Below are 127,764 nucleotides of genomic sequence, written 5' to 3' on the forward strand. Positions count from 1 at the left end.
TATGATGCTCCCACTTTTCTTCCTTTGTAGTGTTTATCACTTTTTGTTTAACCGTTTGAGTACGGAGCCATTTTTTTGAGCATGCAGATGAGCTTGGTTATATTTATATGAATTGAAGGATTGGTGCAGAAAAATTCTTAAATCCACCGAAAAATGTATGAGTAATAAGCGATAGAATCAAGATTTGTTCAATTTGTACACCCAATGCATCCGTTCCGCCGTAAACACGTTGAGCCCAGCGTCGGGACTGACAGTTAAAAAAAAGAAAAAATAAGAAAATAAAAATACATCTGGTTTGTTTTCGGATGTTTTACAAAATGTGACTACTTTCTAGTCGAATCCCTGACAAATTTCTATTATACAATAAGTATCTTTGGGGACGGCGCCAGTGGTTGTGTGGTTAGCGTAACAGCCTCACAATCCGATCGGCCCGGGTTCAATCCCAGCTGGCGTCGTTGGGATTTTCTGAGGCGAAAAATCTCTGGTTACGTCTTCCTTCGGAGGGGAAGTAAAAGAAGTTGGCCCGGCTCATGAGTTGTTGAGTCTGATAGGTAGGAACAGGTGGAGTCGCCTCCCTGATGTCGGTGATTGGCACTGAAGTGGCGGAAATAGGCCGACGAAAAATAAGCGAAGATAAAAAAAAAAAAAAAAAAAAAAAAGTATCTTTGGGAGCTGGGACCGACACTGATATTGTGAAAATGCTCTTGATACAGGCTGAATGGAATGCTCAGCAAGAACAATTCGGGGCTCAACGTGTTAAAAAGTGCCAAGTCTAAAATGTTAACATAAAATGAGTGGAGCGCTATCGTGGTCCACGTCCCAAAACGCTACATGGTTGGCCCCTCTTTCTTTAACATTCCTATAGGAATTTCGCCGTCTCAACGTAGTGTTACTTGCGTCATTTTTTATCAATACTTGAAATTTCTATGCCAAATAACACGCCTTGAAAGCATTCTGAGTGGTAAGCTCTAGAATACGCATGACCACAGTGCAAATCGAACGAAATTTCTTTGACGAAAAATTTCTCCCACCAGAACGGGAATTCAGCCCGAACCCCCGGCTTGTTAGGTGTGACGCTAACCACTCGACCACGGGTTGGTTCCTCTGAGTATTGAATTTTTCTTTTAGTTGCCATTTTTATCAAATTCCACTAAACGCATAGCCCAAACACGTGTCCAACGTTGAATTTTAATATAGAAGAATAAGAAAGTAACACAAGCAATGTAATCTGCTGACAGAGCACAAGTAAACTTGCTTTCCGCGATAAGAGAAAAATGCTTCCGTTCAATTATCTATCCGTGCACCACACATCATGCTTTCATGCACCACAGCTCACCCGATGCCCGCTAAAAGAGCACATGCGACTACATTCTGTTTACAGCTGAGAGTGGATGACAACTTAAATGCATTTTTATTCAGATGTTTTGCTATTTGCATACATATTTTACAGTTCAAGTGACACAGTCTGGGCTTTACATCTTTGGTTCAGCTTTTGGATTTAAAATCATACTGTTGAGCAAAAGTTCCTTATTTTTAATTTGACAGTTGTTCACCATTTTAATGGTATTGTTTGAAATTAAATTTGAAAGAGACTACTTATAAACTACTAACTAACTAACTAATAACCAACTAACTAATCTACTATATACAAATTTTTTATCATGAGAGTGGATGACGTCCACTAGAAGGTATTACACGAAGAGAAGAGAGAATGAGCATTGAATGTTCCCCCTCCACGTTTAGCATTCAAGCTTCGAATGTTGATGGTTCACCGACGTTGGTGGTAGTGAATCAAGGCAGTTCGCCCGGCATCACAGTGTTGGATGGTTCAAAGAGAGTATTGTTCATGAATGAATAAACTAATGAATGGCATTGGTTCATATTCAGTTCATTCAATATCCAAGCACTGCACGACAGCGCAAAATGTACCCGGCGCAGAACTCAGATACTAAACATTTCTTCTCACTTGTGTGATGCGCGTCTCATTCTATACATATACACATCAAATTCTAGCGCTCGCTTTGTCTTCGTTCGTTCTAAGCAAAGCATAAAAACAACAGCGCGCCCCCATTTGAACCGTATGCGCTTGTGCGAGGAAAAATATCTCAACAGAGAGAGCAATCCAGTTTCAAGCGCGAGTTAACGATTGAACCCTAGACACAACCAGCCCATCGTCAGCATAATCGCGTATCGCATGAGAAGCGATATGAGCCGCCGCAGATAAACAAACATCATTTCTGCTGAGTGGACAACCACCGCGGGACTGTCATCAGTTAGTTTACATATATCCTGGAGAGATGAAACTTCATCACCGACAAGTGCAGTCGAACTTTTATTTTTAAAAAGAAAACCCTAGAAAATATTTAACTGGCGCCCGAATAGGGACCTCGCCAGTGTGGGAAGAGTATAAAGTTTTGTGTTGTGAATTCGTAAAAAAGTGAAGAAATCAAATTCAACAATTAGGTTCAACGAGCCTTCATCACAAAACCGAAGCGGAACCAGGACACCGAGTTTGTTAAACTCAATCGCTATTAGGACCCCGAGTAGCAGCCCATCAAGGACGGCAAAAGGATTTACCCCGACATAGCTGCCTGGTTTTCCCCCCACCAAGCGAGGTTAGCGAGGAATCAACACAAAAAGTCCAACTCTTGTTTCGACATGTTGGCATTTATGTAAGTCGTTTTTATTTTTATTTTTATTGTTAACAGTGAATAAATAACCGTGAAAATAACCGAATAAAAAGAACTAATATAGTGTTTTTAAATTTATTTTGTAAATGATTCAGTGAAAGATTTGATTGTTTTTAAAGTGTTTAAAGTGTATTTTATTTTTCCTCAATTTAAATTTAGTGAATGATTTGATAATTTTAAAGTGTTTGAATTGTGATCAAGAAATAATTTCGAAGATAATTTCTTCATAATTTCCTCAAATTAAATTTCATAAATAATCTTACACAATTTATTCAAAAAAGCCTCGAGTTGGTATTTATTTTAGAAATATCATGGCTCTCAACTAAAATCCGCAGCCAATGACGGCAGAAGATTTTGTAGGGATTGGGAAAATCCCAGATTTTGTGCGAGACGTAAAACAGTTTAGCGGAAAACCGACTGAATTAGTGGACTGGATAGCTGACGTAGACTCGATATTCCGGACATATCGTGAAAAACATGCGACAGCCGACCAAATTAATATACTTGAAAGAGTTATACGTCGAAAAATCTGTGGAGAAGCAGCGGATATTTTAAATTCAAACAACATTACTAGCAATTGGGAGCTAATTAAAAACACACTTGTTCTCTACTATAGAGACAAGCGCGACGTCAAAACTTTAGACTTTGAGCTAACAACAATTAAAAAGTTAGCGACTGAAAGTATCAGTACATATTACAGCAGGGTCAACGAAATTTTATCACACGTAATTGCCCAAACACACACAGATGATAAATTGAAAATTAATGCAGCTGTACACATCAGCTATTTTCGCGAAAAAGCTCTTGATGCCTTTATCAGAGGACTCGAAAAACCTTTGAACATACTTTTGAAGAGTACTAATCCTGGATCTCTAGGTCAGGCCTACCAATTTTGCATGGACTACTATAATATGGATCTTCGAAGTGCCCCGTATAGGAATGAGTTTGGTAATCAGCTAATACCCAAACCCAAAGAACCACCAAAAATGATTCCTAGAATGCAAAATCCTAATTTCCGCCCAGTTCCACCTCCGCTTCCGCCAAGATTCCAAAATACATTCCCATTCAGACCAAATCCATTCAATCCGAATATATCACGACCAAACAATTTTAGACCATTTAATTCACCGCAGAGAACATTTCTTCCACCGGAACCGATGGATGTCGACCCGAGTTTGCGAACACGAAATGTGAACTATGGTAATCGACCACCAATCAACATAAAACGCCCACACCCTCCTTCCCAACAACATCCGAATATAAAACGGCAAGCATATCCACTTGAGAATACATATCAATCCTATGAAGAAGACTATGACTATTACAATCACTACGACTTTGAATCTCAACCTAACTTTGATACTGACTATGACCCTTACTACAATTACGAAACACAACCAGAAACAGAAAATCAAGATAGACCTGACACTAACGACCGACCAAACGACGGAAACAGTCCACCACAAAATAATGAAACCATTGCATCTTCCAATTTTTTAGAATGGACCCCCGAGTGGTAAGTATACCGTACATAATGCTCAAAACCTCCATTGGAAATTTTCCCTTTTTAGTTGACACAGGCGCTAATATTATTATTATTAGTCCGAAACTGGCTTATAGTTTTAAACACTCGAAACCATATCATTTAAAAGCAGAAAATATCTCTAGTGCGAATGGTAGCTTCAACGCTTCTTCAGCAATAGACATTAATTTCTTTTCACCGAAAATTGATTACACCGCACAGTTTATATTGCACAAATTTCATAACTTTTTCGAAGGGATCATCGGAACCAACATATTAAATGCACTAGGTGCAATTGTTGATTTAAGGAACAAAAACTTGACACTACAATTAGACGAACAGAAACTGGCTATACCCCTTCAGTCCTACATTCCTCAACGTACAGCTTCGAACAGCTTAACTGTGACGACACCTGACACCACTAACAATGACCTAATCGAATCAGAATGCTCCGATCATGAAATTGAAAGCAAAAACGTTTCAGATCCATCTTTATTTAGAACAAATCACCTTTCAGACGATCAAAACAAAAAATTATTGAATATACTTCAAAACCACGACTCAGCTTTTCATAAGCCTGATGCTAAGTTAACATGTAGCACAGTTGTAGAGTGTAGTATCCATACCACTGATGATATTCCAGTTCATCAGAAGGTGTATCCTTACCCTGCAGCTTATGTTGACGAAGTGAACAAACAAATTAACAAACTTTTGAATGATGGAATTATACGACCCTCTCGGTCAGCCTGGACGTCACCTGTTTGGATTGTCCCGAAAAAAACAGATGCGTCAGGAGAAAAAAAAATTCCGCATGGTCATTGATTATCGGAAAATCAATGAAAAAACTATTTCAGACCGATATCCTATGCCGGAAATTAACTATGTATTGGATCAATTGAAAGGTCAAAAATTTTTCACCACTCTTGATTTGGCATCTGGTTTCCATCAGATTAGAATGAAGGAAACTGAAATTGAGAAAACAGCGTTTTCTATTAAAAATGGCAAATATGAATTTACAAGAATGCCATTTGGTTTGAAAAACGCTCCGGCAATTTTTCAACGAGCTATCGATGATGTGCTCCGTCAATATATTGGAAAAATTTGCTACGTTTACATAGATGATGTAATCGTATTTGGCAAAACATTTGAAGAAGCTTTAGAAAATCTGGAGACCATAATCAAGGCATTGAACGATGCGAATCTCAAGATTCAGTTAGACAAATCTGAATTTTTGCATCATGAAATTGAATTTTTAGGATACGTGATCGAATCTGAAGGAATAAAACCGAATCCACAAAAAATTGTAGCAATTAAGAAATATCCACCTCCAAAAACAATAAAAGAATTGAGATCTTCCCTCGGAATGATGAGTTATTATAGAAGATTCGTGAAAGATTTCGCGAAAATTGCTAAACCCCTCACGAACCTTCTTAGGGGGGAGAAGAACATAAGTTCATCTAAGAAAATTAACCTCAACGAAACCGAAATAAATTGCTTTGAAAAAATGAAATCGTTACTATCGTCAACAGACGTGTTAGCATATCCAGATCACACAAAACCCTACATACTGACAACGGACGCTTCAGATTTCGCGATTGGTGCTGTGCTATCGCAAGGTGAAATAGGAAAGGACAGACCAATTCATTTTGCATCACGGTCATTAACAAGAGCAGAAGAAAAGCATTCTGTGCCCGAGAAAGAAATGTTGGCAATATATTGGGCTCTAAAAACGTTTCGAAACTATCTATATGGATCCAAATTCAAAATATTTACAGACCACCAACCACTCACATTTGCCTTATCGCCAAAAAATACAAACGCTAAACTCAAAAATATGAAAGCCTACCTCGAAGAACACGACTACGAAATTATCTATAAAACAGGAAAATCAAATGTTGTTGCTGATGCCCTTAGTCGCATCGCATGTTCGATGACAGCAACCCAACATTCAGCCAATGACAGCGATGACATGTTCATTATATCCACAGAAGCACCTTTAAATGCATTCAGGCATCAGATAATAATAAAAAAGGGACCTGACAAAGTAGAGACTACCAACCCTTTTCCTAATTATATTAGAATCACTATATATTTGAATGATATTAACAAAAATTCTATTTTTCAGATACTGAGAGAACATGTAGATGCATCTAAGCTAAACGGATTATTAACTACAGAAAGTATCATGGGTAAAATTCAAGAAGTGTATAAAAAACATTTCGCTAGACAAAACATGTTAAAAATCCGTTTCACTCAGAAAATGCTCATCGACATACCAGAGGAACACGATCAATGGGAAATCATCAAAAAAGAGCACTATAGGGCACATCGTGGCTTAGAGGAAAACAAAGCCCAAATCCTTAGGAAATTTTATTTCCCACAGCTGAATAGCAAACTTCGTGAGTTCACGAAAAACTGCCAACTGTGTCACGAAAACAAGTATGATAGAAATCCTATTCACTATCCTCTCCAAAAAACACCCATTCCTAACGCACCATTTCAAATTGTCCACATTGACATCATGTTTCTAGAGAAATTAATATTTCTTACATACGTTGATAAATTTTCTAAATTTGCTCAAGTCCGTTTAGTACAATCAAGAGCAGCTATAGATCTTGTACCTGCTATAAAAGAAGTTTTAACTAAATACAAACTACCGGAGATTGTCGTGATGGATAACGAGAAATCCTTCACTACAGGTGACCTGGTAAATTTCTTCAACGAAAATAAAATTACTCCTTATATAGTAGCTACAGGTCGAAGCGAGATGAATGGAGTGGTTGAAAGATTTCACTCCACCTTACAGGAAATTTTTCGGATTACTAAAGCTGAAAATCCAAATAAGAAACCAGAAACACTTGTTGAGATGTCAGTAATAAAATACAACTTCACTGTTCATTCCTGCACAAAATATACTCCTTATGAAGTAATTATCCCAAGTTCCCAAAGTTCAAATATTATTGAAGCAGTTCATAAAAAGCTACAGAAAAAACAAGACCAGTACTCAAAACACTACAATAAAAAACTGACTCTACGGACTATAGACCCAAATAAAGAAGCTTTTGAAAAGACACGACGACGAGTAAAAGCTGTACCCCGCTACAAAAAAATTAAAATCAAAAATGTCCATAATAGTACAATAACTACTTCAGATAACAGACGTGTGCATAAAAATGACTTAAAGATTCGACACAATTAATTTCTTTACAGACTGTTACTGACGCAAATCTCTGGACCTGTCATGCCACAAACGATTTCGGTACATAAGGCAGACAACCTACCTCTTTTCATATACGACAAAGGATACGGCCGAATACAAATCAACTATCATTACTACATCCATCATTTTAAATTAGAGCCGTTCAAAGTTCACGTAAAAGATCTAAAGTCGAAATTCAATGAAATAGAAGCAAAACAGTTCACTAATCTTATACTAGATAAATTCAATGAGTTAGATACAAACATAAAAAATCTTTTGCCAATAAAGAGAAGAAAACGATGGAATCAATTAGGAACAGCATGGAAATACCTAGCAGGAAGCCCCGATGCTAACGATCTCAAGATTATCAATAGTTCTATCAACGGCCTTATCAACGGCCTTATCAACAATAACAATGAGCAGGTTAGAATCAACAGAGAAATTTCACTACAAATGAAAGAAGCCGTGTTTAAAACAAAAGAATCTATTCAACTGCTTAATCTTGAGTCATCTGAATTGTATTCTGTAAACATACTCTTGAACTTAAAATTCCTGAATGACAAATTAAATCAAATTATACAAACAATAACGCTAGCAAAAGTAGGGATGCTTAATGAACAAGTACTAAGCCAGAATGAAATAGAGTTAATTATTGAAGATCTAAGTAAAGAAAATGTAACTGTTTGGAACACCGCTGAAGCATTAACTTATGTCACTACATCTATTGTAATCAACGAACATGAAATAGCACTTTTACTCAAACTACCAAAGCTAGACCCGAGAATCTTCAGAAAAATCTTCATTCTACCAACATGGTTCAATCGTCAACAAATCCACATCTCCAACCATAGTTATCTTAATCATGAAGACCAGTACTATATTGTGAGCAGCCTGCAGCCAAGAATTTTCGATGCCAAAGACATTACACCTGACTCAACAGTATGCGTACCATACCTGCTTAACGGGAAACCAGCAAAATGCGATTATCTAGCCAACCCAGCGGAAGAAATCATTTCAATTGACAGCCAACATCTCATCACGAATGTGTTAGACAATTTCACCCTGCACACCAACTGTGGCTTATCCGAGAAGAACCTGTCGGGTACTTACCTGATTTCATTCAACAACTGTGAGGTAACAGTTAACAACCAAACGTTTTCAAACTATAACCGGAACATAACTGGAGAACCTATTCATTTGCCGATGTATGGCATACCTATAGAAAAACAACGTATTGTTGTTAATCTGAGCTTGCATCATTTGCATAATCTGCACCTAGAGACAAGAAAAGAGATGGAAGAAATCCGTTTAAACGCCACTAGTATACAATGGCCACATTGGACAATTTTTGGAGGACTATCATTTACTCCCATTGTCATAAGCATTATTTTCTTTTTGTTCATTTCCCGCCATAGAAGATCAGAAGTCAAAATCCAGATGAATCACCAAAAGCAGGCCCCAGATGAAGCAAAGAGATTCCAAATATTACCATTAAGTGAAATTCTTCGTATGGAACCTCACACTTAAAGGGGGAGAAGTTAACGATTGAACCCTAGACACAACCAGCCCATCGTCAGCATAATCGCGTATCGCATGAGAAGCGATATGAGCCGCCGCAGATAAACAAACATCATTTCTGCTGAGTGGACAACCACCGCGGGACTGTCATCAGTTAGTTTACATATAGCCTGGAGAGATGAAATAAAATAGTCTTAACTTCATCACCGACAAGTGCAGTCGAACTTTTATTTTTGAAAAGAAAACCCTAGAAAATATTTAACTCGCGCAGTATAGAACTACGTTGCAAATTTCAGCGTAAAACTCAGCTCAAGGTGAAGGTGGAAGTTAGCCATAAATGGCTGCCACAATGGCGCTCATTTCTTTCATCTTCCTCCCTCACACCTCGCCCGAAAATCAATAATTTTGCGAAACAGTGTGAAGAAAATGATCGTTTTCGCACACTTCCCATCAAGTAATATCAACCAAACTCTAATCGATTACTCACAAGATATTAAATTTGCATCTGCTTTCGCACCGTATAGTGAAGAACGTCGGAAAACTCGAGCAAGTGCTCTGAAAGTTAAATTTTCGTTTTTCAATCTTCTGCAATGGTTTTGTTTGTATTGGTGGAAGCATCGTTATTTTTTCGACACTGATGCCAAACAACATCATCGCAACAGCTATAAAAACCACTCAATAAAATGTTATTCCGGAGTCATAGCGTCCCATGTCATGAAAATCAATAGAATAAAATTGTGTTGATATCAATACAATTATTATTTTTACGTTTAATGGGTCTATAATGTAAGTTTTAGCAACTTTAACATTGGGTAAGAAAATTGTATTGTAGAGCTCGGAACACTGCCACGGCTGCCTATGCTTTCAAAAACAGTAAAGGGAAAAGTATTAAATTCAATCTAAATGCCTCGGCCAACGAAGAGAAGAGTTAAGGCTTTCCAACGTGAATATGTGAAAACAATACGATCAACGAAGGAAAATATTAAGGAATTATCAACATCGAGTTACTATGCGGAAGAACTTGTTAATACCAAAAGTGCCCCAATTCGCATGTGTTATAAATTTGCTCATGTTACGCTCGCGTATAATCAGAATCATATGCAAATGCACCTTCTATATATATTTATATTTGCAATTGTTCATCGAAACATATCGTTCATACATTTTACTTTAGTATTGAATTGTTATTTGTTTTTTTTTTCAAATGTATTCAAAGACTCGTGTCAATGAAGCGCCACACAGTCTGATAAGTGAATTGATCTATTTACGTGTGCTTTGCTCTTCTCTCACAAACACTATTACCCCATTTTTACACGAGGGTTTACCTATACTACTACAATGGCTAACTTCCACCTTCACCTTAACAATGGCTTAACAGCGCTGACAACCAAACATTCCATATGTGTTTCGGAGCGTGCTCATTCGCCACAGCGCATGTGTGCACAAAGAGTGGGAGCTCAACTGGGTACAAAAATCTTGTTGCGCATCAGCACCGAGTTGCATTCTGAAGACTGCTCTACAATTCATTTTCGAAGAAATTGCTCTTCTCGGTCTTAATCAAATAAATCACGTAAAAACAGTCAAAATACATATATACAACTTTTATTCACAAATATGATTGAAGACTTCTGTGTGTATGAATTCATGACTCCGCTCTGGAAAAACGAGACTTTCCACACAGCAATAGAATACTCAATTTTTACGCAAAACAGCAATTGCTGCCGACTGTAAATAGGTAGAAGTGCTAAAATACAATAAGATTAATTTTGAAGCAATTAAATGTATTTTACGTACAATAGATTGGGAACATATGCTTGGTAATGAAGAAAATATCAATCAATCTGTACAAAATTTTCACGGATTTCTGAACAACATACTATCAGAGTTCGTCCCGAAGAAAAGAAGACGTAGAACTCGCGAAGACAAATATCCTCAATGGTTCAATCCACAAATAAAGAATTAAAAAAAACAAAAACTCAAAGTACACAAAAAGTATACACTGTCAAAAGCGAATTTTTATTTAGTTTATTTATTTAGTTACCACATTATTTGTCAAAAACTGAATTCGGCCATAAATATCCCATATGAAGAATACAATCGGAAGGTTAAATCTGAAGTCAAATCCTGTCCGAAGAACTATTTCAATTACGTGAAGTCTAAATTTAAGAGCAATAATATTCCATCGCGTATGCATCTGGACGAGAATGTGGGTAATACCCCGAAAGAAATATGTAATCTTTTTGGCATTTTTTTTTCAGGAAGTCTATCCCACATTCTCCGAGAGAAACCGTCACCGAAAGTACTTTTCATTTCTACCGGAGTTTTCCAACGATATATCTGTGAACAATATCGCACATCAGGAAATATATAAAACACTAATAAGTAATTTCCTATTTAATATGTCTTTAAAAACTGGAATATTCCCAGACAAATGGAAACAATGTTTCTTAGTGCTTGTTTTCAAATCAGGCTCAAAGTCAGACATCCGTAATTACCGTGGCATTGCTATTATCTCTTGCATTCCTAAATTATTTGAATCAATTATCAAAGCAAAAATCATTCAATAAGTAAAAAGTCGAATTACATGAAGACAACACGGTTTTTTCGAACTTTTTACTAAATGCAATGGACAATGGCAAACACATAGAAGCCCTCTACACGGACTTTAGTAAAGCATTTCGAATCGACATTCCATTATTAATCTTCAAACTGGTAAAAATAGGAATAGCACACAATCTATTAAAATGTCTTAACTCATATTCAATAGAACGCAAACAAATAGTTCGTTTCCAGAACAACTATTCAAACCCCCTTAAAGTCACTTCGGAAGTGCCGCAAGGATCCCATCTTGGCCCTCTTCTGTTCATTTTGTACATTAAAGACATTTCCTTTATTCTTATGCGTACAAATGTACTCATATATGCTGACGACATGAAGCTTTTTGCGGATATTGGAAATGACAGCGAATTTGAAGCATTCCAGAATGATATAAATGTATTCTACACGTGGTGTAACACGCTGACACACATGAAGCATAAATTTCTGCATAACTCAAGAACTAATCAAGCAAATGGAGCCAAACTTGGCATGTGAAGGTTTTAGGGGGCACGAAACGTTTATATGGTAAATAGACACTCCTACCCCATCTCTAAGGGGTGCTGCCATACAAAAAAGCATAAATTTGCATTACTCAAGAATCAATCAAAAAAACGGAACCAAATTTGGCATGTGGAGGTTTTAGGGTGCAAGAAACGTTTCTGTGATGAATCGAGACTCCTCCCCCTCTCTAAATGGGGCTGGCATACAAATGAAATACAAATTTCTGCATAACCCGAGAACTAATGAAGCAACTGAAACCAAATTTAACAATGAATGTTTATATGGTAGTTTATATGGTAGTTTGACACTCCCCCCGCCCCCTCTAAAGGGAAGGCGGCTGCCATACAAATGACACACAAACTTCTGCATAATTCGAGATCTAATCAAACAAATGGAGCCAATTTTGGGACGTGAGGGTTTTTGGGTACGAGTTTCTATGGTGGTATAACATCCCTCCCTCCTCTGGAATGGAGAGGGGTCCCATGAAAATATTATACTTATTTCAACCAAACATATTCCAACCAAATATGACAATTGAAAATTTTCGGAAAACTCTGAAGGAAATTTGGAAAGTTCAATTCCTATGAAAATAATCTGATATTATAATGACGAGTTTTGGTAGAAGTATTAAAATTTTATGGTGAAAGGTAATTTCGAAGGGTCAAATAGAATATCAATAAATGAACAGTTCTTCGATTGGACCCATGAACTTGAATGAAAACGTGAATGTTTGAAGGTATTGAATAAATTTTCGGGCGGGACGAAGTATTTCGGGTCAGCTAGTAAAAATATAATAATCGATGTTCTACTCAGGTCTGGTTTAATCAGGTTTAATTACTACAGATACTACATTTACATTTGCAAGTCATTCGAATGTTTGATGATGCTTATACAAAGTCACTATGTTTAGTCAAATCTTTTGGTCTCAAAATAGTGTTCATCGTATCGTTGCTGAGCCGATTTCAAAGCTTATTTTCGTTCTGATTTTTTTTTTATCCCATTTATTTATTTAAGGCTCATTAGCATTTTAGCTGTAACAGAGCCGAATTTTAATCGTGTACATGTCACATGGTTATCATATCTATAATTAGCACATTACACAGTTGCCATTCGCCAGTATTCCTTCTATACCATTACATATGGTACATTCACACAGTAGCCATTTAGGCGTAAGGGTATTCTTTCTGTTCTTCCATTATCCAGTTGGACCACCGGACAGCGGAGACAGTTGTTTGATCATTGTTGAGTTATTTATAGAACAGTAGCCCGATGTGTCTGGCAGAGCAGAGCAGTTGTATGGATGAATCGATCTTATTTCGACCGTGGATCGATCTCCATCGCTGATGATTGTTGCGTGGACGTAGCTATTCTGTAACAACACAAAGATGGTCAATGAGGGCCCTGAGTTTTGAACTCACGATCGATCGCTTACTAAGCGAACGCGCAACCAATGTGGCTACGGAGACCCCCTTCGTTCTGATTACATTCAGGAGAGAAAAAAAGCCGAGGTGTGAGGCATATAAAAACGATACAAACAAGGCATCGATGCGCCGAAAATGCGAGCGTTAATTCTTTTTAGACATCCAATTTTTGTCCACCAATCCTGCACATGCTCGTTTTCTGAAACTGTGTTCTCCTTATGGAGTAATTTCACCTTTAGGGTGCGGAATTTATTCTCCAGATATTGTATACTCTCATCGTAGAACCCTGAAAACGAATGTCGTCCAAATGAAAGAGATCAATTATTGCATTATAAACCCTTTTTTATCAGCAGCACCAAACGATACTGCGGCGTAAAAGTTGTCATGTACCTTCGTTCCGTTTTTTGTTTTAAAGAGGCTTTAAACTTTCCAGTTCATCTACCTCTAACCTATGCATCATAATGTAAAAAATTAGTTTCGAGGGAAGCGTGTTTGAAGTTTGGTAACAAGGCTGCACTAGATTATATACTGCATCACTAAAATGCCTATAACGCGGTACAGAATGTAAGTTCTGAAAATTCCTTTCTAGGATATTTTCTTGAATGTCTGAACTTAAGAAATACGATGAAGAAAAATGTCGTTTTTTTCAAACTTTTAGACTCGAATTAAAGGGGTATTCGCGTGTTGTGCTGATGTTCTACAAGTTTACATGGCAAAATTATAACGCACAATTCTATACCTCATCAAAATAATTTGCTCCACCAATTCAGAGTTTCTTCAATTGTTCATGTAAAATTATAAAGTGAGTTAGATTCACTATTGGAGTTTGAAGGATTGATAGCGTTAAGATTAATGTTCCTCTTGATAGCTCACTACCAGGATAACAACCTAAAACTCACAATTAGAACGACTATGTTTTATTTCCTTCCACACTTATTTAGTTTGTCTCCAAAATCTTGTTGACAAGAAGGTTTCGCCTCAAACAATTTTTTGTAGCGTTTTTAACCGGACCATAACTGAATTGTGCAGTGAAGATTTTGAAGAATATCAAACCAATCAAATCAAAAAGAAAAAGTTCACGCTTCCTTTACTGTCGATTACTGTTATTTTGGGTGGAAATATTAACAACAAAAATATCCTACTTCTGAATTCATGCTAAGTAACAGAAATTTCAATAATGAGAAAACGAACCGCAGTCCACCGACTCCAATTTAGCGCAACAAAACAAGTATGCTAAGTCAGCTTGGGTCTTCTTGCCGTTAGCGCGCCAATCGTGTCTTTCGCACACCGGGGCTGTTGCGCGACATTGGCTGCTACGATCGCGCCGTCACATAGTTGATCGGAGTATACAGCAATATAAAACCGCGATGCGACAACCGCCCCTAACTCACTTCTCGTTCATCCGTCGGTAGAGCCGAGTGCAGCTCAGGATTTATTCGGACAAATAACAATAAAACTGCAGTGCGTTGCATCTTTTCCAACTCATCTACTGATCCAGAGGAACCTGTTCCCTATCACACGGATGTTTTGCTAACCCCTCCCAGTGAAGCAAGTGTACAGTGATTCTGAACGGGATCCATTTTTTTCCCGATTGTGTATCCTTTTGTCCAGAGCTAAGAATTGATATTCTTTCAAAGTCGGTAAGAGACGGTAACACGCATACACTCGGGATTAGAAAACGTGCCAAATTTCAAAGTGCTAAGCGATTCAGGATCTTTGAAGCTTGCGGGAAGAATAAAACTTAATTTAGGGGTTGCAGCAGTGCATTGTTAGTGCGACGAACTCGCGCCGTTGTAAGTGTTGATACAACGGAAGCTGTGCGATTTCCGGAAAGTGAAGAACTTTTTTTTCTCCAAAACTCGGCATATTTTCGGTGAGAACGAGAAGTGCTAGAAAGTGTCACAAAGTGTTGAAGCAAACTTCCTGCGGCCAGTGATTGTCAATCCTTCAGTGTTGAGAGCCTGGAGGTATCAGTTGTCCGAGCAGTCGAAGATCCACCCTTACTAAGGTGAGTTCGATGAGTGCATTGTGAAGAAAATAATTATGTTTTTGGATTTTTGGGTTTGGCATAAATTATTTAGCTGACAGTTTTTTTTTTATTTCTCTATTGGATTACGTGATTACGTGAGTGTGCTTGTGGGAATATTTGTGCAGGATTTCGTAACAACAGGGCGTTCGGTTTGATTTTATATCCATGCATGCTTGTTTTTGTCTTTTTGGATAACGTGGAACGCCTTCCAATCCGTGCGCCAGTTTTGCTATGGGTTATGACAATTGGAATGACCACCACGCTCTAAGCTGTCGCACGGATTCCAGGACAAAGAAGACAAATCAAAACAGCATTTGAGAGATACTTTTCGAAGGCCGCGTGCAGATCGAGCTGTGCGCAAACACGCTTCTAGATATTTTTGATAGATATTTTTGTGTGAATACATTTTAAGAGACCTTCGATTTTATAACCCTCCATTGCGTAATGAGATATGTGCAAAATCATTTTCTATTGACAAATCTTTAAGTTTGTGATCAATAATTCGTTCAATTTTATCGGTATGAACAACATTATCTCTATAACTTCCTGAGGCAACTAGAACAGAGTTCTCGAATAAGTCTCGAAACTAGTTAGTGATTTCACAACGGATATTCCACTGGTATTCAAATTACTTAAACTTGTTAGTACAGGTTTGCTCGTTCATAGATGAAATACATATTCTCCTCTTACTTTCTAATCGAAAACTGTTTTTCATCAAGTTACTTATTGAGTATGTTCGGAGGACTTTTTCTACGCGGGGGATAAGTACCTGGTAATAAAAAAAACCGCGCAGATACATGTCAAATCAGTCGGCCGCTGACCCGACCCTCTTTGATTTTATTGAAACCTGGTAAGTATGATGGAAACTACCCAAAATCACAATTCATTATCATATGACCACTTTAAATTAAGACTGACTTTTTGAAAGGACCAAAGTCAAAATCATTTGATCTTTCTTTCTAAAAATCGTAACTCAAAATCCAGATGTCCAATTCAAATATGATGTTTGAAAAAGTTGTTGTGAAATTAATGGACTATTTAGGAAAAGTAACATTTTGAATGCACTGTTCAAAATCTTATTCAAAAATTTAATTTTATATCAAAAACTTTTATATCTCAAAACACTCCTTCGATTTTTTTTGTATATTCTTATTGAAAAACCCAATTTGATAAAATTGGCATACAGTGGTGCCGTGTCGCACTCCTCAAAATGGAGATATAATTTTTTGAAAATAAATGAAATTTCAATACTTTGTGAAATCGTAACCATTAAAAAAGTAACATAAAAATTTAATCAACATGGGATCCAACATGAAAAACTGTATATAACGTTTTATTCTAGGAACATACGTTCTCGAGATCGTAATTATCGGACGGCTCCCGTAGCTTATCATGCAAATCCAGGTCGATAAAATAAAATCATCTGTTTGACTCTGATCATCGGATTGATGGATGTTGTTATAAATTTTTGCATATGTCGGGTGCTTGTCACATAGCCCTCGTATTTGGAATTGACTGCTATCGAATGTATAGTCAATTACATAAAAACTATCTTCAGTACACATTTCACCAGAGAAAATGAATATCATGTGTCAATGGAAGTATCTATTGTTATTAGTGAATTTCATACAGATACCTACTTTTCAGTAGAAATAGTGGATGCCATGTTCCAAATTGTGGAAGACTCATATGTGGCTATAAATAACTTCCTGCATCAAAATCAGTTTTCTAAACTAGTTATTTCACAATATAAATTTGAAGTTTTGGAAATTTTCATCCCAATTTTTCAATCTTTCTGTATTATCAATTTTAGGCCCAATTTGGATTATCTTCATTAACTTTCACACCAATTATCTGTTCGATTTTTTTTGAAAACTACCATTTCACTTTCTTGCATTGTGTGTAACCAAACAGCCATTTATGCCAAACCGATATAGTAGTTCTCAGATTTTCGTGAAAAGTGGTAGTTTTGTTCCTTATCCCAAAATACGAAACCCGTATTTTTCCATTTTTTTTCATTAGGATGCCCATTGCCATTTTAGGGTGGTCTGAAAAATCAACTTTTTCACCTTTTATCCGCAAATACCTTTTTTCAAAAATTCATAACATTTGAATTATTGAATCGGTTCAAATAATCGACATATCAAATTAAAGTCAATGAGGTGGTCTTTTTGATAAAATATTATACTTAAGAAAAACAAATTTTGTGATTATTGATTGTATTTGTTCTTTTTTTATAGATTACATGGTTCAAGAAAGAGGGCGCTATGACGAAGTTCATGCAAACTCGTCTTTGAAGTTGGCAGGACAATCTTAGGTAGCAGTGAAACGTTGTGGGTGTAATCACATGGGTCTTTTGAGCAACTTTTCATGCTTGAAATATTAAAATAAAAAATAGACTACTTTTTGGAATGGGTCAACCATTTTTTATTGAGATTATACAAAAAATATAACTTAAAAAGTGTAACACCTACAAAATTATAGTTTGACCAGAATTTCATATATTTTTTTTGAGAATTTAAAAAATACGTTTTTGAGAAAAATGAATTTATTTTTTTTAAATAATTTTTGTTTCGGCGAAATTTAAAAAAAACTTTGTTTTTTTACGAAAATCTGAATCATTTCCTATATTTTATCCTTTGACCAGAATTTTGTAGGTATCATAGTTTTTGTGTTATATTTTTCTGTAAAAAATCAAGGAATTTTGTTTGGACCTTCCCAAAAAGTAGTTTTTTTTTTTCAATATTTCAAGTATGCAAAGTTGGTTAAATGACCCATGTCTTTCATTGCACTCACTACGTTTCACTTCACAGACGAGTTGACATGAAATGCATCTATATCTTTTTATATTTTTTCTACCGCGCCTCGATTGAACCTTCCGGAAATACGTTTCTTGGAATCGAAAACGATGAGGATTTTGATCATTTTCTGTTCCTTCGCGATCCTTCGTATCCGTCAGAACCACGTTGTAATTTTTGTGCAGAATTAATTCTCTGCTTTCATCGCGATGCAATTCAGGAAATTTTGCATAGGATTTATAGAGAAAGATTTTATAAACAAACTGCTGTCAAAGATTTCAGAACTGACCACTGGGAGCGTTATACTGGACAAAGAAGCATACCGAATCTGAATGGGAAGAGTTTTACTATTAGAGTCGTCTAAATACAAATACAAAAATAGAAATAAAGACTTGCCAGTTTTGTATACATGTCCCACACTATCATTCCATATTTCATTGCACGTTTTCAAACGAATGCATGCGAAGCAAAAACTATCCAAAGGTCTATAGAATTGATTAATGATTTGATGAAAATGAAGGTACTCAATGTGTTTTACCTTGTCTTAAAAAGGGAGATTGAACAGACACACATTTTGATTTTGAGAACAATTCTTCTTATACACTGCGTTTCACAACTATAGAACCACTCATTTTTTCTGAGTTTCTAGAGATATGTAAGAAGTCGGCTGAATGGAAGTATATAGTATAGGATGTGTAGGTGCACTCGTGACCGAGTGGTTAGCGTCTCACATTATCATGCCGGGTGTTCGGGTTTGATTCCCGTTCTGGCCGGGGGATTTTTCGTCAAAGCAATTTCCTCCGACTTGCACTGTGGTCACGCGTATTCTAGAGCTTGTCACCTTGGAGTCCGAGCATGTATAATATGAAGAATGTAAATAATGAATTGTGCTCATTCAAAAAGGCTCCCAGTTCGCTGACGATGTACCTGGTTTTAGCCGAACTGATGTTACTGGAGAATGTGTGGATGATAGTTCGATGAAGCTGACGTAACTATCTGTCATTGAACAACGTAAATATATATTTGTTCTGTTTGGAAAACTACGGATCAATTATTTGGACATAGTTTATACCAAAATACTAAAGTCGCTATTAAAAACAGGTTGTAGCAGTGAAAATTGAAGGTTACATGCATTTTTATAACAAATTCAGGAAGAAAAAAAATACAAAAAAATATTCAGAAAAATTATTTTTTTCTGCATAGGGCCACCCTATTCGATATTAAACATACGGTAATCGGTATCCTGGCGATATCATATATAGTTTACGACCTATTCTCATCCCTACCATGTTTTCTGAGCATAGAGTTCGACCACGAACATCGTGACACGAGATTTTTATATATATACATAAAAATCTCGTGTCACGATGTTCGTGGTCGAATAATAATTTTTTTTGTGTTATGAAAAGCGCGTTCTAATTACAGGTTGGAGTCGATTATATACAGACACGATTATATATAATTCGAATATATACAATTTTGACTCGAATGTATACAGTCCGAAATAAAAAATTTTTTTTAGCTCAACCCTTCAACGTTAAGGTGAAATTTGAGTAGCTGTTATATATATATGTTACAGTGAGGTAAAAATCGCGATTTTTGGAGATTTTGCTTGCATTTTCGTCAGGAATTGTAATTGCAGTGAAATTAAGAAAGAAAGAATAATCAAAATGTGTTTTCGGAATACGAGGCAAAACGTATGATTTAGGATGCTCATGGAAATTTGAATGCATTCTAAGTGGCAAGCTCTAGAATACGAGTGAGCACAGTGCAAGTCGGAGGAAATTTCTTTGACGAAAACTTCCCCCGACCAGAACGGGCATCGAACCCGAACCTCCAGCATGTTAGGTGTGACGCTAACCACTCGGCCACGGGAGCACGTGACTCGTGTCGCAGACGTTGAAGTTTGAGTTTTTGATAACCGAAAAATCAACCAAGGGGGAGTACAGGAAATCGTGTCTTGAAATAGCAAATTGAAACATCAAGATTTACAGTTATGTACCTCAAAAAATTATTTTTCGTAGTTATTCTTTAACCACACAAATTCAATTGAGAGCCCTGAGTTTCGAACTCACGGTCGATCGCTTAATGAGCGACCGCGCAACCATCGTGGCTACGAAGGCCCCCAAGTGATCGGTTGAAGATTGTAGAAACGGGGAAGGTGAGGGAAGCTGAACAATTTTTAATAAAGAGAGGAGGCAGTCTGTCCGGTCCAGCGCCTTTTGAAGTATCGATCGATAGAAATTTTCCGATGACCTCTCGCGTACTGAAGAATATTTGTGGTATATTGAGGTTGGCAATTTATTCAGGTACGATTCTGTCAAGAATGATGAGTTATTACTTAGCACGTTGATCCGTAGTTTTCCAAACAGAACAAATATATATTTACGTTGTGCAATGCCAGATAGCTACGTCAGCTTCATCGAACTATCATCCACATATTCTCCAGTAACATCAGTTCGGCTAAAACCAGGTGCATCGTCAGCGAAAGAACAACGAGAACAAGTTTGTCAAATCCAACACAGTTTCAGCCGCCACCCGTTGAAGCGGATGTTGATGGGTGTTTCTATTGTGTTTTTGCGCTGGGAGATGTAGTTCCAGAAGGTTCTCGGATCAAGTTTGATGCTGTTCTCATGTTGCAGTCCGGCATTTCACCATGGCTGTTCGAATTTGTCATGACGAGAGTTTCTTTTAATCGGTATATTGTTCCGAATTATTTCATACAGTTTTGCATAGAAAGAGGAAACAGCATCATCAATCATATCGCCACGAACGATTTCGGTCCATTCAACCTCGGAAATGATTTCATTCAAGCACGAAAAGTAAGCTCGATTGAAATCGAATCTCTCGTCGTTGACACTCGCATCAGCCACGCAAGCTGCAGTGGCTTGGAAATGACGCAGGAGTGGATTATGATGACGGTTAATTTTCATTAGAAGCATTGGCGGTTCAAGCAAGTTAAGAATCTCTTTTACTGCTTTGAGTTTAGTGCATTCAGTTGTGGATAACACAGTGAGAATAACGAAAGCCAACACAATTTGTTACAATGTTCGAAACTGCGAATGGTGTTTATGGTCCCGATACCAATATATGCTAATCATTTAATTTTGCTCTCACCTCTGGTCATGTATTTTTCGTCTACCCAATATATCATTGATACAGTAATGCAAACCGGCAAAACAGTGCAATCCATCACACATCTATGAGGATGATGGTTCCGACAAACCCATGAATCAATATTGGCACACTTCACACGCACTCGTGCCTCTGAAACCCCTTCTAACAATATCGCCAAATTAACCCCTCTTTTACACTCAAATATCCGAAGACACACTCCATGTCACAACATTGTGTGACACAGTTCGCAAATATCTTTGTACTTATCTCTCGCGCACGCCGCATAAATCATACGCTCTATAACCCCACGTAAATACAAGCCTATGAGCAAATCCCTTTTTTCCCACCAGCCGCCACCAGCATTAGATAATCGACGATTAACGAAAATATGTCTGAAAACATTCCGCCGGGTGGTGGCAACAGCAGGTCTTCCTCTCTCTTCTAATGCGATATCGAGGTCAAAATTTATGTAAACAAGCCGAGAAAAGGTGAACAACGGTCGCATCTGATCAGACACCAATTTTAAGTATTCCATTCGGTGGAGATGGTTGCCAGTTTGAGTGTTTTTTTTTTTTAATCCGGAGACTTGGCTAATGTTGTTCTGAAAATAAAGATGAAAACGGTGACACTTGCGATTCTATTGCAATTGGGTATCCATAATTTTCAGTTAATTTGGCACACTCGTATGCGACCGGTCAAAGTCTCGGAAATTTACCTGAAGGCAATAACCGCTGGTAGGTACACTAGTGGGACGGACAGGTTTCGGGCCGTGTTTAATTTTAATACCGTAAAGTTGCACATCGACATCGGCGATCCGTTGCTGATGCGGCTTAAATGGTGCGTTGTGTCACCGTTTATTTCAACCCAATCGAGTGATTTTTCTTTGCTAGCTAAGTAACCTTTTTTGCTCTTCCTCTGCTTCCAATGCGACGATTTTTCGGGTTTCATCATCGAAAGCACACCACCTCCTGCCGCAGGTGTTACTAACCCGTGATTGAGGCTACTATTCTATGCCGGTGTTTCGCGCGCGTTCCCATTTGTGTTAGTGTTTTTATACTAAACTAGTTTTTGAGAATACTAATCCGATCGCATCTGGCGTGCAAGGCGTCTGCGCTGAATTTTGAAAACTCTTCCATTGGCTTAATTGTGAGTGGTGGAAGATTGCAAATTAATAATGCATTAATTTATCGATCGGATGATTGCTAAGAATTTCAATTTCATTTCGTATACACGTGCGCGACCTTTCGGCAAGGATGGTCTGGCGAGCTTTTATCTTACTTGTGGAAGAATACTAGCAAATACTCTCAATATCATATTCTATAGGATGATAGCTTCCACTTCAAGCACTAATGGGTGCGATCGCGGAAAACGCGTTCCCACTCGGTGCAGTTTCAATATTTGTACACGTAATTTTGAGTCACCCAGATTACGGTAAACAAACGTGTCGCGTGAATGTCGTTTGAGGATTGTAATAGCCCGGAAGCCCATTCAGCTTTGGCGTCATCATTTCGCTGACGGCTGCGCGCCCTCCCAATGCTAATGTTTACACATTTTACACGCAGCTTATTGGTCCCGAAAAGCAAGCATCTTTTTATTGTTTCATACACCTAACAGTCAACAAAACTGCTGATTGTTGGCTAACATCTTCATCGGATTCCGGATTTGTGTGTCGTTCCGTTGAAGCCGGCTCTTCGGTCATCACACTTTGGCGCCAATGAATTTATGGATAATTATAAACGGATAAACTCCAATGAAAATTTGTGAAACTATGACTCAGCACCCAGAGTTCCGGCGAAAAATTAATGCATCAGTGTGTAACGCCCTGACCTTACTACTCTATCTATCGCTAGCGCAATTTCACACAATGCTTTCGTTCCACTTATGCATGCATTTTTCCAACGTCACCGGATTTCTGCTGACTTGAGCAGATGCTAGTTGACGCGATCGATGATGCAGCTCGAGCATCGAGCCCTGAAGGACAGTACCAGACCGCTCATTCAATTGTCTTGAGAAAACGGTGGCCGTGGAGTTGTGCCCTTTCACGAGTCACACTGTGGACGGAAGGTGGCTTGCCGGTTGCTGGGGCGATAATTACTTTCGATTTTCACGGCTACGGATGACACAAAAGTGGACAGACCTTGGAACGAAAGTACACTTGACAAACAGAAATTTGGACGCTGTCACTGGAAAATAAGGTTCTTATCTAAACCAGGCCTTTTTGAGAAAATTCTCCCCAAACCACAAATATTCCATCTCCAAATCTACGAGTCCAAAAACTAATGTGGAAGCTAATCCCATAGTTTCACTTTTTCAGGGGAACTTTTCTGATAAAAGAAATTCATCTTGAATAGAATTTCTTCATACTGGAAGGACTTACGGAACGCGTCATATAATATTTCAACTCGGCGGTAGGTTGATGGTTTGAGGAAAATATTTTCAAAAAAGCCTGGTCCAGGTAACTTTTATCAACACGTATGTATAGTCAGAAGTGCAGTGAAGTTTTTTAGAATAATTTACTTCTGTTTTGCATCAAAAATTGAGTTTGAGTGATTGGCATCAATTCATAGCATCCGGAAAGTCAAGGCATGGTTTATTGAATAGGGGCTTCAGATTCTGGATTGGTCAGCTTGTTTACCAGATCAAAACCTTATCAAACACTTATGAGGAGTGATAGTACGGATAGTAGAGGCAGTTTACAAGCAGTATGAGTGATTTGAAGAGCTTGAAGGAACAGTTTCCTCTGCGTAGAACGAGATACATACTACAATATGGCGCAGCTTGGTCAAAACTACCCCGAATTGGTTATTTGAACTGATTGAGAACTAATGATGACCTATGAATTAGAAACATATTGTAATTCATGTGAAATCGTCGTTAATTTTGTAAAGGAGTGAGAGTTTCCCCATCTGCTTCTATAGTTATGAATCACTAGGATTTTTGTTTTTTGAATGTTTCGCGCCTGAACACAACAATAAAGTTCAAATTGCCAGCCTTTTAAATAAAGATAGTTGTTATATCCTACACTTCAATTCAACCGACTTCTTTCATATCTCTGGAAACTCAGAAGAAATTAGTGGTCCTATAGTTGTGAAACGCATTGTACTATTATAAGTAGATAAACAGATTTATTCTTGTGTTATGAAAAGCGCGTTCTAATTACAAGTTGGACTCGATTATATATAATTCGAATATATACAATTTTGGACTCGATTATATACAGTACGAAAAAAAAATTTTGTTTTGTAGCTCAAATATGACTTTTTTCAAGAAAAAATGTTACCCTTCAACGTTAAGGTGAAATTTGAGTAGCTGTTAAATGTACGGTGAGGTACAAAACGTCATTTTTGCTTGCATTTTCGTCAGGAATTGTAATTGCAGTGAAATTAAAAAAGATAGAAAAATCAAAATGTGTTTTCGGAATACGAGGCAAAACGTATAGTTTAGGGTGCTAATGGAAATTTGAATGCATTCTGAGTGGCAAGCTCTAGAATACGAGTGAGCACAGTGCAAGTCGGAGGAAATTTCTTTGACGAAAAATCCCCCCGACCAGAACAGGCATCGAACCCGAAACTCCGGCATGTTAGGTGTGACGCTAACCACTCGGCCACGGGAGCACGTGACTCGTGTCGCAGACGTTGAAATTTGAGTTTTTTGATACCCGAAAAATCAATCAAGGTACTCCCCAGGAAATCGTGGTTTTCAAAAAATAATTTTTGATACCAAATGTCTTAAAATAGCAAATTGAAACATCGAGATTTACAGTTATATACCTCAAAAAATTATTTTGTTACCAAAAATCGACTTTTCAGACGGAAAACGACAGAGTGCCAAAAAGTCAATTTTTGACAAAAAAAATATAAGACATTCGGCATAAAAAAATTATTCTTGGAAATTAAAGTCTGCAACACTAGAAATCCTCATTGAACCCTTAAACCATACGTTTTGCTTAGTATTCCGGAAGAAAACCCACAGTCCTACAGTGTCGATTTTTGACAAAAACAAATTTCGAGTTTATGGTTTGTTGTAAATTACAAAGTAGTAGCCATTGAGGCGTAATAGTATTATTTCTGTTCTTTCATTGTTCAGCAGACCGGACAGCGGAGACGGTTGGTATATTCTTATTCTTAACAAGTAATTGTTTGAGTATTTTTCATTACGTGAGTTTTACCTCTACTTTAACGAATCAGCGGTAAGCTTTCTCATTTTCACTCCAAAAATATTGCTGTTAAAAAATACTAATCAAGTCGGGTAAGACGGACACCGAAGGGGAAGAGGAACATGTTGTTTTAAAAACAATTTTTCTATTCCTCTTTTTTAAACAGATGCAAACGTAGCGCTAAGACAACCGAAAGTCATGAACGTACCAGCGGATGGAAGAAGCTGTTAAGGGACGAACACAGCTGCGTTGAATTCCAACATTCCAAGAACACTCATAAGGTACCTTAAAAATCCCACTGTGTAACACCGCTAGGACCACTTCCGCCAGCCTCGACCTAAAGTAGAGGTTATATGGGAAGTCCATGACGGAAGTCGAAAATTGGCTTTAGAACTGGCGGAAAATACGGATTGAAACTTTCGTGCAATAAACCAAATCAGATGGCTAGAAAATCCTGGCTCAGTGGTTTTAAAACTTAATCTGAATCTGTCATTCCGGATGCCGGAAGCTATTTCAGACATGACAAATGAGAAAACTTATAAGGTCCTTCTAGGTGATTTTAGTCAATTATTTTTTGTTCAATAATTTTAAGGCCTATTTGTAGACCTCCAAAACTTATTGAGTACATCAACTTGAATTCAAAAATATAACGTTTTAGTTGGTGATTATCTTTCCCACCCCAGTTGCCCATATTTCCCTTCAAGGGTCGGTCTTTCCTAACACATTTTTTTCAAGGATGCCGGACACATTCATTTTGCAAAAGGTGTGCCCAAAAAACAAATCTTCTTTTATATGTCACGGTGTTTGTGGTCGAACTCCTCCGAAACGGCTCGACCGATTTGGATGAATTTATGCACACAAGCTTGGTAAGCATGAGATAGGTTGTAAACTATACCGTTAGGATACCGATTACTAAATATTTAATACCGATTAGAGTGGCCCTATACAGAAAAAAGTATGATTTTTTTTTCTAAAATTTTGCTTCGAACAATATATATAACATAAAATTCAAAACCCCTGTTGGTGATCGTTCGTTAGAATTTAAGAAAAAATTGAGAATCCTATTTTGGATTATATAAAAATTAGAATCCCGCTACGATCACTAAAATTATAATGACCCAAAACGTTTATAGCTAGCTTGAAATTTAAGAACGATTGCTTATCAGTCGCTATTTCCGTTTTCTATCTTTCCCCCACCCGATCGTTGCGAAGGAAACGGCGACGATCGAGATCGATGATACGATAGGATAGTCCTAGATAGAATCGTTCAGTTACGATCGAACGTGATAGAATAAGTTTGCACATTTTCGAAAAGTGAGGTTTTATAATTCATCTTTTGAGCTTGACATTTTAACGCTTAGTAAGAGTTCCCGAAAAGGACTTTATCCATCATCGCAACGGATTCCATCACAGGTTCGCCGTAACAACCACATACTCTATTTTTAATCGCGATTTCAGTATTTTTGTATATACAATATTCAAATAATATAACCTTCATTCGTTTTTCAAACAGAATGAATTCTTGTAGTTAGTTAAATGATAAATGGCGCTATGCACGTTACACGGAACTTTCATCCAAGTAATCCCACTTCCTATAAAGCAGAGATCGAAATTCTCGCTCAGCTGCGAGATAAGTATTCAGTCAATCAATCTAGTTTTTGATGAGTTGTGCAATGTTGATGCCACAGGTACTTCATTCATTATGAACATCGTCATTCATTTTGGAATAATATTTATGAATAGCTAAATCAGACGAATAAAACAAAGGAGTGCGCTCGATGAATTTTATGTGTATCGTTTGATGTCATTCTTTGATGTCGTGAGCTGTGCCAACAAATCATGGTCAATATGTACGCGAAGATAGAGAGCGAACGACTGCGATTCCTTCGACATAAGTGATGTTAGGAAGAATACATTCAGTTGGGAAAAGCTATCATGAGCAACGCCGACACAGCGTCAGAGTCAAAATTATCCGAACGGATTGCATTTTTTTTATTTTGTAAGCCGTTCGACTCAAGTCCAATCGAGTTGTGCAAATGTGGCAACCTTGCGACGCAATTCGACATGAACAACATTGAGCAAAAATGTAAAATGGATATTCGTGAGGAATACACACGCTTTGAAAACCCATTTTTTGAATGAAATTTAATTCTACGTATCAAATATGTGTGAAAAAGCAACACATTTTCTGCAATTGGGGAAAACAACTTGAACGGAAATAGTGTCTGACGATGATTTTATGTTATGGATTTTGTGGAAATGCAAGGAAATTTATAGACAGAAAAGTTAATACAATCAGTTTTCATTAAAATTTCAACAATTCAAAATTGCTTTCGGGTCTGCCAATCTTCTTCTTCTTCTTGAATGGCGTTAACGTTCCCTTGTGGAACTTTTGCCGTCTCAACGTATGCATTAACTAGCGTCATTTATTAATACTTGGTCGAGATTTCTTAAGCCAAATAACACGCCTTGAATGTATTCCGAGGGGCAAGCTCTTGAATACGCATGACCACAGTGCAAGTCGAAGGAAATTTCTTTGACGAAAAATCCCCCGGCCAGAACGGGAATCGAACCCGAACACCCGGCATGATAATGTGAGACGCTAACCACTCGGCCACGGGTGCACTGCAAATCTGCCAATCTGATAGAAAGTAAATTGCTCCAAGAATGCGGATGAATTATTTTGACGTTCATTTCACGACAAGGCAAGGTTGCCACATTTACATAGAACGATTGAATTTGAGTCGAACGGATTCAGGAATGCAAAGAAATTCACGAAAAACATCAACTTTCACTTAAGGTGTCCCGACTTTACCACCATTCCCTTACGTAATCTTGACACGTTGAGCCCCGCGTCGGCCGACATAGAGCTTTTTGGCAGGAAAACGCTGACTGACTGGGACTTGCAGTTACAAATTAAGAAAATAAAAATATTTATGGTTTGTTTTTTTATGTTTTACATAGTGTGACTACTTTCTAGTCGAATCTCCGATTATTTTCTATGTATACAATAAGTATCTTTGGGAGCTGGGACCGACACTGGTGTTGTGCAAACGCTCGTGATGTGCGCTGAATGGAAAGCGCAGCAAGAAAAGTTCGAGGCTCAACGTGTTAAAGCTTCATGTTTCTAGTTCTCTCTAGTAGTCAACCGATCCTTTCACTGACAAGGAGCTACGAAGAGCTTCTCAAGCCCAGGTCCAGGGAGAAAAAAACTCCAACAAACACCCTCAGCAACGTTCGGAGTCTTTTTGCATAGCCTACGTATGATGAGAGCTGTGTTGAGTTATTCTATAAAGATGTGTTATAAATTTCAGAATGGTTAATGAAATCGATTTTGAGCTGTCCATCGCACTGGTTTCAAACTCAAATTCAGAGAAAACCACAGGTTGTTTGTATCTTCTCAACTTATCAGATATTTCTATATAACATTTGGTTTTCAAAATCTCTGCCTCTGTCATCCGCTGTTCGAGGATGTTTATTCATTGATCTGTGGCAATTCGAGCGGTGTATCGTCCGCTACAACAATATCATTTTAGAGAAAAAATTGCAACCTTCTTAGACGTAGTTTTAGTTAGTCATAGTAACTGAAGGTTGACCCTGTAGTTTCGGAGATCGAATAGACCGATTGAATTCAGTCCATATTCGAGGTTTTCAGTTGTCAAGCGCCAGACTGTTGCGTTAAAGCTTTCATTAGCATTTTATGTGTAGCACCTGAACATATGAGAAAAATCATAAATTTGCAATAAATGTTTTTGTTCAGATGAATGCTGAATGATTCATATTGGATCCTGATGCTTTGGCTGTTGCCACTTCCGCCAGCTCTGTTCGTCTGGCGGGCAGTAATCGCGTTGGGGCCTTTGTTTTTTTTAGCATGGGTGCATTCACCTTCGCCATCGGATTTGCGTTTCGAGGCCGAGTGTCCATTCTATTGTTAACGTCTCCAATGTCATATAGATTTATAGTTATGATTTATACACCATAGGTGGGGTAAAAAAACAAACTTTTATTTACCGAACTTTGGATTATAAAGTCAACTTAGATACTAACTCTAGTTCCCTGTCGCTGAGCCTTTTATAACTATAAATTTCTAAGTCAGCATAATTCAATCTTGGTTGGTTCCCGTTCATGATGTGTCGTGTTGCATCTGGTTCTCCGGATTCTGCTGACGATGTCTTCTATGGCGATAGCGCTGGAATTTGTTTTGGCATCGTACGGTTCGTTGGAAATGTTTACATGATGACTGCGCGGCTCGATGATTCTCTGACCTTGATGTGTAGTGTGGATTGTTGTGCTGCTGGGCTGGTTTCCGTACATAACTTTATATCTACAAATGTTGCACCTATCTTAGGCCAGATGATTCAAAATCACACCAAATAACAAATCGTATCCGCCACCGTTGTTCAGTTATATCCTTCTCGCGGAGTTGATTATGAAATTAGGAAAATCGAAAAAAAAATGCCGAAATCGACCATGTTCATTTTGTTAATAGGTCCAAATCAAAACTTTGAGCGTTTTGAGGCACCCCTAAATCATGTTCGATTGAGCTGAAATTCTGCACATTTTGCAATAAAGAAAATGTACATGGTCAGTTCTCTAAATTCGATGATATTTTTTTTCCATACATTCATTGCCACTCAGGCCAAATCCCAGAATTTTTGGCCAAAAATTTTTTTTCGAGATAACGCCAGATCTCGACGTTTTATGCATTTTTAAGTCATTTGACATAGACAATTATTTTCCGGTTTTCCTAATTTGTAATTTCTTTATCTTCTGTCGCAATTTAATTCTAAATATACCTAATATACGTTAAATGTCTGCGTGGATAAAGAAGCACAAGGTAGTTAACATAAAATTGTAGCGGAAATAATATTTTTTCCCTATATTATAGTGACTTTCAACACTGGTTTGGCTGGTTCGTCACTTTAAATTCCATTTTTTTGAAGAATGTCGGGAGTGGGATTAAACTCGTGATCTTGAGCGTGAGAGGTACGGATGTTACCACTACGTCAGATCGCCTCCTCAGTGGAAATAGGAGATATAACAGTGCGGTGCCAGAGAACGAATTGTTAAGCGGTTAGAGAGCTTCAATTTGCATTTTTGCGAGAAAATTCATAAAAATTCCTAAAAAACACTAACTTTAAGTTCACTTCTCAAATGTTGCTTGGTTTCAAAATTTGCCGTTATCAGCTGATTTGGAGTGGAATTGCTGCATATGCTCAGAAGTATTTTTTCGCATTAAATATATGATCCTCAATCTTGTCCTCAAAGATTTACTTGAACTTCTACTTAATGTACTTAGTGAACGTCACAAATAAAAATCCACTTCAGTTATCTAAATTTTAATAAAACTTGAGTTTTAATGGCGTAGAAAAAATTTCCAAAGCTCATTTTACCATAGAAACGTTTATTTCTTTTTCAAAAACACATATAATAAATTTTGTCCTTAAATCGTTGTTTACATGCATTTCATGCCAACTCGCCTTAGGGGTTGGCAGCACCATCTCAGATAACAGTGAAACGTTGTGGGTGTAAAGACATGGTTCATTTAAGCAACTGTGCATACTTGAAATACCTATGATACCTACAAAATTCTGGTCAAAGGATGAAATGTAGAAAATTTTAATATTGATAAAAAAATACAAAAAGAATTGTAAAACAATCGCTAAATAAAATTATTTAAAAAAATGATTTTTTTTTCTCAAAACCGTATTTTTTTATTATTAAAAAAAGTGTATGGCCCTTACAATTTCCAACAAGTCGTCCATACATCGGAAAATGGGCACTTTAACAGGGAGAAAGGTTTTCTAACAAGAACTTTTTCATGTTTTCTTTGGAAAAATTACAACAAATCCTAATTTTGTTTAAAGTAATGATAGCGATATAGTGTATTCGACAAAGTCTTAGATCTGATTGAAATATGAACTTTTGTCGAGGGCGTCAACTTTTTATCTTTTATAGTTTCTGGAATATAAGGTATTTTGTATGCAGACTCCTGAAAAACAATGTTTTTCTCGTAACATTTTTGTATATAAATTCTGGCGTTTGACATGTTTCTAAATAGAAACATTTTTTCGGAACATGTAAATCGCGATAATTTATACATAAACATGTTACGAGTTAAACATTAATAGTGATTTTTCAAATAAAACGTGAAACAGTTGTTGTCAGAAAATCTTTTTCTCTTTAGAGGTACCCATCTTCCGATTTATGAGTGACTTGTTGGAAAATGTAATTGCTATCTATATTTATTTTTCCAGAATTTTAATAATGCATGTTTTCGAGAGAAATAAATTTCAATTTTTAAAATATGTTTTTTAATGATTTTTTTTCAAAAAAAAAATTTCATATTCTTTAAAGAACCTTAAAGAACCTTAATAATTTCCGACATTTCATTCTTTATCCTACATTTTGTAGATCATATAGTCTTATAGATCTAATAGATTTATATTAGATCTTATATCACACAAAATCTATCTACAAAATTTTAGTCAAAAAATTATTCCCGGGCGGATGCCATCCACAATCATGATAACTATATTACATTTTTCGAAAAAAAAAACTCCGAGATTTTGAGTGAATGTGATAATATTTAGAGATAAATTTCAAATGTAGTCACTTTTAAATTTCCAAGCATTTTTGATAACAGTACACCAGAAGCACGACAATTTCCTGCACTTTCATCTCGCTTGTTACATACTAACATAAAAATCGTGCTGTCTCGCTAAATTAACATTGAGGTTCAATCAATCTTTCTCTACCTCGCACACTATGTTCGCAACCTGCAGAGAGAAAGTATTTCTCATCTCACTCGACTCCAAATTTTCCTTTCCTGTAGAAAGGTTCTAATCCAATACAAATTCCCATGCAATCATTTCTTCTCTATCGATTTTTCAATGCGTTCCTATCTGGAGCATGTTCTTAAGACGCGTCCACATTACGCCGAGCGGCCTTGGCCGCCCGGAAAGACGACTAATGTGGGCGTACCGCCCGGGCTTGCCGACGTGCCGAAAACCAACTCGAAACAAACCGAACCCAACCCGAAACAAGTGGGTCCAGTTCGAGAAATCAAAACAAAACAAAGTAAATTAGCGTTGACGACATTGTGCTTCGGTGTTCGTGACGGCTTCGTACATCCGATGTGGTTCCGGCTTCGTGTACCCGATGTGGCGTCCACATTACATAACTAACCGAATATGCCGCCTGGTACAAGCCGATCGGCATCATTCGGCAGAATGTGGACGCGCCTTTACATACTGACAGAGAGAGCGGTACATCCCAGTGTGGAGAAAGAGAAAGAGAAATGAACATAAACGGATCGTTCCCTATGTAGGATCGCATATTCACCCTTTGTCAGTGTCATTTTTTAAGTGAAGTAAGTGAGGCGCCGATTGCTTTGTTTTTTATTTGTTTGATTTGTTTGTTTTTTCAAGTACAATATGCCGTATGGAGAGCGGTGTAAACAACGAAAAACGAAGCGAGCCAAACCTGAAACCGAAAAAACATTGGCTGGATCGATGTTGCGATCGGAGTCGCCAAATCCGCATTCAGCTATCGCTAACACTCCTATACTCGCGCATTGGTCTGTCAGACCGAGAAATCAATAATTCGTTCATTTCTCAGAAAATATCAACACTACGACTTTGCGATTCTCTCTAGCTTCGTTATTCGTCGTTCGTCATCGTTTAGCGTATCGCATGTGTTGGTATAAAGAGGACATGTGCCACTTTTTTAACACTTTTGGTCTGACACACCGAAGCGAGTATAGAAGTAACTTTTTTGGACAAGTGCCTTTTTTCATATTCTTGAATATTGTTGAATGAAATGTATAAATTAATGTTAGTGGCGTGGAATATCTATTGAATATAATGCATAAGATCATTACCGGACTATTCTTATTTGATATCAGTCCCTTTTGTAACTGGATTGAACGGATCCATATATTAACTATTCGTCGATATATTCGTCGTTAGATTCATACGTTCAAAAGTAAAATATAAATGTTTGACTTTCGTATAGTTATTCGCTAAATATAATGGTCATACATATACACACTTGTGAAAGAATTTCACTTGTGGAAAAACTGTAGACAGTAAATTATCAACTAATCGGTAGCTTATGGTAATTTTTAACAGTTACAGTTTCGGGGATATTTTTTACTATGGACAATATCGACAAGAAAACAAGAAAAAGGAAAGGAAGTTCCTGGAAATCCTTTTATATCATCTTTTTATGCCCCATCTAAAAAAAGGCATTAGTTCTTAGTTTACCAAGAAACAGAGACAAAGAATATTAGAAATATGCAAACTTTATATTCCAGAACATTTATCATCTGGTAATTATCTAGAAGGTCGCTATACATTCTTCTCTTCGATAAAAGACCCGAAAAACACGTAACAACTGCATGAAATGTGAAAAATATGTTTATTTCGAGCATGCAGTTATGCTATGTTCTGAATGATGGTAAAGGGCAATATTGAGAGCTACATCACCATCGACGGTCAACCAACGAATGTGTCGTACCCCGGCCAGCTGCAGACATGTCGCCACTGCTGTGAATTTGCACACAATGGCATCTCTTGTGTACAAAACAAGAAACTACTTGTGTAGAAGACATATGCCAATGCAGCAAAGCAAAAGGGCCACAACCTTCTGCTCCGAAACCTACCTTATCGAAACAAAAGACTATGTCTGTCGCACCTTCGACTAGAGACGTCGGTTAATCTTTCGATTAATTCAAATAATCGAATATCTGGAATTATAATCGAGTAATTTTGTATCGAATAATTTGAAATCAAAATATGAATACATCGAATAATTGTCACTGTAATCGCAATTAATGAAAGAAGGAATCTTTCTCAATGTTAATGCTTTTTCAGGTTATGAATTAGGCTATATAATTGTTTTATCCAACATTTTTATATCCAATCATCTAACATCGACAACCCGATAGACCATGCGACCAGAATGACAACGTGATACGTGATTATTACAAGAATTAAATATTCGCTCGATTAATCGAATATTGAAAGACAATTATTCCTATGAATCGAATATTGAAAAATTCCCCAACGATTAATCGATAATCGAATAAATGAAAAATTTACACATCACTACCTTCGACAGCGAGCGCCACAGAGAGAGGTAGACAACAGACACAACCACCGACTCAACAACAAAACCCAACCCAACCTACGCTCGCTGTCCGAAGCTGTCCGCGAAAACAAACCTTCCCGAAAGTACCTCTCTTATGGCACCACCGCTGTTGGTAGGTTCAATCAGCCGAATGGTTACACGTAGAGACGTAGAGACGTTAATCGTTCGATTAATTCAAATAATCGAATATCTGAAATTATAATCGAGTAATTTGGTATCGAATAATTTAAAATCAAAATATAAATACATCGAATAATTGCCACTGTAATCGCGATTAATGAAAGAAAGAATTTTTCTCAAGGCTAATGCATTTTTAGTTTAAGAATTAGGCTATATAGTTTTTTTATCCAACATTTTATCATCCAACCATCTAACATCGACAACCCGATTAACCACGCGACCAGAATGACAACGTGATACGTGATTATTACAAGAGATAAATATTCGCTCGATTAATCGGATATTGAAAAACAATTATTCGAATGAATCGAATATTGAAAAATGTCCGAACGATTAATCGAATAAATGAAAAATTTAGACATCACTAGTTACACGTTAAAACAACGATGGAAATGAAACAGACAACTCGTCAGCTTCGGGAAGCAGTCGGAGAAAGAATAGTAGTCGTCCTTAGAGACATCGGTTAATCGTTCGATTAATTCAAATAATCGAATATCTGAAATTATAATCGAGTAATTTTGTATCGAATAATTCAAAATCAAAATATGAATACATCGAATCATAGCCACTGTAATCGCGATTAATAAAAAAAAGGAATTTTTCTCAAGGTTGATGCATTTTTAGGGCTATAATTTTTTTAATCGAAACAATTTCTTATCCATCCTTCTAACATCGGCAACCCGATAGACCACGCGACCAGAATGACAACGTGATACGTGATTATTACAAAAATAAATATTCGCTCGATTAATCGAATATTGAAAAACAATTATTCGAATGAATCGAGTATTGAAAAATTCCCCAACGATTAATCGATAACCGAATAAATGAAAAATTTAGACATCACTAGTCGTCCTCCAGGCAAGAAGCAACGACAGAACTATGCTGACGATATGGGCGAGGAGATGGACAGCGAAATATAATGTCTCTCACGAACTATAACATTACCACGATCAACATCAACACCATCACCAACTCGACAAAACTCAATGCACTACGGACTTTTCTACGAAATTTGGACATCGACATCGCACTTTTGCAAGAGGTAGAGAACGAACAACTTCTCTTGCCTGGTTATAACGTCGTTTGCAACGTGGATCACTCACGCAGAGGAACGGTCTAAGCGTTTCTCAAATGTCGAGAAAAGCTTAGACGGGCGATTGATTGCGCTACGGGTGCAAAATACGACTATTTTCAGTGTTTACGCTACCTCAGAGCGAACCTCAGAGCGGAGAGAGAGCGCTTCTTCACTAACACTCTGGCTTACTATCTCCGTCATAACACAGAACACATATTGATAGCAGGTGATTTCAACTGTGTGTTAAGGCAGCATGATGCGACTGGACACAATCCCAGCCCCGTTCTTCTATCATCCGTGCAACAACTGCAGCACCACGATGTTTGGGAACACCTCTGCCCGAATGTGCCCGGTCATACATATATTACACAAAATTCATCTTCACGTCTTGATAGTATGTACGTAAGCCGTGGACTAAAGAGCATGTTGAGAACAACCAACACCCACGTTTGCTCCTTTACTGATCACAAAGCCGTTACGGCGCGAGTCTGCCTCCCGCAATCAGGTCGCGAACCTGGTCGTGGCTTTTGGTATCTCCGTCCTCACCTATTATCACCAGATAACATCCACGAGTTCCACGTGCGCTGGCAATACTGGACCCGCCGGCGTAGACATTACCCATTGTGGATTCAGTGGTGGCTGTCGTACGCTAAACCTAAAATAAAATCATTTTTCCGTTGGAAGTCGAAGGACGCTTTCGACGCTTCAATCATCAACATCAACGTCTGTACACATAACTACGGCTAGCGTACGATGGCTACTACCACAATCCTGCAATGCTTACATTGCAGCGAAAATGTTGACTCTTCAGCGCAACTTTACGCAATCATTTATCCGTATAAACGAATCATACATCTCGGGTGAGCCTATATCAATGTTCCAATTGGGCGACCGGCGAAGGAAAAAAACATCCATCACACAGTTACGTGACGACGACGACCAACTCATCGACGAACCTGCTGCGATAGAACAGTACATGTTTGACTACTACAAATCGCTGTACGCTGCGGATCAGACAGAAAGAGACACAACGAACACATTTGAGTGCGAGAGAATCTTGCATGGATGAAATAACTCCGTCCGATATTATCACAGCCATCAAGACAAGCAATCCGAACAAGTCACCCGGCAGTGACTCTTTGCCACGAGAATTCTACCTTAAAACATTTGATATCATCTGGAGAGAACTAACTCTCGTTATAAACGAAGCCTTGTCGGGAAACTTCCCGGTCGAATTTGTTGATGGTGTGATCGTCCTCGTGAAGAAAAATGGAAATGGTCAAACAGCGCACTCGTATAGACCGATATCGTTACTAAACTTCGACTATAAAATCCTCTCACGCATTCTTAAGCAGCGTCTAGAGAACGTGATGAGTGCTCACCATGTGCTAACCGAAAGTCAAAAGTCCTCAAACTCCAGCCGGAATATTTTCCAGGCCACTACCGCGCTTAACGCTCCTATACTCGCGCATTGGTCTGTCAGACCGAGAAATCAACAATTCGTTCATTTCTCAGAAAACATCAACACTACGACTTTGCGATTCTCTCTAGCTTCGTTATTCGTCGTTCGTCATCGTTTAGCGTATCGCATGTGTTGGTACAAAGCGGACATGTGCCACTTTTTTAACACTTTCGGTCTGACACACCGACGCGAGTATAGGAGTAACTTTTTTGGACAAGTGCCTTTCTTCATATTCTAAAATATTGTTGAATGAAATGTATAAATTAAATGTTAGTGGCGTGGAATATTTGTTGAATATAATGCATAAGATCATTACCGGACTATGCTTATTTGATATCAGTCCCTTTTGTAACTGGATTGAACGGATCCATATATTAACTATTCGTCGATATATTCGTCGTTAGATTCATACGTTCAAAAGCAAAATATAAATGTTTGATTTTCGTATAGTTATTCGCTAAATATAATGGTCATACATATACACACTTGTGAAAGAATTTCACTTGTGGAAGAATTGTAAACAGTAAATTATCATCTAATCGGTAGCTTATGGTAATTTTTAACAGTTACAGTTTCGAGGATATTTTTTTACTATGGACAATATCGACAAGAAAACAAGAAAAAGGAAAAGATGTTCCTAGAAGTTCTTTTATATCATCTTTTAATGCCCCATCTAAAAAAAGGCATTAGTTCTTAGTTTACCAAGAAACAGAGACAAAGAATATTAGAAATATGCAAACTTTATATTCCAGAACATTTATCACCTGGTAATTATCTAGAAGGTTGCTACACATTCTTCTCTTCGATAAAAGACCCGAAAAACACGCAACAACTGCATGAAATGTGAAAAATATGTTTGTTTCGAGCATGCAGTTATGCTATGTTCTGATTCTTAATCCAATGAAACCACAATCGATTAATACCTTTTTATGTTATTTTATAGCTCTTTATACTTCCATGAATAATATTCAGTTGCATACTTTTAATCAATAACAGTGAAAACTCCGAATTTCGTTACTTGTGTCGGAGTATCAAAAATTACTCTATTTTGAGGAGGCTGAATTAGATGACTATTAAAACATAATAAAGACGAAGAAAACATATTTTTTGGAGTTCTTTCATTCAATCATACCCTCTTCTTCAAATAAATGCCGATAAAGGCTGAAAAATACACAATGGCAACATTACAGAAAAGTTCAATTTTCGGTCTGTGACACCGTGCGCGAGTATACGTGTTACGATTTTGCACGCGAGTACAGGAGGGTTAAGAATAACGATGGTCAGGGATCCGATTCACCTGAACTATTTGCACAAAATGTCTCATTCGAATCAGAGCCGTCAACGCCGAGAGACCTTGCAGCAAAAAACGATGTACGAGAAGGGAAATAGAACATACACGAGAAATCAGAGAGCTCTGAAACCGAAAGCGACGAAGATGGAATTGACAAACGTGTGACCGAAAAATCAAATTATTTTCATGATATTTCCTATTGGAAATTACCTGTTCCAGATTATATGAGAATAGACATTATCAAAAGGGGAAGTGAAAATTTGCAGAACAAAAATGGATCATTTTCTTCGTCATCCAGATCTGGAGAGCACGCCAATTAACGGGGGATTGGTTTTTCTTTGTAACTCCTGATGGTGACAGAATCCTACAATTCTTGAATGATGTATTCCCCAATATGTCAAAAATTATGTTGTTTTTGCTTTAGGCTATTTACTGTTCAAGTAACGGAAACAACTTCGAAATTCTAGACAGGTTTCGATTGTTGGTGGAAATTTAATCCAAAAGTGCAAACGCACGATAGATCCGGAAAGCATATCCGATGTTTAGACAAATGGAAAACTATGGTGACAAGTCTTAAACTCGATTCCAACATCGACCAACATATGATCGATCAGCGGGAGAGGGAATCAAAGAAATGGTATGATATGTTGCATCGATTATTCGACATGACATTGTTTCTGGCAAAGCAAAACCTTGCTTTTCGAGGACACAAGGAAGATGAATTTTCGTTAAACAGGGGAAATTTTCTGGAACTAAAGGGTGTGTCACATCAAATTGCATCACGGAAAAAACGCTGTAGAAATTTAATTTTTAGGAATTATATCTTCAGCTTTCGCTTATAATCAGATAAGAGTGTATAGATCACGTTGGCCATGCTTCACTGTCAATTTTTCGTAAATTTGGAAAAATGTCGTCGAACGAAAAAGAGCGCCGTGAATTGATCCTGTGCACTCATTTCGAGAATCCGGAGTTGTCACATCGGAACATCGGTAAGATGCTGGGAATCGTCCAATCCACGGTCAGCAGAGTACTAAAACGATACTTCGAGAACCTAACCATCGACCGGAAGGTGAAGAACGGCAAAAATGGATGGTCCATCAGTGAAAAAGATCACAGGCGCATAGTTAAGCAGTTTAGAAGTGATCCGAGAAGTTCGGTCCGGGATGTCGCCAATAAGCTGAATTTGTCAAGTTCATTCGTCTAGCGGACCAAGCAGCGGGAGGGCCTGCGTATATACAAGGTTCAGAAGGCTCCTAACCGCGACGAAAGGCAAAACATGGCGGGGAAGACGCGAGCCCGGATGCTGTACACCGAAATGCTGACGAAGCCGCATTGCCTGGTAATGGACGACGAAACCTACGTCAAAGCGGACTTTCGTCAGCTGCCGGGCCTGTTGTTCTTCTCCGCAGAGGACAAATTCAGCGTTCCGGAGAAGATTCGCAAGCAGAAACTATCCAAGTTTGCCAAAAAGTACATGGTGTGGCAAGCGATCTGCTCTTGCGGAAAGCGGAGCGCCCGCTTCGTGATGACCGGCACGGTAAACGGGCAGGTTTACCTTAAGGAGTGCCTACAGAAGCGCTTACTACTACTATTGAAGCAGCACGAGGGCCCGACCATCTTCTGGTCGGATCTCGCTTCGTGCCACTATTCAAAGGACGTGTTGGAGTGGTACGAAGCCAACGGAATCACCTTCGTGCCAAAGGAAATGAACCCGACCAACGCGCCGGAGCTTCGCCCAATAGAGAAATATTGGGCGATTATGAAGCAGGCCCTCCGGAAGAACCCAAAAGTTGTCAAATCGGAGGCGGACTTCAAGAGAAAATGGATTTCTGTTCAAAAAAAACTACAACCTGACGTTGTACAGAACCTTATGGACGGGGTAAAGAGGAAGGTGCGAGCATACGGGCTTGGGCTCGAAGTATGAATAAAAAGAAAATGCCAAAAGTTGTTTAATAGTTTTTATTTTACTGTCTAAAATTTTCAAAAGGATCGGTCTACTGGGCGAATTTCTACAGCGTTTTTTCCGTGATGCAATTTGATGTGACACACCCTTTAGTGAAACTGTTTTCTAAGTACGACCCAGTTCTAAAGGAACATATAATGAAATTGAAGCATTGCGGTCGAAAACAAGTATCGTATCTGTCTCCAGAGATACAAAACGAGTCCATTGAGATACTGTCGGGCCATGTAAAGGAGAAAATAATTTCGGATGTTAAATCATCGAAACATTATGGGATTATGTTCGACAGCACTCCTGATGCACGGTGATCAAATGTCTGAGATTATTCGATACGTCAAGATTGAAATTGGAGAAGTCCATTTAAAAGAATCCTTCCTGGGTTTTTTCGCTTTGGATAGGAAAAAGGCTGTTGATTTAAGTAACGACATCCTTCTCTAACTGGAGTTAGACGGTTTAGATTTCATGAAGTGCCGTTCACAATCTTACGACAGGAGGCGATCTGGCGTAGTGGTAACATCCATGCCTCTCACGCTAAAGGTCACGAGTTCAATTCTCACTCCCGACATTCTTCCAAAAAATGGAAGTAAAAGTGACGAACCAGCCAAATGAGTTGAAAGTCACTATAATACAGATAATAAAAAAAAAAAATCTTACGACAACTCTCCAACTATGTCAGGATCGAATGGAGGAGTTCAGGTTTTATTGAGGAAGCAAAACAAAAAAATCATCGTATTCATCGTATTCACCGTATTCATCGGATGTGTAAATCACTCCTTGAATTTGTGTAGACAACATGACTTTGCTGAGAATCCACAGTGCGTGACATTTTTGGAACTATTAAAGCTGTTTACACGTTTTTCGCAGTTACAACTCATCGCTGGGATGTGCTACTGAGTCACACTGGTGTGACAGTAAAAAAGTTATCGCAAACACGATGGAGTGCTATGAAACCAATCTATGCAAACTACGATGGGCTGATCACAGCCATTGAAGTTTTGTACGAGCCTGGCGAGAGCTTGAGTACTAGATAAAGTGCACGGTCCCTTCTACCAGCAGTTTGTAATTTCACATTTCTGTGTTATCTGTATTGACCCATTCCATGAGGTTATGCACCAGAGAACCAAATTTCAAATCTAGTGTTGGGAGAAAATTGATAACGTTATTCGAATAAGCACTAGTTATATCATAATTTTTTTTCAACAAATTCAATTTTTGTGCACCAACCTTTCAGAGAGGCGAGTTTAAAAAACTATATAACTATTTTTATGTTTCTTGAGATATCTCTGCACATACTTAACCAAACTTCAATGTCTATATACCCTTGAATGGGTGATTAACTGCTTGTTCGAAGAGCCATGGGTAGACCCACGTTTCATTTTGTAATTCATGAGAAACAAGCATTGTCACGTCACAAAAAAAGATCTTTTTTTTAGTTTATCAGATGGTTTAGTTAACATAGGTTCAAACGTTTTTATACTTGGGTTTCTCTGAGCAAACAATGAAGGTCAACAACCCACCAAATTTGGTTGAGATCGGTCCACAAATAGAGGAGTATCAACTGTCTCCAGAAGTTGTTGTCACGTCACGAAAAATATACGATCCATTCCAGTGTGACGTAACAATATTTTGACTCACTACAAACTCTTTTTTGCGCTTTCGTGAATAAAGCACACAAAATCAAACGATGTTATAGTAAAATAAAGAAAATTTCCAACAAGAATCATCAGTTGGAGAATATTTTATAGTTAGATTGGCTTGTTGTCAGTCAAATACTTTTGTGACGTGGCAACACCTGACTTTTTGCTGTTTCGGACTGTTGAACATTAATGATTAGTTTAATTAATTACAGTTCCGTTTCAAAACATACAAATTATCTTTCTCCTATGTTTTATCAACAATATATGAACGTAGATTCCATAATATAAGATATAATCTTATTTCAACTTCCGGTTTGCTGATGGTAGTATTGAATGCTAATAAATATGAAAACCCCATACATAATGGGCTTACCAGCGGAAGTCGAATTTCGTATTCCGATGCCGAAATCGAGGATGGCGACTCCCGGTTCGTTAAAAACGCAAATTAAAAGACCGGGAATGGCATGAAATCCCACAATATGATCGAGAATGGTAATGTTGGCATATGGGTGCGCAAAGAGGAATAAAAAAAAGTTTGATAGCGAGAGATAGGATTTAAGTGAGAGGGAGATAATGTTTAAATGGAAAGAACATAGCCTTAGAGCGACGTGTGTGGAGTTATACAAAGGAAGTACACATACAAATGCTCACGCAAACATCAACGATCAACGATCAAAAGCAACGTCAAAGTCAAAGTCATCTCCAACACGCAAACATAAACGCCCTTGCATAGGTATGTGCGCGGATGCATACAAAGAGTTTATCAAAAGCTTCTGACAGTAAAATCAAATGCGTTCCCCTGTAGTGAGCGCCACCCGATGAACCAGAATTGTGCTAGTCATTGATGGCAAGCGCCAGAGTGAACGTGTTAAACAATCACGATATAAAAACTGGAGGTCGGTTTAGGACCACCCCGACTTCTTCCAAATTTCCGTGTATTCAAGGTAACGGTAGATTCAATTTATATAGCTTATTTTGATGAACATACCATAAACAATCAAAAAAGCCTTGTTTCGCAATGTTTCGCAATCCAAAAGAACATAGAACTCATTTTGCACACAGGTCGAATATATTTCTTCTCTGTTTTTGAAGGAATTAAAACGCAAAATGGCGCTAAAATGCTAGCATGAAGAGAGTCAGAAAAAAGCTACCATATTATCAAAATGTCAGCGTTATGACACCTTTCATTTGACACTATTGAAAATTCAGTAGCAAGCACCGTTCCTGAGATACAAAGGATGGTAGATTCAGGACCACCGGTTGCGTTAGGACCACCTTCCCCTATAGGATGGACTTTTGGAAGGGGAAGGAGAGATCTCAGAGGAAAGTAAGAAGTATTCAGAGTAATAAAAAAACATAAAAATAGTATATCGCTTGCTACAATACGGTGGAATTCTTATATAATACAACTCATTAATTGTGTGACGTGACAACGCTTCGTAGAGAATGTTTATTCACACTGAGCGCGTTGTCACGTCACAGAATGCATGCCGTCAGAATACATGTTCTCGCGCGTTTTTTGAAAAACTGAGTATACAGGAATCTACGTTTATCTTTCATTGACAAATCATAGAACAAAGTTTTTTTTGTATGTTTTGAAACGAAACTGAAAATACAACATTAATGTTCAAAAGTCGGAACCCGCAAAAAGACAGGTGTTGTCACGTCACAAAAGTATTGGGCTGGCAACAAGCGAATCTAACTGCAAAATATCATCCAACTAAAGATTCTTGTAGGAAATTTTCTCAACTTCACTTTAAAATCGTTTACCATTCGGAAATCGTGTGATTTATACATAAAAACGAAAAAAAAACTGTTTTTAGTGAGTCAAACCGTTGTCACGTCACGCTGAAATGGGTCTATTTCTGGTGTGATGTACTACGTGAAGTAGATCTTGCGCAGAACTATCTGCAAACCAAAGGATTATCTCTGGATAACGTCTAAACAATCCCGGTTTACCGAGGGAAACTAATTGTTTTTAAATTTGAGATCGAATCCGGAGCAAAAGTAAAACAGGTGTGTCACGTTTGGGAGTCGAAGTCAGAAGAGTTTATTCTAACCAAATACATTGATAGCAGTATGTTTATCTCGTCGAATGCTGAATACACGAATAAATGAAGTTATCTAAAATGTATATACAATATACTCATTTGATAGATGTTTGAACACATTCTAAATTTCAACTAAACCAAATACTAATTCTATATACAATAACGTCGTGACCAGATTAAGTGCACTGGAAATTTTTCTTCAAGATGAAAGGAACAATCTAGCCGAAAGGGCGATTCAGAGGGCATTATTAAAATCTCACGATTACGGATTTGATACTGATAGAAGAATTCGACATAAAATAAGCAAGCAAGGCGTAAGATCTTCCGGACCCGGGCTAACAATGGAGGAGGAAAATAAAGCGGGAATGTTGGAATGCATTGAACGTTTTCATCGGGAATTACGAGAGAGATCGAAATCATGCAAAGAAGTAGCCGAAATATTTGAAGCAATCTAAGCTCGGAACATGTTATCAGCATTATCAGCGAACTGGCAACGTCAATTTCAGAACTGGTAAAATTCCACGACGATGTTTCGGAAATCGAGCTCTTGCTAGAGATTCCAAGATTTCGTAGTCATTTGAAGGCCACTGAAATAAAGCTTGACGATGCCAATCATTGGACTGCATTGGATGTGTTACGGTTCATCGTGAAGTGGGACTTCCAAGAAACGCTGCCAAATCTTACAGTCAGCTTGAAGCTGTTTCTGTGGCATCTTGTGAACGAAGCTTTTCAAAGTTAAAATTGATAAAAAAAATATTTACGTTCAACGATGGGACAGGCACGACTAAATAAATTGGCATTGTTGTCAATAGCAAGTGAACGTGCTAACTCTATCGACTACGATGATGTGATCAGACAATTTGCTGTTGTTAAGTCGCGACGCGTGGATATATTGTGATCTGCTGTTGGTTTTATTAAATATAATAATAAAAATGTTTTTTTATTCATTAATTTTTTTTTTCGTTAACACGAAAAGTAACAAATGTTATTTGGGGGGGGGGGGGGTGTCATCAATGACACCCGCCTGCGTGAAGATTACGAAATATTGAACAAAACTGTAAATATTAAATTGAATAAACGTATGTTTGCTTATTTTTCAACAATCGGCACGAACTTTTCAGACAACCCAACATGAGTTATCCTGATTTACATGATTTTTTGAAAATTTTAGTTGGCAACCCTGGAACCAATAGTCAGAAGAATACGGTGGATGACTTTTCATTTACTACTGACACGGTACATCATCTAGGTGAAACGGCTGGTTGAATGGCTACCGGTAAACAGATTCAGGTGTGTGTTAGTGAATCTTGAATCACCTGAATAGCTCCAGATGGCACTCTGAGTCATCCATGAGGTGTTAGTTTGTTTGGTTGCTAGCGAATTTGGAATCCACATTGAAAACTACTAATGCATGCTCAAATTTACGTTCAATATTGTAAACATTCTATCTTCTGATATATTTTGGTATTCTCTTGGAGACGTCAGCATTCTCGCGCAAGTTCTGTTGCGCGTTAGAAATATTTTGTGGAGTGTTTTTGTGTTATTGGCACAACAGCGATTAGAACGTTTAGCATTATCGGTATTTGTACGTCACCGCTCAAATTGAGTTACACAGTTAAACATAATTTATTTCCCTGGTTCAGACATAGTGAAGACTCAATGGCTATCAATCCACTGCGTTACTTCAAAAAAGCAATTTTACTAGATAGTTTAAATTGACTCCACCGTTTGAACCTTTTACTACGGTTTATGTGATTCGAACTGATGCTACTGTCCACCCGGCAACTAGAACTACTGGAAATATTTTTTATCGATCATGCAAAATCATCATGTCACGATCGCTGCAATCCGTTTAAAAAATGCTTCCACTTCATTTTCTCGCACAACGAAATAATGAAGTGTCATAATATTTCGCCACCCAGAAGAGCAGCCAACGTTTTCATTATTTTTACAACTCTACTCAAGGTGCAAAATTCTCTCTCTCACTCACGACTAAGTATCGTACCATTCCCGTCCGTCGCTAGCGGGTCCGATTAGATACACATTGCTGCCCCGATTGAGCAGCATTTTACGACCCATCATGGCAGCAAAACAACCCATTCACAGTGTAGGTCAGTTCGTCATCGAAAATCAATCGAACCCTCCCTCCCCCGTTGTCTTGTTTGCGGCGAGCCACCATTAATGGCCCTTCTGACATCGGCTGCGTACCTGGCGCAACCTTCCTGCGGTAGCCTTGAGAACTTACTTACTTACTTAATTCGAAATAAGCGATTGCATGATGCTGCAGGGTTTTAATTGGCTACGGGACGCAACCGAGAGTAACATTCGCAAGATGGTGAGTGTTGGAGCTGCTCGTCCAATAAAGTTGGTTCAAGATAGGCTTCTGTATTCGCAACCAAATGATTCGTAAACGAGACATTCATGACATAGACATAATTTCAGTGAATCTATAATTATTTAAACATCTAGCCGCAATTAACTGTGAAAAAATTTTAGTCCAGTACTCCAATAACTAGTAAGTAAAATTATCCATAGTTTTCTCAGCATTTTGCATTCACTTTGGCATGCCTTCCACAAATCTTTCCGAGGATCCATAATGAAGTTCCAATCGCGACTTCAGAAATATTTAGTAAGTTTGGAATCGACCTGCTGTTGAACAGTATAGGTATTTTCCAGGAGCTTTCTAGCAAGAAGAGTTTTTTGTGGAGTATATCGCTACAATCACCCACTCTTATTATACTACGTTTTTGTAATTTACAAGAGAGTTCCCGCTTTACTAGATTCTCGATGACAGTCTACTAATGTGATCGTTCTCTGGTCCAGATAACCGAGCAAACCCAAACCTTATCGACTAGAATTAGGGTTTGGGTTTGCTCAGGCCCACCATTAAAACCATGAGACATTTCATGAAAATTTCCATCCCGGAAGGATCCGTGAATGATCGGAAATTAAATCCAAAACTAACATTTAATTTCGGACGAATATTTCTAGAATAACGAAAAATTGCCCACCTGTCAGTACCGAGCACGGTTTGATCACTTTTCTGTGATACATACGATAGAGACGTAATGATATAATACATCACTTCTTGAAAAGATTTCGACGAAGATGAGGATTTTATCAAACTCATGATCACTTCTCCTTCTCGGAAGGTATGTTCCGTTCAGCTTGTTTTTCGTAATTAATTGATTTGACACGGCTCATTCCACAAATACAGTTTGAGTGATATTTGTGAGAACAGCAAAAAAAGCACAAAGAAACTGTTCTTAATGCGCTTCAATTCCGTTTTACCAATCATGTCAGATAATTTGTTTGGTGTTTATGTAGGCAAGGGGATTTCTCGAACTGTTTAGAAGCCGATTTGATTTGACATATTCTGCGGCAGCAAAAACCGAATTATTTATGCGCGCTACAAGATTTTCTCATCACAGTCCCAAACGAGCATATCAAAGGAGAATTCCTACCAAAAAAAAAAAACAATCCGCGTTAGAGGTTAGCTCGTGTAAATAACTGACAGGGGGCAGAATTGCTTTTTGTCTCGTTTTGGATAAGAAGGTTCAGAAATTTCGCGAACCCCGAAAATAATTACGAGAATGAGATGATGATGATGCAAACTCAATTGAAGATTGTAAATAAACACTGCGAACTTTCATGACGTTGTATTTTTTTATCTGCGTTGTTGTGATGCTCAATTCTCTGAATGAGCAGTAGGAAATACAGGAGAAAAAACAAATAAAATCGATCGATTGCGAGATGCAATTGCAGTAGCGTTTCGTTGTTAAAAAAATTGTAAGGGGTTGTATCCAGGACACGACCGCATATTTTCGACATAGAACTACGCAATGGGGGTCTTCGTGGCCACTTGGTTACGCGTTCGCTTACTAAGGGATCGATCGTAAGTTCAAACTCAGGGCCCTCAATTGACCATCTTTGTGTTGTTATAGAATAACTACGTCCACGCAACCATCATCAGCTATGGAGATCGATCCACGGTGGAACAAAGATCGATTCATCCATACAACTGCTCTGCTCTGCAAGAAACATCGGGCTGCTGTTCTATATATAACCCAACAATGATCAATATCAACTGTCTCCGCTGTCCGGTCTGCTGAACAATGGAAGAACAGATAGAATATCCTTACGCCTAAATGGCTACTACAGTGTAATTTACCATAATGTAATGGAACAGAAAACGTAACGCCTAAATGGCTACTACTTCTACTGTGTAATTTACAATTTATAGAAACATAAACATATGTACATGTACACGATAAAAACTCGGCTCTGTTACAGATAAAATGCTAGTGAGCCTGATAAATAAATGTATAAAAAAAAATAGAACTACGCAATTATATCATGCAATCCACTTGTTTACCACTTCGAATGTAATTTTGGAATGCATCGAAATTTTTGTAATATATTATGTTCTTCGTTACAAGTAAATTTGATGAACGTCCTTTTACGTTTGATATGATGCCTAGGACAACTAAACTATGTGTACGGAAGAATTGTTAAACGATCATTGTATTTTACATTTCCCTCTGAAATTATTGCACATCTCATGTTTACGTAGTTCTCGAACCGCGAAAGTTCATTCACCTCTTTTATCTGAAATGACGATTTTCCCAGGCTTCTCAGTTTAAAAGTACGTTTTATGAAAACATATTCCGATCTGGACAACGATAAGCGAGTAAAACAGTACTCAACTCCAAAAAATACCCCCTTGCATGTATTTGCAAAGCGGATTCCCCAGACGCATTAATTTTAAAGTCCGTGTTAGGGAAACACAGCTCAGTGAGAATAAAATACCTCCGACTTGTATGTATATTTGCAAAACGGATTTCCACAGGTACATCGATTTTGAAGTCTGTGTTGAGCAAACCGTAAATCGGGCCAATGAAAACTTGGCGATTAGGGCGTTTAGATAACGCTTGACATTTTACAGTTATTCAATTGTTAAATATTTACTGTGAATTGATGCAAACATCTTTCAGATCTATTAAGAAATGTTCGAGTTATAAGCATTCGAAATACGGTTAGGGTTAGCACACAAATCGGCAGAACAAATATATGAAAAAAGGAATTTTCATGAATTCAAACCGTTTAGAGATTAGTGGATTGTAATGTATAGCATATCAAACAAATCTTAGAGACTTTTCGATTGGTATGCAAATCATGAGAATTCGTTCACAGTGAAAATAGTTATTAACGTTAACTTTATTTCATAAAAACGTAACCTGTTTTCTGATTGGCACCCTTCCTGAAAGACGTAGTTCTACGTCAAAACAAAGCAAAGCAAAAATTTGTGCTCGATTTTCGCAAATTCACGCGTGTTTCTCGCCTCCAGATTCGTAGTCGTGCACCATCATCGAGGCCAAAATTTTTCGTCCGTTTGTTTACATCCATGTGTAAACAAAAACCAAACTACCTGTTGTAAAACACTCACGAACATCGGATAAAATTAATTGGCACCATAAAATGAATATTCATTGCGCCCACCCGGTGCGGATGGGCGGATGGATGTGTGGAATACTAATTCATCCACCAGTGATGTACTTTTGACGGTAGTTGGATTTAAAATGTGACACTTCTCGATTTGACGAGGGTAGCGATTGAAATAATTTCTGGAGCAATGAACATTTATTACGCTTCGCCAATAGCTGTCGGATAAAAACATTCATTCTATCGTAAACAATGATAGAAGACACCATCATAACTTGTTTTCAAAACTATGGTAAATTTATCGTTGGATTTAATCATTTGTGCACTTAAGTGGTTCTGTTTGCTCCTGGGGAGATTGTATCCCATGTGTTTTTGGGCTAGATTTGAAACGAAACGAACGGGAACCGTTGTGATATTTTTTTCAGAATTTTCCACAACAAATTCAAAAAAATATTAATGTTGAGTGAAAGAAAAGAAGTTGGTGGTTAACAACTGCTTGTTCATTATGTGTCTGGAGTGTGTCCTAGTAGAACTTTAATTACGAACAGGTTCTTGGTGTTTACGAGTGGAAAACACTAAAGATCGTACTTGAAAAAAATTCAACAGACAGAAATGATCACCAAAAAATACATACGATACAGCTATTATAGCGATCTTGCAACTTTTCAGTGCCATTTTTATAGTTCTTTTTCGGTTTTTCCAAAATAGACCTCAGTTTCGGTAATCACTTCATCATCGGGCTTAAATTTCTTGCCAGCGAGCATTCTCCTCAGGTCTGCGAACAGAAAATAGTCGCTGGTGGCCAGGTCTGGAGAATACGATGGATGCGGAAAGAATTCGAAGCCCAATTCATGCTTGATGGCTGAAATAACAACAGCAGAAATTTGGTCATCAATTCGAACATCAGCTAAGAAGAAGACGGCGGGTAGTGATGGGTTACCCATCGAATTTTATCAACGCACTTTTGACGTCATCCACCGAGAGTTGAACCTTTTGTTAAACAAGGCCCTAGTATCGGAGAGGCCGTCTGAGTTTGCGAACGATGTAATCGTGTTAGTACGAATAAGAGGAGCAGAAAACACTACACGAGGATATCGACCAATCAGTCTTTTGAATGCGGACTTTAAAATCTTGAGCAGAATCTTGAAGTCTCGCCTCGAGCGTGTAATACAGACTCATCGAGTACTGAGCGATGCACAAAAGTGCTCTAACGACGAGCACTCAATCTTTGGATCTTTGGATCTCCGAAAGATAGAATCGCACAGCTGGAAGCGATCAAGCTAAAAGTGAAGCTGATTAGCTACGATCTCGACCATGCGTTAGATCGGGTATCCATTTCTTACCTTCACCAAACTATGCGGCATCTGGGAATAAACACAACTTTCGTAAGCTTATAAGCTCGAATTGCCGAGCGATCCTTCTCTCTGTTACTAGTGGACGAAAACCTCTCGCAGCGCATCCGCATTGAACGCTCGGTTCGGCAAGAAGATCCGATGTCGATGCTGCTCTTCGTCATAATACCTCCACCCGTTTATAATTTACAACAAAAAATTATTTTACTGAACACCTTCATTACCGCAAAGATATGGTTTGTGGCATCAATCCTGCCAACGTTTTGCATCCACACAGCGAAATGAGCGCCGATCATGGGCTCTTTCCTGTGGCGCGGAATACCGGCGCAACTTCCAATGGAGCAACTGGCGCGTGACAAAGAAGCTGGTGGATTGAAACTGCAGCTACCAACCTTACAATACAAAGCGCTATTCGTCACATGCAGGCAAGTGGTTCTCTTCCCTATTATCAATCCCTTCTGAACCGAGCTACTCCCTCTACCACATACCTTCCCTGCATCAAAATCCTTTCCCAACAAATCCCCCTTCTCCCCCCCCCCCATTTGTTAGAGTACATCCCACGAGTGATCTAATACCCAGTTTATTTGGAGCGAACTGAAACGCCTCGTATTGAAAGGAAAAAAAACTCCCTAGAATGCGAGTCTGTTTCGATGGCTAACAGTGAAGAGCTTGAACAAATCGCAGTTCGGATAAAATCTCAGCTACGTTCCCTCTACATCGTTGCTATCTATATCCCACCGAGTTATATACTGCTCATGCAAGTGCAGTGCAAACCGTAGTTGATCGTCTTTCGGAGTCAGATCTAATCTTGTCAGTCGGTGATTATAATCTGCCTTATATACGCTGGCATCTCAACGAGGACATAAACGGCCATATTCCTTCAAACGCGCCTAGTGAAACTGAGCTAAAGTTCATTAAAGCAATGTTTGCGTATGGTTCAAGGCAGATTAATCGTTTTCTCAACACAAATGCCAGACTTCTGGATTTAGTGTTTACCAACCTTCCTGGGTATCTTGACGTAATCACGCCGCCATCTCCATTGTTACCTGCCGATGACCATCACGCACCTTTCATTTTACTGTTTGGCAAATGTATCAAACTTGACTATTCAATTCGTTTCTCTCTCTCATGTATCGCAAATGCATGTATCGATGCTTAAGTTCAACGTGGTTTGACATATACTACAGGTGAGCTAGATTGTTTTGTATCGTACTCGAAAATTACTCACACATTTAAAATATCGTACAGTGTTGTGTTCAGAAGCACTGAAAACTTTGTGAATTGTGTTGATATAAACCCGTTTTCTGCATGTTTTTTGTCACAAAATTGAACTCATAGACAAAGTGAACTAAAATTTTGTTCAGAATTCCTCCCAAATTGCACGCTATTTTCCACTCTATTTACCAATACTAACGCGATCACCTTTATAGCATACCTGATAACTGTCTACGTACGTTGGTTTGAGTTCACGGTGAGTAAACAATTAACTGTCCATTAATGGTGTAACAACTTTTTTGCATCAGAAATCAAGTTTTCGTTTCACTTTATACGGACGTAAACATATGATTTTATACGCGGATAAAGGGGGCAGGGGGAGTAGAAGTGTGGATTGAAGTTTTGGATTTGTATTCATTAGTCACGTCAAGTAAGATACCCATTTGCTAGATAGCTCATCAGTCGTCCTCATTTCCTCGCAGTCGTCCTCATTTCCACGCAGATTCATTTACGATGCACTTCAGGAGTCTTTTAGTCGAGAGCCTCCACTCGTTCACATGTTAATCCGCTGCGATGGATGGAGTGTACCCCATGACCCCTGTGCAATGTACATTGAGTGGCAGAGATTGATGAGGATTAGTAGATATTATTTACAGACTCTGAATCTGAATCCACTGGGAAAATGAAAAAAAAAATACAGTGGTAACTGCGCGCAGATTTCTAGAGGTTTTACGGATGGTTTTAGTTCAATATCCACTTGTTTACTTTACATGCTTGTATTTTTCAATTGATATATGAATGCCATCGTATATGGGTGAAACTAAATTAAACGAGCCGAAACAGTTCCACGTAATTGATTCTTTGGTGTCACATATTTGAAAAACAAAGATAATTCAACAACCACCACATCGGATATATGTTGACGTCGCCAAACCGATGAAGGCCGACCAACATACTGAACCCCAAGAAAAACGAAGCGTTGCGATGAAACTGATGTCGATATTGATTCAAATTGCTCTGATAAGGGGATTTTTTTTGAAAAATTTTTGAAAAACATTTTTGAAAGACAAACGGAATAAAAAATATCCGGACAATATTTGAACATATTGGGATTTGGGCTTGGTGACTGACGTAAATCATAACTAATTCAAAAAACTTGTGAAAGACTAGTTGTCACCCTAGGATACAGTGTTCACTTGCGTTTATATGCCTCAAAACTCCACATGAACTACTTCTAAACATTGATAACGCGTCGCTTTATTGACGTTCATACAAACGCTTCGTTTTGCGTTCGGCTGAGTTGTTTAGTGCCGGCAAATTTGCTGTCAAATCGAAACCAACAGTTGGCAGTTGGTTGATTCTGTCAGTTATCAAAGTATGCAATTATGTGGCTTCTAACAACCCGCAAGCAACCCTTTCTGTTGACGAATTTCCCTGTAGGGTTTATCTATCGTTAAGAAAAGAAAATGATATCAACTCCGAGTAAAAGCTAATAAGCGTCACATAACGTGACTGACATATACCTTCAATTGATGAGAAAACGTAGTGATCTTACTCTTTACGATGTTACATAAATGAAAATAATAGACCAAAGCACATCACATTGTGCAGGGTTTCTAAAAATTACCATCCCCGAAAATACACAATTGAAGCAATTGCGCTAATCTTACCTTTCTTCTCATTTTCCACAGGTAAACAGCATCAACACGCTAAGACAAAGAAACTGCAACACAAAAACAAAACCGATCGCAATGTGGCGCTAATGGGTGCACCATAATCGTAATAGACTTTGGAACGCGCACTCCACACTAGGTAAAGGTCGTAAACAAGCGCCTCCCCGCTGAGTTGTGCGGGGGGTGTGCAATTAAACGAGTGCGCGATGCTGTTATGCGACAGTTGACACTGGCTAACCGGTTGTCATTACATCCGCTGTCCGCAACCTCACACACAAAGCCGCCACAAACCGTGAATTTGCAATATAAACACGAATCAAGTCCGCCGCGCGTCTGTGTGTTAGCAGTTTTGGAACGATCGGAATGTAGGATGCGTCAGACGAGGGGGCGTATATTGGCGACAGTGCTTTCAAGTGGCAAATCTTGATTAGGATGTTGCGTCTTAAGGAATTACCAATTGTTGTTTACGAATTTTTCGGGGAGAGTTTCGAAAGAATGCCGGTTAGGATAAAGAGGCGCGAACAATTGATGGGACCGGGAAACGTTGAAATATTGCCGGATCGTGCCCACCGGTATGTTTTTTTTTTACGAAACGGTCGTTTGTGGGCTGGAATTGGAGATACTGTCTATGGGAAGCGTTCTACGCTACTGATTTTGGCTATTGTTTGTCACTCCTGAGGTTTCTTACCTCCGAGAGTACTACCACCCGAAATGTCGTGGTTCTAACATTTGTTCACCACCATCAAATCAAAACAAATAGAGGCAAAACAATGCAACTTGCTGTTGAAGCATGCGAATTGTCACATTAGCCTTGACACTCCCTGTCAAACGCGAAATGCGATTAGATTTTTGCGACGGCCAAAACAACCGCTCAATATTCAATACTCGAAATTGACTGATCGACGATCAGCGATTCACCCCCACGAGGAGATATTGAAAGTAACTGTTCGACGATCGTGCATTAGGTGTGTGGCGTTTTTTGAAACAGTAACACACTCTGGACACGTACCTACCGAAATGTGCCCAATGTTTCAATCATAACGGCCCGAGAATAAGGAAACGATTAGGCCAAACATAATCGTTCCGGAATTCAAAGATCTACCGCGATCAAGATTAGCACAGACACACGCGGAATAATTAACTCATAAGTTTGGCGCTCGTTGTCTCAACGTTTCGTTTGTATAAATGCCAATCAGACGCACTCCTTTCCTATTTGTATTTGGAGGATTTTCGGCAAATCATGTTCCGAACCTCTCAAAATGCAAATTCTAATCGGGTGAGAGTCCGTGAAGCTTAAGTCATCGTGTTTCTCATTTATTAACCTGTTGTGTTAATGGCCACCTTTGAACTTGAGGTTGACAATTGTCATAGGAGGTCGGTGGAAATTCTAGATTTATCGATGACGATGCCTGAGATGAATATAAATACAGGCAAACCTTTTTTTGTGCGGGGGATAGGGACCGCATAAAAACGTGCAAAACTTCACCAGTAGCTTTAAAAAATCGTGTTTGGTACACATTTTGAAGAAAAACTTTTTGTGCGGTAGATAGGGACCACAAAAAAAAAGTTTCCCCCAAGAAAATAACTCAAATCCACGCCGTTCACCGCTCAATTTCCTTTTGTTTCTCTGCTTTGCAACGGGACAGTTTGCCTTTTCGGTTGCGCGTGGCTGTTTTGGCTTTTAGTTGCATGTCGAAACGTGTTGCTGTCATGTCATGCAAACACTTAGAAAAACTTAGAGCATTTGATGGGAGGAAGAAAATGATTTCAGAAGTGGATAATTGAGACACAAATATACTTTTTTCAATTGATGCGTTTGAGCCGTACACTGAAGGAAGGACTTGTTCGAAAAGTCGTGGGTAGGTTTCATTTTGTAATTCACGAGAAACAAGCATTTGAAACAATCAGGTGTTTTGAAGCGTAGACACGTCACAAAAAATACAGCTTTTTTCTAGTTTATCCGATGATCTTAACTTCAAACATTTTTATACTTGGGTTTCTTTTAGCAAACAATGAGGATCAACAACCAATCCACAAAATTTAGTAAAGATCGGTACATAAATAGAAGAGTATCAAGTGCTCCAAAAAGTTCGAAAAGTTCGTTCTATTCCAGCGTGACGTAACAACATTTTGGCTTACTACAAACACTTTTTTTGACGTTTACATGCATAAATCACAAAAAATTGAACCATGTTATAGTAAAATTGGGGAATTTTCCTATAAAAATATTCAGATGGAGAATATTTTATAGTTATAATGCCTTTTTGTCAGTCAAATAGTTTATAACGTGACAACACCTGACTTCTTGCTGTTTCGGATTGTTGAACATTAAAGATTTATTCAATTAACTACAATTCGGTTTCAAAACGTAGAAAGGAACTTTGCTCTATGATTTGTCTACAATAGATGAACGTAGGATCCAGAATATACATATAATCTTGTTTCAATATCCGTTTTGCTGATAATAGTATTGAATGACAAACAATATGGAAAACCATACGATATAGGTATTGGGTACAGATGTCTTACCACCAAAAGTCGAATTTCGTATTCCGATGCCATCTTGGAATCGAGGAGGTGACTTCTGGATCGTTAGAATTGAATCTAAAAGACCGGAAATGGCATGAAATCCCACAATGCGATCATAACGGGGCACATCGCTTCAGTATGGATATTGAAAAAGAGTTAGTCAGTGTCAGTATTACCATATCACAAATCACAAAATAAAAATTATAACTCATAAATATAAAGACCAAAAATCTAGCAGCACATTTGTGAACAGAGGCACGTATCAATATATTTATGAATAGCGGCACATGTCCCCCCATCTGTTTATTTTTATTATTAGGCTCATATAGCGATTCCGCTGTTGTTGTCATGTTGTATATTACACAGGCGTAAGAGTATTCCTATTCTATCGATACACACCACATGTCGCATTTCCCGACGTAAGAATATCTATTGTTCGAATGTTCACAATTGGACACAGCGGGGCTGTTGATATGAGGCTTCCATTGTTGTGTTTATAAAGAGCACCAATTACCGATGCAGCAGATCGATCGTATGTGGAGTGAGAGGCTGGGATCACCATCATATGGTGATTGATGCATGGACGTAGTAGCTAGAATAACACACAAAGAAGGTCAGTTGAGGGCCCTGAGTTATATGCTCATGATTGGCACATGTGTATACGATTGTAAACAAAAACATTGGTTTCGAAATTATTCCGCATTTTCGGCGTTCGACAACAAAAAATTCCTCGAAATTTTGATGCCATCTGACAATCCTAACTGACAGAAACATATCGGAAGCGGAAGTTATAAGCAGTGAATCGAGAATTATATAAAAGGAACGCTTCGATGTCGTTTGACATTTTTACCCGTTGTTGTGGTGGATAGACACGCATAAGGGCATTTTATTTAGGAAGGGCGTAATAGGAATGCGTTTAGAATTATCGTTATTTTTGTTGGTTTTCTTTTTCTAATCATTTCGGTTCATTTCATTACAAAGGAAACAGATGTGGCTACATTGTGGATGTGAAGAAACGTTGAAATATGTTGTAAAAACACAGTCAATCGCAAAATTGGATATACACACCCCGTGTTAGTTGAGTTGTTTGAGTTTTTCGGGGTTAAAATAAATTGAAAGCGACTCATATTCATCTTAAAATTGATCCTTTTCACTCTCATGTAGTGATAAAAAAAATTAATATGGTCACATATACATACTTCATGTTTGAAAAACAAAAAAAAAATCTTCGATTCAGACGTTGCAAAATTGAGTGTACAATTCACGTTTTTCTTAAAAAGAAAATTGAAATCAGTTCAGAATTGTTAACAGATAACAAAAAATCAATCCCCTAGTATTTGGTATGGCCCCCCTTGGCGTCCAGCACTTCCTGCAAGCGACGAGGTGAGATTTCTGGTCACTGTAGACGGAAGTGCCTCCCAGATCTCCTAAATCGTCGTTTCGAGATCCGCTTTGTTCCCTGGATTTTTATTCTTCAGATGGTTCTTGATTTCTCACCAAAGATAATCAATAATGTCGAAGTCCGGTGATTTCGGAGGTGTTTTTAGTTGATTGGGATATTATGGAGCAGATATTCCCGCATGATGAGGTCAGTTTGCTTCGGGTCGTCAGTCGGTTGAAAGTAGTAATAACGAGGGAGAGCCAATTTCTGCACGAGACAATGAAGCCATCTTGTCCATCGCCGAATCGATCATGGTTCCAGTTCCAGATGCCGCCATCGCACCCCACATGCCACCGCCGTGTTTTACTGTGGGAACCAAATGCTGAATCTGAAGCATCAATCCTGATTTCCTTCACACCATCTGTCCTTCACCCGGTTCAAAGAGATAGGTTTTCATCTCATCCGTATAAAGGACCTTGTTCCAGAACTCCTTAGGTCAGTTTAACATGCCTTAGCAAACTGTAGTGGTTTTTTTCATATTCGCCTTTAAGATGACAGACTTTTCACGGCCAACAGAACCTCTCAGATTGTTCCTGTATGCTGCTCTCCGGACAGTGTTTGTGCTGACAGGCCTTCCCATGATGCCGGCTACTTCGGTAGTCAATTTAGGAGTGTTTATTTTAGAGTTCTTTCGAAATGTTCGCACAATTACTCGTTCATCATCAGAAAACAGGATACGATACGTGGATACAGGTTAGTGTCTTCTACTCGAGAGATTTACCATGGTTACTTCGTATTTCCACTTTTCTGTGATTTTCTTTGCTGTATTGTAGGTTCTTCCGACTATATCTGCTATTTCCTGCAATATTTTTCCGCGACAATTCATATATATTATCATTTTACATGTAACAAAATCTCTTTCTTTCCTCTAACTTGCCATTTTGATAAAAACTTTTTCAAACACCAATAAAAAATTAAAACCAACACTGCCCAAGTAGTGGTTAAGTGTTGACACCAATCACTAACGAAAAAAAGTACGCTAATTCGCAAAGATCTTACTTACAAGGTTAAATTGTTCGGAGAAAGTCAAGGTGTACACTCAATTTTGCGATGCCTACAATATAAATTGTTTTCAACTTTTAGGAATACAACTAACAGAAAACCTTTCGCGGAATTTTATTGCACATACAAGTACGCACAATCGAATGCGTTCCCCCGGTATTGTGCGCCGCCCGATGAGCCAGGCTTGTGCGAGCCATTGATGTACGTCAGAGTAAACGTGTTATATAGTCACGATGTACAAACTAGGGGTCGGTTTAGGATTACCTTTGATTCAGGACCACACCGACATTTTCCAAATTACAGCATGCCGTGCACTACAGGTAACAGACAGAATCAATTTATACAGTTTATTTTGATCAACTTACCAGAAGCAATTAAAATTGCCTTGTTTTGTAATGCTTCGCAATCTAAAAAACATTGAACGCTTTTTCCATACATGTCTAAATATTTCTTCTCTGCTTTTGATTCTGAGACGAACCAGCCCAGGAGGCTGAAAGTCTCAAAAATAAAGAATAAAAAAAAATCTCTGCTTTTGGAGCAAAGAAAACGTAAAATGACGCCAAAACGCTAGAATGAAGAGAACATGAAAAAGTCACCATATTATCAAATTGTCAGCGTTCTGACACCTATTAGTGATTAGAAGTACAAAAAACCATAGCGTCGTATCGAGCGGTCTGGCGTCGCAGCAGCTCCGCTCGAGTGCAAAGAGTTAATACGCTCGTATTTTTCTACTATATCGTGTATTCAATTATAATAAAAAAGAGAGTCAGTCATGATTACTCGAGAGTAGTTAATACATCTAAAACCCACTTCTTGTGATCAATTGAACTGTTTTTAAAGCTGTGGAAGCTGTGACAAAATGAGCGGACACAAACATTTTAATGCTGGTCCGAAATCTTAGTATGCGTAACTTCACCGGTATCGAATCTCAATGGTAAATAGCTGCTGATCGACCGGGGAGAAAATCACAACGCGAAAGTGATACATACACGAACAACCTGATCATCCGTGAGCTCAAAAAAGATCCACGCGCCACCATTCGCACAAGGAATAAAAAGGCTGGATCTGCCGACTTTGATTGCACCATTCAACGACACAGAGCAGAACGTGATCTGAAGAGCTTCTAGCGCTTCGACAGATGATTAGCAGGGTCAACAGGGAAAAACGATTTCTTTTCGCAAGGAATCGTATCAACAAGCCATCGGAGTTCTGGAAGTGTGTTATCTGGTCGAATAGGTCAAAGTTCGAGCTGCTCATTTAGAAGCGGCGATTTACAAATTGACAAAAGTGTGATGAGGGACTCCAGGGCAAATAATATTCTACCAACCATGAAATACGGCAGCGGAAAGATTATGGCCTGGGGAAGTTTCTCACGAGTTGGCGTATGATCTAAATCAATGGGATTTTGACGGTAGAGGTGGTATATTGACATTCCATGCGAACACATGGAAGAATCGATACTGAAAATTGGACTGGAACATAATTACACCGTCTTACATACGGTGATAAAAACACAAACATTCTTCCGATTGACAGATTATCTTTAATCTTTAGAATTCGTATAACATTTGGAAATTTTAACATCTCACGTGATTCGGATTTACCACTTGGTCGATGAAAATGCAGAATGAAAGAGACCAGTCCAGTGGTCAGGTCTCTTTCAGATGTTCTAGTATTGTTCCGTTGTTACCAGATGGTTTTCTTGAGAAAAAAGACGTCTGAAAATGGCCGACCAGCGTCCGGAAATCACATCAATACTTTGATATCAAACCTGAATTTAGGCATAATGGTTTATTTTCCTGAGCTGCACCGGTTTCGGATGGCTGGAAGTTGGTTCATTAGCTTCTGCTTCTTTCCAACGCGAAACCGCCTGACCTTGGGACGTAAAAGTTGTTTCTGTTCTGGGAAGCCGTGAGTAGATTTGCATTTCCGACTATTCGTTTTATTCAATCCATCTGCGGGGACACAACAAAATATGCTAACCAAACTTTACAGCTTCGATTTATAATCACAAAGATTTGTCTTCACGCGAAAATGAAGTAAAAAGCAAGCTCGGAGAACTTGTTTCGCTCTTTTGCGAATACTGACAGACATTTATCACTTTGCATCTCCAAACGGCATTCCTACGCATACAAATCGGAACAAACATAACGCTTCAAGTTTCGTATTTTGAGCTTGTCCAAGAACTGAACATAATGAGGTTACGCTAAATATTATGTATTATCTCAGGAAGAATGGTTTTAAAAATAAAAAAAAATCATACAAGCGGGATTAAATATCATACTTCCCCAATACAAAAAAAAAATCCAACGGTTCACGGTGTCAAAACTTGATAGTGAACAGGTCACTCGCATGAGTTCGTTAGGACGGGTGAAATATAATCAAGTTTTGCGACCAGGACAGGGTGGAAATCTAGTCGTCTTACATCACTATAATCTAACTGGATATTGAGTTTGCAGGGTTTTGAAACATACACCAAACAGGCACACGAATAATTCGTTGTTCACATTAGAGTGGCTGCCGTGGTCAGATTCAGTCGTACGTCTAGGGGTCGAGCCATGAATTGGACAAACCTGTCGAGCCCGTTAGATCCGTAATAGTCATACACAAATATTATCTAATGTATCAAATGTAAAACAAAAACAAACCGATCGTTCAGTCGTATCAGAAGTGAGTCAGAAGGTCACATTATAAATAGCTATCGTCTATATTAAGATGGAGGCTGTCGGTTGAAGAAATGAAAAAAAAAATATGTTCGACTCAAACAAACATGCGAAGAAAAGAAGTTTTTAGACGATGTAATATTTATATATGATGTTAGGAAGTTTATTTTTATAGCAATTTAATTATCAAGTCATTCCATGCCAAACCGATATAATGGTTATCAGATTTTCGTGAAAAGTGGTATATTTTTTCTTTATCGCAAAATATTAGATCCGTTTTTTTATTTTTCAACAGGTAAACCATTTCCATTTAAGACAGTATTCTATTCTAGAAATTTATAAAAAATCATTTTTTTTCCTTCATATTTCTGTAGTTTAGGCATTCAAAAATGTACCCTGGAAAGGATTTATCGAAAATCTATTTATTTACCGAGTTAGAGCCATTTTAGTGATACGGTATCTAACCAGCTACGGCCATAACAATGAACTTCAAATGCGTTTTCCTCGAAAGAAGTTTTTTTCAAACTGGCGTACACGATATCTCAAGTTCTACTAAACCGATTCATGTTGAATTTATATGGATACAATCTCTGTTGCATGAACCTCTAAAAATGTTTTTTTTAAATGTTACTATTTTTAAAAAATCGGCAAACAAAAGAAAAAACGTTTTGAACTGGATTTTTTTTTCAAACGGCCGCCATTTTGACAAAAAATATGTTTTTGACTTGTCCGAGGTTCATGTGACAGCGGAATCTATACTGATTCAGAATCTGTTCGATTTTTATTTGTTTCAGATAACCAGAAGGGCTGGAATCGTGTACGGCATGGCACAACTTTTCTTTAACTCTCTCACTTCATCAGCTTTTAACTATTCTAGTTAGGAATATTTTCTCTTCGTTCAATTTTTGTTTTACTATTAAAAGATAGATAAACAAATAATGATACGATGGGTGGTAGGAAGGAAGGTATTGTATTATAGAGACTTTAAACTTTTGCAGTTCATTCGTCTCTAGCCTTGAGGCCTTTGAAGGCCCTTTGAAAACTCTACTCTACTCTACTCCAGCGCTACCACCTCCGCCCTCTTGCCTTGAGAAAGGCACTCGATCTCTCGCCGTCCAGCTCGTCCAGCAACGATGTTGTCCAGTCGGTGTCCACACAAAGAATGTGGATGGGTGGTGAAAATATGTTTTGTTTTATTTTCTACGGAGCTCGAAAAAACGTCCGAAACTAGTGTCTCTACACTAGAATACCCCCTTAATCTTTTAGAAAAATCATACACTTGCAAAACGGATTTTTGGATTTTGTTCGCGTAATTATTGATTGTGTTTGTTTTTCGTTGTTTTCATGGCTTCAGACTAAAGGGCGCTTTTTTTTTTTCTCGAAAGCTGAGGTTTTTTTACATAACATATCCAAAAATCAGAGATGTGATTTTTTTCGTTTTTAAGTCATGATCAAAAATCAAAACTTTGAGAGCTTTGAGGCCCCCATAAATCATGTCCGATTGAGCTGAAATTTTGCACGAGTCATTTTTTGGGTCAATAAACAAAATGTACATGGTCGGTTCCTTAACTTCGATAATTATTTGTTTTTCAAGTCCCAGAAGGGCGATTTCCGCCCTTTTTGTTTCAAAGTCAAAGTACGAATTGTAGAGTAGTTTGAAGAAACTTTGAAAGAAAAAGTCACAGGAGGGTTGTGTCCGAGACACGACCGCAGAGTTGACGTAGGATTACGTTAAACTATCTGTTGCATGCTGATTTTGGATGTTTGAAAATCTCATAAATTCATCATCATTATACAGGGTGGGCCATTTAAAGTGGAAACATCTGGCAACCCCATAACTTTTGACAGAGATGTCAGATTAACAAATGTCATACCGCGTTGGAAGCGTCATTTCAGTACAATTTTAACCATGGAACAATACACACCTAAACAACGCACTGAAATTGTTCAGCTGTACATTCAAAATAACTTCTCAATTGTGTTGACTAAACGTGCGTGGAAAAATAAAAATAAAGTTAAAACATCGCCTGGAGACAACACTATACGTCGATTATATGCCAAATTTATATCGTCTGGTAGTGTTGGTAATGCCAGTCATCTGTCCAGACAACGACCAAGACGTTTCGACGAGAATATTGATGCCGTTCGAGCCAGTGTTGCAGAGACTCCATCGACATCAGGTCGCCATCGTTCGCAAGAGTTAGGCATCTTTTTATTGCCATTTGTTCGTGAAAATGAATTGGACAATTACTGGTTCCAACAGGACGGCGCTACATGCCATACAGCGGCTGCCACGACCAAATTATTGCGCGAAATGTTCCCCGGAAGATTAATATCGAAAAACGGCGATTATGACTGGCCAGCGAGATCACCTGATTTGACGCCTCCTGACTTTTTTTTATGGGGATATTTAAAATCCAAGGTATACACTGGTAAACCAAGGACCCTGGCTGCGCTGAAAGACAATATCCGACAAGAAATTGCTGCCATATCGGCCGAAACATTGGGCAAAGTGATGGAAAATGCCGAAAAAGGGCACATTTTGCGGTCAAGGCCAGAGGCGGTCATTTACGAGATATCATAATCAAAAAGTAGTTAGAACAAATCTCCTTGGACCAAAATAAATGAATTTCAAAAAAAAAATTAAAATTCCACTTCTTTACTTTGCTATTGCAAAAACAAATCCTTCCACTTTAAATGGCCCACCCTGTATTATATTATATTATATTATTAAACAACAAAACAAAAACAGGCGGAGGACAAATAACACAGCACTTAGGTTGTGAATCCACCTAGAAAAAATTATGCAGGTTTTAAAATATTAATTAAACACAACAAAACTAAAAACGACAGAGAATGAAAAACGACGGGGGTCAAACGACATAGCACTTAGGTAGTGATAGGGGATAGGGGACCATCATGCAGTGACTAGGATCCAGGAAAAGCAGCGAAAATGTAAGGTGTAATGGTTACCACCAGCAACGGGCACCACCGACAGCCAAGCCACCAACGGCCGCCACAGCGGTTGAAAACCCATAGGTGGATGTCTTCCTACTTCTCTCCTCCTTTCCAAGTTTGGAACGATGAAAATGACGCCAGAAAATAACGTCCATCTTTCGCAAGTGACACCAACAGCGACGGCGCTTTAAAAAAAGCTTGCATTCGGTTATCGCAGAAAACTTTTTTCGCTAAACTCTTTCGAGAAGCGCTAAGGTATAACCTTTCAGTTTGATGTCCAAAGCGCTTCGGATGAAATCCACTTACTCGTTTTATACCAACTAAACGTACGAAATAAGAGCCTCCCACCCAATCACGTTGCAAGTATTTGACTTTTCGAACAAGTGCACATTCTCTAAGAGCACATATAGCCGCCACAGCTTGCTTGGACAAACAACTGAAACGGACTCTCGGTTTTCAGACACATGTGACATATGCCACGCACATCAGCACAAAATCAAACTTTAACTCATATTCTAATCATAATCATAGAATAATCATATTTCCGTATCCTTATTCCTATAGAGTGCAGATGCCTGTTTTTGGAAATACCTACCGAGCTCGATTTCCGATTTCTTATTTGTACCCCAATAGGTTCCCGAAAGATGTAATCCTACGTTGATTGTAAGGTTGTCGCAAACATACCCCTATATAACGTTATTAAAATATTTGTTTTCTGACGACTTCCGTATTGAATTTTATAGTGAGACACTATTACTATGATTTATAAAATCAGCTTATTTTTGAAACTATTGACCAAGTGTCATGCTCAAAGAAAAATAAAACCACTCTAGGGAATAATTTCAATTGTTCAAGTAATCAAAAAAAAAGCTTGAAATAGAACCTATCTAAACCAGCGCAATTCGATCCATAAATCATATGTTCTAACTACTGTCCGGAGGCCGCGCTGTAACCGTTTTTCTTAATTAACCGTTTATGCGTTCCAAGCGCGCCACCGCCGTGGAACTGGTTTATGGTAAATATCTGCGATCTGTCGCCAGTTAGCCTAGCTAAAGCTCCAGAACTTTCCTGAACTGAGCAGCAAAATCGACGTCAGGAAGCTGCGATAATCGCTTCTCGGCTAGAATGGAAAGTCAGATAGGTTTTGTGCGTCGCGAGAACAGGTAGCCGCGAATCCGTGAATCGGTGTTCAGGTATGGTTTTAATTACACCGCCATATTTTCGCGCTCAGACACGTCGATCCGTAATTAGTGCTCTCGACATCGACGGGGGATTGAATAAATGTATTTAAATTAGATTATGGCAGTGTCGTTCCAGATCGCGTATGCAAGCGGTAAATTTCCGTATTTTGTTTTTTTACGGAACACAATAAAATAATTCGGTTATAACTTGTTGTAATGAGGAAGCGGTTTTCGCACCAGGAAACAGAACCAGTTGAACAAGAATTACCACGGACAACCAATGCAGGAAAGTTTGAAACAGTTATTCAAATGTGGCGTATGTCTATAGAAGAATTGATAGCCGGTAATCAGGTTGTGCCCAGGGAACCCATCCATCAGTGTTTGATTACAGTCGTGAGTTTCGTTACTAATTCGCAACACATAACCTGGGGCACTTATTTCACATAGTGCCTGATCGCTAGACTGATGACAAGTGCTTAAAATATGATTTGTCAACCGTTATTAATTGCGGCGTTGTTTTCACAATTACATTGTCGTGATATTAAACGACCAGCTACAATTATGGGATTCACAATTAATGAAACTCTCGCGTGCTGCTTTAGTGTTCCCACGGCATCTTTGTTGCCGCAAAAAAAGATTCCATTCATCTGAGAAGCAAGCAATACCTGGTGCCACTGAACGGTATGCGTACCGAATGGTACTTTCGGTTTTTTTTGCTTGTCACCGTCATGCCCGATCTGCGGATAGGGAGAATGTTGGTAAAAACGTTAGTATACCTGCATTGTTCACGAAATTAAGAAACAAGGAGCGAGGCATAGAGAGCGGAGTTAAAGAAACCCCCCGCGTGTGTTTTTGGGTCAAGTGTAGCGCAGTGAGTAGGCAGAATTTCGGGACATTGCACTGCGTGGATCTGGGTTCGTTGCTGTTATATTGGAGCGACGCATTAAGGTCTCTCTGAAGTTGGCCCAGTTTTCATTGAATCTGAATGATGCGAGCTTTTCAACGTTGCGTTCCATATAGATCAATGTGTTCATTGGATAATAAACCGAAGGCTGAAAGAAACTAATTCTCAGGCATATAAGGAAATGATAAATGAGCCTTCTCCACAGAAGTTTTATCGGAACATATCTGTTTATGGTGTTTATAAGAATTACGGCATTAGCAAAGTGAAAATATTCTCAAAATGAACTGTTTGCCTTGGTTTTTTTATTACTTCAACAATGCGATTCTTCATGCTTTCCACCAACTTTTGCAGCTCTTGATCAATTTTATCATTTGAAAAGCATAGCCGTAATAATGTTTTGATCGGATTTGTCATCCAAATGACATGAACCGTACACCCAAAATAGCGTAGGCAGAAAAAATATCATCTACGGGAAAAATAGCTTTTTCTTGTGCTGTGAAATAAACAAATAAAAGCAATTTTTTCTAAAGTTTTAAAATGTTTCTATGTATGGAAGCAGACCACTCTTTCTCTCAGACTGAACGTCAGCTTGGGATTGTACAAAAAAAAACTCCAAACGATGCCAAGCAGGGATCGAACCAAGGCCGCCTGGAAGGCTGTTTTACACGATTACGCAATCCACATAGTCACTGGTGGTGTTGTACAAATAATTGAGATTATTACACCACGTTATAAGATGATGTAAGAAGAATGCATGGAAAGTGTTTTCTAAGAGTTAAACGAAGAGCATAAACGTGAACTTGTATTCCTTTCAGTCGGGGGTCGTGTGTAGCAAAGTATGAAATGCACTAGACTGCCTTATCGTTATTATGCCTTTTGTCACGATGGTAACACCTAACAACAAACGAATACCACTGGGGAAAATGACTTCTGCAAGATCATATTTGAACAAATGAAAGTGAATTATTCAGAAAATTCGAATAGGCGAACACTGATAAAGCGTAAACCATTGAGCGCAGCCGCTAGTGGGCGAGAAACATGAATTACAGAGCCGGCGTGAACGTGTTAATGTGTGCTTATTTGCAATGTGCCTCTTGTTTCACTCTGCCATACTGCTCTTTTATTGCTATGGCATATATATTAGGTTTGGGAAAAAGTAATCCATTATTTTTGGGTGAAATTCAAAATCTTTTTAATTGGGTTGAATATGCACCGTTTTGTTGAAAAATTTGTTGACAATCTAATGGTAGCTTCATAATGGTTCTCTCATAGAAGTCTTGGTCCTTATTGAAGAAAAACTCTAGCAAGAGATTTTTACAATTTTTTCTTGATCTCAATTTCTTATCACTCAGGAAGTTTTACAATGCGAGAAAAAGGTAATAATCGCTTGGTACCAGATCCGTACTATATGGTGGATGCATTAGAACATCCCAATCAGTTGTGTGACCTTGCGTTGTCCTGATGGAACGCGACACCTCCTCTGTTGGACATTTATGGACGTTTCTGATCAATCGCTAGCTTTAAACGGTCTATTTGTTGACAGTAGAGATCTGAATTTAGTGTATTGCACTAGTTTTTTTTCATTAAAAAAAATAAAAAATATAAATTAGCAAGATTAATTGCACCTATTTTTCTGTTACAGTATCGGCACCATTACCACCATTGTATGTATGTTATCTCTCCCTCTCCCTCTCCCTCTCCTTCTCCCTCACGCACAATCACGGAAATGATCGATACTATTCCATGGATAGTTCTACTGTATCTCTGAATGTAACACATACCCGAATGACATTCACCCAAATGGACATTTACCCGAATGAAGAAGGAATATTCCGACAAATCAGATTATCAGATTATTGATTGCCTGGTTAAAAATGTGATGCACCAGATAAACGTATACCGGCCGACGTTCGCTAACGCTCGGTCGGACCTAACTAAAGGATTGTCTCCTATGATTCAAAAAAACAGGGCAAACGGTGGAACACAGGTTTGCTTGCGGGTCGGCGGCCGACTCGGATTGCGTCTCCTCGTCGGCTTGAGGCCGCCTCTGTTCTTTATCCCCGTTAGAAGGGAACTTTGCCCCCATTACAGTGATCTCAGAATAAATTTTATTACGAAAAAAGAAATTCATGATAAAAATTGCGCTACAGTGCCATAATACGTATGCATGGATTATTTTCACAATACGTTATACGAGGGCGGACCGATAAGTACTTAGCCTCATCGCCCGATGGTGTCAGTATAGCAAGACAGATTACTCATCGTGTAGTACAGACTCGTAAACGGCTACTGTCAAAATTTCAGCAAAAATGGAAATCCCGCCGTCGCCACGGCCAAATTGGTCGAATTGCATTATGAACTGCAGCCCCATCCACCGTATTCTCCATATTTGCCCTCGTGCGACTTTTTTTCCAAACTTGAAAAAGTCACTCGCCGGGCAGAAATTTGAGTTGAATGAGGAAGTCATCGCCGCCACGGAGGCCTACTTTGCAGACCTCGAGAAGACGTATTTTTCAGATGAATTAAAGAAGTTGGAACATCGCTGGGTCAAGTGTATCGAGCTAACAGGAGACTATGTTGAGAAATAAATCGCCACTTTTCAAGAAATTTTTTTTTTTTGTAGGCTAAGTTCTTATCGGACTGCCCTCGTAAAACTGCATTCTGCACTACTGCACTATTCTATAATAGTTAAGAGCTGATGAAGTGAGGGGGCTCAAAAAAAAAGTTGTTCTAGCTATCTGAAACAAAAAAATCGAACAGATTCTGAATCAGTATAGATACCGCTATCGTATGAACCTCGGACAAATTCATGCGATAGGGAGATGCATGCAGATTGTATGCATATAAATTCGACATGAATCGGTTTAGTATAACTTGAGATATCGTGTACCCCAATTTGAACAAAAAAAACTAGTTTCGGGAAGAACGCGTTTGATGTTTATTGTTATGACCGTACCAGTTTAGATACTGCCTCACTCTAACTCGGTAAATAATATGATTGTCGATAAGTCATTTCTAGGGTAAACTCTCGAATGCCTAAACTACATGAACATAAAGGAAAATATATGAATATTTTTTCTCTGTTCAATTTTTGTTTCATGTTAAAAGATAGATGAACAAATAATGATATAATGGATGGTAAAAATATTCTTTGTTTTATTTTTACGGAGCTCGAAAACATCCGAAATTCGTGTCTCTACACTAGAATACCCTCTTAAAAACGACAAAAAACACATCTCTGATTTTTGGATATGTTACGTAAAAAATCCTCAGCTTCTATGAAATATAGCGCCATCTTGTCCAAAGCCATTAAAACATCAAAAATAAAATACAATCAATAATTACGAAAAGAAAATCCAACTTTTTTAAAAGTGTTATATTTTTTTAAAAATGCGAACTAATTATCTAGCACCTTAATGAAAAAATAAAAAATAAGGGTTTAATATTTTGCGTAGAGATTAAGTCTACCACTTTCCAACGAAAATCTGGAAACCACTATATCGGTTTAACATGGAATGGCTGGTACGAAACAATAACATCAAGAATACAATTTTAGACGCTTTCATGTCAGAGTAGAGCTACTCAAAACGGCCACTAATGAGGTTTATGATATAATTTAAATATTCATAAGGTAACGGTAACGCACTCAGGAAGTGAGGAGTGGATGCCTTGTGGAAAGTTGTTTAAAAATATATCCAAATATGTATAAACATTTTTATGCGAATGACCATTTGTTACATGTTATGTAGGGGAGAGGGAGTCTAAAATAATAAAAAAAATGCGTTGCGTAATGTTTGAACGACCCCTAGTTGCAAAATTAACAAATTTGACTTGTCTCATGTCTGTGTATTCATAAATTACGTACAACATACTGAAGAATGAAGTATGGATGATTCTAATTTTTTATTTATCATCCATCGTTCGATTGAAACATGAGCAAATAACGACAAATGACATTTGGCATCTGCAGCAAAATGGTCGATTTTCACTGGTTTCAACTTACTCCAGGGTTGAAAAAAACATGGGGTGAGTTAAAATGCTCAGAGCTGTACGGAAAAAGGTTTTTTAGTTTAGTTTTCAAAACCACTACACTTGATTGTAACTATTTGATTATCTGACGTGCAATTCTGGCGACAGTTTTGAAAAAAAAACAGTTTTATCGAAACGATTGAGTCAGTGCGCAAAAATGTTTGTTTTGATTTCACGGAACAAGGAAAAGTAAAGAATGGCGTGGAATGCGTTAAAGCACTCCAATATTCTGGTAATAGCTGTCAAAAAGTGGGTTGAAAAATAATGTTTGCTATATACAGTTTACTATCGCAAAATTAAGCATACACCTCATGCGGCTTTGTTATTTTTGAGTTTTTTGGGGTTAAAAAGTAAATAATTAAATGCGACTCATATTCATCGTAAAATTGATCCATTTTACTCTCATGTAGTGATAAGAAAAGAATTAAAATTGTCATATTTCTACTTTATGTTTCATATACAAACAAAAAATCTCCAATTAAGGCGTGGCAAAATTGAGTGTACAGTTTAAGTTTTTCTTAAAAAGAAAATTAAAATCAGTTAAGAAATGATAACAGATAACAAAAATCAATCCCCTAGTATCTGGTACGGTCCTCCTTTGGCGTCCAGCACTTTCTGCAAGCGCCGTGTCGAGATTTCTGAACATCATAGACGGAAGTGCCTCCCTGATTTCCGTAATCGTCGTTTTGAGTTCCGCTTTGTCCCCTGGATTTTTATTCTTCAGATGGTTCTTTATTTCTCACCATAGATACTCAATAGTGTTGAAGTCCGGTGATTGCGGAGGTGTTTTGAGTTGATTGGGACATTATAGAGCAGGTATTCCCATCAGTTTGTCAGTTTGTTTCGGGTCATTATTCTGTTGAAAGTAGTAATCACGAGGGAGACCCAATTTCAGAACGGGAGACTGCAGGTTACGTTTCAGGAAGATCAATTGAGCCATTTTGTCCATCGCCGAATCGATAAACTCCAAGGACCAGAAGCCGCCAATGTACCATACATCATCTGACTACCGCAGCCGTGTTTTACTGTGGAAACAAGATGCTGAACCTGGAGCACCGATACTGGTTCCCTCCACACCATCTGTCTTCCATCCGATTCAAAAAGGTTTTCGGCACATCCGTAGAAAAGACCTTGCTCCAGAACTCCTTAGGCCTGTTTACACATTAGCAAACTATAGTCGTTTTTTTCATATTCACCTTTGAGATGAAATAATTTTTACGGCCAATACGACCTCTCAGATTGTTCCTGTATGCTGCTCTCTGGACAGTATCTGCGCTGACAGGTCTTCCAATGATGCCGGCCACTTCGGTAGTCATTTTAGGAATGTTTCTATAAGGTTCTATCGCAATGTTTGCATAATTACTCGTTCATCATCAGAAAACAGGATACTTTTGTGCCTTCGTATTTTTTGTTCCTTCGTATTTCCACTTGTTTATGATTTTATTTGCTGTAAAGTGAGTTCTTCCGACTATATCAGTTATTTCGTGCAATGTATTTCCACGACAATTCATATTTATTATCATTGTACGTGCAACAATATCCATTTCTTTCCTCTAACTCGATATTTTGATAAAAAAAAATACAAACATCAATAAAAAAACAAAAACCAACGCTGCCCAAGCAATGGTTAAGTGTTGACACCAATCACTGATGAAAAAAGTACGCAAATTCTCAATGAAATTTACTTACAAGACTAATTTGTTCGGAGTAACATCTTAAGATGTACACTCAATTTTGCGATGCCTAGAATAGAAATTGTTTTCAATTTTTAGGAATAAACAATTAGCAGAAAACTTTTTCTCTGAAGTCTATTGCACCTACAGCTAGGTCAATGTGTGAGTAATAAATATGTATCAAAAGAATCAATGTATTCAATATTTTATTCCAAATAAATGGAAAGTATCGTCAAGTAGCATTTGTATACTCAATTTTGCGTTAGACTGTATATATTTATCACGTCAATCCATCATTCCTAGTAAATGTTATGGCTTCCGTTTTAACTTACCCCATGTATTTCAACTTACCCCGGTGTACCTTATACACATATTTTTCTAATACAGGTCGGACTCGATTATATATAATCGCAATTTCACTTTCAACGTTAATTTTCGAATCCAATACATAATCGAATCACAAAAAAGCTATTTTTCTATTAATGTTTGACATTCATACATTAAGGGGGTATTCTAGTGTAGAGACACGAATTTCGGACGTTTTTTCGAACTCCGTAAAAATAAAACAAAGAATATTTTTACTATCCATTATATCATTATTCGTTTATCTGTCTTTCAACAATAAAACAAAAATAGGACGGAAAAAAAATATTCATAATTAGAATAGTTACATGCTGGTGAAGTGAGGGTGTTCAAAAAAAAGTTGTGCCATGGCGTACACGATTCCAGTCCTTCTGGTTATCTGAAACAAAAAAATCGAACAGATTCTGAATCAGTAAAGATGTCGCTATGGCATGAACCTCGGACAAGTCAAAAACATGGGTTTTAACAAAATGGCGGCCGTTTGAAAACAAAAATGCTGTTTAAAACGTTTTTTTTTGCGTTTACCGATTTTTTAAAAATAGTAAAATTAAAAAGTTATAATTTTTTATTGGTTCATGCGATAGAGAGATGTATGCAGATTATTTTCATATAAATTTGACATAAATCGGTTCAGTAGAACTTGAGATATCATGTACGCCAGTTAGAAAAAAACTAGTTCCGAGAGAAACGCGTTTGAAGTTCATTGTGATGGCCGTAACAGGTTAGATACCACATCACTAAGATGGCTCTAACTAGGTAAATAATAGGATTTTCGATAAGTCCTTTCTAGAGTTCGGGTGAATGTCTTTCGGGTAACCGTCTTTCGGGTGAGTGGGTTTGGGATAAATGTGACACAATCGACAATGTGACACAATTTCCGAGAGAGATATTTCTAAGCTATGGTTTGAGTCCTCTGGCTTGGCCATCAATCATATGTGTACCAGAGCGAATATCTCAAGAAAATGTTGATATCGTTTCAGCAAAAACATCATGCAGATGGATAATACGTAGACTTCACTTCTTGTAGACTTGTAGACTTGTAGACATCATCACTGGAAGCGCTCAAAGTTGTATCAAAAAGTGCTCATCAGAAGTGCTTCTTACGTTTTTAACACATCTCGCATGTTGATCTTTGTTGCAACAATTGCAACAAAACAATCCCAAACCGTTCCAGAGGAAAAATATTAATTATTGATATCGACATCACCAAGCGTGATCACATCACTGTTTTGCAACCATTGCACAACAAAAAAATTTCCATGATAATTCTGCCCCAAGTGCGTCACGGCGCATCGACCGATCTCTGTCGCGAGTTCTGGAAAAGACCGCAGCCTCAGCTCAGCAGCTCAGCGCATTTCTTCCATTTTTTTACTCAATGCGCAAAAGCCACTTTTCTCCCAACGTCGCACAACTTAACCGTTCCCCTTCGAGAGAGCGACAAATGGGTGGCAGAACTTGTTCTGTGGGACCTAGGTTCAATTACCGTTAGCTAATGCATTTGATACACCGCTTGGGTAGCGTTTTCCTAGGGTGCACATAAACAACAGCGTCCCAGCCTTCAGTTTGAGTGGAGGATTTTGAGCGATCAATCAGCCGGTCGCCTCGCGCCCCTTGTTTACGTTGGAAATAGGCGTTGTTTTTACCGGCACAGAACAAAATAGCGCGCCGATGTGTAACGGTTGGGCTTTCGCAGGTAGGTTTCCGAGCACTCTTAGAAGTGAAGCACTAATGGAGTGGTCGACAAACTGTTGAAAACCAAATTCTTATCCGGATGCGGTCACAGAAAACAATCTCGAGAATTATATCCGTCATTACCATGGCTGCTTCGGGCATTTGCACTAACAAGAGAGGCTGACTTTGAAAACCACACATTGCAAGGTGTGACCCAAGCTGAATTATGCCAACATGCGATATTGATTATACGTCTATCGCACTTGTAAAAAGTGCCCGCAGGCCACTTTCATATCTTAACGAAAATTATTAGCGAAATTCAATCAACATTATAATAATTTGAAATAGATAGCGACCTTGCCGCCGTATGGGGTAATTACAGGGGTGCTTTGCAATAACCTCGGAGGGGATAATGTGTGAACGAGGTAGTATTTTGGAACACTTTCGAATAGCCGTTGGTGTAACAGCAGAAGGCGTGTAAATTTTGTCTGTTGCCAACAAAGTCTGCACAACCCCATTGCTTGATGAACTTCGAAGTCGAGTTTAAGTTTGCCACACAAAAAAATCATGGCGAATAAGGGAGTAGAACTATTTAACATACAGCGTAATGCCAGCGTAACTTCTTCTCTTCTATTCGACAAATTTGGCTGAACATTGATGGTGATCAAATCTCTCCGATAGGAGTTTTAAAACATCGAATATTCAATCATCCAGTGAAAGTTCTTCCCCATCGAAATCCCATGTTAATCCTGTGCTCCGTTCCCATAATAAATTATTTATGTTGCGTCAATCCACTCCTCGAGAAGCAATACGATTTTCAAATGGCGTCAAACGGCATTGGAAATCCCGAACGAAAATGTGTCAACATTTTAAGTCACACACACACATCCTATGGGTTACTGGCGCATCGCTGTCCATTCCCAAAATCAAAACAAAAAACCGGATCGATTGAATTATTCAAGCATACAACTTTGAAAAACATCATTTCGCCAGAATGAACCTGGAACGACGTAAATATTTTGGGAACAAAACAGGATTTCAAGGAGCTGAATTCGACAAAACGGGATCCACGTGATAATGAAGGCGACCAGCCGAAAAGGGGTCCTTGAACTCATCATCTGAACTTTTTTCATCGTCTGAACATTCAACGTCAGATATTGACACCAGGTTTTGGATTTGGGTTGACCTGTTGAGTGGCGTGTCAACAAACGGTACCGAACGTGTTCTTCGCTCGAAACCATCGGTAACCAATATGGTTGTGGGTAGGTACTTGAATGCTCGAGCTCAAGCGCCACTGACATGTGTGGTCATGCATAACATACAGACGAGTGTTGGTGGCAGAACCAACCAAACAGCCCCCCCTTGACTTGACTTGACTTGGGGTGGAGTCAATGGGTCATTGAAGGTGGTTGTAAAAATGTTGATTCATCCTCAAGCAAAGGTTGATCATCAGCGACCATTAAAATTTTCGCAAAGTAGGACAAGCAGCACTGGTTGTAATTATTATTGCATTCTGATATTGCTGGAGAAAAATGTGTTCGATGATAATCAGCGAAATTTACGAAATCATCTTTTCAGATTGGAAATCTTGTCCCCAGTGTAAGATCGTTAAATTTGAATAACTGAAAATTTCCCATTTCTTATCGTCAGGGCCAATCCAAGGCCCCTGGCCTTGAGGCTTCACATCCCTGCGTGAGTGGAATATAAATGGTTTGATTTTCCACCGGGGTAGTTTTCCATCCACCCAGGCAATGGCAGTTAATATACAATCAAAAAGGGCAGGAATTCCAACCATGTAAACAAACGCCAGCAAAGAAGTACTCCAGAAACTGATCAATTCCGATGCGAACCGTGTGGGAATTTACGGCTGTTGAGGTTTTACCGGCTGTCACACAATACGCGGGAACATGTGTAATAAATTACTGATTCAAATAACGCGATCTGTGGTGAGCATGATTCATGGGAGGCCCGCGAGTGCGTGCGCTGAGTACGCGATCATGCGTGATAAGCGGCGGGGCGAGGCATGATTTGCGCTCAGTGGGTGGCTGTGTACTAACGAGGAGTTTTTTTTTCTGTCCGGCAGAAGGTGCGAATGATCTACGAACTTTAGATTATCGCGATTTGGTTTACCATGACGGAAATGATATAATTTGCTGTGAATAGAGCTTCAAATGTCGTAAGTTATGTGGTTTTTGCGTATCGTTCTATCGCGATTACTGCTTTATGTAAAATTTCAACGCCGCACTTCCGAGTTCACTGATGTCACTATAAGGTGGAGGCCTGATTTATCCACGAATAAAAACGATGATAACATTTAACGAGTAGTTTACTTTTCATTTTTGACGTAGAACTACGTCTTTCAGGATGGATGCCAAATCAGAAAACAGGTCACGTTTTTATGAAATAAACTTAACGTTAATAACTATTTTCACTGTGAACGAATTCTCATGATTTGCATACCAATCGAATCGAAAATTCTCTAATTCTCTTGTTTGATATGCTATACGTAACAATTCGCTAATCTCTAAACGGATTAATTTCATGAAAACTCGAAGAATTTACTTTTTCTCATAAATTTGTTCTGCCGATTTGTGTGCTAACCCTACCCGTTTTTCGAACGCTTATAAGTCGAACATTTCTTAATAGATCGGAAAGATGTTTGCATCAATTGATAGGAAATATTTCTCCGCGTCTATCACAATTGATAAAGTATTATTTTTCATGAGATGAATAATTGAATAACTGTAAAATGTCAAGCGTTATCTAAATGCCTTAACTGCCAAGTTTTCATTGGCCCGATTTACGGTTTGCCCAGCACAGACTCCAAAATCAATGTACATTGTGAAAATTCGTCACCATAGCTTAAAATGTTAAATAGTCATTTGGGTTCAATGGATGGATAAATTTGATCGATAAGTGAATGTTTTTGTATTTTCCAAGTGTCAAGTTTGTGTAAGACCAGTTAGTTACATTTTCCGTTGTTTTAGTTGTTTTGATCAATAAATCTGGAAAATGCCGAAGGTAAAATTCAAGGAAAATCGATGCATTTCCCCCAAAAAAATGTTGGTATCAGAGAAATTGCTCGCCGGATTGGACGATCCATCAAGTAGTGCTCAATTATTTGGTGAATCCTCAAGGAAACGGTAAAAAGAAGAAAGCTCCACGTAAATCGAAGCTGTCCGTCCGGGTTCAGCGGGTCAGAACTGCTTCGAATACCTCAAAACCACTTATACAAATAAAGCAATCTTTGAGTTTAAGGCAGTATTCTAATCTACAAATTAAAAAAAAATCTTTTTTTTCCATCATAGTAAATCCTAAACTCCCCCCCTTCATTAGCTCCTGACTTTTCTAATTATGAATATTTTTCTCCGTAATTTTTTTTTTCCGTATTTTTGTTTTAATGTTAAAAGATAGATGAACAATTAATGATATAATGGATACTGAAAATATTCTTCGTTTTATTCTCACGGAGCTCGAAAAAACATCCGAAATTCGTGTTTCTACACTAGAATACCCCCTTAAATGTTTCCAGGGAGCACGGAGGAGAAAACGTGATGGTGTGGAGGTGTATTTCATGGAGTGAGATAAGCAGCTTGGTGACTATTGATGAAATCATGACGACAGAATTGATTTGCAACATTATGCGTGAAAATCTCGAGGTCTCCCTCATCAAAACGGGCCTTGAAGATTGCTTCGAAATGTTTTCCGGGAGACAATTCGTCAAGTTTTGGTAAAAAGTCCTTACATAGAGAGGACTAGAAAGGTTAAAACTACTAATCTTACACCATCTCACATCGGAAGACGTCTGAGTTTTGCCAAAACTAAAATGATCCGACAGTGGGACATATTGAGTTGGAGAAAAAGAAATGACGTATATTGTCAATATATGGCAACACTTAAACATATCTTGTGTTGTACTTATCGCATCGGCTCATACTATACGGCTATTTAAAGACGGCAATCTGTGCTACAAGTATCGTTTTGACAGTGTTGGGATTGTCCTTTTCAGTCTCAAGTTATAGCGCGTCAAAGATGGAGTCCACCAAGCAAGAAATTCGCCATATTTTACGTTTTTATTACTTGCGAGGTAAAACTGCAACGAAGGCGGCCGAAAAAATTCGTGTAGTTTATGGACCCGATACTGTAACGATTCACACAGCACAGCGTTGGTTTGATCGATTTCGTTCCCATATACCATAAAACCTGATAGACCATAAAACCGTTTGGAATCATTTGCTGAAGATTGGATTCCAAAAAAATCTGGATGTATGGGTGCCACACGAGTTGACGCAAAAAAATCTTTTAGACCGAATCAACGCCTGTGATGCACTGCTAAAACGGAACGAACGGTTAAGGAAGTTGCCTTCTAAATGGCAACAAGTTTGCAAACAAAACGGCGCATATTTGACTTAAATTGGATAATTTTAAGTATGTTCAATAAAGCGTCAAATTTCGATCAGAAATACGACATTTCTTTTTCCCCAACCCTATAGTATGTTATGACAAAGAATGTTTTCAAAAGAATACATTTTGCTATACACCATAACGAAAAATTCTTCAATGCTAGGTTATCTTCACTAACGAAAAAAAGCGTTTAGATGGTCCTGATGGTTTCAACGGGTACTGGCGCGATTTAGAGGAAGAAAGTTTTTTTTCAACCGGGAACCGTACACCACGGTTGATGAGCTCAAGGCCGCGGTTTCCGCTCAAGGAAACCGTTCTGCAGAATTTAGTATATACGAAATCAGTACAATAAGTACTTAGCCTATACATTTTTTTAAAAAGTGGCGATTTATTTTTCAACATAGTCTCCTTTTAGCTCGATACTCTTGACCCAGCGATGCTCCAACTTCTTTATTCTATCTGAAAAATACGTTTTCTCGAGGGCTGCAAAGTAGGCCTCCGTGGAGGCGATGACTTCCTCATTCGACTCAAATTTTTGCCTGGCGAGTGACTTTTTCAAGTATGAAAACAAAAAAAAAGTCGCACGGGACCAAATATGGAGAATACGATGGATGGGGCAACAGTTCGTAGTGCAATTCGACCAATTTGGCCGTGGCGACGGCGGAATTTCCCTTTTTTCCATTTTTCTAAAATCTGTGAGCACGCCCGCTTCCACACACGGTCAAAACAAAACTACGAATCTGATTCGGCTGAAATTTTGACAGTAGCCGTTTACAAGAATGTACTACACGATAATAATTTCTCTTGCGATACTGACACCATTGGGCGATGAGGCTAAGTCGGACCGCCCTCGTAGTATACCAAAACGAATTTTCCAGATTATTAACCGAAAAAACAATAATTGGTAACCTTAATTATTGACATGTGAATCTGTCGATTGTTTGGAATTTTTCGTTGATAATGCTTGTGAATTTTGAAACGGTCATATGAAAGCTGGACAGCTGAAATATCATATATAAGTCCAATAAATAAACGAACGACTCTTTTGACGTTGAACATACTTTATTCCAAGCATTCAACAATGTATGACAATATCTTGTTGTTTGTGTTACAACGAAATATATTCGAGCCATTCTCCTGATATTTGGAAAAAACATTTCTAATATATTGACTTTTTCAATTTGATTTTTTTTAAATTTATACATGTATTTTTTTTTTATTTTTTCATACAAAATAAAAGTCATGTAGAAAATTTAAAAAAAATAATCCAACATTGTAAAACGAACTTTGTGGGACATCGAATTTTCATGAATGTTCGAACTTTCGAATTGTTTTCTCCTATTTTCATCTCCTATCGTGATACGTACCATTCAACACCTAATTATCATCCTTCTGTTATCATCCCTCGGTTGTAAGTACTGGTGTAGTGAACAAACAATACCCAACAACCAAACAAAACGGCCCTTTTCAGGGCCACCAAATCATTATCAAAGAGTTTAACGATGTATGTGGGGGGGGATATGGAAAGGTTCTTCCCCTATAAAGGTAACTTATATTATCCAGTACACAGTGCCGACAAATGCATGATGTATTTATATTATCAAACACAGTGGCTTCTCAGTATGGACCTGCAGCACAGACGGAGCGAAGATATTTGTTTTTGGACCGAGGAGATAAATTTGCGTTGACGACATTGAGCTTCGTAGCACGAGTTTAAGAAGCGACAATGAGTGTATTGAATTTCCAGATGGAATGAACACACTCTCGATGAAAATTATGAATGAAAAATAGCTCTTCTATATCGAATATGGGTAAACATCTTATGCGAAAATTGCTTCTGAAAAAAAATTAATTTTTTCTAGGTTAAACATCAGGCAATTTATTTAGAAATGTTCGAGTAAAGTTCAGTACTGTATTGAGTATATATTGTCCTGACATGCAAGAGCACGCATGCGCTCGCTACGCATGGCGCAAACATCCTCCCGAGGCAAAATGTGATTATTAATTCTCTTCAATCATGTGAGATTATTTGCTTGTGGCATGGGTAAATGTTGGATACGGGAAGGAATATAAGCCATGGTAGGAATCGGTTTTTATGCAAATATTTGTTTGGATGAGTTCGGCTGCTCTTATGGTGTATATCGGGGTATGTTCGAGATAGGCTTATTTGTATTCACACACATTACATTCTTGAAGGGAGTGGTATGAATGGGTTTAATCGCTGTCTATCACATCAACAACGGCAGTCATTGGAAAGCTGATTCCAAGATGGAAGCATCGTTTCCCGAGCATGTGGCGACGAATGGAGATATAGCAACCATTTCAGTGGAAACATGTCACTCGCCCGTTTAAAATAAAAAAAACTTTGATATAGCTCGGCTGCGAGTAATTCCATACATGCAAATCAATTGTCAAATTTCGTGGAGTGGGCACGTTCGTAATTCTTCGGATCGTTTTAGGTGAGGATCGTTTGAGGTTTACTCGTAACCGAGTAATTGACAACGCAATGCTAATGCTGCTCGATCTCAGCTCTCTAGAGCACTGAGAGCACAAGGCAGACAATCGGATATCCCCGTCCGGGATATCTTAGGTAGCCGTGATCCTGGGCGTTGCTGATTAATGTCTTCCCAATAAGAAGTATTCCGGGTCGGGCACACGTACAGAGCATTGGATACTGCAACATCTCAATTATAAGAACGCTTGTAATACCAACCTCGAGCCAACCGCGAATAATCGGTTACATATTACTAACATAGTTGTAAGGCAAACATTATCGAAATATTGAACTTCCGGCCCCGTCAGGCTGACGCCATATGAGCCTTAATAAAAATATATATTTTGGATAAAAAAAAACAATGTTAATCATTTTTTCGATGTAAAACATTTAAATTGGTGGAATTAAGTAACATTTTAGAAGTACAAAATTAAAAAATTAGTGCCCTCTTAGGTGTTTTTATTGATTTTCTCCAAAAAAAAGCATGTTAAATTTGATTATTTCTATGAACCAAATTACAGCACTCTAACCGTTCCACAATACGGTATTCGATAGCCAACTTAATAGCGTCAATATCAGTTTAACCACTTCCGACTGAACCTTCAATTAAAATCTTGAAGACCACGATTTTTGTTCCACGACACACTTGACCATCATGTTGCTGCCCAGGCGCTTATGAACAATAACGAAGCCAAAGTATGCTGTGGGGATAGAGTGATGTAAAAATTGGTAAAGAAGGCACCTAAATTTTCGTAGATATAACCTACGATTCCGGCTTTCTCACAATTTCCGTAAGAATAAATCTGGCGTTTCGGATGGAAATATTTTGATATGACATATTCTTTCATTAATATATCCAAATAAGGCTTATCTAAAAAAAAACTATTCATAAGTTACACTCCCAATACGTTTCATTCAAATACAAAAATCAAATAAATAAAAAAAAGAGGAAGGCATTTTTCGATGTTTCTTTCTGATTTCAACATCTTTCTGTAATGTGCACAGGAATTGTTGGAGACTCAAAGCTGAATACATAATTCGCCTCACCTCTTTGTACTTCGTACGACAAGCATTTACACTTCCCAATATGCAAAACTGGATAGTCCGGAATTCCCACCGAACGGTTCCAGGCGACACAAAACTTGTCGATTCATTCTGATATTTTACGCAAAAGCGAAACGTGTATCAAAAATTTTGCAAATTTTGCGGTTTCGCACTCTCTCTCCTGATCCGGTTGATCGCCGCCAGGCACGCGTACGCTGGGAGCTGTTTACGAATTCCTACGAGCGATCCCTGCAGCTGACTCAGCAAATTCACGGTCGCCAGACACACGGCTTTCCACACGTTACAAGTTGCCGGGCAACTTTTCTCAACTGCCGCCATGAGATCACACAAATTTGGAATGATATAAGCATCTGGAACGAATGTATGATTATTTTTGATGAAACATCGCACTTGGATACCTGATACTCGTCTCGACGTCCGTTCAGATGACTTGCCGAAACTGAATGGGGTCGGAAAGAAAGTCAACATGTTTTTGCTGTTCTTCAAACAATTTTTGCATCCACAGATCATGATGCGGTATTTACCGCTCTTCAATTGTAGAGCTCAAAGTCCAATGTTCTGGAAATTTCGGATGACGATAGTCTACCATCGATATCCCACGTGATTGAGTAGTATTCCCCAAGCTTGAATCGTGGAGTATAATGTTTAATTGTTTGCATGATGTGACGACGACGAGGATACGTCGGGTTTTTTTGTATACATTCGCTTGGCTTCGGTAAACGTGTAAAAGGCTTGTATTTGCTCCCATATTTTTCAAGGGTAAACATCAAGCCGTTTGGATCAAACGAGCTGACGAAGATTAGCGATTGAGATTTTATTTTTGGGTCTAATTAGAATTCTTTCCTATCTTTCCAGATGGAGTTAGTAAACAGCATTTACGGCGGATGGCGGTACCTTATGGACGATCTGTCAGACCCCCGGACGAATGATTGGCCATTGATGAGTTCACCGTTTCCCACAATTGCCATCAGTTTGTCGTACGCCTATTTCGTGAAGGTAAGTAGGTTTCAATCATTTCGAGACAAGATTCGTTGGACAGGACCTTGATTTTCTCGCCAAAGATCAGTTTATTAACTTCTCGCTGACCTATGCAAGTCAAGTGCAATGGCTTCGCTCTAGGGCCACTGTGTCTACAATGGATTTACGTCGGACGTTCGCCACATGAAAAGCAATAAGTGCATTCAAGGATTAGTGAAAGGAAAATCGAACTCGTTTTATCCATCTCCGAGATTTCTGCGGAAGTACATTCCACCACAGATGGAACTGGGAGATGCACTATAAACCAGAAGTTCAATGGCAGTCAGGGCCAAACCCTAGCAGAGGCGTACTTTTACGCGTTCTTGTTGATTGTTTTTCGGGGAAGCAATATGTGCGGTATTGAGAACCGAGCAACATTTTTTTTTAAATTACACAACTTGTAATTTAATTACTCCCTCATTGTAGTGTAGTATGATGTGTTCCACAACGGCGAGTGTTTTATCATTTAACAACAGGTTAGCTTATTATCAATCGTTTCCAAGTAATTCAACGACTTTTAACGATTCGATTCACACATTGAAAAGACGTCAAAACGGCTGTCACAAAAATCTTTTCACATGTCATCGCCGAAACCTCCGTTTTTTTCCTTGTAGGTATTTATCTATTATTTCGCAAATTAAAACTTAAATCCGACCGGAATTGACATCGAATACACGCTCAATCACATGTAAACAACAGTGGAAATATGGTGTTAACATTCGGATCGGTCGATTAGTTTTCCACATTATGATTATAATGTTCCTCGCAAACACGAGGTGTCATAATTTGAACCGAGTCGAATGGGGGAAATCAGCTAAAACAACCCCAATGCTAACTGAAGCGCGTGCAAGGTTTTCTCTCATGAACTTGATCTTGGGGTGGATTATTTGTGTTGCAGTTTTTCACGGGCAAGCATGCTAGACATATCTCTATGCTCTTCTTCGTTATCCCTGGATTGCATGTGGAAGGTAATCCAAGATCCCCACGGTAGTGATCACCTACCAATAATTTTATCGATCGCTAATGAATCAAGCTCTCGTGAGTCAGTCAATATTTCGTATGACCTCACGAAGAATATTGACTGGAGAACATTTGCGGAAATAATATCTGAAGCAATTGTTTCAATGCATAAACTTCCTCCACTCGAAGAGTATAACTTTATATCGAGTTTGATTTACGAAAGCGCACTTCAAGCTCAAAAGAAACGTGTACCGGCTACCACTTTCCGACGTCGTCCTCCATCACTTTGGTGGGACAAGGAGTGTTCAAAGGTCTACCTTGAAAAATCATCCGCTTTCAAAAAATTCAGGAAAACTGGATTAGTGGAATGGTTTCTAAAGTACCAAGCTCTAGAAGCCAAACTAAAAGGTTTGATTAAAGCAAAAAAGCGTGGATATTGGCGGAAGTTCGTCAATGGTTTGTCAAGGGAGACCGCTATGAGCACTCTTTGGAATACGGCTAGGAAAATGCGTGGCTGGAACCATACAAACGAAAGTGAGGAATACTCTGACCGTTGGATTTTTAACTTTGCAAGGAAGGTTTGCCCCGACACCGTTCCTGCACAAAACGTCGTACGCGACATTCCACTTCAAAGCGATTATGAGAATTTTTCGATGGTGGAATTCTCAATTGCCCTTCTCTCATGTAACAATTCAGCTCCGGGGTCGGACAAGATTAAATTCAACTTGTTGAAGAATCTTCCCGACTTGGCAAAACAGCGTTTGCTGAACTTGTTCAACAAGTTTCTGGAGCTGAATATTGTCCCGCATGACTGGAGACAAGTGAGAGTGATAGCCATACGGAAACCCAACAAGCCGGCTTGCGATCACAACTCGTATAGGCCGATTGCAATGTTATCCTGTATTCGTAAATTGTTAGAGAAAATGATTCTACTTCGTTTGGACAAGTGGGTCGAAACAAACAATTTGCTGTCAAATACGCAGTTTGGCTTCCGCCGAGGTAGAGGGACAAATGATTGTCTCGCGCTGCTATCTTCTGAAATCCAAATCGCATTTGCTCGCAAAGAACAAATGGCTTCCGTTTTTCTCGATATCAAAGGGGCATTTGATTCAGTTTCCATGGAAATTCTCTCAGAGAAGCTTCATAATCGTGGACTTTCACCAATTCTTAACAATTTCCTGTACAATTTACTGTCAGAAAAGCACATGATTTTTTCTTATGGCAGCTCGAAATCTTCTCGTTACAGTTTTATGGGCCTACCACAAGGCTCCTGCCTAAGTAGTCCCCTCTTGTACAGTTTTTACGTCAATGATATGGATGATTGTCTAACTAGAGACTGCACGCTGAGCACGCTTGCAGACGATGGAGTTATTTCCATCACGGGTACTAATCCCGTCGTTCTGCAAAAGTCGTTGCAAGATACCCTGAACAATCTGTTCACGTGGGCCCTCAAGCTGGGTATCGAATTCTCTACGGAGAAAACTGAAATGGTCGTTTTTTCTAGGAAGCACGAACCCGCCCAATTCCAGCTTCACCTATCCGGCAAAACGATCCAACACTCTATGTTTTTCAAATACCTGGGTGTATATTTTGATTCTAAGTGTACCTGGGGGAGACACATTGCGTATTTGAAACAGAAATGCCAGCAAAGAATCAATTTTCTCCAAACAATTACCAGAACATGGTGGGGTGCCCATCCAGGAGACCTCATTCAGTTGTACAAAACAACGATATTATCAGTGTTAGAATATGGCAGTTTTTGCTTCCGATCAGCTGCCAGGATTCATATTCTCAAGCTGGAGAGAATACAATATCGTTGCTTGCGTATAGCCATGGGGTGTTTGCATTCGACACATACGATGAGTCTCGAAGTTTTGGCAGGAGTACCCCCGCTTACTCTTCGGTTCACAGAATTATCCTACAGATTTCTCATCCGTTGCAAGATCATGAATCCATTGGTGATTGATAACTTCGAAAATCTACTCCAACTGACTCCTCAGTCAAGTTTTATGTCTATATACCATGAGTACCTTACCCACGACGTGCACCCTTCACCAGGCATCTCCAACCAAGTTTGCTTCCCATACTTCTGCAATTACTCTGTCATTTTTGATCTGTCCATGCGACAAAAAATCCATGGAATCCCAGATCACCTACGCTCCGATTCTATTCCGCCGATATTTTCGGCAGAATATGGGGGCATAGTTAGATCTGATAAAATGTTCTTTACTGACGGTTCATTCATAAACGAGTCCACTGGCTTCGGCATCTTCAATGAAAATTCCAGTGCTTCTTTCAAACTCAAAGATCCTTGTTCCGTGTATGTCGCTGAACTGGGTGCGATATATTACGCATTAGGGATCATTGAAACATTGCCCATCGACCACTATTTTATTTTTTCAGACAGTCTCAGCTCAATAGAGGCAATCCGCTCAATGAAGGTTGATAAACGCTCATCTTATTTCCTAACTAGAATAAGACAACTATTGAGTGTTTTGGTCGAAAAATTATTCAAGATTACCTTAGTATGGGTTCCCTCTCATTGCTCGATTTCGGGGAATGAGAAAGCAGACTCGCTAGCTAAGGTGGGCGCTTTAGAAGGCACACTTTTTGAAAGGCAAATTGCTTATAATGAATTTTTCCACATTCCTCGTCAGTATACGCTCGTAAGTTGGCAGCGCATGTGGAGTGGTGATGAGTTCGGTCGTTGGTTACACACGATTATCCCTAAGGTCTCGACGAGTGCATGGTTCAAGGGATTGAATGTAGGTCGTGATTTCATTCGCGTGATATCTCGGCTTATGTGCAATCACTACAACTTAAACGCGCATCTCTATCGCATTGGGCTCGCAGCAAACAATCTTTGTGATTGTGGCGAAGGCTACCACGACATCGAGCATGTTGTCTGGTCGTGTATCCGGTTCCATGCTGCTCGCTCTCAGCTCTCTAGAGCACTGAGAGCACAAGGCAGACAATCGGATATCCCCGTCCGGGATATCTTAGGTAGCCGGGATCCTGATCTTCTGCTTCATCTATACCTGTTCCTCAGAAACGCCGATGTCAACGTTTAATGATGTTTCCTTCGTTGTGTCCCCGTTTCATATCCCTCCTATCCGATCGATAAACTTTTACTTAGTCGCGGCAATACATACACACACTCTTTACAGATGCACGGGCCGAAGGTTGTGCAGTCCACTGATTATTCAACAAGAGCCAAAGGTTGTACCGCTCATGACAACTCTACACGAGCTGATGATTGCGCCGCCATTCTATCCTGGATTCCTCGAGTCGAGAAAGACGCACCACGCTAGATATGGGGTACAGACTAGGGGGGCTTTGCTGATTATTGGTCAGCTGCATCCCAATAGGAAGTATCCCGTGTCGGGCACACGTACAGAGCATCGAAGACTGCGACATACCAATTATGAGAACACTTGTAATACTAACCTCGAGTCAACCGCGAGTAATCGGTTACATATTACTAACATAGTCTAAGCAAACATTGTCAAAATATTGAACTCCCGGCCCCGTTAGGCTGACGCCATATGAGCCTTAATAAAATATATATTTTGGATAAAAAAAAAATACCATTGGTGTTTCCAGAGAAGTCGGTTGAATTGAAGTATATAGTGTAGGATATAATAACTATCTTCATTTAAAGGAATGACCATTTGAAGTTTATTGTTGTGTTCAGGCGCGAAACTATAATAAAAACTAAAATTCCAGTGTTTCATAACTATAGAACCAGATGGAAAAACTGTCGCTCCTTTACAAAATTAACGTCAATTTCACATGAATTACAATAAATTTCTAATTCGTAGGTTATCTTTAGTTCTCAATAAGATTAAATAACCCTTTCGGGGAGGTTTTGACCAAGTTGCGCCATGTTGTAGTGTGTATATTGATCTACGCAAAAGATATTGTTCGTTTAAGCCATTCAAATCACTCATACTGCTTGTATGCTGCATCTACTATTCGTACGATCACTCCTCCTAAGTTCTCGATAGGGTTTGATCTGGTAAACAAACTGACCAGTTCAGAATCTGAAGCTCCCCTTCAATAAACCATGCCTTGACCTGCCAGATGTTATGAATTGATGCCAAATAACTCAAAGTGTAAAGTGAGAGTGAGAGTTTTTCCATCTAGAACCAGATTATGAAACACTGGATTTTTTTTTATTGTTTCGCGCATGAACACAACAACAACAAAATAGCCAGTCTTTTAAATGAAGATAGTTATTATATCCTACACTATATACTTCAATTCAACCGAATTCTCACATATCTCTTGGAATTCAGAAAAAAATGGTTCTATAGTTGTGAAACGCAGTGTATATTAAGTCCTCAATGGTTTATGTGCTTCCGTGGCCGAGAGGTTAGCGTCTACCATTATCTGCCCGGGAGTGCGGATTGCGATTACTGTTCTGGTCGAGAGATTTGTTCTTGGATATGTTGTCGACAACCAGTCTAGTTCATCTGCTTTTGCGTTTCCCTGAAGGCGGTGACGTGACTAAGAAAGTGAATGCAAAATACAAATATGAATTTCTTTTGCTCGAGCGCGTTTTGTTTTTTTAACACTCACAATATGTCATGATACGAATTAACTAACTATTCTCCCGAACAGGATCTGGTAGAATCACGATCAAAATGGCCGGTTAAACGGCATCCCCTGCTGTGTTATTCAATCGATCTTGGGAAAAGAGCACACAAAAGTTGAGTCACGAGAGGACCGACGATAATGACTTACATCACTCCAACGCAGGCTGACATTGATTAAGTTTTATATTTTATTGAAACTGTCGCTGGTTTTCGAAGGAAATTGTATTGGCACCTGATGAAGGTTTTCGATGAAATGAAGGAACTCCAGACACTAAAGCGAATGCCATTGCTATGCGAATGAAAACAGAGTGAAATATGAATTAGAGTCGCTAATTTTTTTTTCACAGATTCCATCACAAAAAGACGTGCCCATCCGTTAATCGCCTTTCTCTTCTCTCTTTCTCTCCCTTGCGCTTCGAAACAGGTTCTGGGACCCCGATTGATGGAAAACAGAAAGCCGTTCGAACTGCGGAAAGTACTGATCGTGTACAACGCCATCCAGGTCGTGTTCAGTGCGTGGCTGTTTTATGAGGTAGGTTATGGTTCGACCTTGGCGCGGCCGGTTGTTGTGCAACATTCACCCGCTTATTGGTTTTTGTTTTCATCACATTTTCTCTTTTCTCCCGACGATAGGCATGTGCCGCGGGATGGTTTACGCATTACAGTTATCGATGCCAACCGGTGGATTACTCTCGATCCCCAACGGCATTGCGGGTAGGTTACAAATGGCTTTGGGGTTTAAAAGGAACTGTGTTGGATAAATGGGTATTGTCGTTTCTCATTAATAGATGGCTTCCGGCTGCTGGTGGTACTTCTTCTCCAAGTTCACGGAATTCTTCGACACATTCTTCTTCGTGATGAGGAAACGCTATGACCAGGTCTCGACGCTGCATGTCATCCACCACGGTATCATGCCGGTCTCTGTTTGGTGGGGGGTGAAGTTTACTCCAGGTAAGTGTGCGATATTGTATCGTAGCTTGTAGGAGATAAACACAACCAGCACTGGATTGTATCCAACTCGTTTACTTGGTTTGCACTCTTGTATGCGATGTTGGGATAACACGTTCGACGCCCAATGCGCCGTTTTTGAGTTTCTCGCGGGGCCCAACTTGCGGATGAATTATGAAATAAAGATCAAACTTAGTTTGTAGACAACTTCTACATGATCTAGTGATTTTTTTTACTATTTGAAGACGAATTGACAACGAAAGCACATGACAAAGTCATATTATACGGGTTTCGCAAAAAACTGCAGTACAAACCATCCGTACTAAAAATTGATAAAAATTATAGTATAAACATTATTTTAATATGGTTATGATTTTAGAATTTTTCCACACATCCTATAGTAACATTTAGGTGCCTATTCTGTCAAATTCCTTTTGAAAATCCTATTCAATTTGAACGAGGAGAGTGTCGCCCATATCTGGCTGACTGGGCGACGAAAGTGTTAATTCAACCGACGCGTTTGTTTTTCGCAAATGGAAATTTTGAACCAGTTAATTCGCGATATCATTTATTCCGCTACAGGTGGCCACAGCTCATTCTTCGGCTTACTAAACACCTTCGTCCACATCATCATGTATGCCTACTACATGCTTGCAGCGATGGGTCCCAAGGTGCAGAAGTACCTCTGGTGGAAGAAATACCTTACTGTGCTACAGATGGTAGGATCCACTTTTGTCTCTCACCACGCTTGACTTTAAGGAAATTAAGTGTAATTTTTGTTCAAATTTCAGGTGCAATTCGTGATGGTCATGCTGCATGCATTCCAGCTGCTGTTGTGGAACGAGTGCAACTACCCGATTGCGTTTGCCTACTTCATTGGAGCCCATGCCGTCATGTTCTACTTCCTGTTCTCGAACTTCTATAAGAAAGCGTACAACCAGCGGAAGGTGAGTTCCAAATTGGTTATATATTCCTCTGCGAGGTAAACTTCTCCATTTGTTGTGAAGAACCGTGATGTCAAGGATATTCGGGTTTTCTGTGATATGGTTCCAGAAAATCACAGATAATGATTGTTTCAGGAAACCTGTGTTCGGACAGTTCTGTACAAGGGGTGCTCGATATGTTTTGGGATAAAAGAGTAAAAACAAGCATGGGCAATCAAGAATGGCTTCCTAGTTTTTCTAAATTATGTCCATGGAGATAAGTACACAGCATGCAATTAAGGGGAAAAACAAAAAAAAACGATTTACTATGTCCATTGAGATCAAGGTCAAATTTTCGATGCACTCGATGTCGATGTCGTGAATAATAGCGATAGAGAATACAATTCTACAACGGATGATCCTATATTTCTCGCTGTATTGACTGTGAAGGAACCAAATAAACAAAATCTCTTTGGCGCAACATTTTTGTGGTTATAAGCTACCCGAAACTTTGAAAATAAAAATTTAATTTTCTTCGATTCAAGATCGAGTTCCCCTTAAGTCTAGGTTTTGGTTCGATTCTCCATGAACCAAACCTCTAGAACCGTTTCAGGGTGCAAAAGATCAGTATTGTATTCACTCGGAGCATTTTCAGAAAGCTATCCGGTCGGTAGTTCGTTCTACCGTAGGACTACGTCTACGTCTACGTTTTCGTCTACGACGGTCAGGCGTAGTGGTAACACCCGTACCTCTCACGCTAAAAGTTATGAGTTCAATCCTCACTCCCAACATTCTTCCAAAAACGGAAGTGAAGTGACGTACCAGCCAAATGTGTTAAAATTCACTGCAATACAGAAAATAAATGGGTTGATTATATGTATGATATAACCGCAAGATTGACGTGAGACTACCGTTGGCTTAGTAATCGCTTGTTTTCATTGATTAAATTATTGATTGAATGGAACAATTTTCGAATTCAATTAAATTTAACATGTTTGCTTTATATGTAAAGAATTTGAACAAATGCCAAAAATACTTGCAGGTACAGTAGAACCCCGATTATCCACGGAACTATCCATCTGTAAGGTCGTGTACACCAGTTGTCAAATAATATGAAAGTCATGACCAAAACAAGTGAACAAAAACCTAACACTCATTGTCAAATTTAGGGTAGGTTCATAGAATTACTATAGAACTCGCTTTCGCGGATAAACCGCACCGTGGATCATCCGCTCGCGGATAATGGAGGTTCTACTGTATTTGCAATGCCGATTTCCTCAGACACCTTACATCTGAAGTCTGTGTTAGGGAATACATTTCGGTGAGAACAAGCACTCCCCCAACTTTCATTATTTGCAATGCCGATGGCTGCTTGGTTTTGAAGTCTGTGTTGGGGAAGCCGTAAATAGAGGCCAATTAAAATGTGGTAGTTAAAGCGTTTAGATAACGCTTGACATTTTACAGTTATTTAATTGTTCATCTCATGAAAAATAACATTTTATTCATTGTGATAGGTGCGTAGAAATATTTCCTATCAATTGATACAAACATCTTTCCGATCTATCGAGAAATGTTCGAGTTATAAGCATTCGAAATCTTTCATTTGTTCCTGCATTTTCTGTGTTCAGGTTTTCATTTTATCCCCATATATTCCGGTTAGACGTAGTCCCACGTCAATACCCCCTACTTGCATGTTTTTTTTTATACATACATACACATCATGGAAATAACAATATTTGGTTATGACTTTAGTTCTAACATAATAAAGTATTACATTTGTTATCAATTCTTACAGCAAAAATTTCACATGTGTGCTGGAGCACAACACTAGCGTTTGACCACGTTCAAATAATTAACGTTTTTTTTCCTTCAGACGTGTTACCATTGGCCTTGCTAGTGAATTTGGATGATTCTTCAGCATTTCCGCATATATCCTCCTTGTTTTATGTAGTTCTTCTTAAACCATCGCCATACTTAAGTCTCGATGTATGACATTATTACGGATGTACCAAGGGCGCCAGTAATTTGTTTGTCTTAGCTGTTTATTTTGTACTCTTTCGATGATTTCGATGTTACTTGCTGAAGCTGTTTGCCAAAGTTGACAGACGTAATGCCAAATAGGCTTCAGCATGGATTTGTATAGAAGTCGTTTGAACTCTAATTTTAATTTCGACTTCCTCCAGATTGGCCAATGTATTTGATTTTCGCAATTTCAATTGCGTTTTCTTTGTTCCTATGTGTTTCTTCCAGGTTATACGGCGATCTAGGTGTACACCGAGATATTTAAATTCATTCGATTGAGGCACTGCAGATCCATTGAACTTGATTTGTGGGCATGTGTTCTGATTAAGCGTGAACGTAACGTGGACACATTTTGTTTCATTTACTTTAATTCTCCATATTTGAAGCCACTTTTCCACGACCGTTATGTATTCCTGGAGATCCCGTGAAGCAGTCGTTCTGTTTTTGTGACTGCTTAGAATAGCGGTGTCATCTGCGAATGCTGTAGTCTATAAGTTTCGCGCGAACGGGAGATCAGCTGTGTAGATAAGATAGAGAAATGGTCAAAGAACACTGCCCTGTGGAACTCTAGCATAAATTTCTCGCTCTGGTGATAGAGTTTGGCTTGCATGTATTTGCAAAGATCTTCTTCTTCTTCTCCTTTGTTCACGGAGACTTTAAATCTTTCGATTCATTCATCTCCGGTTTTCTATTTGTTTCTATTCTTTTTATTTTGAGTTTAAATTTATTTATATTTTCTTGTAAAGTGCAGTTTCTTTTAAAAAATTTATTAAATTATTTTCCTGCGTTTCATCGTTACTTAGAATATCTCTTAAGTTCTGTCCTATATTATTTTTAATTCTAGCGTCCTTTGTATGTTCGCAATCCAGTAGTAAGTGAATTACAGAAATGTGGGTCTCATTGCAAGAGCATTGAGGTTTTTCTTTTTTTGAAGTAGATAAGTATGAGTGACTTTGATGTGGCCAATTCGAAGACGGGTGAGAAGCCGTCTTTCCTTACTGTTATTTCTGTCATGCCATTTAAGAGTGATGTTTTTTATTTTTTGAAGAAAAATTGTTCTACTCCTACTCTCCAGGCTATGTCCCAACTTTGGCGGATCTGCTGTTTTACCCAATGTTTCGCATCAGGAAGGAAAGGAAGGAATGGTAATATTAGGAGGTTATTGGGTACTACCCCTACCAGCTAATTTGTCGAAACCCAACAGAAGGTGGTATTTTTATTAGAAGCTGCTTCTTCTATTTGAGTGATCCATGGTCGAATGGTTTTACCTTTCTGGGAACCTGGAGACAGCTCGCGGAATCAGAAAATATAACAGTAGGAAGAGAATCATATATGCACTATTGGGTAGCGATTAGGAGCGAAAAAACTTCTGCGCTAAAAATTGTGCATGGGAAGGAAGTGAGAAACTACCAGTATATCGGTTTTCGAAAATACCGCAACCGAAACCATCAGGCTTATTGAACCATCAGTGTAAACTTTATGTTCAATCTGGAATTTTGTTTCTACGAGATGATTGAAACAGGCTTTAACTTTAGATTGGAGATCTCCTGCACGAGCTTCCTTGAGTAAATCAAGGTTAACATTCGGCGGTTTTACATTCCAATTTCTTTCCATTACCGTCGAATGTATAAATATATCGGGAAGATCCTGATTCGTGAGTTGTTTGAATTGGTCCTTTGCCATATATATTAATGGGACATCGTGGTCGCGGTCAGGAATTGAGAGGTAACGGATAGCTCTATTTGTTACAATATTCGTAACAAGTCGATCAAATGGTTCACTTTATGCCATAACAGCGAGAGTAAGACTTGTAACAAAGGCACCGATGGCTATCTTTATTGCCTTATCAAATACCGGTTCGATGGTTTTAAGCGGTTTTTTGCCACCGCGGCTGAAGATGCCTACCCCATATAAAATTTTTGGAATGATCCAAGTGTTCACTATCCTGAAAAGAGACTTCCTATATCCGGAAGCTAGGTTGCCAGAAATTGTCTTCAATAAATTTAATCTGTTTCGGGCTTCTTTCTTGAACGCCTGAGTAGGTGGCATGGAACTAAGTTTCTTGTGCAAGGTTACTCCGAGTATATTAAGAGTTTTGACTGAGGGGGTTTGGGTTTCGAAAATTTTGAGGTTTTTCCTATTGCCTGTAATGAAGTGTTATTTTTTAGAAGTTTATGGGAGGTCCCGTTTTTAATTGCAATTGCAATCCCATTTGAAAAGGGGGTAGGACCTTCTTTGAAGTAGGCTACTGGCTTTGGCGGCGAGATTAGTTACCTTATTGAAATTTATTCTTTTTGGATTACTGGCAATTTAAAAAAAAAATATCTGGGACGGGCAGATGTGCTACTACTAGAAGCAGATAACTACAGGCTCATTTTTTTGAAAGATTGGTCTGTTTTCTTGTTCGTTTCCATTTACGTGTTGTTGTGTTCTATTATGAGTGGTTCTTTGTTGATTTGTTTTTTTTTTGTGGTGTTTTCAATTGTTCTCTTGTCGGAGACTTTTTTGCTTGTTGTTGTCTGTTGTCAATTGTTAAATGTCTTTTGTGTTTCTTTGTCCATTTTTCGTTCCTGTATATGGTGTGTTCTTCTTGTGGTTCTGTATTATTTTGGGTGTTAGTGTTTTCACGTACACTTTCTGTGTCCATTTCTGTTAAAGACTCATTAGTACTTAACAAATCATTTTTTTAATTTAGATTTGTTAATTGTTTTTTTTTTTGAGGTCTTCGATCTCGCGATTTTAAAAATCAATTATTTCCTTGAAATCACTGTAAGTCTGGTTCTGAGATAGCCTATGTTGCGCTACTCCAGCATAGGTAGTGTTACCGCCTTTTGCTATTTTGCGTTTTTCTTCAAAAGTAAGTCCTTTTACGAAATGAAGCCGTTGGACTTCTTTTTCGTCTTGATAAAAATGACACTTTCTGTTGTAGGAGCTTCTTTTAGAACCCAGCTTTACGGAAATTGTTTTAAAACGTTGTATGGTCGATCTTTAGCTTCTGGGCGATGCTACGTGATTTTGTTGACGGAAAATAAAGGATTTCTTTTTCCCCATCCTAATATTCAAAACCCTTATATATTATAGTAGATTATTTTATTATCATTATTAGTTATTCTCTGATAATAAAATCAATCATCGTTCGTATCCACAAAATACTCATCTTCCCCCCATCTTTCTCTTTCGCTCATCTACTTCCAGTTAAAGAAGGAAAAGAACGAGAACCTGGTGCTCGCGAATGGAAATCTCGAGTCGGAACCAAATAAGAACATTGAGTCCCACACCACGACCTCCTCCCCGTACCAGGCGAACGGGAAGACCAGCTTCTACCATGCGGTTGGCAAAACCGTGGAAGACAGCTACTCCACTACGAGGCATCGGGTGTACGTCGGCTCGGTGAACAACTAATCGATCAGTCCGTTCTTAAAATTTGCTGCTCTTAGCAAATATTATCTAAGGACTCAGAGATGATAACAGAGAGGGAGAGGAACCCAACGAAAACCAAAACCAGCCAGCCATTCGGGAGGGCGATGTGGGAGTGCGGAAAACACTCACTCCGTCTCTCCGCAGGAACAACCCATCAACTATGCTATAGCAATCTGTATTATCACCTCAGAACTGAGTTCTAGATGTTTCAGATTTTTTGAAACACAAGAAGCGGATTCGTCGATAGCAGAAAGTGATAGCGCCGTGTAGTTTTAATATACAATTATTCTCCGATGCACCGTGAATCATTTGAAAGCGCACTAGTTACGTGAACAATAGCTAGGACTTACTATATAACTAGGTTATGAACAAGAATATACAGACGAGACCAGTACAACTTGTGCCCCGTATTTCAAGCTCAAGCCAGCATTGCCTGACACTCTCGGTAGCGGTGCTAATTTGCGATAGTTTCTATTTTATCTTGAAAGGAGCGCGAAAATCTTTTTACTCTTTCGGCTTGAAAAGCCCGTTGTGAGACAGGAAGAAACCTCCTGCCCGGAAAAATCGCTTCGTATTTGAGTGTATAAGTAACATAGGGATTAGTAATTTAACTAGCCTTAAGAAATTTGTACATAATGTTTCCTCGAATTTGCGCGAACATCGCGTCTCTTTTTGTGGCTGTACAGAATAAAATAAGGAGGTGCTTTCGTATTTGTATGCCAGTATTTTCTGGGCCCGAAAAGAGACAAGATCTGTTGATTTCCATAAGTTTATAAGTCATAAGTAGTTGCACACTCATATCAAGGTAGTGAAGTATTTAACAGCGATCAAAGATTGACGTAGTAGCAAAAGGAACAACAAGTGAATATACGATATGTTTGTATGAATGACTGAAGTGCAATAAACCATAATATTACAATAATACTCAAAACTCGTTTGTAATTTTCTCAATATTATATATCCATAACCCTGGTAATGATTACCCAATCGTTAATCAAAAAAGTCTTAGAATACAAGGTATTCACAAATTCAATACGAAGCATCAACAGATCAGAAGGAGATTTTGATCTGTTGATGCTTCGATTTTTTTTTAAATCTTATATTGTCAGTCTCCTCCCTTCCCAAAATTTTCACGTGGTATGTTCGACCATAACACCATAACACCCATATAATGATGCTTCTCCCGCTGGTAATAATAAAGTATTTATTTTTGTTACAAGTTACCTCAGAAATACAATTCAATAAGTGCGCACTTTTGCCCCGTACGGTGTGCATTTGTCATTTTGTATTAAAATATGTTTTTGTCCAGCTACAAACAAAACACGAGAAATTCTTGTACTACGTTTCGAAGGTGATATATATAGTTAGGTGCGCACCTTTGTCCCGCACTACTCTACATTTTTGTTGATCTCGCACACCGACGCAATACGATATCGCCTTTGTAGAGCAACATATATCACTAGCAACACGACGTGTTGGTTGAAAAGCAATTTATCGCCCATAATTTGACAAGTTTCGTTCATTAACCAGATTATTTGCATTATATTGGGTTGGGGAAAAAGAAATGTCGTATATTGTCAATATATGGCAACACTTAAACATATCATGTGTTGTACTTATCGCATCGGGTCATACTATACGGCTATTTGAAGACGACAATCTGTGCTACAAGTGTCGTTTTGACAGTGTTGTAATTGTCCTTTTCAGTCTCAAGTTATAGTGCGTCAAAGATGGAGTCCACCAAGCAAGAAATTCACCATATTTTACGTTTTTACTACCTGCGAGGTAAAACTGCAACGAAGGCGGCCGAAAAAAATCGTGTAGTTCATGGACCCGATAGTGTAACGATTCGCACAGCACAGCGTTGGTTTGATCGATTTCGTTCTGGTGTAGTGGCTGTCGAAGATACCAATCGTCGTGGAAACCGATAAAATCGTTGAAATCATCCAAGTAGACCGGCATGTGAGCACTCATTCGATTGGCCAGGTACTGGGTATAGACCATAAAACCGTTTGAAACTATTTGCAGAAGATTGGATTCCAAAAAAAGCTGAATGTATGGGTGCCACACGAGTTGACGCAAAAAATCTTTTAGACCGAATCAACGCCTGCGATGCACTGCTGAAACGGAACGAACTCGACCCATTTTTGAAGAAGATGGTGACTGGTAATGAAAAGTGAATCACGTACGACAACCTAAAGCGAAAAAAGTCGTGGTCGAAGCGCGGTGAGCCGGCCCAAACCATCGCCAACCCCGGATTGACGGCCAGGAAGGTTTTGCTGTGTGTTTGGTGGGATTGGAAGGGAATCATCCACTATGAGCTGCTCAACTATGGCCAAACCCTCAACTCGGTTCTCTACTGTGAGTAGCTTGACCGTTTGAAGCAGGCGATTGACCAGAAGCGGTCAGAAATGATCAATAGGAATGGTGTTGTTTTCCACCAAGACAACGCTCGGCCTCACACATCTTTGCTGACCCGCCAGAAACTACGGGAGCTCGGATGGGATGTCCTATTGCACCCACTGTATAGTCCGGACCTGGCTCCATGTGATTATCATTGCTTCCGATCCATGCAAAACGCTCTTGGTGATACTAAGTTGGCCTCAAAAGAGGCTTGCGAAAACTTGCTGTCTGAATTTTTTGCAAATAAAGAGGGGGGTTTTATAAGGGGGGATATTGAAGTTGCCTTCTAAATGACAACAAGTTTGCGAACAAAACGGCGCATATTTGACTTCAATTGGATAATTTTAAGTATGTTAAATAAAGCGTCAAATGTCGATCAGAAATACGACTTTTCTTTTTCCCCAACCCTATATCAGGCGTTTTTGACATAGGACTATGTCTTTGATTTCTATATAGTCCTATATAGCATATATATAGTGATCACTCTACGAAAAATGTAATGATTCATTGAGAGTTTTCAAACGCATATTATAAATCGTTATTGCGACATATGATGTGTTGTATATCATTTGACAGAAAATTTTTCCAGCATTTTTTTGTTTGAAACACGAACAGAAAATATAGTAAAAAAATAAACAATTTGACGATTAAAATGGGTATGTTTTTTTTTCGATTGCACCAACCACTTGCTATCCTCCCTGACGCAATTAGCATTCTCTTTGCCTACATTCGGTGTAGCGTTGCCTAGTGGGCAACTGGATTTTCTTTTTTTCGTACAACTAAAACACGACTGATCCTGTTAACGTGTAACTCCCGACTCTTTATTTTATGTCAACTAAATATAAAATTTACCTAACACTATACATACCTAATCCTTACAAGCTCACTCTAAATTCAAATTCCTACGGGAGGTGCTTGTAGTCGCCTTCAGAGAGGGGAAAACATGACCCATTGCAATCAAATTGGCTATATATAATCGTAAACATTAATTTGGTTACGCGGAATTTGAGTCTCGCTGATATTGAACTGGCCGGCCACGAGCCACATAGAAACCCGAGCTTATTTTTTTATTCGCGGTACTGAAGTTAGTGTCAGTAAAAATGATTAAACCTGGTCAGCGACACTGACTGACGAACATAACTGTAATATGAGATCGACGAGGTGGATGTACTCGCGGGCTCGAATTTAGCTCGCCCTCAGAATATATAAAAACGTAAGAAATGTAACTTCCAAGCACCTTTACAGAATGTTTGATGACTAGGGGCGCTTCATCGGGCGTTAGCCCACAATGTTAATTGATGCGTATTATGAATTATTCTCCATTTGCCAGTTGTTTCGTGCTCAATTCACGGTTTAACGTGTAGGTCTTGCTTCTAACATTTTATGTAATGTTGTATCATGTATCATAATATCGAGCATGTTGTTTGGTAATGTATAAAATGCAATTGACGAATTTACATGGCTGCTGATTTAGAGATTCGAAAGGATATACTCACGCATATCGGATTAAAGGGTGTGTCACATCAAATTGCATCACGGAAAAAACTGTAGAAATTTAATTTTTAGGAATTATATCTTCAGCTTTCGCTTATAATCAGATAAGAGTGTATAGATCACGTTGGCTATGCTTCACTGTCAATTTTTCGTAAATTTGGAAAAATGTCGTCGAACGAAAAAGAGCGTCGTGAATTAATCCTGCACACTCATTTCGAGAATCCGGAGTTGTCACATCGGGACATCGGTAAGATGCTGGGAATCGTCCAATCCACGGTCAGCAGAGTACTAAAACGATACTTCGAGAACCTAACCATCGACCGGAAGGTGAAGAACGGCAAAAATGGATGCTCCGTCAGTGAAAAGGATTACAAGTGCGTAGTTAAGCAGTTTAGACGTGATTCGAGAAGTTCGGTCCGGGATGTCGCCAATAAGCTGAATTTGTCAAGTTCATTCGTCCAGCGGACCAAGCAGCGGGAGGGCCTGCGTACATACAAGGTTCAGAAGGCTCCTAACCGCGACGAAAGGCAAAACATGGTGGGGAAGACGCGAGTCCGGAAGCTGTACACCGAAATGCTGACGAAGCCGCATTGCCTGGTAATGGACGAAGAAACCTACGTCAAAGCGGACTTTCGTCAGCTGCCGGGCCTGTTGTTCTTCTCCGCAGAGGACAAATTCAGCGTTCCGGAGGAGATTCGCAAGCAGAAACTATCCAAGTTTTGCCAAAAATTACATGGTGTGGCAAGCGATCTGCTCTTGCGGAAAGCGGAGCGCCCCCTTCGTGATGACCGGCACGGTAAACGGGCAGGTTTACCTTAAGGAGTGCCTACAGAAGCGCTTACTACCACTATTGAAGCAGCACGAGGGCCCGACCATCTTCTGGCCGGATCTCGCTTCGTGCCACTATTCAAAGGACGTGTTGGAGTGGTACGAAGCCAACGGGGTCACCTTCGTGCCAAAGGAAATGAACCCGCCCAACGCGCCGGAGCTTCGCCCAATAGAGAAATATTGGGCGATTATGAAGCAGGCCCTCCGGAAGAACCCAAAAGTTGTCAAATCGGAGGCGGACTTCAAGAGAAAATGGATTTCTGTTCAAAAAAAACTACAACCTGACGTTGTACAGAACCTTATGGACGGGGTAAAGAGGAAGGTGCGAGCATACGGGCTTGGGCTCGAAGTATGAATAAAAAGAAAATGCCAAAAGTTGTTTAATAGTTTTTATTTTACTGTCTAAAATTTTCAAAAGGATCGGTCTACTGGGTGAATTTCTACAGCGTTTTTTCCGTGATGCAATTTGATGTGACACACCCTTTATGATAGCTTGAGAAGTCGCGATCTTAATATAAGTATTTCTTCCATAGAAGCTCGCTTAACATCCTCTAATGCACTAGCCCATTCTCCTTTCCCTTTCCTTAACACCCAATGAGATCAGTTCACTACAGCAGCTACACGAACTTCCCAAGAGAGCACTAATTGCCATAGAATACTTTATCACCTGGCAATAAAGTTATTACAACCCTCTTCAAACAATGTTCCGGACAACGTTGCAACGAAGGAGAAAATGCTGTTTCTGTAGTCATAGATTTATTTGAATTATACTTATATTTATGTAGATCTTAATTATTTAGACTAGTGTTTAAAAATGATAAATTTTGACTCCTTGCCTTCCATTTGATGTATTAAAAGAGAAAAAATACAGATTTTGAACAATGAAAAAACTCAATTCAAAAGCAAATACTACACACAATCACAGTCCTATGTCAAGATCCCGTCCGTGTCCCCTAGGCTTAGACCCATCAATTTTTATTGCTTTGGTATGTGAAGTACAACAAAATATGTTGCCTGTTGCACATTGCGTATTATTGCTTACCAAGTATGGAAAAGTTCATTCGCTCATTTCTCCACACCTAATTATAAATCACTCTTGTATCTGCTTGGAATAATCATGGCGAAAAGAATGCAGCAAGCAATCGTGAGATTGCCCGATTAATCATTTTTCACTCCCGACCATCTTCAATCGGGACTGAGAGAGAACATAACAAAACAAAGAGTGGAAAACAACATTCAATGAATGAATACTCTTTTGGAAGGATCGTACGAAACAAAATAACGAGTGAGTCAAAATAGACTGAATCTGCTTGTATGTATGATTTTATTTTCCCTTGTGCTCTTTTCCTTGTCAGCATTCAATGCACATGAATCCACCTTCCCGCTCACCAATAACTTGCGTTAATATGGTCTCTTGCGTTGGCTTAGATCGTTTCATACTATAACAAAAAAAATGTCATTTCAATAGTGCACAGGAAACAACTCAATTTCAACTATCTACCTATATTTTACTGCTGCGACCGAGGCTCAATGATTGCTATTCGAGTGAAAAACGAATGATTTTACAGAGACACTCGCTGGCTCAAGCAAAAGTTTCCAATTTGATTCTATCACCATCTAACGTCATTCCGAAAGGCAAATGAGGGAATGCAAAATTCTCTGAGAATAGATGAGTGGAATCGAGACAGTATTTTTCCGTTAATCTCGAGAATGAACTTTACGAAGATGATATGTTAATGTTTTCTGTCTCAAATAAAGTGAGGCATAAACGGAGAATAGAAGGGTGAGTTTCATCTGTGGATGAGTGTTGTTGAACGAATTTCGATGCGATTTTGCCCATACCTGCTGCTTACTAGTTGCCTATTGCTCCGGTGTGCGAGCCGCCTAAGAATTGGATGGGAGAATAATTGATGTGGGTGTGATATGTGAAACGCACTTTATCGGGTGTCTGCCATAATATACCGAGGTGATGGCCAAGTATGTTATAATGCTCGTGTTTCAGCTATTTAATTATAGAGGCGCCTCAGTGTTACTACGGGTGACATTTCTGAAACATTTCGGATTGATATACAGTAATTTACATTTAATGCGATAGTTAGCTAGTTGGATAGACCTGTAATGCGACACGTTTAATTGGACATTTTTACCTCTAATTGGACATTTTTGTAATAATCGAGTTCGGGGTCCAAATTATGGCCCCACATTGAAAGTCGCCACCAGACGTCGACATTGTGCTACTCTCATTCTCATCGAAAATGTCCAATTACAAGTCAAAATCGCACTTCTGAGTGGGGCCTCGCAGGGATACCAGGTAATTTTTTCAAATGTTTATTCTAAATGGTATTGTTATATAGCGCATTTAATTAAAATTACCTTTGAGTTTTGAAGTTCCAATAAATGTGTACAAAGAACATGTGGCGCAACCGCGAACTAAATTTTATGGTTTCAATAAAGATAATTGGCTTGATAACCGTTGTTTGAAAGAATATAGCCCCAGTTCTTCCACAAAATTGAAACTGTGATAACTCAATTTATTTATTTTAGCTTTGAAGTTTTGGTTGTAGCTCAAACCATATCCATAAAACTAATTATTAAAACGGTATGTAACCGGAAAACATTCGATTTGTGGAGTGGTCGTTTGAAAGATCTAGTTAATCTGTTAGGTTAATCTATTGTATAGTATAGGCCCTAATAATAGAAAAACAATGTCACAATAATACGAATTCTCGAGCACAAATGTTCAGACCGCTTGAAGTTTTCCAGAATATGAAGTAAAAGTCATTTTGTTGTTGAATTTACTCTACAGCAAAATACATTTAATTCGACATCTAGCTAATTGAACAGACCTGTAATACAGGTCGGACTCGATTGTATATAATCGCAATTTCACTTTCAACGTTAATTATCGAATCCAATGCATAATCGAATCACAAAACAAGCTATTTTTTTTATTAAAAAAATGTTTTCTTGAGAATCGATTATGTATAGGATTTGAAAATAATTGTTGAAAAAAAATGGTCGACTAAATATAATCGAGTTCGACCTGTACTACACGTATAATTGGATATTTTTGTAAACATCGAGTTCGGGACCTAAATTATGGTTCTACATTGAAGTCGCCAGACGTCTACACTGTACTACTGTCATCGCGAATGTCCATTTACAGGACAAAATCGCCTCCAATGTGGTACTGAGTGGTGCCTCAGCATGTCGAATAAGATGTAACTAACTGAAACAAACTAACTAACTTGTGAATTTTCTGCTGGGAAAAGTTTGAAATGAATGACTCCGAAAGTCGCCGTTTATTACTAAAAACAAAAGTAAACAAGTGACACCGATAAAAAAGCAAGCGGATGACACTGAGACAAAACCCCTATTTCGTTTGACGATATTTACGGTCAATAGTTAGAATTTGATGGAAATAATATCTCTCAAAAACCCACGTTCGCTATCATACTGAAATGTCTTCACATATTTCATGATGTCTTCAAAATGTCTTCACAAAATCAAATATCTTCGAAATGAAGACATGTCTTCAAACCTGGCATCCCTGGTGCCTCGGCATGTCGTATTAAATATAAATTACTGTACACGGATATACACTAAGAGAAATGACGTCTTACGTCTTACGACCAATTTGACGTAGGGCTAATTGGGAAATTGGAAATGAGATATGTAACAAGAAAATCCGTTTATTATACACCATTGGACGGGAAATTTATTCAGCTTTATGTTGGTTTGAAACACAAACAGAGAAGATAATTTAATAATTTAACGAAGAAGTAGGTTTGTTGACGTAGGACTACGTCTTTCATTTATATACTGGGGCGTAAGTTCAAAGTTTCGAAAACGAGAGCGTTACGACGGGACAACAAGATTTTGAGCGTTGAGCGTTCCTCCTAAACAACTTAAAGAAATGGTATGATAAACAAGTGGGAAGGAGTAATTCAACAGGAGTTTTCGTTAAGGCCCTTTTTTAAGGCTATAATCGAATTAGATGAAGAAGTTCAAAGTTTCTCTAATTCAACTGGGTGGAAAGGAAGTAAATCCACTCAGTTATAATTGTACAGCGTTTGGAGCGGGTTACCGCTGCTGTGGCGAAGTTAATCTCGTTCATCATGATAGCGTTGATAACGGTGTCACCAAGAGCTTGTTTGTGTAAACAAACGGCATTGGTACGTCGGGATCGTTATGAATTCCCCCTAAGGCCAAAAGGGAATCTACCGGAAGAAGAATGGCACCACTGAAAAGGCGACCAAAAAAGTACCAGCATCGAAAACGGTTTCCGCTTGAGACATTGAAGTAGCCGCCACACAAAAACACACGCACACACACACGCGCGCAACTTCTTTCGTTTGGTGATTATCGAGTTAGCATGTTTCACTAGCGGGCGTCGAGCGTCAAGGAGAAGAACCGGGAAGATGTCATCGTTACTGACAAATAATTAGAACTATAAATTTCGTTCAAGCGAAAGACGTAGGACTACGTCTTTCATTTCTATACTGGGGTGTAAGTTCAAAGTTTCGAAGACGAAAGCGTTACGGCTGAGAACGAGACTTTGAGCGTAATACCTTCTAAACATCTGAACGAAATGGCATGATAAACACTTCATTCGAAAGATAAAATGTCTACGCGTTATATGCTTGTTACTTTTTATCCAAAACATGTTTCAATAGCCCTAAAATTGCTTTCAAAACAGGCTATTGAGATACGATCGCTGGACGATTGAGATACGATCGCTGGAATGGATGTTTCCCTAACACAGACTTCAAAGCAATGGAGCCAGGGGATATCGCCATAACAAATTAGATGCAAGTAGCGGGAACTTTTGTTATCGCTTGATTTTCTGAAAATCGGAATGTTTCCCTAACACATACTTCAAAACCATGAAACCAGGGGAAATCGGCATTGCAAATAAGATGCAAGCAGCGGGAACTTTTATTCTCGCTTGCGTGTCTGGAAATCGGAATGTTTCTTTAACACAGACTTCAAAACCATGGAGCCTGAGAAAATCGGCATTGCAAGTTAAATGCAAGCTGCGGGTACTTTTGCACTCGCTTGCATTTTTGCAAACTGGAGTGTGTATTCCTAATTCTAATTCTGAAACCAAGAAGTCGAGAAAATCGGCATTGCGGATACATTCAAGTCGACAATACTTTTATACCCCAAACATTTTTACTCTCCGGAATTCGTTTTGCTATCATGGTCTACAAAAGCGGGTACAAATGCAACGCTTTGGCTCATCTATACAAGACTGCAATGGAAGATATCTCTTCATGTCGTCAGCTCACTGATCTTCTAGGCATACCGTTTGATGATTACGCAGAATGTTGATAACTATTTGCTGCGATAACTACTACCATAATGCATGAATTGACCTAAATTGGGATTTGTTTCAATTGAATTCGTAAATAGTTTCATTCGTCCACTACTTTAATCAATAATTTAATTAATACACACAAAAGATAGCTCTGCGCAGCGGCGATATCGTACTCAATGAGGAACATCCGAGGTGGGATTATTGCTAAATAAAGAAATACAATTGATTACTAAGCCAACGATAGTCCTACGTCAACCTTGCGGTTATATAATAGGTATAACCCATCCATAGTTTTTTGTTTTCTTTTCATATAATTCAGCGACCAAATACATTTGTTTTGTGATTTTTCAATCAAGCGCAATTAACAGGAAAGCTTCTGAAGATTATTCTTTCCCATCAGTAGAATATTTTTGTATTCAATATTGGATATATAAAATGAAAAACGGAAAATGTTTCGCATCGCGAAAATAATATTATTTTACAGCTCAGCTTATTGCTCAGTCGTTGGAGGCTTCAAACTCATAGAGTTCATTCGCCACTGGTTTGTTCTCCGAATTTCCATAGGAAGACAAACTATCAGCCTTCGACTCCACCAATGAGGATTCGGAGGCTGCCTCTTCGACATTATTCGCGGTTTCCTCCTCAACAGAAGCTTCCAAGTTTCCTTCGGAGGAGCATTATCGGATAGCAGATCGCAACAAAATGGAGTACCACAGTGCTCTGTTCTATCAGTTTCTATTTCCTGATAGCAATTCAAGTCGTATTTAAGATTATTCCTCAAAACATTGAAGGAATTTCCGTCGTTAATAGCTGACAGTGTTTGGATTTCGATCAAAATCGAATGATACACAATGTGTCATGCAAGTAACCTCTCACAAACATATAACCAAATATGAGAGGATCATTCAGATACTTGTATGAATGACAGTAATCACTTGTGTAACATTACATGATTAAACCAAGAGAGGAACGAAGACTGTTGTTTGCATATTCGAGCTGTATCAAACATCGCAAACCATTTTCGAAGCCTGCATACAAGATTGAACCGCATATATCGTCCCGCTTTACTATAGCGAAACCCACTGCACAGACAAGTGCAAAGCAATAAATGATACAAGAAAAATTACGTCATCATTCGGTCACCATTTGCGGAGAGCAACGAATGGGAAAAGAGAGCGGTGTTGCCAGTAAAACTTTGCGGTCTATATGAATATACACATTTCAAGGGACAGCGGCGTTAAAAATGAAAAATATGATCTGTCTACCCTTCCCTTAGCCTCTATCGAGCTAAATAATCATATAGTTTGCACTCTCTGAGACTTAAAAATCAGGATCTGCTACATTAGCTGATTATGAATCATTCGCTTTGCGTAGTCCGTACGATCCTGCTGTTTCATGATGCATGGAGAGGTCGATATGCATATATTAGAGGCAAAGAAGAAAATAAACTTTCTGCACCGAAAGCGTATATGATGATTCTGCTTGCGTGTCGGTGTATCATGAAGTGCGAACCGATGCAATGTTGTCTCATTCTCTTTTGTGTCGTGCTTTGCAGCACTTAACAACAACAGGATGCCGCTGGGGGAAATGATTTGTGTATGATCATATTTGAACGAACGAAAGCGATTTTTTCAGTGAATGGATCATTTGGCAAACACTGATAGCTGAGCTAATGCTATAGGGTTCAAGATTTCAGCAGAGAAATTCAACATCCTTCACTGCTGCAAATCCAAAGGTGATAGGAATAAGCTGCGAGCATGCCTGATCAATGGTAGGCCCATCAAGCGAGTCCACTCAGCCAGTATTCTTGACGTGCTAATGGAAAGGAAACTCACGTTTAAAGATCACGTCAAAAAAAATGGGTGGGTTATATCTATGATATAACCGCAAAGTTGACGTGGGACTAGGTTAGTTTAGCAATCGTTTGTTCGTATTGATTAAATTTTTGATTGGAAGAAACAATTTCCGAATTAAATCGAATTCAATATATTTGATTTGTGAGTAAACAAATTGAATAAATGCCATGTAAGGTCAATTCATACATTGTGATAGATTATGTTCCAAGTAAATCTAATGACAGTCCTTTTGTGTTTGGTATGATGCCTAGGACAAAATATGTGAACGGAAGAATTATCAAACGATTATTTTATTTTACATTTCCCTCTGAAGTTTGCATCTCTTAAGTGTACGTACTTCTCGAGCCGCGAATTTGTTTGATTTGATGACATTAGGTACTCAGTACCAGAAATTCAGTGAGTAGAAGATATGGAGGTATATCCTTCAATGCAATCTTGAATAACCGAGCCAAAACGTTGTGTTCGTACCCGTTTTTGTAATCCGTGTTAGGAAAACACTTTTCAGAGTGCAAAAAACAGAAAGTGGGTTATATCTATGGTATAACCGCAATGGTGACGTAGGACTATCGTTGATTCAGTGATCCTTTGTTTGAAGTTGAATCTGAATCCATTCTGAATGAATGAATAAATGAATATTTGGGGGACCTCGAAAATGAGAGCGTTACGTTGGAACCTTGTAAGTTTTTATGCATCCAATATTGGATACGAAAATATCCTACTGATGGGGAAGAATAATCTTCAGAAGCTATCCTGTTAATTGCGATTGATTAAAAAATCACAAAACCAAATGTATTTGGTCACAGTGTTACATGGATAGAAAACATTCAAATATACTCTTTCACATGAATGTATTTTTAAATTCCCAGAGGAACTGGCAGATTATTTTCAGTAACGATTAGATATTTCCACATTTTCCTCGATACTGGAAGCCCACCAGTGGTTTATGTTAACTCGATAACCATCTGTTGATAGCACTTGATTGAAACATATTTGGTCACAGTGTTACATGGATAGAAAACATTAAAATAAACTCTTTCACATGAATGTATTTTTAAATTCCCAGAGGAACTGGCAGATTATTTTCAGTAACGATTAGATATTTCCACATTTTCCTCGATACTGGAAGCCCACCAGTGGTTTATGTTAACTCGATAACCATCTGTTGATAGCACTTGATTGAAACATATTTGGTCACAGTGTTACATGGATAGAAAACATTAAAATAAACTCTTTCACATGAATGTATTTTTAAATTCCCAGAGGAACTGGCAGATTATTTTCAGTAACGATTAGATATTTCCACATTTTCCTCGATACTGGAAGCCCACCAGTGGTAAATGCTAATTCGATAACCACCTGTTAATAGCTAAAGTGACCAGATGGTCAGAGGTCTAACGCGGGACACAAGAAACAAAACGTTATGTATATACGTTATGTGAACATAAACCATAGTTTAGCGAGTCTAATCTAATCGGTATTATTTATTTCTAAGTATCGGCACCCAGTTGTGATTTTTTGGTGGTTTACGGCAGAAAACCACACGCTCAATCAGAGCATTTACGCCCGGCATGCAAGATTCAAATTCTACAGTTTTCTTCAAATTACCGAATGGAATGCTCGAAAATTCCAATTAATTTTTCATCGACTTTAGTCTTAACGTATGCATTCAAAAAATGGACTAATTTCGGATGGTGGTGAAATATAATTTTATCGAACAAATCTTCCTTGAATCTTACGTTTATTAAGCCTACAACATAAATGATTCAAGGATGTTGATTCGCAGCAGCAGCAGCAGCAGCACTGTCAAGCAACTTAATGATTTTCTCATACTGCAAGCTCCACCCTACAGCGAAAAAGTTGGACATCCTGAGGCACTTTGTGTCCACCACATATAGCCGATCTGGTATTTACAACATCATCTCCCTGCCGCTCCTTAAGCCGGTAGATCGAAGCAACCGGCCAAAAAATCTGTCCAAAATGGACATTTTAATGGTCATTTTAAAGCGCCAAATGAGACCGGCCGTATCTGAGCAGCATGCAATCACCCAGAAGGAGTAGCATGAGGTGCTGGTGAAAAACTTCTTTCCTTGTTCATAATGAAAGATGAGACGTACTTGATGCTAGAATTCAACGAATGGCAGGGGACCGGGTACTTTACGTCCTCCAGGTAACGATGACGTCGAATATATCATCCACATCAAGTTCTCGAAGAAGGTTCTTCTCTTACAGACGTGAAGGGAATGGTCAAACCGCTCTTCTTTCGAGTCATATGATGTGCTTGCCGGAAGTGGCGAAGGTGATGTGGTCTTTATGCCGAACCTGGGATCAGCCCATTATGCCAAAAGATCACTGGAGGATGGATCGTCTGGAGATAAACATTGTCGCGAAGACGGCCAACCTCCCCAACATTCCCCAGCTGCGACCGATAGAAAACTTTTGGGCGAATGGCTAAAATGGAGAGACAGTCGACCACCAAAGCCACGAAAAGGTAAAAGAACACGTCGACTTACATCTTTTTATCGGCCATGGTTGAGGTTCCGGCCAACTTTCGTAAGACCTCTTCCTGTCGAGTATACACTAGTTCTTTCGGCTTATTTAAAAGGTTAAGCCCTGACCGCTAGTTAGGGGACCAAAGATGAACTTTTCGTCTGACTCACGTAGGTCCCTGCGGATGAATAAGGGACTTTTATAAAAATCATTTTCTAATTTTGTTGCTGTCGCTTCCAGTCGACACTCTCTAAACAAAAAGCCCACTGTCGGTGTGATGAAACCATCTCAACGTATTAATCTTTCGATGCATTAGAAGCGCTCTTGAACACTCTGCCAAATAAAAGTTTTTTTTTTTTTGAGGTCAACCGTTTAAGAAAATCAACATGATCAAATTGTAATATTGAAATATATTGATATCGCGGGACACTTTCGTTTCTTTTGCTTTCGAGCTCAGAGAGTTCATTCCCCTCTAGTTTGCCTTCCAAATTGTCATCGTAAACCACACCTTCTCTCGATTCAATCACACACAAAAAGCATACTTAAGCGATATTCTGGTGGTGAGACACATTCATTTTTCGTAAGGACATCGACAAGACAACATCGTTGCCTAACGTGCTGGAGGAGGTGGACGGCGAAGGATCGACACATACACGCGCAGAATTCTTTCCGTTTGGATGCCATTCAGCATCGAGAAAGTTCCGGAAAGATCTAATCATTGCTGAAAAATAATCCGCCAGTTCCTCTGGGAATTTAAAAATACATTCATGTGAAAGAGTTTATTTGAATGTTTTCTATCAATGTAACACTGTGAAGGAAGGAAGGTCTTGTATTATAGAGACTTTAAACTTTTGCAGTTCATTCGTCTCTAGCCTTGAGAAAGGCCCTGTTGAATCTAGTACTTATTTTGTGCCCACGCCATAGCCCGTGCTAGCGGGCGCGGTTTAGACGAGATTTTTATCTCGCTTTTCTGGCAGCCCGATTTGTACGACTGATAACGATTGTGGTTAATACCGAGTCAACCGAACCGTATCAAGTCAGTTCCACTTTGTGAGCAGATCAGAGCAGTGATAAAGCTCGATAGGGAATTTTGTATCCTGTGAAAAAGTTATATGTAGAGAAATAAAATACTTACCTGTTTGTACATACTCACCTGGAAGTTGCTGGAATTCGACATTCGTGTGCTGCTGTTTGTCTCCCTCGCTGTTCACCGTCCTGCTGCTGCTGAAGAACCTGGAAAGAGAAACGTTTTACTTACCTGCGTCGTCTGCTGCTTCTGCTGCTACGGAGTGAGCTGTAAAAAATAACACAACGTAGGACTACATTGGTAAGCGCCAACATAAAACTGGTGCCGTGACCAGGATAGTCGCCGTCAGGGATCCAGCATCCATCGAAACACGTGGGACGATCCATCGGGCGCTACCATCTTGTTCCCGCCATACCGGCGGTCGACTATTGTTCATTCGGACTATTGTCTACTGTGAGCCAGTGACAAACGCTATTGTATTTCGGCCATCCAGCGCCATTACATTCGAGGTAGAAGGTACTACTCAAACCACGCTTTTCCCATCATTGCATCTCAGCCATTCGGTGGCTTTCCTGAAAGCATAGGCGCTTCTTGTAGTGCCAGTTCGGCATTGTTTCTTCTGTGAATTCATCACAAACGACAACCATCAATCGAAAACGCATCGCGCAATAATTCTCTGGATCGTTTCCTGATGCTACAGAGATTTCATCACCCAGTTGATCTGTTACGTAGCTTTACGGCTATTTTGCTGATTTGAGGAGTGTTTCCAGTGAACGAGAGCTTTCATCATCGGTTAGACGTAAACACGTTACGACATACATCTTTTATAAAATTCAAGGCATTATTTGGCCTTGAAACTGGTGAGTACCATTCCAAGTAGCTTTACTTTCGCTATCCAGGTCTACCGTGGTCTTTTTGATCGACAGATTCCTCGTTTACCGCCATCGCGAATTGTACGCCATTGTCATCTCTCAAGATGGCGCTTCCACAGCACGTGGTGTTGGCTTCAAGAAGGACCACCATGATGGATGCTTTGGGTCGGGCAGAGGAATTTATTCAACACTATGATGAACAACGAGATCAAGCACAGGTCGCAATTCGTTTGGAATATCTAAACAACATGTGGGCCACTCTGGAAGAGGTGCAAGCGCAGTTGGAGGATCTCGAGCAGACTGAGGAGGGTAGGCAAAGTAATCGTGAATTCCGTGCTGACTTTGAGCCACGACTGTTTAGAATAAAGGCCGATTTGAGCTCTAAATTACACCTAATTCATCAACATGCTCGAACCTCTGAACCCATTCCGCATGCCTCCACTCTCTCCGGGTTAAAATTGCCAACGATCACTCTTCCTGAGTTTGATGGAAACTACATGCAGTGGCTAGGGTTTCACGACACTTTTATGGCGTTGATCCATTCCAACTCCGATGTGTCCGCAATCCAGAAATACCACTATTTAAGGGCGGCTCTGAATCTCAATCAGCTCCACGAACTACAACTTGGCTTGGCAAACTCTCGTCGACAGATACGCCAATGAATACCTTTTGAAAAAGCGACATCTCCAAGCTCTTTTGACGTAGGACTACGTCTAACCGGAAGATATAGGGGGTGAAATGGAAATCTAGGCACTGAACAAGTAGGAAAAAATGCAAGATTTTGAACGCTTATAACTCGAGCATTTCTCAATAGATCGCAAAGGTTTTTGCATCAATTAATAGGAAATATATCTACGCATCTATCATAACGAATAACATTTCATTTTTCTTGAGATAAAGAATTAAATAATTGTGAAATATCAAGCATTGTCCAAATGCACTATGTGCCCATTTTTGAGTGGTCCATTTTGTGCTCCTCAAACCGACCAAAACGGGCAACCAGAGCAGCAGCGAAATAGAATGAAGCACGATTGGAAAGGAAAAAGAAAAAACAAATGAACGAAACATTGGTCGCAGTCTCACACATGCGTAATTCTCGAGCCAGCCAGTCAGCTTAAAAATCCCCGCTCCGCTGCCGTAACGATCATTCTCATTCAAACCGTACACCACATCGGTTCGCATCACAACACATCAACAAACCAACCCAAGCAGCCATGTCTGGACATGGTAAAGGAGGAAAAGTGAAGGGAAAGGCAAAATCCCGCTCGAACCGTGTTGATCTGGAATTCCCCGCAAGGGTAGCTAGGCCGAGCGCGTTAGTACCAGTGCACTAGTCCACCTAGCCGGCGTTATATAGTTTCGGCCGCCGAAGTGATCGAGTTAGCTGGCAAAGCTGCTCGCGACGATAAGAAAACCCGCATTCGGAACAGAACACATTCGGTTCGGTGAACATCAAGACAACAACAGGCAGTCGCAGCGAGTGGCGAGTGGCAAACGCAATCGCAAAACGGCAGCTGGTAGCAGAAGAAAAAAGTTTGTTCTTTATACAATCTGCTTTGGTGGCAAATCCAGAAGAAGGCGGCATCGAGGGCGTTCGAAATGGTTTTTTTTCCAAAACCACGAGTACTAAGTTTTCTAAATTGGAACCATTCCATAAAACAAGGCGCTTATCAGGGCCATTAAACCTTTCAAAAAAGAGTTTACGAAATACAGTTCAATGCTTTCTAAAATAATATCCAAAATAATAATAAAACAAAAATTGATTTTTTCATAATTTGTTTGCCAGGATCTGATGAGTATGTGAATTTGGCAGTTGTTCTGAGGTTATTGATTTTCACCAATTCTAAAATCGCTTCTAGTAATTTACACTTATCTCGACATTTAGCTAATTGGACGGACCTGTGATGCGACATATTTAGTTGAACATTTTTGTAAACATAGAGTTCGGGGTCCAAATTATGACCCCACATTGAAAGTCGACACTGTACCACTGTCATCGCAAATGTTCAATTACAGGTTAAAATTACCTCCAATCCGACATTGAGTGGTGGTAATGCGACGTGCCATTGAATGTAATTTACTGTACAATATGTCACAAGCTGGATGGGAAGAAATTTTCCAACTGTGAAAGCTGTGGCGAGTGGCAAACGCAATCGCTAAACAGAAAGGTTTAGCCGAACAAGATGGGGATATCGATTAATAACAAAAAAAAACTCTTTAGATTGAAGATAATTTTGTGATCCTGAAAAGGACCCTTTTTAGCCTGCATGTGAATCCAACGAGCGAACAAATCGTAATGAATGTATTTTTTTGCCATCGCTGCCTTTTAACGCTCATTCGTTCGTCTCGTTGGACTCGCCCCTCTGGCTGAGTCTACCGATTTGTCTCTATCCTGTGAGCGTGTACCGCTAGAGTATAAAACGCGCGGATCCCAAAAAAATATCTCATTTTCTTTCAAACCGTAAACCAGTGTGGCATCGCATCGCATCACATCATAAAAAGAAAACAAGCAGCAACGTGGACGTGTGGACGTAACAAAGGAGGACATGTTAAGGGAAAGGCAAAGTCTCACTCGAACCGTGCAGGTCTCCAGGTCCCTGTTGGTCTCATTCACTGATTGCTCCGCAAGGGTAACTAGGCCGAACAGATTGGTGCCAGTATACCTAACAGCGATTATAGAGATAACTGATGTTGAAAATTGACTGACGTTACATCTGCATTGCATAGAGAAATAACTAAGGAGCAACACGATGAGCTATGTATTTCCTGCTGCTCTGTTCTTATTTTAAAGGACTTTAATCCGAAGGTCATCCGTCCCTGTATTTACTGTTGGTTTTTCAGAACGCTTATAGCTCGTTTATTTCTCGACAGATCGTATAGTTCGTCTCCAAAATCTCAGTTCTCTTTCATATTTATTTACTTTGTTTGCGGAGACTACAAATCTTACAATTCATTCGTCTCCGAAACCACAGCTTAATTTACGGTAATGTGCTCAATAGTGAAATATATGATAGTGAACGAGCTGATGACCACCTGTGCATTCCCTATCACAGCCATAATTTTGATTGTACGATATGTGTATACGCCGAAAGATGCCCGACGTTGAACATTTAATAAGTACAAAGCCTTCAGAAAAAAATCAAGAATCAAGTTTGTAAAAAAACGCAAAAACACAACACCAAAGGTTCTTTTCAGAACCCCCAACATGTTCATGAAGAGTAAACAGTAAACTAATCCATTTTTCAGGTAGATAGGTAGGAATTCACGTAGGAGAAGAAAATAAAACAAAATTCAAAATATATATTTAGCAAAAGCTGTCCCCTTTGTCCTACGTCACTCCGGTTATGTCACCGACATTACCCACCCGTCTTTTTGATATTCAGTCGACAAGAAAGGAAACTGCTGCGTCATTACACGCTCTGGTGGACGAATTCCAGCGCCACACTAAGGTATTATGTCAGCTCGGAGAACCAACGAACTATTGGAGCAGTATTCTCGAGCATCTTTTGTGTACGAAGCTTCCCGACAACACACTAGAAGCCTGGGAAGATTACGCGTCGACCGACAATCAGGCAAACTACGATAGTTTAATTGAATTCCTTCAGCGTCGCATGCGAGTTTTGGAGACAATCTTAGTGAATCATCATCAGCCCATGTCTACTCCGTCTGGATCCTCACATACTTCGAAGAGACCACCTCATTTCCGAATGTCATCGTACGCATCCACTTCCAGTCTTGGGTATCAGTGTCCAACCTGCAGCCAGCAACATCACTTGATGAAATGCCCGAATTTCATCCGCCTCTCTCATTCCGAACGACAGCAACTTGTCTCGGATAAACGTCTTTGTCACAATTGCTTGAAATGTGATCACGTTGCGCGCTATTGTCCGTCGCACATAAACTGCAAGCACTGCCACAAGCGTCACCACAGCATGCTACACCCCGACGATGTTTCGAGATCAAATAGCGAAACATCTCCCTCTCGTACTTCTATGTTGACCCAAGCTGTTCAGTCTAGCACACGCTTTCTGTTAGAATCGGATTTCCCATCGACCGTTGGAGCCACTGAAATCGTTTCTCAAGTCGTTGCCAGTGCATCCGCTCCACAGATAGGCGACAATATATTCCTTCCGACGGTTTTGGTGAAGGTCGTCGATGCGTACGGCCAGGACCATGTAGCTCATGCCTTGCTCGACAGCGCCTCTCAGCCGAACCTCATAACCGATCGCTTAGCTCGCAGGTTGCATCTGCGGAGGGATCCTGTCAAAATTACCATTCTTGGAGCCGGGAATTTATCAAACAACATACGAGAATCAATCTACGCTCGCATCAAATCGAGAAACGATGCGCTTGAATGTGGTGTTGGATTTCTACTAATGAACACCGTTACTGCTGATCTTCCAACACAGGACATCCCAATAGAGGAATGGTAGATTCCGGAGAACGTGGCATTGGCAGACCCATCGTTCAACCAGAGCAAGCAGATCGATATGGTTCTGGGTGCCAAACACTTCCACTCGTTCTTCCCCAGCACCGCTCGTCTGCAGTTGGCTGGAAATCTTCCAATCCTAGTGAACAGCGTATTCGGTTGGGTTGTGATGGGATCCGTCAGCACAATTCATCCCACTCAACAGCATTGTCGCAGTCTCGATGGTGACAATCATGGATAGTAAGGACCGGTTCTGGAAAACTGATGAGCTAAATGTCGACGAGAATTACTCTATCGAAAAACTTCACCTCAAGAACTTGTACCAAATAACAACGACTGAAAATTATACGGATTACTACACCGACCACTGTCCAAAGAAGAGCACCTTAAACAGGATGCTTGAAGAGTTTAATATCAGTACTCTCAGGCGACATGTGCAACTCAAACGACTTCTGGACCGAGAAACGATTCATAAAGAAGACAAATTGTTGAAAGTTTGCCTCTCCCCCAACCGAATGAAGCTGGTCGAGACGGATGACAGAAAAAGCACCAACACCTATTACATTCCGCTTCTTTTTGCGAAAAAAGAAAACATGGAAAAGCATGTTGTTGTGTCAATACAAACCACGCTTAGCATCGATTGGAGGTTCCTGTGGTGGTCGTACACCTGTATACTATACGATGTCGCTAACCGCCTCCGTTTTACTGCTAAAATTCGTGCCATGGTGAGAACCCAGCCAATTGCAACACCCTACGAGAGAAATAACACCCCAGAGATGCTCCCCGTGGGGAAGCTTGCCTATGCCCTCATAGCTCGCTTTGATCAACAAGACTCATTCAAGGAAGGAATAAAGGAACTTGAACGAAGAAAACCGGCTTCGAAGCATTTATTCATTTGGCGTCTCTACCATTTTGTGGACCTAGTGAATCGTCCGATTTCCCGGCTGGTCAGCGATAATTATCACCGAAAATTTCTTCTCGGCGGCGGGCGTCCTTTGCTGCTAGGGATGCGTAAACAATACTGGTCCCTTAATGGCGAAAATCTAGTCTACATAATCAGACACTGCTTTCGCTACTCCCGTCATCGTCATGTTCCTGGGAAGCCTCCAACTTCTGACGACCTAATCGATATGGCATCGCTCGCACCGACGCACATTCTTATTGAAGCATCGCTCACCGTTTTGCCCGACCCAGACTTCCAGTATAATCCAGCCAGTGCTCCCCGGATGTATCAGAATATGCAGCGACTTGTCCAGGGATTCTGGAGCCATTGGAGCAAGGAGTGCAAGATGATTTGAGACACAAAATATGCCGTCAGCAACAGCGAAATCCAGTTCGGTCGCACAGTAATTCCCGCAGATGTATCGCTGCCAGCAATCCGTTGGTTTCTTGCTCGTATCGTCACCGTACATCCCGAAAAGCTTAATTTTTCACGCATCGTTAGTCTACGAATCGCAAAAGGAATCATCAAGCGCCCAATCAACAAAATATGCCTCTTGCCGCAGCCTGAAGAAGATCGAAGACACGACGACTCACCTTGCCTGGTAGGTGATCCACGACAATTTCAGACGGACATCGACGAGATGAATAAACAGCAACGGGTCCTCGTTCCTGAAAAGAAATTTCAACTGAAAATAAGAAAACAAAAACTAGAAATTTAATATTGATACTTACCTGTAGAGTTGTGTTATGTGGAAAATGTTTATTGTTATCGCTTTGTTGATAGTACATCAAGGCGGCGGGTATGTTGAATCTAGTACTTATTTTGTGCCCACGCCATAGCCCGTGCTAGCGGGCACGGTTTAGACGAGATTTTTATCTCGCTTTTCTGGCAGCCCGATTTGTACGACTGATAACGATTGTGGTTAATACCGAGTCAACCGAACCGTATCAAGTCAGTTCCACTTTGTAAGCAGATCAGAGCAGTGATAAAGCTCGATAGGGAATTTTGTATCCTGTGAAAAAGTTATATGTAGAGAAATAAAATACTTACCTGTTTGTACATACTCACCTGGAAGTTGCTGGAATTCGACATTCGTGTGCTGCTGTTTGTCTCCCTCGCTGTTCACCGTCCTGCTGCTGCTGAAGAACCTGGAAAGAGAAACGTTATACTTAGCTGCGTCGTCTGCTGCTACGGAGTGAGCTGTAAAAAATAACATAACGTAGGACTACATTGGTAAGCGCCAACAGGCCCTTTGAAAACTCTACTCTACTCTACTCCAGCGCTACCACCTCCACCCTCTTGCCTTGAGAAAGGCACTCGATCCCTCGCCGTCCAGCTCGTCCAGCAACGATGTTGTCCAGTCGGTGTCCACACAAAGAATGACACTGTGACCAAATATGTTTCAATCAAGTGCTATTAACAGATGGTTATCGAGTTACCATAAACCACTGGTGGGCTTCCAGTATCGAGGAAAATGTGGAAATATCTAATCGTTACTGAAAATAATCTGCCAGTTCCTCTGGGAATTTAAAAATACATTCATGTGAAAGAGTTTATTTTAATGTTTTCTAACCATATAACAAGGGGGTCTCCGTAGCCACATTGGTTGCGCGTTCGCTTAGTAAGCGATCGATCGTGAGTTCAAAACTCAGGGCCCTCATTGACCATCTTTGTGTTGTTACAGAATAACTACGTCCACGCAACAATCATCAGCGATGGAGATCGATCCACGGTCGAAATAAGATCGATTCATCCATACAAATGCTCTACTCTGCAAGACACATCGGACTGCTGTTCTATAAATAACTCAACAATTATCAATCAACTGTCTCCGCTGTCCGGTCTAACTGGATAATGGAAGAACAGAACGAAAACTCTTACGCCTATATGGCAACTGTGTAAATGTGTACCATATGCAATGGTATAGAAGGGAATACTCTAACGCCGAAAACATGGCAACTGTGTAATGTGCTAATTATAGATATGATAAACATGTGACATGTACACGATTGAAATTCGGCTCTGTTACAGCTAAAATGCTAAGGAGCCTAAAATAAACAAAAAGGGATAAAAAAAAATAGTGGGTTATATCTATGATATAACCGCAAGGTTCACGTGGAACTACCTTAGCTTAGCAATCATTCGTTTGTATTGATTAAATTCTTGATTGAATGAAACAGTTTCCAAATTCAATTGAGTTCAATATATTTGCTCTGTGAGTGAAAAAAATGAACAAATGCCGTGTAAAGTCAATTCATTTATTGTGATTGATTGTTCTTCGTTACAAGTAAATTTAATGACGGACCTTTTACGTTTGGTATGATGACTAGAACAAAATATATGTACGGAAGAATTATCAAACGTTTGATGAACCAGCCTAAGGCTGAAAATCTTTCCAATAAAGACAAAAAAAAAATTATCAAACGATTATTTTATTTTACATTTCCCTCTGAAGTTTACATCCCAAAAGTGTACATACTTCTCGAATCTCGAATTTGCTTGAAACTGGGAAGTTCATTCGCTTCTAGTGTCTGCACGATTTTCCCAGGTTCCTAAGTTTAGAAGATCATGTTAGGACAGACATATTCCACTCTGCACAAAGGCAAGCGAGGACAAAAGTACTCGCAGTTTGCATTTATTTGCAGAGCCGATTTCCCCAGAAACCTCGGTTTTGAAGTCTGTGTTAGGGAAACACATTTCAATCGGAACAAAAATACCCCCGATTTGTATGAATTTGCAATGCCGATTTCCCCTAGGCTGCTTGGTTTTGATGGCTGTGTTAGGGAAACCGTAAATCGGGCCAATCAAAACGATGCAGTTAGGGCGTTTAGATAACGCCTAATATTTTACAGTTATTCAATTGTTTATCTAATGAAAAACAACATTTTGTTAGTTGCGATAGATGCGTAGAAATATTCCCTATCAAGTGATGCAAACATCTCTCCTATCCAGTACGAAATGTTCGAGCTATAAGCATTCGAAATCTTTCATTTTTTCTTGCATGTTCTGTGTTTAGGTTTTCATTTTACCCTCCATATATTCCGGTTAGACGTAGTCCCACGTCAAAAAAACCATATAACACAGCGATCAAATACATTTGATTTTGTAATTTTTCAACCAAGTGTAATTAGCAGGAAAGCTTCTGAAGATTATTCTTCCCCATCAGTAGGCTATTTCCGTATCCAATATTGTATGCGCCCGCAATCGATTATTGCTCAGTCGCCGAAAGTTCCGAGCTCAGAGAGTTCATTCCCCTCTAGTTTGCCTTCCAAATTGCCATCGTAAACCACGCCTTCTCTCGATTCAATCACGCACAAAAAGCATACTTATGCGATATTCTGGTGGTGAGACCAGGTGTATGACACGATTACCGCTATCTCACTCTACCTACCGTCACCGCCTATCTCACTATCTCTCTGCTGTAAAAGTTCATCATCGACATCACGATATGTCAGATGGTGGTAAATTGGTAATTCGCGATAACGTCGACGTCTGGTGGCGACTTCAAGTTTGAGTCATAATTTGGGTCCCAAAATCGTTAGAATCAGATTAGAAGACACGAAGCCGGTTTTCAAATTTTAAAACTTGAATGAAAATTTTCACATTATGTCATTTAATTATTAGAAACACGTATTTCTGACTTTTATTCAACCATATGGTCATACAATTCCAACATTTTTGCTGATTTTTTTCTTTATAATATAAAGTTGTCTTCATAAACAATTTTCGTATCAGACTTTTTCCCCACCGGCAAACAAAAATGTTTTTAATTTAAACAGAATACTAATTTGATATGGGAAAGCTAATTTTCATTCATAATTTTAATTTTGAAATCGTTCACTCCGACTGAAAATCAGCTGTTCTTTGACGCTCCCCTAAACTAGTAAACGAAGCTCACTGCCGTCAACATGAATGTATTTTTAAATTCCCAGAGGAACTGGCAGATTATTTTCCGGATCTTTCTCGATGCTGAATGACATCCAAACTGAAAGAATTCCGCGCGTGTATGTGTGTGTGTGTGTAGCGGCTGCTTCGAGATCTTCCCGGGGAACCGTTTGTGGCATCACTCTCCTTCTGATGGATTCATGTCTGGCCTAAGGTGCACAAACAGGCTCTTGGTGACACAGTTCATCAGCGCTTTCATGATAAACGAAGAGCTTCACCACAACAGCGACAACATGCTCCAATCGCTGTTCAATTAGAACTGAGTGGATTTCCGAGCGGCGCTCGCTTATATACCGATTGGTGATTTCAATAGCCTGTTTTGAAAGCAATTTTAAGACTATTGAAACAAGTTTTTGGATCAAAAAGTAACAAGTATAGAACGCGTAGACATTTTATCTTTCGAATGAAGTGTTTATCATACCATTTCGTTCAGTTGTTTAGGAGCTATTAACGCTCAAAATCTCGGTCTCCGGCGTAACGCTTTCGTTTTCGAAACGTTGATTTTACACCCCGGTATAGAAATGAAAGACGTAGTCCTACGTCAAAACATGCGGATGCAGCAGTACCCCTGGCTTGCATGAATCAACAACTTCAACTTATACCGTGTTCAGGAAACATATTCTAGCCTGCACATAGGCAAGCGAGTACAAAAGTACTCGCAGTTTGCATTTATTTACAAAACCGATTTCCCCAAATACCTTGGTTTTGAAGTCTGTGTTAGGCAAACACATTTCAGTCGGATCAAAAATACCCCCGACCTGCATGAATTTGCAATGCCGATTCCCCCAGACATCTTGGTTCTGATGGTTGGTAGTTAATAGTTTCATCATATGACCCACGATTTTAGTTTAGTCCCATCAATGCCCTAGATTAAAGGAAGGGGTTTGATAACTACTAACTGCTACTTGTCTATTTTTTTTAGCTTTTAGTACATTATCTGTGTTATTATTATGTTTTATCACAATGAAACCGTTTAACTTAAAAAGTTTTTGACATAGGACTATGTCTTTGATATCTATAGAAGAGGGTAACTCTACGAAAAATGTAATGATTCATTAAGAATTTTCAAACGCATATTACCCAAAATCGTTATTGCGACATATGTTGTGTTGTATACCATTAGACAGGAAACTTATCCAGCAATTTTTTTGTTTGAAACACGAACAAAACATATTGTAAAAAAATTAAACGATTAAAATGGATGTTTTTTCGGCAATCTTTTTGCCCACATTCGGGCGTTAGTTCACAATGTTAATTGATGCGTATCATGAGATATTCCCCTTTATTCCGCGCGGCGAATGAGGTGAGATTGCTCAAGTCACTGCATTCCCGTAGGCGAATGGAGTTACTATAGATTGTCACTAGATGAGATTTTAAGTCGTGTCCTCATATGTTATCGACTCGGGTATCAAAAAGAAGTTGGAAAGTAATGTAGCTTCCACAATGAAGCGAGGAACTTCGCTATCTCACGTCACTCGACGCGTAGAATAAGGGGGATTCTAAATTTGCCGATAATGGGCATTTATCAGTTGTCAGAATCAACGGAGGGATGATCTAGGAATGATCTTGAAGATGATATTGGATGATTTCACTCTATACTCCCCAAGATTTTACGAGAGCCTGGATGAAAAGGTTTCACGTTGATAGAGATTTCATTAGATTGAAATTCAGGTTGTTGTTCAATCAATTCGTGCTGAATTCACATCTTATCACGTAGATCTTGCTACTAACAGTTTATGTAATTGTGGTCAAGGATGTCATTATATCGGGCATGTTGTTTGGTAATGTAAAAATGCAAATAAAGAATTAACCACAAAAAAATATTGTTTGTTCTAAACTTTAAAAAAAACAACATCAAGCTCAATTGTCCCATGTTGATATTCTAGTGATAACTGTCCCACCATGTATTTATTGGAGATCCATAATACATAAAACAAGTACAAGAATTTTATGTCACGCTTTCAACAGGGCTAATGCATTCATTTTTGGTTTGGAAGAACGAACTGATTCTCAAACAAATAAAAAAACAGTTTAACAGAACATGTGTACACCTAGTTAGCGAATGTATAATAACAATGAGATTTATATTCTGCAAAGGTGTTGCAGATCACTCACTTCCTTATAAAACGATGTTTTTATGCATAATCTTTCGCAAAAGAATATTGATTGTTTCCAGTATTCCAGAAAACAACATCAAGTTCAACCGTCCCGTGTTGATATTCTAGACATAACTGTCCCACCATGAATTTTTAAACCCATAATGAAGCTCGATTGATTTAAGTGAGGGGAACTTTTCACATTTCATTAGACAGTAGTTTACTATTTATAAAAAACAAAGTGTATTGCTAAACTGAAATGTTTGAAGCTTCTGGTAGACAAATATGGTAGAAAACTTTGATTGCATTCTTCTCAGATGCTGATTTTGGAACATGACACAAGGCAGCATAGAATACTTAAGGTGAAGGTGGAAGCTAGCCATTGTAGTAGTATAAGTAAAACCACGTGTAAAAATGGGGTCATAGTGTTTGTGAGAGAAGAGCAAAGCACATGTAAATAGATCAATTCACTTATCAGACTGTGTGGCGCTTCATTGACACGAGTCTTTGAATACATTTGAAAAAAAAAATAACAATTCAATACTGAAGTTAAATGTATGAACGATATGTTCCGATGAACCATGCCAATTGCAAACATAAATATATAGAAGGGGTATTTTTGCATATGAAGTAAAATTCTGATTATACGCGAGCGTAACATGTGCAAATTTTTAACACATGCGAATTGGGGCTCTTTTGATATTAACAAGTTCTACCGCATAGTAACTCGATGCTGATAATTCCTCAATATTTTCCTTCGTTGGTCGTATTGTTTTCACATATTCACGTTGGAGAACCTTAACCCTTCTCTTCGTTGGCTGAGACATTTTGATTGAATGTAATACTTTTCCGTTTATCGTTTTTGAAAGCATAGGCAGCCGTGGCAGTGTTCCGAGCTCTGCAATACAATTTTATTACCCAATGTTAAAGTTGCTAAAACTTACATTATAGACCCATTAAACGTAAAAATAATGATTGTATTGATATCAACACTATTTTATGCTATTGATTTTCATGACATGAAAGGCTATGACTCAGGAATAACATTTTATTGAGTGGTTTTGATAGCTGTTTCGATGATGTTGTCTGGCATCAGTGTCGAAAAAATAACGATGCTTTCAGCAATACAAACAAAACCATTGCCGAAGATTGAAAAATGAAATTTTAACTTTCAGAGCACTTGCTCGAGTTTTCCGACGTTTTTCACTATACAGTGCGACAGCAGATGAAAATTTGATATCTTGTGAGTAATCGATTAGATTTTGGTTGATATTACTTCATGGGAAGTGTGCGAAAACGATCATTTTCTTCACATTGTTTCGCGAAATTATTGATTTTCGGGCGAGGGGAGAGGGACGGAGATGAAAGAAATGAGCGCCATTGTGACAGCCATTTGTGGATAGCTTCCACCTTCACCTTAATATACATCATCTGGCTAATTTATCCATAATATATTTCTGTAATCATAAATTTATATTTATATCTTAAGATCTTCATGATAAATTATGACTCCTTGTCTTCATCTACATAATTGAATAAATAGAAGAACAGGGTAGTTATGGCATCAATGACATTTTTGTGTACATTTTGGAACAGAATGAGGTTCCAGATTCTACCACGTTAACTCATCTAACCCGTTTGAAGGATACAAGTTCATACAGGTTAACAGTTTTTTAGGGCTATCATTTGATGTATCAAAAGAGAAAAAAACACAGATTTTGAATAATAAAAAAAATATAGGAGGTTGTGTTCAAGACACGACCGCATTGTTGACGAAGAAGTACGCTGTGGTTTAATTAAAGTCGCTTGTTTAAAACTGCGGATATTATTTTATAATGCCACGAAAATTTTGAAATAACCATTCTACCAGTTTGGTCGCTCTGAAATGTTTTTTTTACTGTAGAATCATTTGGCGATAATTGTTTGATGATTCATTCTTGTGCTCGCAGAACAATACTTTGCTCGATATAAGGGCAGCTGTCATCCTTAGTGGAGAAAGTTTTGCTACTGGCAAGCGAAACCAAATTACATACAAAATTCCAGAACGACATTTACTTTCTTGGAGACTAAATAAACGAGATCAACTCTATCTGTTAATCTCAACAACCTCGAATAGAGTAGCACTGCTTCATTATGATCAAGATTAGCGCAAATGCAATCCTCGTTGAAAGCAGTTTTGCGACTAGCACGCGAGCTCAAATAAATTAATAACTTAATATAACTTATCGAATAACTTAGTATTCCCCAAATAATTTTTTGGTGCACAATCTTAACACCTGCTTCGCCATGGCGTCAGTTCAATGCATTGATGACAGGAAACAAACAATCTTAACTGCTTGGAAAAAGGCTGAATATTTGCCTCAGCAAAGATTCATTACTAATACCCTAGCGTAAATATTTCCCTCCCGCTATCTTCCCTCATTGTTTATATTTATAATTACGACTGCATAATTTTCGACACAAAACAATCGTCAATTATAGCATAAAAAATAGGCGCTTGCTGCATCGTTACAGGGCCAATACACACGGGGGCAGATACAAATGGGGTTTCAGCGTAGCGAAGATGCACTATTTTTACGTACGGGTTATGAGACACGCACGTACGCACATAACTATCCATATATCGATGGCTTGAAGCAACTAAATATACACACGGAGGCGATCTGGCGTAGTGGTAACATCCATGCCTCTCACGCTAAAGGTAACGAGTTCAATTCTCACTCCCGACATTCTTCCAAAAATGGAAGTAAAAGTGACGAACCAGCCAAATAGAGTTGAAAATCACTATAATACAGATAAAAAATAAAATAAAATAAAATAAATATACACACACTTATCTCCGTTTTGCGCTCTTCTCAACAGAAGACCATTCTGTTAATATTGCCAGTCTAGATTAGCTTAGCTGTCATCCTTTGTCGAGAGAGTTTTCCTACAGTCATGCGAAACCATATCACTGATAAAATTCCAGAACCTTTATTTTCTTGGTGAATTGACGATAGCCTAGCCTGATGATTACCAACACAATTGTGTAGCTCAGAACTTTAATGCAATGGAGTGAGTTTGATGCAATGATTGCAATGCCAGAGACATCAGCAAGTGAGTAATTTGGTCGCGTCCACAGCTCAAACCGAAACGAAGACATGTGATGACGCAAAACAAGGAAGGACAAGCGATAATCATTGCTTTGAATACAGAACGATACTGAAAGTTTGCCTTCCTTCCTTGCTTCCGACTTTAAACTTCTTCAGTTCATTTGTCTCTAACCTTCAAAAAGGGCCTTGGAAAACTTTACTTCATCCATAATATTACTCCTCCACCCCCAATGTATGAGGAAATGGGAATGCTTCCAATTTTCATCGATTTAAACCATATACAAACTATGGGATTGTAATGTATAGCATATCAAACAAATCTTAGGGAATTTCTGATTCGTTTGGTATATAAATCGCCAAAATCCGTTCGCGGCAAAAATAGTTATTAACGTTAACTTTATTTCATAAAAACGTGACCTGTTTTCTAAATCAACATTTTTAATTTTTAAATATAGACTATTTTCATAATACAGATTCAAATATAGATCAAATATAGATATAATTTATTAAATATTTATCTCACGTATCCATGTGGACATTAGCTTTACCCCTACTCCCCTCACCGTGGACATTTTCGTAACTCCTACCCCCCAAAAGTTTTCCACGTGGTATCTGGACAACCCCTTAATTACTATGACCACGTCGTATAAGTGTTTGCTATGAG

At 38.9% G+C, this 127,764-nt stretch overlaps 1 protein-coding gene across 3 annotated transcripts; it reads left to right on the forward strand.

The window, feature by feature from the left end:
• The first annotated feature begins 14,849 nt into the window (after window positions 1-14,849).
• On the forward strand, window positions 14,850-97,239 carry LOC129761913 (elongation of very long chain fatty acids protein 7). 3 transcript variants are annotated; one of them, XM_055759759.1, is made up of 8 exons: window positions 14,850-15,457; window positions 83,276-83,416; window positions 89,420-89,527; window positions 89,629-89,709; window positions 89,784-89,946; window positions 90,526-90,662; window positions 90,735-90,890; window positions 96,084-97,239. In XM_055759759.1, exons 2-8 carry the CDS (start codon window positions 83,276-83,278, stop codon window positions 96,288-96,290), a joined length of 993 nt encoding a protein of 330 aa, XP_055615734.1. In that variant the 5' UTR covers window positions 14,850-15,457; the 3' UTR covers window positions 96,291-97,239. The 3 variants fall into 3 exon arrangements, with proteins under 3 accessions (XP_055615734.1, XP_055615735.1, XP_055615736.1); XM_055759760.1 differs by lacking the exon at window positions 14,850-15,457 and adding an exon at window positions 54,075-54,182; XM_055759761.1 differs by lacking the exon at window positions 14,850-15,457 and adding an exon at window positions 65,810-65,829.
• Window positions 97,240-127,764: the final 30,525 nt, after the last annotated feature.

Source organism: Toxorhynchites rutilus, chromosome 1 (genome assembly GCF_029784135.1).
Source record: "Toxorhynchites rutilus septentrionalis strain SRP chromosome 1, ASM2978413v1, whole genome shotgun sequence".
In the NCBI taxonomy this organism is placed as follows: domain Eukaryota; kingdom Metazoa; phylum Arthropoda; class Insecta; order Diptera; family Culicidae; genus Toxorhynchites; species Toxorhynchites rutilus.

Coding starts and splice junctions, on each gene's coding strand:
- LOC129761913 (XM_055759759.1), top strand. CDS start 83,276: ATGGAGTTAGTAAACAGCATTTACGGCGGATGGCGGTACCTTATGGAC. Junction 83,417..89,419: donor CGTACGCCTATTTCGTGAAG/GTAAGTAGGTTT, acceptor GCTTCGAAACAG/GTTCTGGGACCCCGATTGAT. Junction 89,947..90,525: donor GGGGGTGAAGTTTACTCCAG/GTAAGTGTGCGA, acceptor ATTCCGCTACAG/GTGGCCACAGCTCATTCTTC.